The following is a 117,596-nucleotide window of genomic DNA, read 5'->3' on the forward strand; positions in this document are numbered from 1 at the left end:
CTCTTTCTATTTTCTTTTTCTTATTTTGGACATTGAGGAAATTGTAGCATCTGTTTTTCTCTGTCTCATGACTTATATTTTTGTTGGTTCTGACTGAAAATCCAAAAGAATGGTGTAGAATATAATCTATTCTGATCTAATGTTTGATGCCTGCGTCTTGTTGGGTGCTTCTGTGTTAGATATGACCTTTTATCTTATGTAGCCAGCTCCATGTTTGAGTTGGGCATTTGGCTCTTTTATCCTGCAGTTCTGCTCATTATTTATTTTCGTTTCAATGATTTCAGATTGCAAAGAAGGGTAAGACAACGAGAGCTGACATATTTTATTATCTTAATTTTGGTTATCATTTTCTGCACATATTATTGGACTTGATTTGGTTTCCTCTTATATTGCCTCTATTACCTTGGCAACTTTGGTGTAGAGGGTGTTGTTCCTGCTCTGAAGTGGAGAATAAGAGATTAGTGAAAAAGAGATTGTGGATCATGGTTGATGCTGTAAACACGAGAAAAGATGGAGGTGAATGAAGAAAGTGAATAATGCTGAATGGACCAAGGAAAGAGAGAGTGGTGATCGGTAACAGATAGAAGCAAGGTTCAAAATTTTGATACAATACATCCTGTATCGGGCGTATTGTATCATATTGGTGGCTTCATGATATGCCCTTACAGGGGTCGTATTGGGGTGTGGCCTGATTCAGGGGAGATCAGCCTTAGACCGACCCCTCTGAACCAGTTCCGAAGAAAAAGAAAGGCGGTGGAGAATGCTGAAGATCGACCCGACTAGTTGACTTGGGAATCATGGAATGTGCTTCAGATGTAGGGATGGAAATTTCTCCTGTAAAACTGGGGACCCGCCCTGCTTCGAATGGGGTGGGTTTCCCCGGACCCTAAACAAGGACGGGGCGGGGATGGGGAAAATAATTTTTCCCTGAACTGGGTATGGGGCTGGGATGGGTTTTGTATATAATTCCCCGAACCCACCCTGAACCCGAAGGTAAATTAGTAAAATATCTTTAGGTTTAATATTGATATTTAAAATATTTCAAAAATTTTCCTAAAATTTTAAAATCCTAGGATCCCATAATTTTATTTTTGAATTACTCCTTAAGTATTATAACTCAACTATAAAATATCTCCAAATTCTTATATCTTATGTATAAATTGTCTATAAAATAGATAATTTTTAATTAATTGTCTTAAAGTAAGAAAAATTTGAGGATTTCCTGTCCCTGATGGGGAATGGATGCCCCGCCCCATTTATGGGGCAAGGTATTGTGAATTCAGGGCTAGAACGAGGAGGGGTGCCCCACCCCTAACCTACTCCGTTGCCATTCTTATTCAGATGGGATGAATCTGAGATGGTGCAAATGAGAAATTATTCAGTGGGGATGTAGAATTAAATCTCGAAGTTCATTCATCTTTCTTTTAGTCCAACAATTGTAACTTGCAAAGATCTGTTGGTGAGGTCTGTAATCGCTAGTTTTTTAATTTTAATTATAGACTCCATTTCTAAATTTCTTTTACACTAGTAGTAGTACAAAATTACAAATGCATTGAAGCACAAATCAGAAAAGTATAAATCAAAATTTGCATTCATACGCACTGCAAATGAAATTGTATAACAAACAAATTAGGCCCCGAGATTATATTCTCGTATAATTATTGTACTTTGTTAAATTAGTCTGCCTATGAGCTTTGCATTGTTTTACTTGATTTTCCTTCTTGTATTATACCGGCATTTGTCTCTGCCAGAAAAGAAAATATTATATTAACGTGCGGGGATTTTCTAGCATCTTTTACCAATATAATGTTTAAAAGCTCAAACTTTTATTGGTTCTGATGAAAGATCCCAAAGAACTGTGTAAATTTTAAGTTGAATTCAATTCATTCCTGGAATCGTACATCTTTGTTCCAAAACTTTATTCTTTTCATCCAATGTTCCTGCTACTTCTTTTACTATTTTCCGCTGGAGTTAAACTTTTCATCCAATCTCTCTCTCTCTCTCATTTATGCACGACAGTTCTTTATTGGACTTAATTTCCTTGTTTATTGCCTGACCATCTGTTCAGTCGTATGTGATTCTTCTTAAATCTTAATCTTAATCCAACGGAACCCTGGATCACATCGTTCAAAGGTTTTAATGGACGTAAACACCCGTTTCTAAATTCTAATAGCGTTCTATAGTCTGGAATCTGGATGGATTTTATTTAAGAAAAATCCAACCATGTGAAAATGGAAATCCGATTTAATTTGGATGATGGAGTACAGAGATTCCAACAAACATTGTTCAATTTACATGTCCAAAACCTCATAAAAATTGGGTTAGGGGAGTCCGGCTAGATTATAGTAGAGTTCATCGCTTTTGTAGAAGGGAATGCTCTGAATCTTTACTAGAATCTGGTTCCGGACAGATTTTGGAATCATGTACAGAAACATGAACCCCTACAATCCCAAGGCTATACAGTACACCAATCTATAAAGCTAAGGTAGGCAAGGATGACCTGTCCTATGAGACCGGATCTGCTCTTCACACAGGGCGCTTCACTCGCGCATACCATGCATTGGGAACATCTTCCTTTATTATTCACAGGACATAATCCCAGTGCACGGTGGATGTGCATGTAAGGCACCCGTGTGAGGAGCAGATCCCGTTCCCTGTCTTACATCTCTATTATCAAAACCCTAAAGTTCTTTGAGCTCCTCCACGGTACTGTTGGTACATGATATATAAATATATATAAGTATAATAAATAAAAGAAAAGAAAAATCAAATTCAGAAAAGAATCCATCACATGTCAGAATCAAATCCTTGTCTAACATGGGGCTCTCAATCGTCTTGGGAGATTTCTTCAGCATAGCTCTAACTCTTTCCTTTTTCATTCTATTCAGGAGGATCACTTAAATTTCCTGGGTCTTTTCTTCTAATTTGGCAAGAGCCAGCCAGAAGAAGGCTTTGGAGTTTTGAATTCAACTGTGTGGTATCGATGTCACATTTCTTGCGAGGAAGATGAAGATGACAGAACGAAGAATTGGCATTGGAGGGCAGTAGATAATCTCCTAAACAGTAGGAAGAACTCAGAACCACGTGAATTGAAGAATGAACCAACAATTCAGAGACAGTGGTTTGATTAAGGGAAATTCAGATCTCCTACCCACACCTACCCAGGTGACACTATAGCTATACATTAGGAATATCTCTCTATGAATGGTTATGTTCTAGTGAAGAGTGGATAGGTGTGGATAAAGTTCTTATAGGCAGGAGATTCAAATCCAGTTAAGGAAACCCATCCAAGTTGTAGCGAAAACAATGCTTCACAGGACAATTGTCATTATTCATGAACTCAAACTTGGGTCATTTATTCAGAATCAGGATGAAGATTGAGTGAAATTAAGTAGAGGTCCAAGTCGTCTGATATTAAACAATCAATGGAGATGATAAGGACGTAGTGTTAAGTGAAAGGAGTAGGTTCAACTTCTCATGAAACAATTTAAAAGCAATTGGAAGCAGAAACCCTAGCATATCTCCAAAGTGACTGCTGTTTTACATCTATGGAATACAATTATTATAAGGACATGGATTACAAGTTTTACAATGGGAGGTGAGGCTTGATTAAGAGAGTTGAGATGACACGCCTTAATTGTTGAGATATTGTATCAGGTCTTGTTCACTTTTTGGTAAATTATTTATCTGGATAAATGCAATTATCTCAATAAGTTTTTTTTAAGAAATACTTTTTTAGGTAAGTGTATTTATTCATGTTCTTTTTATTTTCCAAATAAAGAAAAAAATAATCATTTTAGCCATAAAAATTTATTATTAAAATGAACATTTTTGTCCCATTCAAGTATTGGCAACTTTCCCTTTAGACGGGAAAGTTATGTATCCACGTAGGAGATATGTATCACTTACCAATGAAAACAAACTTTCTCCTCTCCCCACATTTAGTCATTGAAAATCAAAATCCCATTGACCAAGTTTTCCCCTTTCAAAATCCTAAAAAAGAAGAGAAGTAAGAATAAATATGCATGGAGAAGTATCCCGTACAGGAACAAGGAATTAATAAACCGCAATGTCCCTATAGGCCACAGATAACCTAATAATAGTCAATCGTGGTGCTTAATTTAGTAGGAGCATGTTTTACTACTAAAGCTTGAGCAACATATTCATGCTTCAGCTGAGTTTCATACTTCGAATTGATCATAATACGTACCCTTAGGGATGCTCCCTATAGGTGCTTATACACGCCTGACAGGATTCTCCACAAGCAAAAGCTCTACGGGAATCCAGTCCGCTCACGTGGATTTCACATGTCCCAGTTGCATATTTGGAATATCTTTCGTAGTTGTAAATTATTATTATTGAAAAATGTTCCCAATATATAGCGGAATGTATTTGTAAAATCTGCATGAAGAAAGCTGTGTGAGGACCAAATCTCAATTCTAGAAAAATATGTGGTATGATTCAATTAGTACAAAAAAAGTTGTTTTTCACAAAAATTTGGATCAATTTTCACTAAATCATTCTATCATGTGTTCATTTTCTTCCAAAATCGTTTTTTTCTTCAAAACCGTTGATTTTGGTCAACAAACCACTGAACTGGCCGGTTAATTATTCGAACCGTTTTCTAATTTTTTCTAATTTTTTTTGACAGAACAGGTCAACCATTCGAATCGAACGGTCGGACCATTCAAACTGATAACTGGACCCCTGACCGGTTTGATCACCGGTTCATTTTTGAAAAACCATGGTTTAATTCTTAAACGAGGGGGCGTTGATAACAGCTGAATTCTGCTTTGTCGTTTTAGTGAATACGTTTTTAGCGATGTTGTGGACCTTGTGGCTAGGGATGCGACCAAGTCAATCCTAACGGAATTTCCATTTGACTAAAACACTTGTAGGCTCAAGTTTGAATTTGAGTTCAATTCAAATTTTATTTTCTGCTTCGAGTTCAATTCAATTAAATATTTAATGAAATTGATTTTGGCTGAAATATATATATATATATATTCAAATTCACGTTCGAATAATTAATCAAGCATACTTAAAGATTCAAACCTAATTAGAATCGTACTCAAATTGAACCTAATCGAATTATAACTTAAACTATTTGATTAGAGCTCGATTAAATTGTTAAACCTTAATTATGGTCTTATTAATGACGGAAAATATGAGGTTATGGCCTTATTAATGGCGGGAAATAGGAGGCTCATCACCCTATTTGATAATGATATGGATATACACGTCTGACGTGCCACATACGAGAGGTTGCGAGAGATGTATCAAAGGTTTCTAAGAAGTAGGTGTGTTGGAGGGGTGCATGGGGAACATCGCTATCCTTTCTTACTTCTTACATTCAGAAGCCTAAGCCTCATATAGATGTTTGTAGTACGGAGTTGTACAGGATAAGGTTATCCAACCTTTAAAAGTTAAAATCCAAAATAGAAATAATATTGGTAAGAAGAGAAGGATGAACGAAGGTGTCTATTCTTTTCTGTATCCGCAGGGTAATAAGGCCATGCCTCTTGGGTTGGGCGTGGGCCCAAGCCCAACCAATTGTTATCAGTTGCGGGGGAGGATTTGAATTTTTCAACTCGCTTTATAGTGCCTTATAAGTCATAAACCACAGATCTTGAACAACCTGTCGGCAAGCGGGTCCCATATATCCATCCGTAAGACGATGGATCCTACCCCTAGTGTTTTGTTCCAGATGTGTGGTGGTGGATGCACTTGTACACAGCATGGTAAAAGCTAAATGTCTTCTTCACTACCTCTCCACTTCGAGTGACAAAACAAAACAGTAAAACTAGGGAAAATTTCCGATTATTACAGAGTATTTTATTACCAAACTTTAAAATATGACAATTGAGTGTCGGAACTCTTAAAATGTGGTGATTTAGTACTTATTGTTATCAATATGTTAAATAGCATTTGAAAAAGATATAAATGTCTTTTAAATATCATTTAATTTTTTTTATCAAGTATTCAAACCTTGATAAAAAATCAACAATCCCATATTCTTATCTCTTTTATTAAAAAAAGTTGATATAATTTCAATTTTCTTAAAAAAAAATATTTAGAACTGTTCATTTTTATCAATATTTGAATAAATAGATAATTAATAAAAAATAAATAAATAACATTCGAAAGATATTTATATCTTTTTCAAATGTAACTTAACAGCTGATTAAGTGCTAATTAACGATCGGCACTAAATTGACACATTTTAAAATTCGTACTAAATTATCGCAATTTAAAATTAAGAGACTAAAATGACCAAAGTATAAGCTAGTAATCCGGATTTTTCCCTAAAAATTATTACGGCTGGGGTGCGCAGGATAAGCCAATGAACTATGAAAGAAAGCAAATGGGCCTTGAAAAGTATTTTTGATATAGGGCTTGAGAACACATCGATGAGAATCTGCGGCCTTATCGTAAGGCTCTCTCTTCCTCTGCGTTTATCACCTTCTCTATCTCTCCCTCTCTCCCCTTCGCTCCTTTATTCCACCTTTATTATTATTATTATTATTTTTAATATTGTACATGCACATCTTCAACCCTTGAAACTGCCCTTTTGAAATTCAAACTCCAATCTCTGATATCTCACCGGAATCAAACACCCATTTGAGCCAAATTTGCTTGGATCAAAGACCCCATTTGAGAAACAAAAGAAAATGGAGAACAACAATCAGCAAGCGCAGTCCTCATCGTACCCACCTCAACCCCCATTTCACCATCTCCTACAACAACAGCAGCAGCAGCTCCAGATGTTCTGGACTTATCAACGGCAGGAGATCGAACAGGTCAACGATTTCAAGAACCACCAGCTCCCCCTGGCCCGCATCAAGAAGATCATGAAGGCCGACGAGGACGTCCGCATGATCTCTGCCGAGGCCCCCATCCTCTTCGCTAAGGCTTGTGAGCTCTTCATTCTTGAACTCACAATCCGCTCTTGGCTTCACGCCGAGGAGAACAAGCGGCGAACCCTTCAGAAGAACGATATAGCCGCGGCCATCACGCGTACCGATATTTTCGATTTCTTGGTCGATATTGTTCCCAGAGATGAGATCAAGGACGAAGCCGGGTTGGGGCTCGTCGGGGGTGCCACTAGTGGGGTCCCCTACTATTACCCTCCAATGGGTCAGGCTGCCCCGGGTGTTATGATCGGACGCCCGGCGGTGCCGGGGATCGACTACGTTCAGCCACCGTCACAGGCTTGGCAGTCGGTTTGGCAGACGGAGGATGCTTCGTACGGTAGTGCAGGTGGCAGCACACAGGCTAATTTGGATGGACAGGGGTATGTAGCTAATCCTTCTCATTCCTAGTAGGCGAGTTGCAAAAAAGTTCGGAACATGAATTGCCGTGGCTTTAGTTTTGACATTTCTGGGAAATGTGGAGATTTTAACTTTTAAGTTTTGTTGGTTTTGCCCGAAAAGCGTTGAGGTTGTATCGTTAGGCTTATTTTAGTAAATCTGATGATTGCAATGCAGTTTCCAATAGTGCTGTTGAGTTGCATTTCTTTTGTAATTGATGGTGAGTCATGATGCATGCATAGTGCTTTGTTTTTGTTTGCATTTGAGGTGCGCTACATGCATCCAACATTTGAATACATTCTGAAGACCAGCTTCTTTCTGATTATGCGTTTGTAAGAGTTTAGTTGAATCACTACCTTTAGGAGTTACAAGACTGATAACGTGATAGTGTAGCTGGAGATGCATAAATAGTGCTTTGTTTTTGTTTGCATTGGGGTGCGCTAGATGCATCTAACGTTTGAATACATTCTGAAGATCAGCTTCTTTCTGATTATGTGTTTGTTAGAGTTTAGTTGAGAATCACTACGTTTAGGAGTGGTTATTTAATCTGGTTCTATTGGGAATGGAAATTCAACGTGAGATGAGTTTTTGTATTAGGGAAGTGAGGTCTTTGGCATCCCCCATGTATATCTTGTTTATACAGATATGAAGGTCATCTAACTTGCTAGAGGACTTAATAGGGAAGATTTGTATTAAAATCATGCCCTGGCCCCTGGGAGTGTAGGCTTAAGCATTTATTGGCACGATGTTTGTTGGGGTAGCTCTCTGGTCTCATCTTACCTGTTTAATTTACATTGAATCATATCTCTTGCACGTTAATAAAATTGCGTGGTTGGGTACTGATAGAAAACTGTGATGCTAAGTCGCTGAAATGAGGTCTTAGGTACAAATCATTGGATCCCAACTTAGAGGCAAGTTGTTAGAAAATTTCCATCAAACGGTGAAGAACAAAAATCACTTGATAAGTTGACATAGAGAGGTCAGAAGTCGATGCTTTTGCTTCAAATGAAAGCTAGCCAAGGGTATGGAGCAGAAAGCTGAATGTTTTGGTGACTTTGTCACTAATTAACTATTCTGTAGATTGTATAGTCCTGAAAGAATATTGAGTTGCATCATCTCTCTTATCTGAAATTTGTTGGGGTTTGAATGACCAGTAAGTACTCTGAGCTGAGGTGGAGTATCAGGCATTGATGAAGATCTGGTAAATGTTTTGGTGACTTCGTCACTAATTAACTATTCTGTAGATTGTATAGTCCTGAAAGAATATTGAGTTGCATCATCTCTCTTATCCGAAATTTGTTGGGATTAGAATGACCAGTAAGTACTCTGAGCTGAGGTGGAGTATCAGGCATTGATGAAGATCTGGTAATATTATCAGGCATTGCATAAGCATCTGCCAATATGAAGTTGGTATTGGTGAAGCAACAGTTTACAGTAGCAAGTCAGCTACATTGAATTTAAGTCCAAATATTGTTTTACGAAAAAACTTTCTCCAGTCATGTTTAACCAGCTAAATATATTGAATGCTAGTATGAACATTGATACAGTCCAATATGCCAGATGGGGCGCATCAGGCTTTGCAACACCACAATTTTTTTTTTTTTTAGTTTTTTTTCCAAACCTATTCAGGGGGGTCAGTATGAGGACTGTCTACCCCCTGAAATAGGGAAAACCCTGAAACAGCAAGGATTTCACGTATTGGTAACCCGCTGATACATTGCGAAATTTTGATAAATCCATTATGTCTATTAGATGTATTCTCAACTAAAGCAAGGAAAAAGAGAGTCTGCCTAAATCTTTGGAGTGTTGGTATCTGATGCATGTCCAACACAGATTTTGCCCATGAGGAAAGCCTGTACAACACATCTTTTTAGTTTGCTGTCTCAGATCCTTGGACACAGTAACTGATTCAAAACTCCTTTGTCTGTATCAATGAAACGCTACTTCTAACCGATTTGCTGTGTCTAACAAGCATGTACTCATATTCATTGATGTTGAACAAGGTCACTCCAAATTTTAGAATAAGATTCTTGCATTTGGAATATTCTCTTTGCATTAAATGTATGCACCTTAGAAGTTTGGTTTGAATTTAAGGAGTATTCTCTTGGGAATCCTAGGCAGCACTTGGAATTGTTTAATCCAGTTAATAGCTTCTTATTAAGCATCTTCATAATATTGTGGAAAAGGGAGAAGGTATGCCTTTTAAATTGATAATATTTGTGAATAGAATTCCATTCATTAAAGATCAAAGGATGCTTATGTGATTCCTAAATTGTATTAAGATAGTTTCAATGCTTCAAAACATTTAAGACAGTCTTAATGGTCATATAATAGTATTTAAATCAATATAGATGGATATTTTACAAATTTCATTGATGTACTGATTACTGGGGTTAGAAGCTGTTTCAATCTCCTTATAACTTAATAGAGAAATAGCTTATTTCCACTGATGTCTATAAGAGCTTTTCCCAAACCAAATACTCACTTGTTAAGCTTAATCAGCCAAGGGATCACATTTGTAGTATTTTATTAAACTATTATGTTTTTTTTTTTTTATTCTGGAAACTTCTAGAGGAGAACTACTTTCAGTGCTCTAAGGTCTAAAGTTGGATCTGATTTGATTATTGAAGGGGCATGCCGGGCTTTGATTGGATGGCTGTTAGCTCATTTAGCTGGGTGCCCAGATCAGATAATGACGTTGATGACTCTCTTGCTGGGGAAGGGGTTGAGAGAGAACCTTGTTTTGAGGGATCCTAGCCCTGGGGACCAGCAACAGCACTACATGGCACTTTGAAATGTGGTTAGTCAGATTTTTAGCTGTGTATTTTTGGTTTCCTTCACTTTATGTGAATGGAATAGGTCTTTTATCAATGAACTCTCTTTGATTGTTGGTTAATGATTTTAAAAAAAATTGACTATAAGGCTTTTTTAAATGCAACCACACTCTTGGAAGCACCAATCAAGAATCAAATTCATTGGTAGGGATGCAACTTGGGATGGGTTGGGTGGGGTTGGGAATGTGTTAAATTTCAATAAGGCTGGACCCTAACCCAAGCCAGATGTAGTTGAAATTCTTCAAAGTGGGCAGTCTGACTTGCAGCCCTATTCATTGGTAGATGGCTGATGGCTTATTAGCTAATCTCTCAATGAGAAGCAATCTGGCTCTTGACTTTTATTGTAAATTTAATAGATGCTCTCCTTAGAGACTTTAAGAAAAGCCTTTGATCAGTATTAGAAAATCGGTTTGTATTCTTGTTCTCAGGTCTCACTGTCCACCTTTTTTTCCCCTATATATTCCTAAGTTTAAAATGGTTATGTATTTGTAGTGTCTACCGTCTGGATTCCATGTCTAATGGAAAAGAGGCATGCATAAATGTGGTTTGCATTTGTGCATATCAGGTGCTATCCAGTTTGTGGCCAAAAAGTCAAATTTGGGGAGGAGCAAAATTCTTTGATGGGGTTGCTGTAAGAAACTAAATTCCAAACAGATGGAGTGTAAAGGATTAAGACTTAAGATAAAACTGAAGTTCAGTGGTTGAAGCTATGGCAACCCTGGTCAACGAGGTAAGAAATGTAATAGGTACAATATTACTAAGTTATTCAGGCCCAGTATGGGGAATAAAATTCTTTGAGATTTTATTGTAGAAGGTGACTGCCAAGTGGTGATCTCTTGTACATCCCATCTACTTCAGGCACTTCGACTCTTGTATGCATGATTACCTTTATATACATGAAAAGAGAGGCAAAGGCATTAGCTAATAACATGAACTGCTTGTTCTAGTGGGCCCCCAAGTTGACCAATAGCCTTTCTGATTCTCTGGCTAGAGGAGTAAAAGATCTGATTTGGTTTGGAGAATGGCAGGTCCAGGAAGGAATATATAAAACAGTGGAAATAAACTTTGGGGGTCAGCCATGAGCTGTCCTTTATGCTGGTTCATTTTATTGATCAATAACTGCAGAGATATTATTAATTCAAAAGGTAAAGGTAGATACAGATAGTACAAGTTACAACACAAAGTCAATGAGAGACAAAAACTCGTCTCTCCCCTACAAAATTCCTGTCTTACAGCTGTCTCCAGAAAGGAGTTTCCCTCTCCACCCCTTGGCTAATCCATCTGCTATGGAATTAGCACAGTGCTTTACCCACTGAATCTTTCACTTCCCTGTCATTTGTTATCCATTTAAACTTCTTTTTTTAGACTGCTGTATATCCACATCCATAGATCATCACATTGTAGCCTCATCACCAGTTAAGAGTCTCCCTCTACGACTAATTCAACAATCTTGCTCTCTGTACTCCTTCCATCAAAGCCAACACTTTATGCTGGGTCTCTGCTTTAGAAGTCAGAAGAAGAGTTTTTGTCTTGAAATAGTAAATTCTTAAGTTATGTTACTGATTAAAATAAATGAATTAATGATTAAATGTGGCTTGCGTTTAGACTTTAGAGGATGATAGCATTCATACTTAACAGATATCAGCTACCACATTCTTATAGATTGTAGTTGGCAGATACACGAATGGATGTGGAAAATCTATAGCAAATGATTTTTTTAGGGAGAATGACCAATCTGCCCGGATCAGAATTTTATAGCCCCATAATATCAGCTACCACATTCTTATAGATTGTAGTTGGCAGATACACGAATGGATGTGGAAAATCTATAGCAAATGATTTTTTTAGGGAGAATGACCAATCTGCCCGGATCAGAATTTTATAGCCCCATAGTACAGGGGGAATGCACCCTTACCGTGAATTGATACCGTGAATTGATGGCATCAATTCACGGGCAGGATGTGGTTTATAGGGGGGAGAGGGCTGCTAGTGGGGGGGGGGGGGCTGGAATTCAGAATTCTGCATCGGGTGTATCCGTATTTCTCCATTTTTTTTATCGATAACTGATAAATTCATTAAAGCAAAAAGATAGATACAATAAAGTACAGAGAGATAAAATACTCTCTCCAAACGGATGGCAAATTACAACAATGCCCAAAATAAACTCTCTTCCCACCCCTTGTTTTGCAAGTGTATCCACGAAGGAATTAGCAGTCCTATTTACCCATATTAGACTTATTACCATATCCCTGGTCTCACATACACCAATAGGAGCTGAATAAAAAGCTATAACTTTACCTTATTTCTAAAAACACTTCCTATCCCAGATGGACCCGGGTTACCTTCACTACTTTCATCAAAATTCAGCATGGTGAAACCAGCAGCTGGTGGGGATATCCACCCATACAACCTTTTTTCATTAGCAAATTTCCATATCTTGTTCTCCTTTAGCAGCCAGCCTATAACAAATTTAGAATCTCCATCAACTCCTTCGCTCTTAAACAGGACTTGCTCACTTCAATTTTTTTTTTTTTTATATGTTATGGTTCTAATGCAATAAATAAAGAGAAATTATGTTTAATAATGTCACCTCAATGCATGTAGATCCAGTACTTTTCATCATTCATTTTATATAGTCCTCTTGAAGATCATCTGCATGGTATATCTAATTGTCCTGCATATATGTCATGTAGGGTGAAGAGCTTCTTCCTATGTCTATTGGAGGTCTTACTGCCTAGACTTGGACATGTCAAGTCTCTCATGTTTAATTGGTTATTATTATTGTTTTGCAAGAAATTGATGTGTAAGGACCGTAGAGTGACTTGGTGTCTACTAGTAAAGCCTAATTCTCCGTTGCAATTTAAACCATTTGAATCTTCTTACCATGACATTGACATTAGGATAAGAAAAGGAAAGTGGATTTTTTTATCCTAAAAAGTGCCTTGCTCGATTGCTTCTCTATTCAATAAAAATGAATTGTGGATCCCCTTACCCCTGGGAGAGTGGAGTTGAAATAGTGATTAGTGCATTGCTGGTCAAATAAATCAGTTGAATTGTTTTTTATTGTATCAATTACATTAGTTAATAATCGTGTAAGGATGTGTGAGAAGATGGGTTCAAAGTCAAAGTCTGAGAGTAGGCACCTTGTGGGAAGAATTTTGGAGGTTAGGTTTGTATCTATTACTCCCCTCTCAAAACCCTGGATAGCTAGGACCAATATCGAGTAGTTGCCCCATAACATATTAAATCCCTCGTTAGGTATTTTAATTTCATCATGCTGCGTAGCTGCTCTTTTTCTTATGCCTCTCTGAGGTTTATAACTTTATATGAAAACAAATGTGGATTAAGCCAATAGTTTGTGGTGTCAAATTTGTCAACATGCAGGTAGAATGCCTCTCTCATAAACATTGGCAATCAGCTGAGCAGAGCGTGGATATCATTGGTTGGATGAAGCAACATTTCTCTGATATAACCACCTCACGAGGTGTTGAGCATTTTCTAATGTGTGATCTCTGTAAGACCTTTAAAAAGATATTTAACCTATAATGTTGTGTACTCGGAAAGTTGCTTTGGTATTCATGGTGTGTTAAAGACAAATTTACATGCTTTTGACGCTCAGACAGACGTCGTCGTAGCGGTTGTTTGGCATCATTGCTGTTTCTTGGATGAACGGCGTCAGAATGGAAAAAAACGGTGTTTTAGGAAATGGGCATTTGTTTGGAACCATTTTTTCATAAAAAATGGTGTTCTAAGTCACGTTTCGGAAATCGGGAAGCTATGGCTTGGAACAATGCCAAATTTAGCATTTCCTGGAGCTGCAGCCTGTTGCTGAAAATGTTTTTTAGAGCAATGGTACCAAACAGAAAAAGTTGTTATTGCTCCAAGAAACATCTTATTTGTCAAAAATAAAGGCATCATTTTCTGAGAAAGCAGTGCTTCTAACCATGGTTTTAAAATCGGATTGGATTGGATCGGACGGTTGGACTGGAAAAATCGGGAATCAGTTAGATGACCAGTTCTGTTTTTCCAAAAATTGGATTTCCCCCCAAAACCGTTGATTTTGGTCAACGAACTGCTGAACTGGATGGTTAACCGTTTAAACGTATTTAACTGTTTTTATTACTTTTTTGATTTTTTTTTTAAATTTTTTTGTGAAAACGATCCGAGCATTCTGTTTGAATAATTGGACGACCTGATAACTAGACCCCTAACTGGTTCGATCACCGGGTTGGTTTTTAAAACCATGCTTCCAGACTATTGTCACCATTCACCACCACAACCGGAGCCAATTGAATGATAAAGATCATCTAGAGTCATATTGGATACGTAGGATGAGTGATTAACAGCTTGATTGTACTGTCTGAGGAGCAGCAATGCTTCGCTTGTCGACCTGTATTTACATCATCTATTAGGTCTGAAGATCACTAGACAATAAACTTTTACTTTAGTAATATCATTATTCATTGGGAAATGTGAATCTACTGTATATGACATGATGATCTTAGTGTGGATAAATGGCGGCAGCATGCAAAACAAGTTGAGGGGCTGGTTGGTGCATAATAAAAATATCTGAGGGTACTGAACTATATAAATTGGCCTTGTTTGTTTTCAAGAGTCAAAACCCAATACGGCCACATAACCGGTGACATATTGGGACAGTGTTGGCAACGTTTTATTGGTAGGGAGATGTAAATTTAAAGGAATGTTGATAATCGTTTGGCGTTAATAATGCACTTTTGGCCTTGAGCTTGGGTGATTGCATTACGGTACATATATAGGCTTTTATTAATTACTAGAAATTAAGTATGTGCTGTATGATTTTTTTTTTCATATTAACTATTTAAATTTTAGATATATTATAGTTGGGATAGAAATTAAAAATTAATAAAAGTAATAATATGGTTAAATATAAATATAAATATTTATATTAAATATGCACCTACAGAAATTTTAAATTACACTATCAATTATTATTATTATTATTATTATTATTATTATTATTATAATATTAGAAATGTTTTAAAATGTCTTTGACAAAACTCTATACTTTTTTATCTTTTGTGTTCTATCTTTTTTTTAAATATTTATTATTCAATTATGACATCATGACTTTCTTTGAAAAATTGGACCATTGACCTACCATTTAAATAAGAAAATAATTTTGCTTTCGGATCAATTTTAAATTATATATTTCATCTACACTATACACATAATTTTTACTTATCACACTTAATTTTTGTTTAACATAATTAATATATAATTTTTTATATATTCTTTTGATTACTTGTACTTTTTTATTATTTTTTAAATATTTTTTATTTAACTATTATATCATCGATTAATCTATTTTACCCAAACCACTAACCCATGACCCAAAAAGAAAAGTAGTTTGATTTCTAGGTTGACATTAAATTTTGTATTATGTTTCCATTATTGATAAAACCATATCTTATGTATAGTATTTATTTTTGTTCAATGTAATGAATGCATAATATTATATATATGTATCTAATATTTTATTTTTTATAAATATATAACATTATATCTTATGTATAATATTTATTTTTGTGTTTCTTTGTATTTTATATTTTTTAAAATTTTTATTATTTGACTATGACATCGTTTCATTTTTATATTGATTTTAATTTTGGCATTCCATTTTCATCATTTACAAATATACTTCTTGCATTTTATACTTATTTTTAGTCAGTATAATGAATATACAATATTAATGACATGCCCAATTCTTTTTTTTTTAATTTTATTATTTAATTATGGCATTATTTATTAACGGATTTGACCCCAAATGGTTGAACTGATTATCTACCACCGAGAGGGAAGAAAATAGTTTTGTTTTCAAATTATTTTTTAAAATATTTATTTTTATATCATTAAAATTAATATTATTGATTCAATAAGAGAATATAACTTAGATATGGGATTTAATTAGAGATAATAGGAAAATAATTTAGTTCCAAAAGGTTTTAAATTTTATATTTCATTTCCACCATTAATAAAAATATTTTTTATTTATCATCAATGTTTTCAACTTGTTGTTGACCTCGCTAATTGAACCGTTCGAACTGTCACTCGACCTTGATTCTAGGTTTTGTTCTTTTGAAACTCCCCCTTTTGTTTAAAAACTGTCTAACTTGGGCGAGTCAACCATTGATCCGTTCGACCTAGTAGCCAAGTTGCAGGTTGCGCACTTAATTATGTGCAAACTTTTGGGGTTATCTTTTTTTTTAATAACTTTTCAAGATTTATACATCTCAATCTAGAATTTTCCAAGGACAAAATTTACCCTTCTATATTTAAATTTATTGATAAAAATGAGGGCAAATAGGGTAATTGATTCTTAATATTAAATGAGTTGAAAAGATGTAGTTTAAAGATATTCAGTGTATTTGTATTAAATGAGTTAAAATAGAACTCTTTTTAACTCATTTAATATCAATAACTCTATTTATACTAATTTTTGTATCAATAAATAAATATATAGAAAATTGTTATTATTAAATAAATAAATACAAATATAGTATAATTGGTGTAATTTAAATATGTAAATACTACTTGATAGGAGTGTTGGTTAATGGGTTGAATAAATAGTAGAGATGAGGCACATGTGAATTTTAAAATAGCCCTTTTCCAAAGCTTTTAAACTGAAATGGTGCCTCTGCTTGGTGGGTTAACTTGTGTACCACTCAAACTATGAATTTATTGGTAGAGGCATGGGTGCTTATCGATCATGGAAATAAATTTGTCTACCATTCAAACTATGAATTCATGGGAATACCTCTCATGAAAAAACAAAGAAAATATTCTGCAACTATAATCTTCTGTGGGTGACATGGGAATAGCTTGTGGATAGCATATCCGACGTATGCAATTGTATAAATTTGAAACTTGAATTGAATTTTTGAAGCGCATAAATAATAATATATGTGGCTCTTGGGTTTGTAATTGTATTAACTTAATATTCAACGTGTAAATTTATTTGTAATGGTACAAATGCGTGGGAGTGCAAATGTAAAAACATATATATATATATATATATATATATATATATATATATTAATAATAATGCAAATTCTTGTTTAATTTTGTTTTAAATTTTGATTGTGCATGATTTAGATGTTCCTAGCTGAAAGGTGGCTCGCATGTTAGTGATCAGCCGGTCGATCAAACTACAAGAGAAAGGATCAGAGAACTCGGGGTGGCTAACATGGCGAGGTTGCTCCGATGCTTAAGTTAGTTCTTAGTGATGGATTGCGATCTAAAAATCATTAATCTTGAGAGTTAGAATGCACTTAATCGTGCATACCTAGGGGGCTCATGCCTTTATATAACTAAGCTATCATGAGCCTCAAGAAACCTCTTCGAGATCTTTGGATCGAGCAGTAGGAGTCTATTCCGCTTCGAAAGGTGACCAACGTGCTAGCTGATAAGGCTTATCGTGCCCGTTCGATTCGGGCGAGACAAGGATAAGGACTACAGTTGCACAATATGAACTTGGATGGTTCGGAAGTAGCTAGTGTAATCTTCGACAGATTTGGTTATTCGAGGTACCTAGACCTCGGTGCTATCCGAGGTGACTCAATTCACCGAGGTGGCTGGAGGTGCTGAATCATTGTCTAGTTGGCAGGTCACGTCCACGTGTACTCTACTTATCAGGTCGTGCCAAATTACCCCTCATCAAATTTTACTTTATTCAGTTTCATGTCTTAATTTACTTTATTTGTACTGCAATCAAATAAAATAAGCTAAAATTTAAAACAAAAATAGGTCAGAATTTACACTCGAATCATTTGCACCAAGGGGATAGAAGATACGAACTGCTGTGAGTAGAGGTGTAAATAGGGCCAGGCTAGTCCATAGGCCGAGCCATGGACTAGGCCAAGCTATGAGCAAGGTTCAAAGTATCAATATGATACGCATTTGGACTGTATAATATCGGTACTTAGAAACGGCCGAGACACATTTTTTTTTTAAGTTTTTTTTTTCAAAGTTTGGTTTTTTGGAAAGTTTATAAGATGTTTTTTATTATTAAAAAAAGTTGGGGGTCCGAAACACCTAGAAACAGGCATTTTGGACCGTATCTTTTTCAAAAGATATGATACGATACGATACGCCCACTAGAGGTAGATTTGAAAAAAAAAATTGAATAAAATAATGAAAGGTTAAATTAACAAATTAAACAAAAAATTTGAAAAACCTTACAATTTTTAAGATTGATGTATACAATTGTTTATATACAATAATAAAATGAATTAAAAAAATATCGGCCCGATTTATAACTGTAACTGTAAGGTCCGAGTTCGTAATCAGTGACGTGTCGCCCTTTGAGGTGGGATTGCCCCATTAGTTTCCTGAATTTGGATTTGCTCCGCGTCTCATATCAACCTCACACTGAATCGTATCCGTCCATCGGTAACATCTTCCCTGGGCCGTAAGGTTAGTGTGTGAGGCGCCATGTGTGAGGAGCAGATCCGCTCTCTCCGATCTTAACCTGACGTGGATCATCATTTGACGAGGGCTTATCCCATTGGCTAGAATGACGCAACACTCATCCGGAAAGACGAGTCAAAGTGAATTTCGAATTCGGGACCTCGGGTCGTATTGGGCCAGCTTCGTCCGATTAGCCAACCCTTTTCCTGTACATACATATAAATAAGCTGTCTTGTCGGCGTGGTAGTTGTTCCGATACGTACTGATACTGTTGAGAGGGAGAGAGAGAGAGAGACGCGGTTTCCTTCCGTAGCGAGAAGGAAACGAGGAGAACACACACAAAACACCCATTCCTCTTTCTCCAAATCTCGGTTCTCTATTCCGGTCTGCAGATCTCTCCTGAAACCATGGTAATCTACTAATCTAGTTTTTTTTTTTTTTTTTTTTTTTTTTCCTCTTGATACTGTACAATCATGATTGAATTTTATAGCATCTGATTCGGTATAATTTTCTTGAAGATTTTTGAGCATTTGATTGGTTGATCGATCTTTTCACTTGATTTTCTTTCTATTCGTCTTATTTCGTCTTGAAGATATGTGATCTATATTTGCTATTTTTCTTAAAATATCTTTTATTTGCTTCGTTCTCCGTCTAATCATCACTTCCCTTGAGATTAAGTTTAGATCTGAGACAAGGAGATCTGTCTTGGGCTCGAGGTTCAAAGAATCGATTCTCAGTTTGTTTGTTTTCAGAATGCAACGGATGCTGTATTAGTTCTAAAATTGCTTTGTGTAGCCGTCTGTATTCATCTCTGTTTGCCTTGCCTCTTTGTATTTGTTTGTTTGGGGGTCTCTGTTTGTCTACTAATTTGAGTGTTGATCATATGAGTTGGCTCTTTTTGGTTTTGGTTTTTGAGATCAAATCATGAAAGATTTGTGTTGTTTATAAGAATTTGTTAGCTGCAGCGCGGTATCCGGGAAAAAAAAAACAAGTATTCAGATTGTTTTCTTAGGAAAAATGTGGCCAATGAGCTTTAGATCATGGTATCATGCAACCTATGTCTTATTAGGTAGAAGGATTATCGTGGTCTTTAGATCATGGCACATTATATAAACTAATATGCCCAAAGCACGATAGAAGGATTACTGATGAAGGAAGATTTGGCCCGACCTCATAGTTATGCGATACGTGGCAAAAACAACAGTTCGACAAAAAAGCAAGCCTAAGATGTGAACACCAAGGGGACACCAGTGGACCGAACTCCCTACTGGGGGCCCCGAACTCACCCTTGGCCCAAAACCAGAGTAATCCGAACTGGCCTTCCTTCAGTTCGGGATATACCTCGCCGAACTGGCCAACCTTGTAACATTTCAGGATATACCTCGCCGAACTGGCTTGCCTTGTAACAGTTCGGGATACACATCGCCGAACTGACCTGCCCTATAGATACCTCCGAACTCAAGACTTCGCCTCGCTCGCCACTCCGCATCGCCTTCTGGGCACCAAAACCAAACAAGTCGTACCGTGCCTAACACTGAGGAAGTCTGTGCCCGAGGGCGCCGCACCTGATTGACTTGGGATCTGACGCTTGGTGGCCGCACTCTAAACGGCCACCTGCCACCGCCACTGACACCGCCATCTCTAGTTAGAGAGACGGTTAGGCAGTGACGGTTCTGTCCCAACAGAAAGGACGACGACCGAATTGACAAACGCAAGGGTAATCGTACCCGACCTGACAAGGGCCTCGGAGCGAGTGCGCGAAGTGTTTATAAGAGCCCCCTGCCCCCAACAAACGAGGTATGCAAACTTTGCGCTATCTGGTTTTATCTTGCTTTTGAAGAATCCTAACTTAAGCTTCGGGGCCGTTACACCGGGTTCCCCCCGGAGATTCCTCATCTCCCCCGTTTCAGGTTCCCTGCTATTCAGTTCAGAAGCAAGGTCGTTGATAGCTAAGACCGGCCGGATCGCGCTTCATCAATTGGCGCCGTCTGTGGGAACGCTTCAAAAAGCCTCCCTCCAAACTTCCACCCCCCTTTTCTTCAAAAAACCCAACACTCATGGCCTCCTCCAGCAACGCCGAACGTGGCACGGAGACAAACACCACCGGGGAACAACTTCAAGTCCCCGTGGTGTGCGTTGGACAGTTCACCATCCCCCTTTCGGTGGATGGGATCCCCAGCTTGAATGCGCCACAAGCAGTGGCGCCCGTAAACCTTCCTGTCACAAGCATCCCCTTTCCTCCCCCTATTGAGACAACCTTTATTGAATCGACTGCCGTCCCCCTGGCAGCCAGCCAAAACCGGTTGGACGACCTGATGCAGTGCATGCGGGCGATGCAAGCCCAAATGCAACAGTTCCAGCAGCACCAGCTTCACCAGCACCAAGTGTTGCACAACATCTCCCAGTATCACTATCAACAGCAGTTCCCCCAACTGCCACTGAACCAACCACTGCTTCCACCTCGCCACCCCGCTCCGAGGCCGGTCAAGGCCTCCCCGCAGGATGGACGGTCCCACCAAGGAAATGCTTCTCGGCCCCAGAACCCCCCTAACAGCCAGGCCTCGTCTCCAGGCCGAAGAGAGAAAAAATCATCCCCGCCTCGCAACTCGCAGGCGGGTTGGGAACCTCGCTCGCGAGATCGGCGCCTCGGCGCTCCAAGCCCGAGTTCCCGCTCACAGAAAACCGATTCGGCACCCTGGCAGAAGACTACCAGCATTCTGGGCCCATCGAGCTCAGCAACACGGAGGCCAGCAGCGCCAGTACAAGACCCACTCAATGAAGGCGCCGACGAAGTCGCCGAACTGCCACCCGTGTCTTGTCAGAGCTCGGACGAGGTAGGAGCTGCCCCGATTCTCTCGGTCCCTTCCCCCCTCGCATCAGAACTCCTGGCGGTCCCCTTACCCAGAAATTTCAAGCTCCTACCTCTGGACAAGTACGACGGGTCCTTTGACCCCAACGACCACGTTGACACTTTCCAATCCCAAATGCACCTCACCAGGGCCAGCGAATCGTGCATGTGCGTGGCCTTCACCACCACCCTCAGGGGGGTAGCCCGCACTTGGTATAGGGAACTGGCCCTCGGGTCGATAAAATGCTGGGCCCAGTTCGTGCAGGTCTTCACCGCACACTTTGTCACCAGCCAACGGTGCCCCAGAACAGAGGAAAGCATCTTCGGAGTAGTCCAAAGGGAAGGAGAATCCATCCGGGGCTACATCAAGTGATTCAATGAAGTCTGCTTGCAGATACCACGGTTGGACCCCTCGGTGCAGCTTGCGACAACCAAAAGAGGGATAACGCACAAAGAATTCAAATGGCACATGGTAGCTAACCAGCCCGCGACCGTGGCCGAATTCCTCAAGCTCGCAGACAAGTTCATGAGGACAGAGGAAGAAATCAACCAACGAACCGAAGGCGGGAACGAAAAAAGAAAGAGGGAAGGCGAGCTCCCCAGCCCAGTCGATAGGAAAAACCCGGCCCGGGAGCCGAAGCCGAACTAGTCGTTCCGAGCTCCCCTAGCAGTTCGGACAGATTACACGCCGTTAAACACAAGGCAGACCGAGATCTTAATGATGATCAAGGACGCCCCATACGTGAAGTGGCCACCTCGCCTAAAGGGAAATCTGAACGAGAGAAATAAGAATTTGTATTGTAGTTTCCATAGAGACCATGGCCATAGTATCGAGCAGTGTAATAATCTCCGGGACGAGATAGAGGGGCTCATTCGTCGCGGATACTTGAGAAACTTTGTATAGCACAACAATAATAACAATAAGGTAGGCCGGCAAGGGGAGCACGAAAAGGATGCCCCCGAGTCTAGCAGCAGATCTGTTGAACTGTTGTAGCGACAGCCTTCGGAAGAGAGGCCAGTTCGGGGAACCATCCATGTAATTGTGGGAGGTTCGGTGGTAGCAGGGTGTACCTCGGCAGCGGCCCGGACTTTAGTTCGCGAAGCGGCCCTCGAGGAACGGAACCCCCCAAAGACCGAAGAACCAATCTTCTTCACGGAGGACGACGTGCGAGGGGTCTGCTATCCTCATGATGACGCGCTTGTCATTAAGCTAAGGATCAACGGCTTCGAGTTTAGACGCGTACTCGTAAATTCGGGCAGCTCAGCGGACATCCTCTTTAAATCAGCATTTGACCAGCTACAGTTACAGAGGAGCGAGTTGAAGCCCACGAACACTCCCCTGGTGGGTTTCAGCGGAGAGGAAGTCGGGCCCCTTGGAAAAATAACAGTACCTGTGGAAGTCGGCACATGGCCTTGTGCGGTCAGACTCAACCATGATTTTCTGGTGGTCGCAACTCCCTCCCCATACAATGCCATAATAGGGCGGCCGATCACGCATATCCTACGGGCGGTGGTCTCCACCTACTATTTGGCCATGAAGTTCCCCTACAGACTTCGGTGTGGGGGTAGCGAAGGGCGACCAGCTCGAGTCCCGCAAGTGTTATGTTGCCGCCTTGAAGGGAAAAACCAAGGCGACCGACGACCTCGAACTAGAGCGGCCTACGGAGCAGGGTGAGGAATGAGCTTCGCCCACGGAGGAAACGGTCGCAATCCCGACTTCGGATACAGACCCAGCTCGCACACTTCAGATCGGAGCTTCCGTCGAGGAACCCCTACGAACTGAATTGGTGAGTTTTTTACTTCAAAATTTAGATATTTTTGCCTGGTCTACAGTTGACATGCTCGACATTAGCCCCGGCCTGATAACTCACAAACTTAGTACTGACCCTGTAGTCAGACCCGTTAGACAGAAGAAACGCAACTTAGCCCCAGAACGCTGGAGGGCGGTCGACGAGGAGGTCAAGAAGCTCCTCGCAGCAAACTTCATAAGGGAAGTCCATTACCCGAGCTGGGTGGCCAACCCGGTGCTGGTAAAAAAGGCGAACGACAAGTGGCGCATGTGCGTCGACTACATCGACCTGAACCGAGCTTGCCTGAAAGATTGCTTCCCCCTCCCCAGAATTGACTGCCTAGTGGACGCGACCTCGGGACATGAGTTGCTAAGCTTCCTGGACGCCTACTCGGGCTACAACCAAATCTGGATGGACCCATCCGATGAGGAAAAAACCAGCTTCATAACCGAGTTCGGCCTATATTGCTACAAGGTCATGCCCTTCGGATTAAAAAATGCCGGGGCTACCTTCCAAAGACTTGTAAATAGGCTGTTTCGGCCTCTGATGGGCACGAAGATAGAGTGCTATGTAGACGACATGGTCGTCAAGACAGTTTTCACAAGAATTAATACAAGGTAAAAGCCATTTTAGCGGAACGGTATTGAGGCTACATTGTCAATCGGCACGGTATTGAGGCCAACTTGGACAAGGTAAAAGCCATTTTAGATATGAGACCATCTCGGAAAGTAAAAGAAGTTCAGAGGCTAAACGGCCGCATAGCCGCTCTAAGCCGCTTCATGTCCAAATCAGCAGACCGCTGCCTACCTTTCTTCAAAGCAATCAAAGGAAAAGGGTTCGAGGGACTGCCATTTCGCGTTTGACGAGCTGAAAGGTTACCTCGCTAGTATGCCGACCTTAGCCCGGCCCGAGGAGGGCGAGGTCTTAGAACTGTACCTCTCGGCAAACGACGAGGTGGTCAGTTCGGTACTAATAAAAGAAACAGACCGGGTCCAACGACCCATCTATTATGTTAGTAAAATTTTGCAGGGAGTAGAGACAAGGTACCCGCAGATAGAAAAGCTAGCATACGCACTGGTGACAGCAGCTCGGAAACTCCGCCCATACTTCCAGGCTCACACCATCATCGTCCTGACTGACAAACCTCTGAGACAAGTTTTACTCAAACCCGAGGTTTCCGGTCGACTGACGAAATGGGCCATCGAACTCAGTGAGTACGACCTCCAGTACAAGCCAAGAACTGCTATTAAGGCCCAAGCTTTGGCGTATTTTATCGCCGAGTGCACTTTCAGCCACGAAACCTTACAGGTCAAGCCTGAGGTCCCCAGTTCGGGCGAACCCGGAGCTCCCAAGCCAATAGAGTCTGAACCGCGTGAAGTAGCAGCCAGTGTGGCATCTCTCCTGGTCAGGCGAAACGCGAACTGGGATGACGAGCCCTGGATCCTTCACGTAGATGGTTCCTCGAACCAACAAGGCAGTGGGGCTGGAATAGTCTTATGCGGCCCGGGCGGCACAAAATTAGAATACGCACTACGCTTTGAGTTCGCAGCATCCAACAACGAGGCAGAGTACGAAGCACTGATAGCTGGGCTGGACCTAGCGCGAAAGGTAAAGGCAAAGCACTTGGTCATCTGCAGCGATTCCCAGCTTGTGGTCAACCAAGTTACGGGCGAGTATGAAACACGCGAACTCTCCATGATCGCATATTTGGCGAAAGTAAAAGAGGCCCTGCTCAACTTCCAGTCACACTTCATCAGGCAAATCCCGAGGTCAGAGAACATTGAGGCCGACGCTCTGTCCCGGTTAGCCAGCACAAGTCACAACAACATGAGAACCGTGTACATAGAGGACTTACCTCGGCCTAGTATTCTCGGGGGGACAGAGGAGGTCGCTCCTGTCCTGGAAGCAGAGTCGAGCTGGATCGACCCACTCGCGAGCTTCTTGATAGACGGAACCCTCCCTGCAGAACGCAATGCGGCCAAGAGGGTGCAGCGCTAGGCAGCCAAATACGTCATAATAGACGAACGGTTATACCGACGGTCCTACATGCTCCCCTACTTGCGTTGCCTATGACCTGCTGAAGCCGAGTTCGTACTCCGCGACACTCATGAAGGCTTGTGCGGCGGACACTTGGGGGGCAGAGCACTCGCCAAAAAGCACTTCGACAAGGATACTACTGGCCAACGATGAAGGTAGAAGCTGTCGAGCTCGTCAGAAAATGCGACAAGTGTCAGAAGCACGCCAATATCCACCATCAACCTGCCTCCCATCTCAAATGCCTCGCCAGCCCGTGGCCCTTTGCACAATGGGGCATCGACCTCCTGGGGCCATTCCCACTAGCAACAGGTGGAAGAAAATTCCTAGTCGTTGCAGTAGATTACTTTACGAAGTGGATAGAAGCCGAACCTCTGGCAACTATTACGGCCCGAAACATACAAAACTTCTTTTGGAAGAACATAGTATGTCGCTTCAGGTTACCTCGGGTACTAATTTCCGACAACGGCAAGCAGTTCGAGGATATCAAGTTCCAAGAGTGGTGCCAGAACATGGGGATTCGGCAAAACTTCACATCATTCGCGCACCCGCAGGCAAATGGTCAGACGGAATTAATGAACAGAGCCATCCTGCGTGGATTGAAAGCACGTCTGGATCGAGCTAAGGGATTGTGGGCCGAAGAGCTATCAAGTGTCTTGTGGGCCCACTGAACTACAGAAAAAACCACCACGGGAGAAACCCCCTTCAACCTCACCTACGACACCGAAGCAGTGATCCCGACGGAAATCGAAGTACCAACATTGCGAGTAGAAACATACAACGATCGGACAAACGGAGATGAGTTACGTACCAACCTTGATCTATTGGACGAGGTAAGGGACCTCGCGCACATCCGGACAGCGGCATACCAGCAGCAGGTAGCTCGCTACTACAATGCCAAAGTAAAGCAACGAACCTTCCGAGTCGGCGACCTGGTCCTTCGTAAGATTATGGTGCCCGAACCCGGCGTGGGCAACCTTGGACCAAACTGGAAAGGGCCCTATAAAGTAAAGATAGCGCTCGGGGGGTCATACGAACTCGAAACCTTGGAAGGCAAACAAGTACCTCGAGCGTGGAACATCGTGAACTTAAGGCGATACTACCTATAAATCGCCAAGCGAAGTGGACGAAATCAGGTCTTATGGGCCACGATGCAGAGCCAAAAGGAACCTCGGCGTAAACAAGCAAAGAAAAGTCGGGCATATTATCAGCTCGGCAAAAAATCAGTTCGTTGGAAAAGCCTTCGTGGCAAAACAGGTCGCGGAAGTATAATAACCCGGACAAGAAAGTGGCATATTCAGTTCGACAAAGAATCAGTTCGTGGAAAAGGAACACTTGGGCAAAAAGATTATCTATTCCGTTGCAAGAAACAGGAGTACATTGGCCATTAGAAGGGACTTACAAAAAAAAAAAAAGAGAGAGAATATCTTTAAATGCTCGGAGCTACTTCTTCGCCATCAGAAGGCACTTCAACAACACCCGAAGGCCCTGCCTCTCCTTCAGAGTCCGGCTCGCCATCAACAGCATTGGCCATCTCCTGAGTTATACGCGAAGTGGATATGGCACTAACATCGAGGTCGGGGTATGTGTTCCGGATCATCCACCTGCTCAGTTTGAACCCCCTTCTGTAAGAAACCACCATCAGATCGTCAAAACGCGGAGAGGCAATGTAGTCTTCAACGGCCTTCTTCTTGGCGTCTTCAATGCCTTGGGAAAAAATCTGTGTTTTCTCCCTGATGTCCTCCTGAAGATATTCGACTTGATGTTGCAAATCCAACTTCAATTCCGCCATGTGCTTGACAACTACCCCCATGGCCTCGGCATCACGCTGAGACCTTGCCTGCCTGGCCATTGCGACGCGAGCAGCCTCTTCGGCAGCATAAGCAGCCGCCTCAGCAGCTCGGGTATTCGCCTTTGCAGCACGGAAAGCCTCTTCAGCAGCATGGGCGGTAGCCTCAGCAGCTCGCGCCTGTCGCGAGCTCCTCTCCACTTGGGCTGCTAAGGCATGAATCGAAGAATTCACCTACCAAAAGAAACAAGTGAGCAATAACAGCAAAAGCGACAGAAAATGAAAAAGGCAGACGAAATCTGACTTACCACCATAGCATGTGTTACGGCGCGGCAGGCGACCTGATTCAAAGGAAGATCGGTCCACGCCGCGATCTCCTCAGGGAAGGTAGCCTCCCTACTCTTCTGAAGAGCGTAGTTCGGCGTCAACACGCTCCTGAACTCCCCTTGTGCTCCCGAACCCGAGGGCCTAGCCCGCGTATGAGCGGACCCAGAGTGAGCAGGAGCACTTGAGTATGCAGGAGCGCCCGTATGAGTGGTCTCAGCGTAAGGCGCCCCGACAGCCTCATGCATCGGTGGAGTCACCTCGGGCTCCCTGGGCAGATCCTCCAGCGTGTGGTCTGGAACTTGAGGCTCCTCATCCAGGGGCAGCTCGGTACGAGTTCGCTTGGTGACTCGCTTCCTCCTCTTCATGCCTTGGAACAGACGCCCCCCACGAGTTCTCTCCACGTCCATCACACCTGCAGAAACGAGTTTGACATCAGAAAAATGAAGGAACAAAGCAAGCAAGAAACCGCATAACTAGAAACCTACCCGAACTCAAGCCGGTCGCAATAAGCTTGGCCTCCGTTAAGTGGTGATGACACTTTAAACCTTGTCTTGCCCATTGCCAGAGGCCCTTCACCGTCTCTTTATCGAGAGTAACACCTGAATCAGGAGCGGCCTCACCCCACTCGGTCTGAAAGGGCCATCCTTGTGCACTTCGCACATCGAAGTAATCCCGCTTCCACGCCGGGACCTTATTAGGAAGGTCGTGCAGAAGCTTAAAGCCCAGGCGAGGAGAAAGGTAATACGCCTGTCTTCCCCCAGGAAGAGAACCCGCCTGTCTCTTGAGCATCATGATGGAGGAGAATATCTCTAAGTCTAAGGGGAAATTCTGCTCGCAAAAAAGGGAAATTGTCCCCACCAGGACCGTGTTCCCAAGGAAAGCTACCCGAAGGAATAAAATATGTATACCCCCCAGGAAGATTGTAAGACATAAGTATAGATTGAAGCCCCTCAGGCGTCATGGTCGAGGGACCAAACCTGTCTAGCATCCGACCTCGGCGAGAGGTAGACGCCAAACTGCCCGAAGCGGCTCGGCCTACTGGTTCATAGTCCCCGAGCTCCACCTCAGGATCACTGAGGCAGTCGGGGGATACGGCTCGGTTTGTAGAACCTACGTCAGTCCTACTTGAAGAGTCGTCTGAGCTATCAAAGCTAGACATTGAGGAAAAGAGGTGGATTCCGGAAGGTACTCACCGGAAGAAAGCTTTGAAGGCTCCGGAGATGGGAACAAGCCAAAAAACCTTGGAGGCTATGTAACCAGCCTAGACGCGAGCTGAAAAAACTTGGACGCGAGCTGAAAAGTTGGACACGAGCTCAGTAGGCAAACCGCAGAAGTGGCAAATCGACTGGGGTCCCCCACTATTTATAGCTACAATAACCAAGAACCGACCGTGCAGATCAAAGACGATCCGACGGCCCACATTTGCGCTGATCGCACGTCCCATGAGGTCGAGATGTGATTGGCGCACGTCTTTCCGAAAAGAGCGAAACGTTAGCGCACGCCTTATTGAAATCGACGTCGCGTCGACACGTCTCCCTGACAGCCGCCCGCACACGTACAACAGTAGCACGCTTTTTTTCAAGTTTGAATGACCCGCTGTCACGTCCCAGCGGCGCGAATGTTTTGAAATTTAAAACGCACGCTGCCACAACCATCAACATTTATTAGTATGCATGTTTCCCGCCTTCTCGGAAACCGAAGAACCCTGGCAAAAGCAACTCGCGTAGTCAAGATTCGAAGGACGGGACGAATCCACCTACCACCTCGCGAAACTCCCCGCACCAGGGCAAGACCCTTGGCGCGAGGAGTGGGGGGCAATTGATGAAGGAAGATTTGGCCCGACCTCACAGTTATGCGACACGTGGCAAAAACAACAGCTTGGCAAAAAAGCAAGCCTAAGGCGTGAACACCAAGGGGACACCAACGGGCCGAACTCCCTACTGGGGGCCCGAACTCACCCTTAGCCCAAAACCAGAGTAATCCGAATTGGTCTTCCTTCAGTTCGGGATATACCTCGCCGAACTGGCCAACCTTGTAACAGTTCGGGATGTACCTCGCCAAACTGGCCTGCCTTGTAACAGTTCGCGATACACCTCGCCGAACTGACCTACCCTATAAATACCTCTGAACTCAAGACTTCGCCTCGCTCGCCACTCCGTATCGCCTTCTGGGCACCAAAACCAAACAAGTCGTACCATGCTTGACACTGAGGAAGTCCGTGCCCGAGGGCGCCGCACCTGACTGGCTTGGGATTTGACGCTTGGCGGCCGCACTCTAAACAGCCACCTGCTACCGCCACTGACACCGCCATCTCCAGTTAGAGAGACGGTTCTGTCCCAGCAGAAAGGACGACGACCGAATTGACAAACGCAAGGGTAATCGTACCCGACCTGACAAGGGCCTCGGAGCGAGTGCGCGAAGTGTTTATAAGAGCCCCCTGCCCCCAACAAACGAGGTATGCAAACTTTGCGCTATCTGGTTTTATCTTGCTTTTGAAGAATCCTAACTTAAGCTTCGGAGCCGTTACACCGGGTTTCCCCCGGAGCTTCCTCATTTGCCCCGTTTCAGGTTCCCTGCTATTCAGTTCAGAAGCAAGGTCGTTGACAGCTAAGACCGGCCGGATCGCGCTTCATCAATTACCGTTTACCATCCCACATCATGGACTTTGTCCCATTCTTCGTGGTCTTAGACATAGTGTACTATATCAACTTCTTTCTTCAATTATTGCTTTAATAAATTGCATTTTGTGTTGTTGCACAGACAACCTCAAGGCGTCTTGCGGATAGGAAGGTGGAGAGGTTTGAGAAGAACATTACTAAGAGAGGTGCAGTGCCTGAAACAACCACAAAGAAAGGAAGTAATTATCCAGTTGGGCCCATTGTTCTTGGATTCTTTGTGTTTGTTGTCATCGGATCCTGTAAGTTTTGAATATCTGAAACCACTGACTTGTGTCTTTTTTCATCTATTCAATATGTTAAAGATTGATTATTTTACGAACCAAACATGGGCAAACATTTTAAATTATAGTTATATGTTGGTAAAATAAGTAATCTTTCCTTTTAAAATATCCAAAACTAGATTTTTAGGTCTAGAAAAATATAAGAACACCAAAATAAACCAACTCAACTAAAACAACAAGCCCTTGGATTAAAGGAGTCCCTCATAAAATGTGACATGTGACTCATTGCATGAATTACTTACAATCCTTGTATTTCTGGTGTAAATTAAGAATTCCCATAATCCTATGTTTTAAAAGGACCATTCCCTACTATTAGATGGTATTGCTGGCTACAAAGCAGCTGCATAGTTACTTATTTTCATGAGAGACATGGCAGACTATTGCAATCTCCATGATTCTAGCCATTAACGTAGTCTTTAAGGCTAAGCACTATTTTTGAGTTATGACATAATTGGATGGCAACAAGGGTACTCAAAAGATGGTTTCCATGATTCTGGAGAAGTCTGATTTCTGTAAAGTTTCCATTACATGAAGATCCTAACAGGCTGTATATAAAACCCGTCCTGTCATCTTGTTACATCAAAAGCCTGGCTTTCTGTAAAGCTGTATGACTTTAGATCATTTCTTACCACTTAAACCTGATTTTTTTAGGTCATCCTCTTCTTATTTAGAGCCTTCTGCTTGCACCTGATACTCCAAATGGTGCGTATGAGGTGTTTCAACTACACAAGGTTTTTTTTTTTTTTTCTTGTTTTTTCAGGGAGATTGGTCTTAGGCCTGATTACCTCTTGGAATGGTCAAAACCCCAAAAGCCTTTCGTTGAGGTATCCTAGTCTTGCCGATATGATACGATATATGGGATGCCTCATATTGAAATTTTGAACCTTGCTCTCCACTAGTGCAGTCATTAATTAGTTATGTACATGGTTAAATCATCTTGGCTGGCTTTCCCTCATCATGTTACCTATTAAGACTATCCTCTCAAATATGAAAATATTTCCAATCTTGCCACTCAACCACATGGTTATCATTGTTTTAGCTACATTATTTTTTTAGATGTTATTGCTTGATTGCCCAACACTTTGTTTCATATAGAATTGCTCGTCTTATGACTGTCTTATAGGCTCAGTTTGGAGAGAGTACAAATATAAATATGTAGAGTGCAAATGGTTGTTTATTCCTGTAGGGAGACTTGGGATCGAATCCCAACCAGCTGTAATAAAATGGTAGTTTATTCCTGTAGCTTAAACCTCCAAAATTCAGATTTTATGCTGATAAAAAAAAAAAAAAAAAATATATATATATATATATATATATATATATATATATATATATATATATATATATATATATAGAGTGCAGAACTTTGTATTTTGTATGTATTTACACTGTACATAAGAATTTCCACCTTGCTTTAACTCTATGGGCAACAACATTTTCAATTTACAATTTTACTGATCATAAAAAACGTACTATTTAATTTGTCACTCATTACAAGTGATTGATCCATGGTAACAAAGACACTTAATTTTGGTATCTCCTGATCATCAATCTTAATTTTATACCCTTTGATTTTACTATTTCTTCTAATTAAAACCTTTTATTTCTTAAAGCCTCTATTTTTCTAATTTTGTAATTATCCCAGCTTTATTTTTATCAGTCAATACCATATCATCAGCAAACAACATATACTGTGGACGTTTCTCATCATCAGGGTGCATAAATCTAAATGGAGAACCACCAAACGCTTATTGCAACAAGGATTTGGAAATCCATATTAGTATTGCTTTTTTATCCAAAGATCTGGTGGATGTGTCCATCTTGAATTGGTTTTGTCAGGTTCTGGAAAATCTAATCTATAAATGATCACTTATTGACGGCATAACCCTCTGATTTTTCTACATATTTAACAGATTTTCAAAGTGTAGTTAATACAAACTAAAAAAATTGAAATCAAGTCCGTGTGTGTGTGTAATGGACCTGATGGTAGCAACAGGCTAAACTATCAATCTCCGAACTGGTTCACTCTTCACATTCATGGTCTAGATATAACCCAAATATGATGGCAATTCAGTATATTGTTGAAATTCTACCCTTGATTATTTCTTTCGTTTCTTTGTGAGATTATCCTGTGTGTTCATCACATAACAACTATGATAGTGTACTAATTATAGTCTTTTCACTCGTAACAGCTTTATTTCAGATAATCCGGACAGCAACAAGCGGAGGCATGGCTTGAATATATTGGTCTGCAGCGTGGGTAACAGGAAGCCATGTGATACTTACTTGGTACCTTGAATTTGCCATATTAGAATAGATGTAGAGTTTCTAACTTGCTACCTGAATATATGAGTATTTTCTTGTGGACATGGGTGATTGTAGTTGTTACTTGAATGCAATAAATAAATAAAGATATCATTTTAGTATTTGAAGTGATTCGCATTGAAGTATTTACCTTTCTAAATAATGTGTAAGATATATGCGCCTCTCCATGGAATAGTAGAATTCTTCTCGAGGACAATTTCGATTAAACATTTATTGGCGCTCTCTACATCCACGTCCACCTCCACAATAGAATTTCTCTCACCACTATAAAACATTAAAAGTTATGAAAATCAAAGCAAAAAAAGGGGGTAAATTATATATAGGTACCCTGTACTTTGGGGTAGTGATAGATACGTATCCTAATTTCAATTGCAACACTTAGTACCCTGAACTATTAAAAATAGACATTTGGATCTATCCGTAGAATTTCATCAGTTAAACATTACATACCCTTCTCTTGTATTTTTTAGATCATTTTACAAAGTAAAATCATCTTCAGAGAACGACTGTTTTGAAAATTTTGAATATATTATTTGTTGTCTATATGAGAACATAATGGGAAGACGTTACCTGAGAATGATTTCAGAAATACATAAAAAGAGTATTTTGGCGTTATATAATATCTAACTGATGGAATACTAACAGATGGACCTAAATGTCTATTTTAAGATCAGGGTATTCAAGTGTTCCAATTGTGTTCTAATTGAAAGTTCAAGGTACCTATCTGTGATTTATCGAAAAAAATCCCAATTTACTTCTCACAATGCATCCTACTCTTAACACCCGTTTTTACCTTAGCAGGCTTCGTATACATTCAAATTGAAAGGGTTTTACAGGAATGACGCCAATAAAACCATCTTGTTCTATTTTTTTAATGGATTTAATAGGGATATTGAACAAATGAACAACATAAAAGTTTATATTCCATAATACTTTGAATAATACTAATTTTCATAAACTATTTTAGTTTTTTTAAATTAGATATGGAATAGAATGTCCCTTCAAATCTGTGCATTGTGCTTGCATCCGTCTTTTCAAATTCTCATAGTAAAATAGGAGGTAAGATTTTTAGAATACAATGAAATTGAGTCTTTAGTTTTTTAGATTGGAATAAAATTAGTTTTACTTCACCGAAGAATTGGGGATATATCATATATGTGAATGTTTCAATTAAGATTGTTGGTTTTGGGTTATTTGGGATTATTGCTGATTATGACAACTTTTGGGCCCTAATATCAATAAAAAATAATACTTTTAATATAATTTTTAAAATATGTTAATTTTTTTAAAAATATATCAAATCAGGGCAAAAACACTGTTTATCTTCTTTCTCTTCCAAATCACTTTTGCCTCCGGCAACACCTTCGCCCACCTCTGGTGGATGATAGTCATTGAGATTTGTAGGGCTGGGGCAGAGGCAGAGGCATCGGTAGCGGCACTAGTGGATGGTAGTCATTGAGATTCGCAGGGCTGGGGTGGAGGTGGGCAGAGGCGGTGTTTCCAAAGGTGGGTGGCGGCGCTAGTGATGGTAGTCATTGAGATTTGCAAGACTAGTGTGGAGGTGGGTAGAGGCAGTGTTGCCGGAGGTGGATGGAGGTGGTAGCTTTGGGCAGAGGCGTTACCAGAGGTTGCCGAAGATGGCGGTGTGCGATGGCGTTGATGAATGATTTGTAGGAGGAGAAAGAAGATAAACAGTGTTTTTGCCTTATTTAATATATTTTAAAAATTATATTAAAGATATTATTTTTATTGATATCAGGGCCCAAAAGTTTCCCTTATCCGCTGTGATTCTTTTTTTTTTTTTGTCTTTTTTGATATTGCATAATACACGAGTGGGGGATTCAGGCTGGGTAACAAAAGCATTAACTTCCAAATGTGCGGGGGTTTAAAATATTGGTGTAAACATAGTAAAGCAATCTCACTTTTCAGCCACATCTTCTCTTGGGTGTGATGGTTACAGAAATTTACCAAAATTTATATCTATAATATCGATCCAGTAATTAGGTGGGTGTTTCGACCCATCTCCAAACCAATTCTTATACTCAAAATGAGTGGGAGGGTTAAATGAATTATTGGTTAATAACCTCAGTTTTGAATAAGGTTCAAAGTATTGATACGTATCAACCTGTATTAAATGATATGTATCATGTTGGTGGCTTCCTAATACGTCCCTATAGGGGTTGTATTGGGGCAGTCACCAATTTTGAAAAAAATAAATGAAACATAAAAAAAGTACCGACACATGCTGATACATCCTACCGGCATATTGGCCCGTATTGATATTTAGAACATTGGTTTAAAAAGAATACAAATGCAAATATGTAAAGTATAAAACCTTGTATTTTATATTGTTTTATATATATTTATATTATACATATTTACATTTGTATTGTTTCGAAACTGAGGCTAAATTGCCGTAATATGTGCAGACCCAAAGACCTATGGAATTGTTGCTAGGTAGAACATAGAACTAAAAGTAGCAATTCAGCAATTAAAATGAAACGTGAATAGCCGCTCCGTTAGCAGCGCCTTGTTAAATTGTGTTGCTCTACGGAGTGGGATTGGTAGTTATATGATCAAGAATTGAAAGCTGTACAATCTCCACTAATTTTTCTCTGCACATCTCTCTTCGCTTCACTAGAGGTATAAATCAGGCTATGCCGCCTGTGGTCTAGCACGATTTTGAGTCAATCCGGCTCAATGGTTCATGGGCCGTATGAGTTATTGTACAATTATATGGGCTGTGCTGGGCCGGCCCACACTGTCATGCCATGTCGCCCATGGTGTTGCTCAAACTAATGCATGCCCGACCTTTTTTTTTATCTAATTTTATTAGGACTGGTGTTGCTCAAAAATCCAGTCCAAAGGCTGCAGATTTGATCACTTCAAAATTCAAATTAATTGTGCATCCTTGTTACCTCACCTACTATTCAAAATAGCTGTTTCTCTCATTGATTTCGTATCTATACTTTCTTACTTCCTCACCATTTGTTTTTTCTTTCTGTCAATCTTATATTAGATTTAAATCACATCAATAGTCAATAGTCAATACCCTCTACTCTAATTGTTGGTCAAGTAAATTATGCGAACAGGAAGAAAACATCAACAAACCTAAAACGCTGACAAAACAAACATAGATAATTAGAGAATGTTCGTTGGGCATTTACCTCCAATGGATTCTAGTCCACTTGGCATGAGTTCTGATGGGCTCGCCAAATCGCGCCCACAGCCCAATTCACAGGAGGGATGGGCCGTGGGGCGCGCTATGCGGAGAGCCCATCCCTTCTCACTTAGCGTGGGCTGCCCAAATTTCATGGATTTAAAATGATTAAACTGGCCTCCGAGTCCAAATCCTCATAAAAATAGAATTTCTGATTATTCGATCTTGGTTCGTGAGTTTAATTGAGCTTATAATAAAATATTAAATTTTAACTTATTTTTATTTATAATTTAAATAAATATTAATTTTTTATATTAATGTATTTATAATTTTTAATATTAATTTATTTATAATCAACTCTAGTTGCGCAAAGTTTGAATGGCTTGCAAGTATCAAGCTAAATTTAGTTTCAAGCGTCAAGTTTTTGAGTCAAGTCAACTGGAATAACTGTACCCAACAACTCGACTCAGCTCAATTACAGCCCTAGGATCTCTTAAATTGGACCATCTGATGGCTTAAGTCCTAGGTTACACAAACCTTAGACTAATAATAATAATAATAATAATAATAATAATAATAATAATAATAATGCTATCTATTTGGGCTTAAATACATGGCACGTCCAATCAAAGAAAAGTTGAGTTAAAAGAAGATATGACCAATCAAAACCCTTTACTAAAATAAAAAATCATGCAAACGCCCTGAGAGTGAGAGCACAACAGTCAACAGAGAATAACATCTAATCGTAGATTGAGAATATCAATTAATGAATTTGGAATCATAAATGGCTGGAGATAAATTGATGCGCAACGGGCTGGGCAACCATCTCAGGACTGAACATGTATATGCATAAGGTGTGGGTCCACACGGACCCTATGTGCGTTTTCTTTTGTGTTAGGACTTCGGGTTTGTTTCATTTCAGAAGTGTTGGGGCCTTTCTTTTATTTTAAATTTAATATTTCACTGTGAAACTGAAACAGTTTTACGTGAAGTTGATTTCCACTTTGAGCATCTTCAAGTCCTCAACATTGTATACATAAGTATATATTGTATCAAGTACCGATTCGATACAAGCATCGATCGGTTTCAAAACAACCCGAAGCTTTATTTGAAAAGAATAATAGTAGCTTCAACCAGCAGCATCTTATTCATCGATGTCTTCCCATTGCAAAGCCAGCTGCAGAGTATCATCATCATCATCATCATCTAGCAGGATTGAAAGATGCACAGTCTTTCCTGATCTCTCCTTCTGTACCTGTCTTCACACCCACTCTTCCCAACTTTGTCATAGCTGTTTTAAAGGCTTCGTTAAAATTGTTAGGATTCGAAGCAAAATCATTGACGGTAGGCCGTGACGCAGGGTCTGTGAAGAGCACCTGATCAGAAGTGAAGAGGCCCTTTCCTGTAAGCAAATTCTGGTAATATACATTGTCGAATACTACTGGGGTTAAAGGGTCCATGTTAACAGCCACACTGGGGTCTACATTCTGAGGACAAGATAACATGAGTTCCGAAGCGTAGTTTGAGTCCATGGAAGGGTCAACTGGGGAAGATGGGGTAAAGGAGTAGAGCCTGTTTGCGAATTGTTTGCAGTGGGAGAAGCCAACCGTATGAGCACCAGAGAGCGCGATCATGTCAATCTGGCTGAGATTGTTGCTACTGAAGATGGAGTTGAGTTGGTCGAGATGGAATTTGGCTTCTGGTAGGTTTCCGGCTACTCGTGATTTCTGGGAAACAAGACCATCACGACGTCCCAGTTCTACTTGGTAACGTGGTCCTCCAGCCTGCAGATTCGTTTATTAATTTCAGGGAATAATTAGAAAGGACGACGAATGTGAGTTGTTGACTGCTATATATGCTACCAGAGAGTAGGTTGATCGAGTGAGGTAAAAACAAGGTAGCTAGTTCACAACTTCTGATTAATTAATTACCTGGAATACAACATCTCTGGTGGCAAGGGCTAGGATGTCAGCACAAGAGACTACACCTGGGCATTCCTTTTCTACTGCTTGCTTTGCCCTGACAACGGTGTCGAAGCCATCTCCTGCAAGGGACAAATTATCTTCTGCATCCTTCTCTGCATCTCCATTGGCTGAGGCGATCAACACCGAGGCATCACAACCCTGCCAATTCCCCCAATAATTAAAAATCACTCAACTGGTTGTTTCATCTATCTTTGAAGATCGATGCATGTCAAATGAAACTTTGATCTAAAACAGACCTGACCTCCTTACAACTTTCATACACAGCTTTTGCATGCCTTGCTTAATTAATTGACCCATTCATTAAGAATAAACATTAGATGGAGATCTGACGATCGACTTGTTATTGTATACTATTCCACGTTGATATTTGTGACCTATATATTCCTTTGATATTCTTTAACGAGGGGTTGGTATTGTTGGTTCTCTTTAAGTATACAAACAAAGCAGGTTGATGGCTTGACAGATATTTTCTTCTTAATTTGTTTGACTAAGAAGAGGGTGGGTAATGGGTTGGAATTTCCATTTTGACGACCCACTTTTTCTTCAAAGTAGACGCTTCCATTATTACTTCATGAATTAAATAACTATAGAAAAAAGTGGAGCAATCTGCAATCCATTGGGAAAGATCAAGCTTGGGTGTAGGGATTAACAGGAAAAAGAAATTAAGAAATTGAAGTCCCTACTCGCTCATACATTAATTTTCCCACCTCTCATCCCCATCAAATTGGTTCAGCCTACCATATACACTGTTCCTGCCCTTCTATTAGAATGTCTTTAATTCTCCACTGGGTTCTAAAAGCCAAAGCCTAAGTAATGACAGATTATTAGTTTAAAATAACTAATATTTGGTAACTAACTAGCTAACAAATCTATTTCTACGATGACCAGTAGTAATTAAAGAGCCTAAGTAATGCATGAGGAGGATAGCATATATAATCGGTTCAAATAATTGCCATTTTATCGGACAAAAAGTGAACTGAAATTCATTTGTTTCAACAAACAATTCATGCTTTTAAAACCATCAAAATAATATCAAATCACCACAATGAAAATATACAATCAGAAGCATGTTGGGTTGCTGATCAAGACACAGCAACGCTAGTTTTATACTAAAAAATTGATAATTAAGGAACCAGCTGAACCAAAAGTCAATTGAGGATGAATGGATGGAATATGGATGAATATCATATATTATGTATATGTGTACTTGTATATCCCTACCTCGACGAAGCAGTCGTGGAAGAAGAGACGGAGAGTGGCCGGAATAGTAACATTTGTCTGCTTTATTTTCGTCCTGACTGTCTCGCTAACAATATCTTCGACCTTTGGACAGGTAGAGCCATAGAAATTCTCCACTAATTGTCCTTCTCCTCTCGCCATCATCATCAACACCAACAATATCAGATATAACCATCTTCTGGTTTCCATTGCTTAAACTCTTAAACCGGCCGGCCGGTGACCTACTACCAACCTCTCCTTCAGTTTTTCTCTATATCGATCCCGTCCCAGTCCATGACTTTCTTATATATACAAGTGGGCAAAAGACTGGTTTTGAAACGGTAAACAAACAAAAAAGAATTAAATAGGGAGAAATAGCGCGTAGAGAAATGGAAATAAATTAATGATAGGAAGACGAAGATTTCTCAGTTCACGCCATTTTATTCCATCCAAATTAAAGGGTGTCTGTATATTTGGTCTAAGGTTGTAGTTCCCACTTCCCAGCAATTAAGTTATATCCTTTGTTAGTGTAATTTCCGTTGTAGGTTTGTAGCTCAGACTTAGAAGTACTCCATCGTTTGCCCACTACTACTTTTGTTGGTCCCACTATTTTTAATCAAGGAGATCATAACCCACCATCATATTTGACCAATTTCATGACATCGATCCTAATTAAGAAAGTTGGTTTATTATTCAAATAATAGGATTTGACAGGTTCTTTTTGCTTATTATTTGGTTGTGTATGAACTGGTTGACTCTTTTAAGTTTATTATTTAATTACTTGGGTTTGGTCAAGGCTTCTGGAGAATCCTTTGCTATCATCAAACAAATTGCCTTTTACTTTATTTATCATGGAGGAGAGGAGGGAGTGGAGAGTGGTTCAACAATATATATATATAATTTAAGCTTCTACTTTTCCCTTCTTCCATTCCCCTTTGGTGAGGGCGTGCAGTCAGCAATGTGTTTTCATAAAGCTGTGACCCACCAGCCTCAGCCTCAGTGGGTCCACATCCAGTTCTATTAATTAGATGATAGTTACCGAATTAAAATGCTAATGCAAAATCTTGATAGGTGAGTTTTAGATTAAAAATGATTGTCAGGAATTAATTACATTGATATTAGTTGAGTAGTCTGGCATTTTGGTGCAAGCCCAACACCTAAATACAGTCATACCGAAAGATCATGTGTAAACTGGACCAAGACTGTTTGATCCATCCGAGTCCAACCCAAAAGATTTTGTGGTTTAAAAGACTGGCTTATTGGTTAAATCGAATCTGTGTGTTTTACAATTACAAATCGTCGGGTCATGAAAGGGAAATGGGGGCAGGTTCAGTTAAGTGAAGCTTGACCTTGTAAAATTAATTAGTGATGTCTAATGGCTCAAACAATAAGTAGGGAAATAGCATGTTTTGAAAACATTAGGTTCAATGATTACATTAACATTTTTGTTAATTACTGCTAGATTTTCTTAACTAATATTATATATAAACTAATGTTAGCTAAAATATAGAATAAAGTCTACATTTGGCAGCTTTGATTTGTTTTCTTTCTTTTATATATATATGGGACTGCTTTAAGTTATCTTTTTCTCCAATAAGCATTGTGACTATTTTGTCCTTCATTTTTTTTTTAATTTTTATGAAAATACTTTTACTAAATTACTCTTATAAAAACATTGTAAAAGCACTTTTATAAAAGTATTTTTACAAAAGCATTTTTACAAAAGTATTTTTATGAAATCACTTTTATAAAAGCACATTTACTAAAGCATTTTTATAAAAGTATTTTTATGAAAGCACTTTTATGAAAGCACTTTTGTAAAAGTACTTTTATGAAAGTATTTTTGTAAAAGTATTTTTATGAAAGTACTTTTGTATAAGTACTTTTATAAAAATACTTTTGTGAAAATATTTTTACGAAAACACTTTTATAAAAACACTTTTATGAAAGCACTTTTATAAAATTCAACTAGGCATAATTTTATAAGTGGTATTTTAATATTCAACTAAAGTTAATTTTAGATGAAAAAAAATGAATAAATGCTTTTGTATAAGCACTTAAAAAAACTGAAATTTTGGACTTAAAAAATAAGCCCTAATTTTTAACATAAATACTTATTCCAAGCTTTTTTCCCAAATGTCAATAAATACTTAATAACCCAAATAAGCACTTATTTTTAAGCACTCCAAACATAGCCTGAGTTCCACATTTTTTAAACTTCTTCAACTTCGGAAATTTAAAACCAAGTTGCAATGATTGAGGTTTCTTCACTTCTTAAAAAAAAAAAAAAAAGCCTAATTTTTCTGTCATGAGTTGAGGGCTGATTGTAATTCTTCTTCTTTTTTTTTATAGGAGATTGTAATTCTTCTTTGAATGACCTGTTCATTACCCAAAAACAAATAAACTTTCAGAAGCCAAATGAAATTTATAATCCCAACTCCGGACTATTTACCAAGTCTAGCTCTTGACAGTGATATTTGTGAATGGAGAGGAAGTGATTTTCTTTCTTCCTGAATTTATGAATATTAATTTTAGTGTGTTAGAACTTGGAATATCCATTAATGGAGTTTGTTGCCACTACACCACCCCCCCCCCCATTTTTATTTATTTTATCCAACTAAAAAAATTATTAAAACAGAACTAACCAGGGTCTGTATAATGTCTTGGGTAGATGAAAATTTCAATTTTGAATTTAAAGGCTGTACCCATAAACGGGTTTGGGCCAATAATTTTCCACGAAGCTATTGGTGTCTGTTAATGAATATTTATTTGCATTAAAATAAAAAGAACAAAATAAAAGTAAGAATGACTGGTTCAATGGTGATGGAAAGAAGAAAAGTCGATGGTGTCTGTTAATGGGTTTATGTATGTTAAAGATGGATGCATAAAAGCTGTTGGAATCTATTCATTAATGGTATGGGAATCAAAAGGACTGCTCTAAGTGAGACCAAATCAGCCCCTATAAAGTCTCACAGCACATTTTCACTATGTATTAGGAATATCTCCTGATGATAATATTATAAATGATGATGTCATCATTCTGAGATGTTTTTCAATACATGCCGAGGATGTACTGTGAAATATTGTAGGAGGCAGTCTTGTGGGGGGCTGATTTGAACTCGCTAAGTGATGTGATTCCATCATAGGTGTTATATTTTCCCCACATGGGCACTGATAGTTTATAAGCAATGTTTGATGAAAAATCTAGAAAACCTAAAGATGTTGTGCTTAAGACACAAAAATGACTTTTTTTAACTATCACACACACTTTAGGAGAGGCAGCCCACCTTTAAATTTTATTAACCATATTTGAAGGGAAAAAGAGAAATAACAGACGAATGTATCAGCTCACCTTCCCCCAAAACCCATGAATATAAAGTTCCCCCTAATTCAGCACCAAGGTTTAAAGTATTAATACAATACTTCTGAAATGAAACATATCTATTTGTGTCTATGGCCATGGATATAAGATATGCACATAGGTATCCCACAAGTTATGCATATTGTGCCAATATGCCTCTATATCATGCCGAATCAATGGATATGGTTCGATACACACAAATATGGAAGCATATCAGTGCTTGGTCTTACAAAAAATGTATATTGACCACTTTTGGATTATTTTTGAACTTTAACAAAAAATGAAAACTGTAATAAATAATGTAAGATTTCAATTTAATACAAAATGAAAGTTATTAAAATAATTTATTTTATCCATATATATATTTTTTATTTTACATATTAGTTATATGCTGAAACTAAAAACATATTTATTATTTAAAAAGGTAGAGAATTATTTATACAAAAATACTAAATAAATAAATAAATTCTCCCAACAAATTAAGAAAAACTGAAAATATAATTATAGAAACTGAAATAAATAATTTAGGATTAAATTTCCCAAAAAAAAATTAATAAAACCTGAAAATTATAAAAATGATTTATTTTATCTACCTTAAATTATGTATATGTTTTATTTTACAATTATATGCTGAAAATAAAAAAAAACATATTTATTATTTGAAAATTAGAGTTATTATTTTATATAAAAATATTAAATAAATATTTTTTTTGAAAAATTTTAACAAAGATTCAAAATTATAAGTGATAATTATTGTATGATGTGTACATGCTTTAGAGTCTCAATATTGTTAATTGAAATGTTTATTTTCATATAACTTATTAAAGTGTGCATTTCTCATTTGTTTATACCTTATTCATATCAGCATTAGATTTTGTATTAGTAATGTATTTATGTGATTTTTATGCATTTCCAAGTGTATTCAAGTATTTCAATATTTTTTATCTGTATCCATACATTTCAAAAAGCATATCCATGTTCATGTCCTTATTTGAGCTATCTGATACTGATACTTCAATCATTTCTTAACCCATCTCATTACAAACTCAACAAAAAAAAGGCCAAACCTACCATCTAATTCTTGATGAAGGCAAGCCAAGATCATCTCGGATTAAGCTTTGAGTATCTATAATTTATATCTATATCTATATTATATACTTAAAGAATTTGAGGGTGTACGGTCACCCCTCAAATGCTCGTGGATTTCAAATATGTGTTATCAAGAAATTCGAAGTTCCCGGGTTTTCTTGCTTTCCACCCAGCAAAACTGAGTTATCTTCGTCAAGTTCGAAGTTCTTGGGAGCGGCAACAATTTCTCCTTCTTCTGCTACTAGGGGATGCGTGAGGTAGGGAAAGAGGTAATTGCCCTTGTGGTTATCGTCATCCTTGCTGCTTTGGTCGTGGTTTCGTTGTTTGTCGCCTACTACCTCAAGGAGTAGTCTGGCTTCCCCTTTCTTTTCTGGCAGTCTGGCATGCGGCGCCAAATTTCGCTCTCTCTCAGTCTACCCCTTTCTCTCTTTTCTTATACGTTACGGCAGATGCAGCTGTGTCTATAGTTCGCCAGTCCCTTTTTTCCCCTCTCTCAGTTTCTTTCATCTCTTTTCACCTTCCACCAACTAGCAAATAGCACTCAAGCAAGGTTCCTGGATTTTCAGCAGAAAACAACTAGAATTAAAATCAATTAAAGTCCAGGGTTTCGAGCAGCAATTGGTTAGAAATGACTAAGGTCTGTAAAGGATAATTATATTAAAAGGGAGGGCTGTCAATTAGCATGGACTTTATTGAACTTCAGTAAGCCCTGCAGTAGTCGATGATTATTGTTTAGGAAAGTAAATCAGTAGTTATTATGAAATATAAGTAATTATTTTGATTAGATATGTTTTAATTGGCCTTCTAACATGGTGTGGAAAGGTTCTTCATGTTGTCTTGATCCAATGATGCTTGGTCTCATCAAGCTTCCTCTCTTGTAATTACTTTTCTTTTGCTCTATATGTTCCTGAAATCTGCATATGACTGTCTGAAGACATGCATCATTTTGTTATTGGGATGTTTATGCACGTTTAGGTAAGGGTGTCAATGGACTCATTTTAGATCGGATTCCGTTCAGTCCAGAATCAATTTAGACGGATTGGATGGACCAACATCCGAAGTACAAATTGAAGACTCTAGGGTGAACTGAAAGCAGAGAACGTCTTATTTTCTCGTTATCTAGTTTGCCGTGCTTAGCACGGGCCTTTCTGTTAGTATATATTAAAAGCATTTGCGGGTGTACGAACAATCCCTACGTTCGACACGTATCCTTCAAAAAGCTCCTTCCCAATCCTAATCCGATTTCAGTGCTTTTATGGGCACTTCCGTAATTTCATCCGTCTTTCTCCCACCCCCAACGGTTATCTTCTCCAATGGCTCTCTGCAACTCAGGCGACATCTGTAATCTCGTCCATCTTCGTTTTAGTTCGTTCTCAAAATACTTCCAGGAAGAAGCTCATCTCTGCAACTCTCTGTTGTGATTCTCTGCTCTGTTCTCAAAAAATTCTGGTTGGTTGCTTCCTCTTTGGGTCTTGTGCCCTCCCGGCAACTTCTTTATTTTATCCTTCAATCCTGCTTCCACCTTGTCCGTCATCCTCCGACTGCATCCATCCATCCATCGTAATAAGATTCATATATAACAAATTACAGTATCCACAAAATCTGCAATAATTAATAAACTAAAAAACTACATTCAGTGGAGAAGCTGCTGCTGCTGCCGGAGCAATGAAGCTGCTAGTGCTGCCCACCACCGATGCCGGCTTGGGCACCCATCCCGTGGCCCGTGCCATAGGCACCCCAGTGCCCATCCCGGAGCCAGTGTCATGATGAGCGCCCCTGTGCCCATTGGGCCCGTGCCATAACCACCCCCACTACCCATTCCACTGGAGCCTGGGCCATAAGCACCTCCGATGCTCGATTGATTTTGTTTTTCAATTTTTATAGTTTCTATAATTTGAAAACAATTTTTTATTTTATTTATAATTTTTTATATGTTTTTGAAATTTCTTTATGTATTTTATTTTTGAAAATATTTGTTTGAATTTTTTCTGTCTAATTATATATATATATATATATATATATATATTATTTTTGTATGAAGATTAATACCTATTAATTTGTTTAACGTTAAATTAGTGACATGGCGACATGAATTTTAGACAATTTCCCTATATATAAATATATATTTATAATATATGATATATTATTTATTAATTAAAATATAATATTTTATATATATTTATAAATTTTAATATATATCTATATATATTTTTTAATATATTATAGAAATTAAAAAATAAAAAAATCGATGAACCGAATCAATAAATCGGTTAATGAACTGATTTCGGTTACCGATTTTTCAAAAACTGATAGTACCGATTCGGTCCAATAAAAAACCCCATAATTCGGTTAACCGAGCCGTGAGCTCCCCTCCATTCAACTCGATCGGTACCCCTTCCTTCTTCCCCTGCAAATCCCCCCATGCAGGCGTCCCCATTGTTTTTACAATGGCAGAAGAGGCCGAGGAGTTCAGCCTTGATTTTTCAACGAAATCCACTATTTTCTTGTCTGTCTCCACCGGCATTTCTTCCACTTCGTTAATCTCCAACCAAACTCCTTGGGAAACCTTCCGCCTCTGCTTCTCGGGTTGACTCTTATCTTCTTCGCTTCCACTCTTGTCCGAGAGCTTCTGTTGGAAGTTCGACAAAGCTGCAATGATGATGATTATAAAATTGAAGACGACAAAGAGATAAGGACGAGCCAACCAACTCTGGAACGAGGGAGCATCGAGATCGTCGTATGGAAACTGTTTTTGGCCGACGAGTACTGAAATGAATTGGCCATTGCTTCACAAATTGAAGATGGTAAAAGAGGATTTCTGGAAGTGAAACCCTAAATAACACAAAAAGAACTATAAAGAGCAAAGATCCTAACATTTGAAAACCATAAAAGAACACACTATAGAAGAACAAAGACTACAGCTAGATATGCTAGATTCTTTTTGCTTGAAATAGTTGTTCGTGCTCTATTTTGGTTGATCAATTTAATTTTAGCGTAAAAATAATGATCAAGTGATCCAAAAGTATCATAGAGTTGAACCCTGAAACCATATTAGATAAACAAGTTTTGTCATCCTGAATTGGTCAATAATTAATAACCATCTATATATGTTTTTACGTTTTTCTTTAATTGTAAAAAATTGTTTGCACATTTGACATGTTGCATGAGTTTATTATTAAGCCATCTCCAAGTTTATTGGTATTTTAAACGTTAAAGGGCTCTCTCCTGTATCCATTCTTTAACAAGTATGAATAAATTCAGTTATTTATCCCAAAAGAATGAGGTAGCACAAAATTAGTGTAAATTTATGATGTTAGATTTTTAATTGAAAATTGTATTAACTTTCTCCTTCATTTTTCGTCTCCCAATTAGTCAATAAAGAATTGTTCAAAATTGTTTCCTTGTCTTCCTCCCTTTCTGCCAGTGATCTAATAACTCAGGCTAGCTATTATAGATGTTAAGGGAACCATCATCGATACCAGCATTTGCAAGGGAGTCACCTAGTTTATTAGCTTCTCTGAACATGTGTTGAAAACTTACATCCAAACCTCTGCATATTACTCTAATTTAAGCAAACAGTAGTGGATGATCAAGAAGAGTTGCATTTTTCATTAGCCACAAAAATGACTTCTCAATGAAGCTTCATTTAATAACTTTTTCTAAGTGATTTGGCGAAAGTGAGTAGGTGTTTGGAACTAAAGCAGTTTCTTCACATTTGAAATCTGATTTTCAGAAAATGTTTAATATTTGGTTATATATATATATATATATATATATATTTTGAAAAACGTTTACTCAGACCATACCTTAAAAATCAGGAAAGTGTGATATGAGATTTTTCTACCATTGCTACCAACAGTATGCCGACATGGCATTGAAAAAATGCCTATGTGGCAGAAACAGCAATGATATCAAATAGAAAAAATATATTTTTTTTCGAAAAAAATGGCATATCAGTGTACCACAATTTTTTCAAAAAACGCCTTTCAAAAAAAGAACTGATTCCAAACACTGGCTAAATCAATCAAAACTTAAACCCTCCCAACACACACCCTTAGATTTTAGGCCATCATAATCTCACCAAGCCCTGTGCATTACACGTTTACATTCATGCACATGAGATCACACGTGTAATAGGATATTGGGCACAGAGTGAAGGCAAGTGCAGCACCAACAATAAGAGCAGATCCGAAACTCTTTTATCAGCAGCAATTAGATGCATCAGTTGTGGAACCTTAAACGTTGCTGCACACATGGCGCCCAAACAATCATACCATCTATCAGATTCATGGTGGCAATTTCACCACTAAATTTTTTGTGAAAGCTTTTACAGCTATTATCATCAATTAAACAAAATTCTGGTATAAATAATAAAAAATAGGGTAAATTATGGATAGGTATATTGTACTTCAGGGGTGGTGACGGACACTCTGAATTTTCAATTACAATACTTGAGTATTCTAAGCATTCAAAAATAGACACATATGTTCATCTCTTGGTATTCCGTCAGTTAAACAATACATAATGCCAAAAATATTTTTCTCGTGTATTTCTAAGGTCATTCTTACGTAACTGAATATCTCCCCATTACGATATTCTCACATGGATGGCAAATAACATATATAAATTTTTCGGCGATGGTATTCTCTAGTGATGATTTTATTCTATTGAATGATCTCAAAAATTTATAAGAAATGTGTTTTTGACATTATGCAATATTTAACTAACTGAATACTAACAGATTGACCCAAGTGTCTATTTTTAAGAATTTGGATGCTCAAGTATTGCAATTGAAATTTCAGAATGCGCATCTGTCACTACCCCAAATACAGGGTACCTATCTGTAATTTTATCCAAAAAAACCATGCAATACAGACACTTATACAATAAACTACATTGGCAATAAAAATCTACCACTGACAAAAGTATCTCCTGCACTTCCAAGGTGCCAACCAGCTGGTTGGTAAGGTCTCTTGGTAGCGTAGAGTTGGGGGAGGGATACCCTGTTGTGTAGCCCATGGTTTTATAAGGCAGTTGAGGTGAGGCAGCCAAATATCGCCTGACCTTGGTATCCTCAGTCTCAGCTCAAGGGGCGTAAGCCTCAGTTTTAGTGAGGTATAAGCCTTTGGGTTTACATGAGGCAGTAACTTCAAGTTAAAAAGGTTTTGGGTGGAGAAAACTTGATTTCATGATGACTAATTTTAGAAAAAATTAAAAGTGAAAACCCCAAAAAATGTGGGTTTCTATTCATCAAAACTGTTATTCCCCCTTTTTTGTTCAACCGAACTCAAGATTTCAAAAAGACTTCTTAGTTCCCACAGACCGAACTCAAGATTCAAGATCAAGAATATTGGAGGGAGAAAGACAAGTCGAATCATGCGTATAGAGTACAGGTCCTCCTCCTCCTCCTCTTTTTTCTTCTTCTTGAATCGTGCATACTGCATACTGCATATAGATCCTCCATCGCCTCCTCCTCCTTCTCCTATATGAATCCAGATTCAATATTAAAATGCATTTCAATATTTCCTAAACTGAAATGCATTCCAAAAATATATTGAATCTGGATCAATATTAATTTATTATATTGTTAATTTATTATTTACTTATTTATTAATTTGTTATTTCAATGAGCATGATAAGTGCTGTAATGATACATGTTGCATACAATGAACATGATATTGTTCTTTATTAATTTGACTACAGATTTTCTATTCTCATTTGAATGTTTACCTTTTTTTGTTGATTTATCCTTGAATTATTTTTTATACAAATTTTGGCATGTTTAACTTGATTGAACAATCGGCAATTGTTGAATCATACATTAAGTCTCAAACAATTATATAAACTTTCAATTATTTATTTTTTCATAGTTTTTAATTTGAGGCTTACGCCTCGCCTCTTTAGCACCCAACCGCCTTGACTCCGCCTTTAGGCTTTCAAAACCTTGGTGTAGCCCTTCGAAATGAAAAAAAAAATCCAAACTCCCAAAATTAGCCTCATAATGCTTTTATACATTTCTCTTTCCACCAGTTAATTGCTTCAATCGGGCCACACCACCTTTTAAATGAACCGACCCAAGATGAGAGAGAAGTGACCCTTTTGGATGTGACCGTAAGAATTCCGATAATGTCTATCTGCTCCCTATTGGGTAAGGGCCCATTTGGGAGGATGTTCGGAACGCGGTTTTTGGCATTTCAAATTGAGCCCACAGAGGATTTATTTCGAATGCCATAATCATAACGAAGCTACTCTGTATAATTTCAGATACATGGGTGTTCAACCAAAACAGCTCAACTAATGCAGGTCGCACCAAATACAAAAAACTGTCCTAAACGGGGCCTAAGTATCATTATCAACGTTGCCTTCATCTTGGGTTTGAAGTTGGTTCTCATTTAAGCAATTTTAATGAGTGGTCATGAACACGAATGATCCTGAATAGGGCTTGAATAGTTCATTTTCAGCCCATTTACACCCCAAGCCCATGAACGGATGTCAATCTCCCTCATGAGGTGCGACGTTTTGCCGATATGGTCCAGCTCCAGCATTATTGTAATTGGTTTAATCGTGACCGATGAATTGTGCCCGAATGTTATTAGCATGCTAATGTATTATTATTATGTATGGATAAGAAGAGATTCATGGCCATCATGGGTAGGGTGGGTATATTAAATATTAATCGGCCCAACAAAGAATGTTATGGTACGGACGTATGGTGCTTGGAATTTTGAAATCAAAATGTGATGTCATCATTATCGACCGTTACATCCATGATCCATCCTCTCTTCTTGTATTTAATTTAGGTGCCTGCTGGGTCCCACCCAGACATGGGACTTGTTGACTCTCTACTTCCCCAGTCTATCTACTTGACCTGCGTCCTTTATCTCCACAGTGGCACTGTGTTAAAGAAAATGGAGGTTCAAATCAAACATAGGGCAACGTGGCCTTGTTAGAGCCACAGAGATAAGTATCCTTCTCAAGTTTACAAAACGGGGATCCGAGTCCGACTTGGCCCTCTTACCGACACGAAGCATCCAGAATGGGTTGAACTTGAAAATGGGGTGTGGAGCATTTCGGCTTTTGGGGTCGTGTTGGGTTTTTGTCAAAATTTGAATGCACCTGGACCGAAGGCCCAACTCTGAATTCGTGTAAAATGCTAACGCCAATTGGAATTGCACATTTGCACCCTACCCCTAGGATCAATTCAGGCTTTGTTTGGTTCTGATATAAAAATAAGAGAACAACTGAAAATTGAAGGAAAGATTATTTAAGAAAAAACAACTTTCCAATTTCCATCAACAATTATTTAAAAAACAATGAAATTTCATTTAACATTTTTTTTTATTTCTCTCTTATTTTTCTGTCCAACCAAAGTCCAAAGACAGCTTGAAAGAATGTAGAAAGTAGAAGACTATAAGTTGAAAGGAGAAAAAAGACAAGACAAAAATAATTTTTGTTGGTAGAAAGACAGAATATAATTTCGGGTTGCACCGGCCGATATATATACTCCGATCCAAATTTAAAATTTAAAATTTAAATCGAGGCTGTAGTTCGGGTTTTGTTGCAGGGAGACGGATCCAGGCTGTGCGGTCCAAGTTCCAAATTCCAATGACGATGAGAAAGAGATGTGCTTAACTGCGACCATCTACCCTGCACCTGACCCTATTAAAAGTGCCCACCCCACGACGCAGCCTAGCAGTCAGTGAATGGGCTCAACCCTCCCCCATTAAATGCATCTTCGTTGATAAATAATGAAGCTGTTCTTGCTTTTTCTTCACCCTATCCCTCATTCCATTGCAGAAACGGGAGCTGGGTTCATTGTTAAGAAGAGGAAGAGGAAAGAGTTAAAGTGAAGAACCAAAGATGGAGATGGTGATGAGATCTGAATTTGTTCTCTTCTGTTTACTCCTTGCCCCATATCTCTTTGCCTCATCAATCTTCTCAGCTGCAGATTCAGCATCAGATGCTCTGGCACAACAGTGCGCTAATGAGCTTCTTACTAAGCTGTCTCCCTGTTTAGATTACTCCACAGGAAAGGCAGAGTTACCTACAAAAGAATGCTGCACTTCTGTTAGTAGTATGAGGGATCAACACCCAGTTTGTCTGTGTTTCCTTATTCAGCAGACCCACAATGGTCGTCCAGAAGTCAAGCAACTAGGTCTGAAGGAGGATAGGTTGCTTAAGATCTCTGGTACATGCAAGTTGACTAATGCCAGCATTAGCGAATGCCCACGTAAGTCTCTCTCCCTGTTCTCTTGTTCATTTCTTTTTTCCCTGATGATCTTGCAGTTTCTATTTTGCTGCTTGCTGCTACTGTTTGTTGAAAGTATTTACCATAGCCACAGTGAAATAACATGGATGCAGATGAAATACATGATATTACAAAGAGAGTGATTACTTTTGTAGAACACTAACAGTCCTAAGCATATCCTACCCAGGCTCCAGTAGACCCACGAAACTCATCAATCTAAATTGTTTCAATGAGTACAGTGTGTCACCGCTTTGAACAGACAAATCAAAATCCGGCAGAGAGGAAAACCCAGGCAGTTTTCTTTTGGGGGTAGTTTGTTTCTTGTTCTAACTGAAGTATAACCAGGTTTCGATTAATTTTGGGGTTCAGCCTGCAGCCTGAGTGAGATCTCTGATCAGCCTGAGTGGCCCCCGTATTTTTGTATCTGGTTTACTTGTATCATTATGTGCTTATTCAATCTTTTGTTGCGCAGGGCTTCTAAAGTTACCTCGCGATTCTCCAGACAATGCCATCTTCCTCAATTCCACTTCAAATTCTTCGTCGTCGTCTTCTACTTCCTCCTTATCAGGTCTGACTTCTGAGCTTTACTTTATCTTAGCTTTTAGTGCCTCAGCAATAAATTCGATTTAATTTACACTTTTGAATGCGCAGATACTTCCGATACGACTTCTGCAACAACCATGCCCTCGATCGGATTCATGCACGGACCCCAACTTGCAGTTCCTTCTTCTATTGCCTTGGTCATTATTGCCGTCTTCACTGGGTTGCTCCCAACAGGTTACGTTTCCTAACTGTGTCTGTGTGTAGTTCGTTCCAGGCAGGAGCTTGAGGCTGAAGGTGACTCCTGCTACATTTTCTCTTCTTGGTATTCAAAATGAAGGCAGTAGATTTAGTAAGGAATATGATAGTTAGTCGCCAAATATGCTCTCTTTCTTGTCATGTTTAATGAATTTCTATTCTCCTTTGGATTGTTAATGGAGATATCTAGCGATATGTTTGACATTTATCAGGACCCATCTATGGGCCAAGTCCATATTAATTCTCCATACCTACTTTACCAGAGAGAGAGAGAGAGAGAGAGACGGAACTACGGTATGATGGACCAAAAATAACCAGATCACATTGTATACGCATCAATTAGAGATGTTGGGACGTTCGATGGAGGGGAGGGGGTCTTTTCGAAGCTTGTCATCGGAATATTGCTATAATTGATGAATTCGTTTCATCAAATACTAAGGGGGCGTTCGATGTTTCTGTTTTCATTTGTTTTTGGAATTATCACATAAGCAAAACAATCATTCTTGAAATCCGTTTTTTGTTTTCAAATGAAAAAACAAGTTGGTTTTGAAAATAAATTTTAAGTTGATTTTGAAAGACCAGATTAAAACATATTTTTGAAAACAGATTCAATGACATGTTTTCTTTTTCTGTTAGAAAAATAAAATAAAATAAGCAAGAACATGTTTCTTTGTGCTTTTGTTTTAAGAAATAATTTATTTTCAAATAAGATGGTTTGAATTTACTTTTAGAACCGGTAACAAGAAAAACAATTTACGTCCATTGGTGAATAAGTTTGAGAAAATTGATGAATGAGTATCTTTCTCCCATTAATCAAATATACAATGGTCCTACTTATCTAAGTAAAACTTACCACTTCGAGTCTGCTACGTTCCCACATTTATACCCACCGCATGCCTCTTTGAATTGAAAAAAATAAAATCTGTTGTCCTGTGGGCTGACACGTGGGAATAAGTAGTGGATCTCCATCTCTCAGGTGGATATGTAGCTTGAGAGGAAATTTTATAAAACATAATAAAATAATTTTGCCCATTTTTATATTAATTTTTTATAAGCAAAAATATCATTTATTAGTTACCAGGAAATCTTGGAAATAAAAAAAAAACCCGAATAAGTTACAAATATACAAACTGGCCCGGTTGTAAAACGTCTCCTAAATTAATATTGTTCTTAATTCTGTTTTCAATTTGTGTGATGATCCAATTTGGATGAAACTTGAGGCTACGTTTGGTTTGATAGAAAATGAGATAAAACGAATTCCATTATTTGCTAGGTCTATCAAACTTAAAACCAAAAACGTAGCCTGATGGGTTCCAGGCTTCCAGCTTCCGAAATCCGATGCTGCAAATGCAAAATTTTAAAATTTAGTGATAGGCATGAATGCCAGCGTCACGGACTCGGTTATCACTACGCATATACTACCAGTACTCATCCACGTAGACAGAGCTTCGCGCAACAAGTAGCCCAGTGAAAGCATCGCATCCAGCTCAAACATTAACCCCTTGGTGGTGTTGGGAATATACTAGAAATAAATATCAGGACTCAGGAGGCCTTGCACCATGAAGACGAGCATGTTCTCTCGTCCTCCAGAGTTGGGACAGCAGGATAATAAACCCATAGCATGCTTATCACAATTGGATTGATAAAGCATGTAGAGGAATTATTTCGAGAACTAACTCATGACCCACTACATTTATTCTCTTCCCACACATCTTTAGTTCTACGCCCTTAAATTAAAATATGTCGGTTTCAGCATATTAGCATTAATTAGGATTTCAACCATTTTATTCAAACCAACTTTATTGCACAACAAAGGCCTACTTGAGGTTCGGTCTCCATCATTATTAAATATTAATGCCACCTACAAAGAGGAAATATCCAGTCCAGATATGCTCCTTACACCGTCTTCACACAATTTAGGAGTGCCACGTGTTTTTGATTCGTGCCTAAAGAACATATGTGAGATGGACAAATTCATCCCATTGGCACCTCAAAACCCCTAAATTCAATTTCCCCCTGTACATAATTCGTCTCTCTACCACAGCCAATACCTCCTCGTCAACTGCCTTTCTCTCTTCAGAGATGTAAAACAGGCTATATCGGCTTATGGACCGTCTCGGGCCATGCTTCCCTCCTATGAGATAACTTAGGGAATTGGTCCGACATGACCCACGGCCCAAGCCCATGCAAGCCGGTGCCGTATTATATCACAGGCCAAGCCTTGGGCTAGGTCAGGCCGTAGATCGGGTCAAAACTATTTATTTAAAAAAATTTAAAAAAAAAACATAACTTTTTAATTTTATATGAATTTCAATGTATGCAATTGCTTATAAATTAATATAATACAATTGAAAATAATTGTTTGTTTTATTAATATTTTATATACTATATATTATTATATAATTACAATACATATTATATATTATATATTATATTATATATATATATATATATATATAAATAATATATATGGGCTGAGCCACGGGTTGTGGGTGACACAGCCCGGTCAGTTGTGAAGTGTCGACCCGCAGACCTAAAGCCCTAGACCTGGCATGACCCTATTTACACTTCTACCTCTCCCTGGCGGCAATATGAGAACTAGAAAATAAAAAAACAACGCCATGGAAAATCATCGATCGAACTCACAGAAGATTGAATGAGTGAACAATCAAAGCAACAGAGGAAAATGAAAGAGTAAATTGAGAGAGAGATGAATAGGGTGTTCTCAGTGGATGATATTTCCGACCAATTTTGGCCCGCTCAGTCGATGGTGCCGCCGCCACCGCCTACTAATTCATTGATGGTGCAACAAGGGGAGCATTTTAAGATGAACCGAAGCTCCTCCAAGTGGGCTTTTCAGAGGTTTCGTCAAGAGACTTATTCAGTTGTCGCAATTTCTCCACCTTTTTTTGCTACTACGGCTTCTTAGGTTTCTCCACCTTTCTCTTCTCCCAAAACTTCAGAGAGACGAGGAGAGGAAGGCAGTCGACGGGGGATAGGAAGAGAGACGGATTATATTCGAGTGGGAAGGGAGAATACAACATAAAAGTTGAATTTGGGGGTTTTGAAGAGCCAACGGGATGAATCTGTCCGTCGCACATGTATTCTTTAGGCTCTGTTTTGAAGGAATGCAAATACAAATTTGTAAAATATAAAACTTTGTATTTTATATTTTTTTATATATTTATACTATACATATTTATATTTATACTCTTTTCAAACTGAGCCTTATGCACGAGTCAAAAAAACATGTGACACTCTTAAATTGTGTGAGAACAGTTTGAGGAGCCATGATGTGAAGAGCACATCCGGACTCGGTAATATCAAATATGGCTGCTAATGTTGAGAGCCTACAACTGCGAGGGATAGGGTGTAGGCAGAGTAGGAATACTTGTGAATGATCATGAAAAGCCTTTGATTATGATTTTTTTTATTTATTTAGAGGGATACTTGAGAATGATCATCTTAACTATCTCAGTGTCTGGATCACCTAGGACACCTCACACCGATCTCACAGCCCTATGAATAACAACACAAAATATGGAAAATGCTCTTAACATACGGCTGAGACGCATTGTAAGGTTGGTGTGGGGAGTGATTGGTGAGTAGCAAATCTGAACTCGTGTGTTAGACCCAGTTTTGAATGTAAAATCACTAAAAGTTGCCAGTTAGGTGCGTAGAATTTTGAGGCATGACGGTGTCCCTCTCTCCTTGTCATTATCAGGGATCCCAATACAGGGCGGTAATATATTGTGGGTATGGATATTCGAACAGTTTGTGTAGGAGATCGAGAGTGCTTTGCAAACTATTGGCTTTAATGTTTAAGAATGAAAAATTTTAGCAAGGAAGACTTGTATAGTTCTATTACCTTGGGCTTCAATCTTATAATGGTAGGCCTACCGCCTATGTTAATTTTATTTCAACAGAAAAAATCCCAACTATTTTTTGCCTTCTCTTCTGTTAATCTATTTTGGTTTTGCAACTTTAAGTTCCAACCGATGATGATGATGATGATTAGGATTCAGGAGGATTGAGGATGATAATGATGTGGTTTAGTTGATATAACCTTTCCAGTTTTTGATTTCTTGTATTGAATAGACAAATATACGGTATTCTCCAACCAGAGAGACTTTATTTAGGAAAACAAGTTGTATAGTTCCCTATTCAAATAGAAGTAGGAGATCAATACAAGTTGATGTAGCACAATCTGGTCACTCCTATCTGGCGCTCACGTGGCTCCTGAAAGATACCGTAGAAGAAGAAGATTGTCGGAGGGAGTTACCCAACAGAAACACTCCGATGATTAAGTTAGTACTTGGAAGGAGAAGCAATGAGGAAGATGAAGACTAAGAGTGAAGATAGTGTGCGTACTGTAAATTATTCCCCTTCCTGCCTTGATGCTAAACTCCTTATAGCAGAAATTTGTTACCTCTACCCGTCGGCTTCTGACAGGGCGGGTATAACCGCCACTGCCAACCTACCGGAGCCGTTATTGGCAGGGCTGAGGTGGCACGCGCGGGGCCGTCACCGTTGGGTACGTGTATGTCTGGTGTAGGACACCTTCTAAAGGTGGCAGGCACAACGCTGCCTGACGAGGGACATTGCTGCTATCACCAGATTTGTTTGGTACGGCGGTCGGGCAAGAGATCTTCCTGCCTTCCCTCATGCGGCTCACCAAGCTGCCACAAACTGGGGTGCTTCAGGGCAAATGGGTCCCTGCCTCGAAGCACCGAGGTGCTCCTTCCTAGGTGGGTAAAAGCTTGGCGTCCCTTATAGGAGAGCTCGGGCTCTCCGAGCTAGGCGGGGGCTGACTCATCGGGGTGTTAGCCTTCGGTGAGTTGACTGTCTTTGACTTGGCATTTCCTTCGTGCCAAGTTGGGATCGTGCTACTAGGCTGGACTGTTCGCCAAGCCAGGTCATGCGCATGTGTCCTGGGTTCATGGGGTTGAGCCAAATCGTCCCCCATCAATTGCCCCCCACTCCCCATGCTGGGGACGGGGGGCCCCAATGCGGGGAGTTCATGGTTCGCCGGGCGGATTTGGCTCGGTTGCTCGCACTGTCGTGCTAGGCAGTTCAATGGCTGGACCGGTCGGACACTTGGTTCTTCACAGGAAAAAACCCATGTCTCGTGCAACTCACATGCAGACGCCAGGCACTTTATGCTGCGTGGATGCCAAAAACGCGCTAAATTAAATTCGCGTCAGGAGCCCCGCTACCGGTTTCTTTGAGGTCTGTTGGATTGATCCAATCCTGACCGTTGGTCACCGGGCCCCGCGTCTATAAATAGCGGGGTTCTGGCATTCTTTTCACTACTAAGTAGCTTTCGCTTTGAGCTCGTGTCTGAAGTCTCTAGCTCAGGTCTTTTCAGCTCATTTTCGCCTATTTCAGGTAAGCCTCTGAGTCTTTCCTTTCCTTTTCTTTCTTATTTTCTTAGCCCGTCCTCCTTATGTCTAGCGAGAGTAGCTTCTCGGATGAGCCCGTGGTGGGCACTTTGGGTCATGGTGACCCTTTCCCAGCCAGACCTGCCCGCGAAGCACGAGCAGCTTCGGGTAAGATGGCGTCCACTTCCCATCGAGGTCAGGTGCCGGACCAATTAGGTCCCTCTTCTCTGACACCGGAGAGGCTTTGAGACCTCATCCAGCAGTTCGACATTCCTTCTGAGTACGGCTACAGCCTTCCCACCGATAATTTCCCCTGGGAGCACGGTCCGGACGAGGTCGTGATTTTCAAGGAGCAGCTCGTCGGCGGGATTCGTCTCCCTCTTCACCCGCTTATCCCCGAGGTGTTAAGGCGTTTCAATATCACGCTGGATCAGCTCCACCCCAACTCCATTTGGAATTTAGTGGGGACCATTTCCCTCTACCATGAAAAGTGGTTTTCTTTGGACGCGGACATACTCTGCTCCATACTACTGATAAAAAAGAGCGCCTCTAGCGCTCCCCCTGAGCACGAGCAGGTCTACTACTTATCTCCTCGCCCAGGCTTTAAGCTATTGCATAAGTTCCCGAGCAAGGTCCCCGCTTGGAAGCGGGACTACTTTGTGGTCTGGGCCAGCCCAAGATGGCCCTTCCTTACCAGCTGGAGGGTGGCTACCCAGTCGGCCAGCATTGCCCTCAACCAGCAGACGTGGGAGGCCTTTCACTCGTGGGCTCAGGCTGAGCTCGATCATCGGGAATACATCACCGAAGAGAAGCTCGCTCAGACCAGCTTGAGCTCGAGTAGGTCTATTTCTGTCTTTTGGTGCTTTGTTTTTATCTGCTTGTCGTTTTTGGGTTTACTGACGCCAGCTTTGTTGTAGGCCCCATGGACGAAGAAGAGAGAATCACAGCTACTTGGCTCCTTAACCAAATGAAGAGGAGGAAGAAGCGGACCACAAAGAAGGTTGCCAAAAGGGCTCGTAGGGAGTCACCAAGGGCTCCCTCCCCGAACCCGATCATTCTTGGGCTCCTGCCCCTGAGACCGGGCTCAACAGTGCCCCTCCGGTGATAGATCTGGAGGGTGACCTTCCACCCGAAAGACCTGAGGCTGTGAGGGGGTTGGAGAACGAGCCATCCAGGGTGACTGCTGAGGCCCCGAGCTCAGTTGGGGCAACCGCTGAGGCTACAGAGGGATCGACTCAGCATACCATAGACATGGCGGCGTCCAACTCGGGGACCGAAGAGGAGGAGTCCATCTTGGATCCTAAGGTCAGCCTTGACCGAAGCAAGAGGGGCGTCATCAATGCAGAAGTCATGAGGTGGGCCGAACTCTCCCCAGGTCAGCTCAGAGGTCACGTGGCAACCCACATCATGGTGGTAAGTCCGTTTTTTGTGAGCAAACACTTTATCCCACTTCTTTGTTTTCTCTCTTCTCTTTTTCCCCTTTTCTTTTTTTTTTTTGCTGACTAGTTTCCTTCTGTTAAGTGAACACTGTCGTGCACGCCTTAACTTTCCAATCTGATAAACACCTGAGGCGTGCTTTGGTTGCTGAGGAATCATCCCGTGTGGCCCATGCCGAGCTGAAGGCAACACAGGTCAAGGTCCAACAATTGGAGAGTGCTACCGCTGCCCAGAAAGGTCTGAACGACACCTTGGCATTAGAGAGGGAGGAGCTGGCTCGGGAATGAGACAGACTGAAGGCAGAGGTGAACGGGATCCGAGTTGGTCAAGAAGCCCTAAAGAGGTGGAAAGCCTCAAAATGGCCCAGAAGGCTTCGCAGCTCGAGATGCAAGCCCTCAAGGGAACCAAGGAGGCTATAGAGCGCGAGGTGGAGTCTCTCAAGGCCGATATCAAAGAGAAGATGGAAATCTTTCACGATGCTCTGGAACAAACCGAGGTTCAGTTCGTCATTGACTATGTCAAGTCTTCGAGGTTCGACAGCGTAATGTCAAAGGCCTACCACAGGGGGTTCAAGCTTGGCCGATGGTGGATAAGGCATACCTACACCGATCTGGATATAAGGGCCTTCACTTCTTTCAACATCACAGATGACATGGCACGCTAGGTCGCAGATGACCCGGACTCTGAAGATGATGGCAACAACGGGGAGGTTGACGCCACCGATCTGATTAATTCTTCTGAGGAAACCCCTGAAGAAATCCCGAGTAAGGCCGATGAGCCTCCCAAGTAGTCAGGCGCTCCTTGTATTCTGGGCCTGCGAGCTCGATTTCCCTCTCTTTTGTATTGAATGTACTTATGTAGTGTAGTGGAGCTTATATAATGAAGAACATTTTTTTGCCAAATACTTGCGCAATTTTCTTTTACTTGCCAAAGTGGTTGTCTTACTCTGAATTGTTAGGCTACTAGGCTGATTACCCGGAGTGTGGGTTCCTCAACCATCGTGGTCCCGAGCTATATTCTGACACTTAGTAGGGGTAGCCATGTGTACACCGAGGTGAGTGACATAGTAGGGTACATGCCCGACCTGTCTGCACCCGGGTTAAGTTAGCATCGGTTGTCTATTACGGGTTTAACTTGTTGCATGCTAGGGTGGGCTATCTGTCATAGGGTTCCTGGCCGAAATGCCTGTGCTTTAGGTATTGCAAGCATTTAGCCTATGCCGAAATGCCTGGAGAAGTGGCTTGTGGTCCACTCTCGGAGTCTGCCCATGCCATAGAGGCGGCTGGGTCCTGTTGTGCCGAGATCTTGCCAGCTCGGCGTTCTTTGTCCTTAGGCTCTAGGGGTGACTTATAGTCTATTTTTTAGATTTGCCCATGCCTCATAGGCGACCGGGTCTTATTGTGTCGAGGTCATGTTAGCTCGGCATTTTTGCCCTTGGGTTTCGGGAGTAGCTCGTGGCCTACTTGGTTGCTACAGATAGTATTGTCTTAAGTTGACAATATTCCATGCCCGAGGTACTTGTTTTCCTTCAAGGGTCTCAAGCTCGTACGTTCCTTCCCCGAGCACTCGCTTCACTTGGTAGGGACCATCCCAATTGGACCCGAGCTTGCCAGTGCCAGGCTCAGGTACCATAACTTTATGAAGGACCATGTCGCCAACACGGAGGTTCCACCTCTTGACCCTGGTGTGATAGTACTGAGCTACTCTCTGTTGGTAGGTTGCGGCCCTGATATACGTGAGGTCCCTTACTTTGTCGAGTAGATCGAGGTTGGTGTGTAGCTCATCTTCGTTCATTTGATCGCTATCAGCGTAGGCATTTTGATCTCTACAGGGATTACTACTTCGGTGTCATAGGTGAGATTGAAGGGTGTTTTTCCCGTAGCGGTCTTCTCCGTGGTCTAGTATGCCCATAGAACACTGGGTAGTTCTGCCCACAATCCTTTAGCTCGGTCCAACCGTGCCTTTAATCCGCGGAGGATGGTTCTGTTCGTTACTTCTGCCTGACTGTTTGCTTGGGGGTGTGCGACTAAAGTAAAGTTCTGTCGGATTCCCATGTCTTGGCACCAGTCTCGGAATTTGATGTCTTCGAACTGTTTGCCTTTGTCGGAAATCAATACCCGAGGTAATCCGAAAAGGCATACGATGTTTTTCCAAAAGAAGTTTTGGACATTTCGGGCTGTAATCGTTACGAGGGGTTCGGCTTCTACCCACTTGGTAAAATAGTCCACTGCTACCACTAAGAACTTCCTTCCACCCGTTGCTGGCGGGAATGGCCCGAGTAGATCAATGCCCCACTGTGCAAAGGGCCACGGACTGGTGAGATACTTGAGGTCGGCAGGGGGTTGGTGGTGAATATTGGCATGTCTCTGGCATTTGTCACATTTTCTAACGAGTTCAATGGCATCTGCCTTCATTGTTGGCCAATAATACCCTTGTTGAAGCGCTTTCTGGGCAAGGGCCCTGCCCCCCAAGTGCCCGCCACACAACCCCTCATGAGTGTCGCAAAGTACAAGTTCGGCTTCGGTAGGCCGCAAGCAATGCAGATAGGGGAGCGTGTAGGATCTCCTGTACAGCCGCTTGTCTATCATGACGTATTTGGCTGCCTAGCGCTGCACCCTTCTGGTTGTATTGCGATCTGCCAGGAGGGTCCCGTGTAGCAAGAAGCTCGCGAGTGGGTCAATCCAGCTCGACTCTGCTTGAACGACAGGAGCAACCTCCTCTGCCCCCTAAGAATGCTTGGCCAAGACAGGTCCTCTATGTACACGGTTCTCATAGTGATGTCGCTAGTGCTGGCTAACTTGGACAGGGCGTTAGCCTCAGCGTTCTCAGACCTAGAGATCTGTCTGATGAAGTGTGACTGGAAGTCGAGTAAGGCCTCTCTAGCTTTGGTCAAGTAGGCAATCATGGTTGGCTCGCGAGCTTCATACTCGTCGGTAACCTGGTTAACCACGAGTTGGGAGTCACTATAGATAACAATGTGCTTTGCTTTTACTTCTCTGGCTAGGGCTAGTCCAGCTATCAATGCCTCGTACTCTGCTTCATTGTTAGACGCCGTGAACTCGAAGCATAGCGCGTATTCCAGTTTCGTGCCGCTTGGGCCATGTAGAACTATTCTGGCTCCACTGCCCTGTTGGTTCGAGGATCCATCTACGTGAAGGATCCAGGGCTCCTCATCCCAGCTCGTGGTTGGCCGAGCTAGGAGAGATGCCACACTGGCTGCTACCTCACGAGGTTCGGACTTGACCGACCTGGGAGCTTCAGGCTCACCCGAGCTGGGAGCCTTGTGCTCAACCGGCATGGGGACTTCAGAGCTGAATGTGCATTCGGCTATGAAATCTGCTAAGGCTTGGGCCTTAATGGTAGTTCAAGGCTTGTACTGGAGGTCGTACTCGTTGAGCTCAACGGCCCACTTCGTCAACCGACCAGAGACCTCAGGCTTAAGCAATACTTGCCTTAGAGGTTTGTCGGTGAGGACGATAACAGTATGAGCGTGGAAGTACGGGTAGAGCTTCCGAGTTGCGATTATCAATGCATATGCTAGCTTTTCCATCTCCGGGTATCTCATTTTTGCTCCCTGCAATACTTTACTAACATAATAGATGGGTCGTTGGACCCGATCTACTTCCTTTATTAGTACCGAACTGACCACTTCATCGCTCGTCGAGAGGTATAGTTCTAAAACATCGCCCCCCTCGGGTCGGGTTAAGGTCGATACGCTAGCGAGGTATTTCTTGAGCTCGTCCAACGCGAGCTGGCAGTCTTGGGTCCATTCGAACCTTTTGCTCTTAATTGCCTTAAAGAACGGTAGACATCGGTCCTCCGATTTAGACATGAAGCGGCTCAAGGCTACTATGCGGCCATTCAACCTCTGAACCTCCTTCAGCTTCCGAGGTGGTCTCATATCTAAAATGGCCTTAATCTTATCCGGGTTGGCTTCGATGCCGCGTTGGTTAACGATGTATCCTAGGAACTTGCCCGAGGTCACACCAAACACACACTTGTTTGACTTACGCAAAATTTCAAAAACAGAATGCAAATCTTGTATTAATTCATGTGAGAATTGAGTTTTGACAACCATGTTGTCTACATAGCATTCTACTTTTCTGCCGATTAATGGCGCAAACAACTTATTTACATGCCTTTGAAAGGTTGGCCCTGTGTTTTTCAAACCCGAAGGGCATAACCTTGTAACAGTATAGGTCGAATTCCGTGATGAAGGCAGTCTTTTCTTCGTCCGCCGGGTCCATCTTGATTTGGTTATAGCCCGAATAGGCATCCAAGAAACTTAGCAACTTGTGCCCTGAGGTTACGTCCACCAAGCGGTCAATTCTAGGGAGCGGGAAACAGTCTTCTGGGCAAGCCCGGTTCAGGTCGGTGTAGTCGACGCACATGCGCTACTTGCCGTTGGCCTTCTTTACCAAGACGGGTTTGGCTACCCAGCTCGAGTAGTGAACTTCTCTTATGAAGTCAGCTGCGAGGAGCTTTTCGACCTCCTCGTCGACCGCTTTCCACCGCTCCGGGGCTAGGTTGTGTTTCTTCTGTCTAACGGGCCTAACTACAGGATCAGTATTCAGCTTGTGAGTTATGAGTTCAGGGTCTATACCGATCATTTCTACCGCGGACCATGCAAAAATATCTAAATTTCGAAGTAAGAAACTTACCAGTTCGGATCGTAGAGGTTCCTGGATGGAAGCGCCGATCTGTAGCGTCCGAGCTGGGTCTGTTGCTGAGGTCGGAATTGCGACTGTTTCTTCAGTGGACGCGGCTCATTCTTCGCCTTGCTCCATAGGCCGCTCCAGCTCAAGGTCATCGGCTACCTTGGTTTTTCCCTTCAGGGCGGCGACGTAGCACTTACAGGATTTGAGTTGGTCGCCTCGCGCTACCCCCACACCGAAGTCTATTGGAAACTTCATAGCCAAATGGTAAGTGGAGTCCACTGCTCGTAGGACATGGGTGATTGGTCAACCTACTATGGCGTTGTAGGGGCCACGTGCCGACTTCCACAGGTACTGTTATTTTCCCAAGGGGTCGGACTTCTTCTCCATTGAAGCCTACCAAAGGAGTGTTTGCGGGCTTCAGGTCGCCCCTCTACAGCTAGAGCTGGTCAAACGCAGATTTGAAGAGGATGTCGGCTGAGCTACCTGAGTCAACGAGTATGCGCCTGACCTCGAAGTAATTGATTCTTAGCTTTATTACGAGCGCGTCATCGTGGGGGTAGTAGACTCCTCGCGCATCATCTTCTGTGAAGAAAATTGACTCTTCTGTTCTCGGCCGCTTTGGGGGGTTCTGCTCCTCCCAGGTGGCCTCACGAACCAACGTCCGAGCTACCGCTGAAGTACAACCCGCAATGATCGAATCTCCTACTATCATGTGGATGGTTCCCCGAACTGGCCTCTCCTCCGGAGGCTGCCTCTGCGGTTGCTCGGTCAGCCTACCACTGGATTCGGGGGCATCCTTACCGTGCTCCCCTTGCCGACCTGTTTTATTACTATTATTATTATTCTGTACAAAGTTTCTTAGATACCCGCGACGGATGAGATCCTCTATCTCGTCGCGGAGGTTTTTACAACTCTCGGTACTATGACCATGATCTTTATGAAAACTGCAATACATATTCTTATTTCTTTCATTGGGATTCCCCCTCAAACGGGGTGGCCACTTCACGTACAGGGCGTCCTTGATCGCCATCAGGATTTCAGCCTACTTCGCGTTCAGTGGGGTGTAATCAGCTCGGTCCGCTATAGGAGGTCGAAAAAACTGACCCGGCTTTGCACCCTGAGCTGTGTCCTTTTTCTTTCGGTTGTCCCCTTGGCTGGAAAGCTCTCCTTTCCTCTTCCTTTTTTCGGGCGCACTTTTGCCCTTTTGGTCGATCTCCTCTTCGGTGGCTATGAACTTGTCCGCAAAGTTCAGGAACTCGGTTATGGTCGTTGGTTGGTTGACGATCATGTGTCACTTAAACTCTTTGTGTGTCACGCCCTTCTTAGCTGCTGCAAGGCGTACGACGGGGTCTAGGTGTGGTATCTGCATACAGCTATCGTTGAACCGTTTGATGTAACTTCAGATGGATTCTCCCTCTCTTTGCACTATGTTGAGGAGACTTTCTTCAGTTCGCGGACATCGCTTGCTAGTAACGAAGTGGGATGCGAAGGCTTGCGCGAACTGCGCCCAACTTCTTATCGATCCAGGTGCCAAGTTCCAGTACCATGTACGGGCTGCTCCTTTAAAAGTGGTGGAGAAGGCCACGCACATGCACGACTCACTAGCTCTCGCCAGGTGCATCTATGTTGAAAAGCGTCCACATGATCGTTTGGGTCGAACGACCCGTCGTACTTGTCAAGAGGGGGGAGCTTAAAGTCTTTAGGCATTGGGACTATTAGGAGCTCAGGAGATAGGGGAGACTTGACTGAAAGGAGGGGTGCCTTGGCTTCGCCCGAGCTTACCTCTTCTTTGCCCCCGAGCTCGGGCAGGTTGTGGGTGGCAGATCGGCGAGCTCGGTGGTGGCATCTCTGCTTCTTGGCGAGCTCGGTGTTGGTGCTGCTCACCTCCGTGTTGTCAGGAATGGTGTGTGCCAGAAGTAGCTCAGGTCGTTGGTGCTGGTTGTGGATAGAGGGATCCTACTTGGAGCCTGCAGCCAGGATCTCGAACCGGTTCTCTAGGAACGGGGTATCGGGCTTCGAGGGCTGAGGAGACGTGGACCTGGCAAGCTGGGGTCCTCTCGACCTAACTGCCCGCGGTGAGACCGGAGTGGCTGTTCTTCCGCGTTTGCTGCGGGAGGAGGCCTGGCTCCTAGGAGGGTTCTAGGGGGCCTCTCCTTGGTGAGAAAGGTGCTCCTGGCGGTGGGAGCTGCGACTGCTAATGCTGAGGTTGGGGCAGCTGAGGGAATTGCTACTGATACTGGTACTGGGAGACCTGGTGTAGCACGTGCTGTTGATAGATCTAAAACTGTTGAAACTGCTGCATTTGAGCCTGCATGGTTCGCATGCACTGCATCAAATCTTCTAGCTGGTTCGGGCTGGCCGCTGGGGGCACAGTCGAGGGTTCAGCGAAAGTTGTTCTGACTGTGGTAGGGAGTGGAGCAACGACGGGTGCCCCTGCAAGAGCCACGTTCAAACTAGGGATCCCGTCCGCTGAGAGGGGGACAGTGAACTGTCCGATGCAGACAGTAGGAAGCTAGGGTTGTTCCCTAGAGTTATTCATCTCCGTGCTTCGTCCGATATTGCTTGAGGATGCCATGAGTGTTGAGTTTTTTGAGAGTAAGAGGATGTGAAGGTTTAGAGAAAGGCTTTCCGAAGCGTTTCCCACAGACGACGCCAAATGATGTAGCATGATCCGGTCACTCCTAGTTGGTGCTCACGTGGTTCTTGGAAGATACCGCAGAAGAAGAAGATTCCCGGAGGGAGTTACCCGGCGGGAACACTCTGATGATTAAGTTAGTACTTGGTAGGAGAAGCAATGAGGAAGATGAAGACTAAGAGTGAAGATAGCATGCGTACCGTAGATTATTCCCCCTCCTGCCTTGATACTAAACTCCTTATAGCATAAATTTGTTACCTCTACCCATCAGCTTCTGACAGGGTGGGTATAACCGCCACTGCCAACCTGCCGCAGCCATTATTGGCAAGGCTGAGGTGGCACGCGCGGGGCCATCACCGCTAGGTACATGTTTGTCTGGTGTAGGACACCTTCTAAAGGCGGCAAGCACAACGCTGCCTGACGAGGGACACGGCTGCTGTCACCAGATTTGTCTGGTACGGCGGTCGGGCAGGAGATCTTCCTACCTTCCCTCATGCGGCTCGCCAAGCTGCCACAAACTGGGGTGCTTCAAGGCTGATGGGTCCCTACCTCAAAGCACCGAGGTGCTCCTTCCCAGGTGGGTAAAAGCTTGGCCTCCCTTAGAGGAGAGCCTGGGCTCTCCGAGCTAGGCGGGGGACTAACTCATCGGAGTGTTAGTTCGGTGAGTGGATCATCTGTTCTCCTACCTGCTCTCACCAAGAAGCGACGACCATGGTTTCTGCCATCATGAAGAGATGATGATAGTGATGGTGATGTAATCCTTATTGCTAGATCTCTAATCACATCATGCATCTTGACATTCAATTGATGCTCTCTCTCAATCCTTTCTAACAAAGAAGCATTTACCAAGCGATTTACTATCGCATGCCCTTTGTCTTGTGCCTCTTCCATGTTTTTAACACCTTCAGTTATAAATCCTTCCCATAACCAGTGTTCTATTAGTTCGGCTACTGGAATTTCAAAGTCTTCTAGCTACAATGCAGCATATAAGAAGCAATCCTCACATTTTCACTGCTTAATTGGTCATAACTGAACTGCAATTTATTGAACGCTGAGTTTTCTATATCATAAATAATCTCATATTTAGCTGAACTCAACTCTTTCAGGGCATTCCTCCATACACGAACATCATTCTCATTCCTCAAGGAACCTCCAATGACAAGAATTGCAAGTGGCAAACCACGGCACTCATCAACCACACATCGAGCTATTTGCGTAATACCAGGAAAATCCACTACAACTTTTTCATGAAATAACTTCCATGCCTCTTCATTGGATAAGATTTCAACCTTGATTTCCTTATTAGTCTCCATCTTATTACAAACATCTAGGGAACGAGATGTCAATACTATCTTGCACCCATTTTCCTTACTTGGATTTGAGACTCCTACAGCTTCCAAATCTACTCTCTGCCAAAAGTCATCCAACAATAACAAGTACTTCTTGGTTTCTAAATGCTTCCATAATTTCCTTGCAACTCTTTTATCAGACTCACTGGCCAAATTCTGTGACAAATTGACAATCGCTGTGCAATCTCATTTTGGACCATTCTTAGACTGCAATTGCTGGAAACAGTGACCCAAATGACAATTTGAAACATCTGACATATTTCAGGTAGGTTGTTCACAATCTTCAATACCCTTGTCTTGCCAACCCCACCCATTCTCCAGACCTCAATTTTTTGAACTCTGTCATCTTTTATGCAGTCTAATATCTTTCTGACAGTGCGATCAGTGGATGTGTTTCCCTCTGCCATTGAAGAAGGTAACTTCTAAACTGCCTTTAGAGGTGCATCAACCACCACTCCACCCCGGAACTTGGATTCCTCCTTCAGCTTTGCAACATCATCTAGAACTTGAACTATACATCTGTCTACCTTCTTGCGCCAACAAATGTTGAGCCATGGGCACCACCCACTGAGACGTTTCTTGTTTTCTTTCAGCTCTGCTTCAATCACATCCGTTTTAACTTCGACCCCCCTTACTTTTTCAAGCCAAGCTTTACACTCATCTGTCACCATTTTTTAAACCATGTCTCTGTTCAAGTTCTAGCATGATTCAATCTGGTAAACCTCTTGAGGGTCCAAAAACATACAGCTCTGGGTTTTTCATCACGACATTATGGAGGCTAAAGCCTTAGATCTAGAGTGAAAATCAATCAGATGGATTTTAATGTCAGCTAATTCAGATGGTGGAAAATGTTGCTAGCAGAAGGACAAGAAATATGAAACCAGACACAAAATATGTTTGGAGCCTTAATGCGTCAATATGTAAAACCAAATTATTTTTCGTTTCTAGGCAATCTGCGAATGTTTAAAGTTATAGGCGCTTACTCACAATTGGTTCAAGCATTGGTTTAAGACTTCCTGTAGGTAGAATACCTACCTCTTCAGTAATGAAAGTGAAAATTTCAGCAAAATGAACCAAAGATTTCAAAACAACATTTTAGCACTGGCTTTACTCTTTATAGGTTTCTCAACCTTCCAAATAAGTGAATAACAGTCATCAACATTCAGCAATATAACACTGACTTATACCACAACAACTACCAAAGGAAAAACGCAATAGAATTAGTTGGAGATTTAAGCTTCCCTGCATCCGGCTGCACAAATTAGTTGGAGATTTAAGTCTTGCCAACCATGACTAAGGCACGACATGGTCATTGAAGAATGAAGATAGTAGTCTTAACCTTCAAGTTGGTGCACTGACATTGGAATGGTTTGTACCATCTGACTTAAGGGATCTAACCAGAATAGGGAGGAGGGGTAGCAGTAAGACAAAATGATCCAGTATCAGACATATCATAATGAAAAATGTTTGACAGTTTGACAGGAAGCAAATTAGGAATGCAGAATCCATATCCTTGAGGAACAAGATCATGAAAACGAGTCTGGACCACCATCTCAGCACTTCAGCAGCTTTATTTCTAGCCACAGTAGCTAAATGGACACAAATGTCAAAGAAAATATGAGGCAATTTAACCAATGGTACAACTGATTTCTTTTATACTTATTGATTAATTAAAAGTTACCAATAAAAATAATTAAAAGTAAAGGGAAAAAAAAAAGATAAAGTACTCCCAAGCCCAATTAGTTAGTTTTTTGAGTCTTAGCTTAGCAAAACGAGCAAGAAGACCAACTCCCGAAGTTTCTGCTCCAGTTCAGGCTGATAATTGTGGTTTGACTTTCCTACCAGCTGAACACCTGAGAAATGGTTTTATAATTAGGAATGCATGCTCGTTTGATGATTGTCACATTCACCATCCAAGTCAATTTTTTATACAAGTTTCCTCCATAACTAGCTTTGATCCAAATGCATGTGCTTTTTCTTCATTGCAACAATGCAATGAAGAAAACAAGTCAAGGTCAATGTACTGGGACTCATGGTCCCATCTTATTTCTCTCTCATTGGCCAACATAAAATGCATGTGCTTTTTCTTCATTGCAACAATGCAATGAAGAAAACAAGTCAAGGTCAATGTACTGGGACTCATGGTCCCATCTTATTTCTCTCTCATTGGCCAACATTCAATATTATCACTACAAACAGCACCACCAGAGGTAATCAACTAAAGTAAGAAATTACATGGGAGCAACAATGAACAACCTATACGGCTATATTCCCTTCTGTAAACTACCTTAACCACAGTAATGATGTTTGCAAAGAATAACTGATTCAAGAAGACCAATTAACCGATTCAAGATCCACAACATCCTAAGCCAAGATTCTGATTGTTCAGAGAGTTGCATGCCCATCATAGATAGACCATGTTAACTCCTTGTAAACTTCACCATCTCCACCTCGCACATCCTAGGACCAGCTTCAATCATCCACCACACATCTGTTAAATTAAGATTAGGGAGGTATCTGTTAAATTTTTATCTATAAACTTCTCTTTTGTATATCGGAACTTTAATATATCTGCCCATAAGGTATCCCAATTAGCAAAAACTCACTCTTTATCCTCTTTTACTTATACTTCTTATCCAATTGGGATACCAAGAGTAGAGGACTATGTAAATATTGTTTCTCCTTAATATATCTTTTGCACCTTTCAAAAAAAAAGAATCATCCACCACACATCAAAAGTTAAAGCCTACATATATAAACCATTTGAATACATATTGGACCATGGTACCAAGCAACTAGGTGTTGACAAAGCCAGATCCCTTTGTTGAGTGGGAAATATGAGATCCTCGTGTATTTTTTTCCCTTTTGTATTTTCTATTAGATTAACGCATGGATCAAACTGGTTGAGCTGGACCATGCTGAAAAAATTCAACCCAGTCATACCTACCAGACCAGGCCAACCCAATTACTAAGGTGCTGTGACTCAAGGACACTACTTGTGCAACATTTGGCAGACCTCACATATGAATTCATTTGATTGCCTCAAATTGAACTCAAGACCTGCTTTACTGGGAATAAGTGCAACACTTGGTGGGTTGAACACTTGTTCTAACCTTAATTATAGATGATAAAAATCACAACCATGTTGCGTGAAACTTGGTGAAACATGTCCTAGAAATGATGGATTATGCATGAGCAAGGTGATAGCTCTAGACCTAAAAGCATGAAGAACATGGAAGGAATAAAATAATGAGGTACAGGTAAAACAGGAAATGTAAAGGATATACCATGTTTTATGCGCCCACTTTGATTAGCATATTTTCTTGTAAGAATTTGAAAAAGTTGCAGACTAAAGGCAGGATATACCATGTTTTATGCGCCCACTTCTATACAATGTTCCATGCACCCACTTTGGTTAACATATTCACTTGTAAGAAATTGAACAAGAAATTTGCAGATTAAAAACATAGATCATGTAAAGTCCTTTCACATTGTGCTTTACTCCTTAACCCCCAAAGAATAGAACATCAGGAACAGACTATCACTTTCCAAGTCATACTCACATGGACAACTAACTCATCAGCAGCTTGGACTGCCTTCAGGAATTTCGTCCACAGAAGCCAAAACCAGTTGGGGTGGGGGAACAAGGCCCTCCTTTCTTGCTTTTCGGCGTTCACGTTGCATTCTGAAGTACTCTCTTTTCCTTGCTTTGTAACTGTTCGGATTTTCAGGCTGTTCCACACGTGGATAAACACTCACCTGCAGTGATACATTAAAAACAAATTTTGTATTTTGTCAGCCTAGAAAACTTAAGTTATCATAAAACAAATATGCTGCAAGTTCTCTGGACTTGTATCATCACCTTTTTCCTGTCTGGTCCAAACTTCTCAAATTTGACTAATCCATCAATCAGGGAGTAGATGGTGTGGTCTTTGCCCAACCCAACATTCTTCCCCGGATGAAACTGAAAATTTACAAGACAAAATTCAAAAGGAAATTACAAGGATGTTATAGCACATGCATAACAGTTCAATATACTGAAGTGAAATTTTTGTTTTGGTAATGGGAAAAATTGCTACTTAAATTTGTGGAGCCAACAATACAAACAATATCAAATGCAGATTCTATCTTGCAAAATCCATCAGATAAGGCATCATTGATGCTGTTATGCAGGGCATGTGGAAGGAAAGAAACAACAGAATATTTGAAGGTATTTGATTTACCACATTAAGCAGGAATCTACCAGCGGTCTCATTGATGCTGAAGCTACAATGCAATTAGATTGAGCAACATTGTGGAAAGCGGTTCATGGTGGCAATCCATTGCCTAAATGAAATCAGATAATTCACGATTGAGGGTTCAAGAAACAAGTTCTGTGGCACATGCATATGAGCACATAAAGAAATAGTGGATTTCCCCAGTTGGGCCAGTTCAACAATTACGTACATTATTTGATTCACTTGGGTTCTGAACCCGAGACCCCAGTGATTTTTTAACATGCCGGTGTTTGTCGATAAAGACAAAATATCACATCAAACTGATGATTGATTAAAACACTGGCGTGTTCAAAAATCAATGGGTTCTCCGGTTTGTCTTGCAATGGTGGTCGCAGTGGTAATGGAATTCTAATTGTGATATTTATAAAACCTGATGGCATTCAAGCGTTCAAGGATCGGAACAAATATTCAATGAACCAGTACGCATTACAACTTAAATCAAATCTCTAAGTGGTAATCAAAACGTTCCAACTTCCAAATATTCGAGCGTTCCAACTTCAGCCTAGTCCAAATTCCAAAGCTTCCGACTAAAGTTAGGGCTATTACCTTAGTGCCACGCTGCCGAATAATAATGGCGCCGGGTTTGGCGACCTGGTCACCGTATATCTTGACGCCGAGCCTCTGACCCCTGGAATCTCGACCGTTCTTGGTACTTCCAGCACCTTTCTTATGTGCGCACTCGATAGTCAGTGGAGATTTGAGAGGGAAGGAAACGGAGACCTTGTTGCCTACACAAATGGATCCAAAATCTCCTTTGAGGAAAGATGAGCCCGAACTTAGTGAAAGCCCTCTGAAAGCTCCAACCAGGTTGAAGCTCATCGTTGTAGCCGACATTCTCCTTTAGCCTCTATCTCTCTGAAAGTCGGATAAATTAAATAAAATGAAAGAAAAAAGGATCCTTTGCTTATTTAAGTAGATTTCGTGAATGAAAGCGAAAATATGTATCAGTGGTTACGGTGAGAGCAAACCTTCTCCTTCGAGGTCAGCTACTGACCCTCCAACGAAAATGAGACGACAGAGGTGAAATGAAACCTTATCTCTATTTTGTGCCTCTGCCTTGTGTGCGTCGTTCGGCACGTGGCTATAGCAGCACCCATATGCACAGCGGCCCATATGCACATCTTAGCGTGAATTGAGAGCATCTACCGTATTGTAGATGTTCCCCATGCACGATTGGGATATGAGAGTGGCGCCGGTGGGGCACGCTCTATGGGGCGCACCGGCGCAGATGTAAATTGTTTGAAAACTAAACTTCATTTGTATGACACGTTAGCATGAATGTAAGGGGTAAAAGAGTAATCAGAATCAATATTTTTCAATTTAAAAGACAATTAGCGGGGACCCGTGTGATGTACGGAAAATCTGAAAGATTTAATAATTTTATTTACTATTAATTAATATTAAATTAATAATTAAAATATTTTGTTAATTAACTAAAAGTATTGAACGTTATTGTTAATATCTAAAATTTTAATAATTGTATTTTTATTTAATGTTGATTTACAAAAAATAATTATTATTAATTTAATATGAATAAATATTTTTAATAAATTTAGTTTTACTAATAATTTGTAGTAATTTTAATAATTGTTCCTATTTATCAATACTAATTTTAATAATTGTTATTATTTTTATTATTTTTAAATAAAATTTTGATTAACTTTAAATAAATAAAAATAATCATAAAAACTAACACTTAATTTCACTGATAATTAACAATTATATAGGAACAACAACGGGTTGGGGGTGAGGCATCCATTCCTATCCCTACCTCGTAGTTAGGGCTGTTCATAAGAATACCCAACCCGATCAAACCGATCAACCCGGACCGACCCAACCTGAGCCGGTCGGGTTTTCTTCAGCACCGGTTGGTTTTGGGTTGTCAAAAATCATAAACCGACTTAGTAGTTAGTTCTTAGTTAGTAGTTACAACCTACTTAGTTCCTACTTAACTAAGTTGTCTCTATCCTAGTCTTCTAGTTAGGAATGACATTAATGGCAAGTATTGTAAGACAATTAGACAATGAATTTTTTTGGAAAAGTTTAAAGAAAAGAATCAAATGATCCTAGTTTCTATGGTACACCAAATAGGCAACCAATTACAATTAGAATTAGGTGTCATTTTTTACTTAGATTAGAAGGTTTCTTAAAATATACAAATTCCAGTCTTATTTCTCTAATACAGTTTGACTTTCTATTTTCTTGATAACTTCTATTCTAACTTGGTCTGCCCCCCTTAGCCCCTCAACTCAAGCACAATCTCTAATACAATTTGACACTTAAGAATCAAAATTTTGAAATTTCAATTTATTACCATGGTTGAACTTAGAGCGGAAGCCGACCCAAACCGACCCAACCCGATTCAAACCGACCAAGTCGGTTTTGCTTAACACAGGATCAGTTTCAAATTCAATTTTAGGTAACCCGACCAAGTCAGGTCGGTTGGAAAAATATAAGTAAACCGACCCAACCCGACCTGTGAATAGCCCTACCCATAGTCAAGACACTCTACCCCATCCCCACCCCGTCCCCAATGTTAGGCAAGTTCAAGGCAAGACAACCACTCCTCAATGTCGAGCAAGTTTAGGGGCAAGGCACCCCACTCCTCATCAAGGATGAAAAATCATTGAATTTCCTTGCCTCATCCCCATTATTGGGTGAGTTCAAGTAGATGTGTAAATCGGGTCATGCTAGCCCAAGGGGCATCTTGGGCCGTGCCTCCCTCCCTTAGGATAATTTCGTTGGCTCAAGCCTGCATGGCCCCATGTTGTGTCATGGACCGGGTTGGTCCATGGACTAAACCTTAGGCTTATGGGCTAGGCTAGGCCGCGGACCAGGCCAAACTATGAGATGTCCATTTTTTTTTTTAATTTGAAAAAGATGTTTACATTTTTATTTCATATCATTTTTTTATGTATACAATTGTTTATATATACGATTAGACCTATTCATGGGTCAGAAGCACAAACAGGTCAGTCCGTCTTAACTCGTTATTTTTCAGGCTTGACAAAATTTTAGGCCATGGGCTCGAGCTCAGGCTTTCTCAAATAAGCTCAACCCAGGCTCAAGCCCGACCCGATACTATTACATATATAAAAAATTGCTTATGTTATATAAGTAATATATATATATATATATATATATATATATATATATATATATATATATATATATATATATATATATGCTTCTTAAATTATTAATAAATATTAATTTACTATTTATGAAATATAAACTACTTTATTAATTTATTACTAAATTAATATAATATTAGTTTATAAAAGTATACTAAAAATAGTACATTTTGTGTACGGACCGGGCTTTGGGCTTTATGTAAGGGTTAAGCTTGAGCTCAAGATCTAGGCTCAATGGTCGGGCCGAGCTCAGGCTCGGGTTTGCACATTTTCTATTGATAAAGATGCTTGTGTTAATTATAAAACTAAGATTTTTTATAAATTAAAATTTTTATTTAATTCTATTTTAGTATAAAAAATATATAACTTCCAAGTTGAGTTTATTAGGGTTTGTTTAGCTTGGGCCCTATCCGCTAAAGGCATCATTGGATTCCAAAAGTTTGATACCCAATTAGACTTCGAATATGATCATCCATGATAATGTGTGCGCATGGTGCATATCTCAAATAGACCTAACTCAAAAGAAAATAGTTGCTTGAGCCTACAAATTTATAGATCTAATCCGGTTAGGTTAAGTTATAAATGACTGGTTACTTTTTATTATTAATTATTAAAATATTGTAATTATTAAATTACTATATTTATTTAAAATATAGTAATTTATGGAAATTATAATATTTTCATAAATATTGCTAATTTCTTGGCTAAAACTAATTAAATGTAATTTTATAATAATTAAATATAACTTTTTGGTAATTAAATGTAATTTTCCACTATTTATAGCTTAAATTATGATTATTGTTAATTGCAATTTAAAAATAACTATTCTTAATTGTATTACTATTAATAATTAAAATACATTTTTTTCATTATTATTCATTATTTTTTCAATAAAATACAATTAATTTAATTTTTTAATTCTTTGTAGTATTTTAATTAAGCTTTAGGTTTTTCAGAATTTTTGGATTTTTTTAATTTAGGTTTTCCAGAATTTTCAATAACTTTTAGTATTTTTAGAATTTAATTTTGCATATTAGTCACTACAAAATTAATTTGCATTTTCTTTCAATAAAAATAAATTAAATAACTAAATAAATATCATAGTTAATAAAAATATAACTAATTTTCAATATTTTTCAATAATTTTTGGCTTATGTATTTTTTAATAATTTTTGGTAATTTTTAATAATAAAAGACTATTTAATTATTTTTAGTAAATGCCCTTATTAATATAAAATACTGTTTCAATATTTTTTAATTATTTTATTATTGTTAAGAAAAGAAGTTATGAATTTTAAATTTCCATTAATTTTTATCATTTTTAATAAGTTCATTATGCACAATAAAGGTTTCAACTCATAAAAATTATTAATTAATTAATTAAAGTGCATTAATCTAATAATACTATTAAAACTATCAACTACATTTTTATATTTAAATTTCTTATTTTTAATTAATTTTCGGTATTTTTTCATTATTATTCAGTAATTTTTGCAATAAAAGATTATTAATAAAATGGGTTCTGCATTTCAAAATTTCATTAATTTTTGTCATTTTTATTGAGTTCATTATGCACAATAAAGGTCTCAACTCATAAGTTATCTAATAATATTATTAAAACTATCAATTAATATTTTTATATTTAAATTTCTTATTTTTATTAGCGTTTATTAAGTTAGATTTTAAAGTGGAATTGAAACACATTTTTAATATTTACTAAGTTTTGTTAGTACTTATTTTTAGTGAAAGTTTAGTGGATTTTTAAATTAATAATTTTTTGATTGTTTAACCTCAACCTATTTATATTATTTGACTTATATGATTAATATTCTCTCTCTCTCTCTCAAATTTATTTTTTAAATGTAATAATAGCATGCATTAAAATAAGAGGTCTTAAAAAACCCGAAGGTCTTTCTCTAATAGTATGCATCTTTATTAATCTAATCAACATAAGTAATGATTACTATTTTATATTTTTAAAACAACAGAAAATAAGAAAAAATACAAAAAAAATAGAGAAAATAGATAAATAGTTTCATAATAGATATATATGTACGTATATATAAATATGTTTTAGATGTGTAATATGTATTATTTTATATTTAATTTAGTTTTTAATTTATATTTATAAAATTTTTAAAAATTACAATCTGAGGCCGAAAAATGTTTTTTTTTTTTTTTGCGGAAATAAAAGGGCAAGACACCTAGGGCCCCTTGGGATGCATAGATCTTGAAAAGTTACAAAAAAAAAATCACCCCAATCAAACATCAAAGTGTAAAGTTATGGCCTCTGAAAGTTTGCATGTATTGAGTATGCAACTTGCGACCAGTTCAATGGTCGAACGGTTCTTGACCATCTAGCGGGTCTTGACTAAACTATACCCGGAATCCTAGTCAAGTGATGATTCAAACAATTCAAATGACTAGGTCAACGATGGATTGAAAACATTGGTCTATTCACCACACTAATCTGGAGCAAGTATCACCTAAACGCGATAGCTATTAAGCGGGCTGTGGAATCAATTCATATGATCTACACCTTTTTTCATGAATTTATTATTGGTGTGGGAACAATCATTGCCTTTTGCTAATCCCAATTCCCTAATCCACTCGACTAAACTAATCAAGTAATATAATCCAATTTTTGATTGGATTAAATGAATGCTTTAACTATTCACTAAGCTGTGGAATCAATGATAATGTTCTACATGAATGATAAAATACATGGCCTCACATTGAGAGATTAAATGATTGTAGGCCCCATGTATTTTATTAGGGGTGTTCAACCAAACCATGGGGTAATTTTTGGAACCGAATTGGTATTATCGGTTTATGGAGAACCAGAAACTGGAACTGAACCGAAACCAATCGGTTAATCGGTTGACTGGTTTTGGCTTGTTTTTAAATTTTAATAATATATATTATACAAATATATAATAAAATATTATATTTGAAATAATAAATAATATATTATACATATATTTATATATAATGTATATTTATTAATTTATAATATATAAAAAATATAATATATAATATACATAAATATATATAAAAATATAGAAATATATGTATACCAGGCGGTTTGATTAATAGCCAGTTTTATATATTGGCTAACTGAAACCAAACCGACCGATTTGGTTAACCAATTTTTCAGTTTTTTTGTTCACCCCTACATTTTATTACTGGTGTGGAGTGTGATTATTTGAAGTCCGGATCTCCTACCTACACAATCTCTGCCCATGTCTACCCACATAATATCGCAGCCACACATGGAGAATATCTCATCCTCCTATATAATATTATGGAGGGGGAGATGTTCCCAATTCATAGGGGGTAATGTGTTGTGGATAGACGTGAACAAAGTTCTCATAAACAAGAGATCCTAAGTCGATTATTTAATCCACAACCTGTTCAACAGAAAGCATTCAGCTAATCCTATCTCATCCAATTATAAACTATAGAAATTGCAATTTACACTCCTAAATTAATTATATTGATTTTTGTTTTCATAGAATTAGTCCTTGCAACATTTGTAGCCGTGCATTGGATATATCTTGATCTTTGTATTTTATATTTGTGAAGACCGGTGAGGGACTAAATCCCAATTCTTATTAATCAGTTCCATCGAATAGCCCACATCCAAAACTGATCATTAATCAGAATAATTGGATCTGACCCAATTGTATTTGACATGATGACATCCATAATCACATATCACAATCACAACTTAACCCTTTTTCTTTTTGATAATGTAACCTTAATAAAATATATGTTTATAAAACAAGTGTTTAAAACTAAATTCGCATGTGTCCCACAAAATACACTAAAGGTGTAAATCAGGCTATATTGAGCCGGTACAACATGACTCGCATATAGCTTGTGTATGGGCTGTGTCGTGTCAGTTTGTGAGGCAAGTTGAATCGTGTTTCCCTTTTTTGGGATATTTCGGGCCTGGCATGGCCCACGGTCCGAGCCCATGCAGGCCTGTGTCGTGGGCCTGGGGATGGGCGGGCTGTAGGTCATGCCATGGGCCTGGTCAGTGTTGAGTTGAGCTACGGGCCGGGCCTTGGGCCTGGGCCAAACAGGCCAAACTTTTTTTTTTTTGATATTTTGATTTTTTTGTTAAGTAAATGCTAAAACTAAAATACTTTATTTTCCTTTAAGCATTGGGAACAAATTGGAAAAATAAAAAATCTAACAAAGAAATGAAAAATACTTAAATACTTAATAAAATACAAAATGAACAATAAATTGAAAATAAAATAGGAGTTTTATTTCTTGAATTTGAACAATACAAGGGTCAATGGGTGGATGAAATATAGAAAATGGAATAAAATATAAAAAATACAATACAATTATAAATTGAAAAATAAAAAATTATATTGTTGAAAAACAACAATTAATTTAAATAAAATTGAAAAAAATTACAATAATTGAAATATTGAGTATACAAAAAAAATAAAAATGTTGACTTCATCATTTTTCAAGTTCCACCTCCACTTACATCTTCATCTAATCATATCTTTGATTGCCATCATTTGCCTCATGTGAAACATCAGGTGTAATGTCATGCCCTCCTTTGTCTTGTAATCTATCTTCAGCACCCAACTAATATTTAATGCAAATGCACATCTCCAGATTTTCATCATTCATGCAGCTTATCTTGTCATCCACCACCTTAATACCTGCACTAAAACATGACTCCGATGGAATTGTAGACACCAAAGGGGTTAGTAGATCACTTGTCATGGCAGCAAGGACTGGATAGTATTTTTTCATGTCATCTCCATCCAAACTAAAATATCAAAATTATTTTATTCCTCTGAGTCGTAGGTTATTTATAGGAATTAAAAATATCACTTGGGAGGGGTATTTTGGTAATTATAAAGTCATTTATCACTTCACCTAAATACCCCTTAAACTAGCCCCCAATGCCAAAATACATAAATACCCCAATAATTTTTTTTTTGTTGTAAAAAGCCCCCCAAAAAGTTGAAACTAGCTCTTGGGGGATCCCCAACGACTAGTTCTTTGGGTGAGTTGGGTTGTGCCAGACCATGTGCTAAACTACAGGCTATGGGCGACACGACCCACACTATTGTGTTGTGCCAGGCTACGGGCGATATGACCCAATTTACACCTCAAGAATACACTCCACCATACATCCCAAACCTTGTATTGGGAACATCTCCAAATGACAAGTGTGCTCTATGGGGCTCCAATGAGAACTCGTTTAAACTGAAATTGTCTTATATATATATATATATTATCCCTCAACATCCCAAACTATATAAGGGGCATTTATGTATTTTGGTTTGGGGGGGGGAGAAAGAATGACACAAATGCCCCCAACAACTAGTTAGGAGGGCATTTTGGGTAAAGTGATAAATAACTTTACAATGACCAGAATACCCCTCCTAACAACTAAAAACGACTAGTTTTTAGGGTATTTTGGGCAATTGAATTATTTTCAATTCCTATAAATAGCCCTATCCTCCACCATTCTCATCACACCAATTAAAAAATTCCTATAAATAGCGCTACCCTCAACCATTTTCAATTCCTACAATGATCAAAGTCATGGACAATAGGAGAAAATGATGAAGTCAATATTTTTTGCATACTCAATAGTTGTATAGCAATTTTTTTAATTATTGTAAAATTTGTTTTATTTTTATTAAATTTATTTGGTAATTTTTAATAACGCATTTTTTATTTTCAAATTGTAACTATATTGTATTTTTTATATTTTATTAATTTATTCCATTTTCCAATTTTCATATTTCATTCATCCAACCATTATATGCTTTGTATTATTCAAATTTAAATGAAATAAAATTCCTATTTTTCTTCCAATTTATTATTCACTTTGAGTATTTGTCTCTTTGGCTTCTTATTTGGTTAAGTTTTTTTTTTTTAATTTCTTATTTTTTCAAATAGTTTTCAAAAGAAAGTTAAATATTTTAATTTTACTTAACAAAAAAAACCAGTCTGACCCATTTCGGCTCACGCCCAAGGCCCGACCTGTGACTCAGCTCGACATGGCCTACAGCCTGCCCGATCTAGGCCTGCGGCATGGCATGGGCCCACATATATATAAAAAACAGGCCATACTGAACCGACGTAATCGGTGCCCAATCAATTGACATCCCTATGTTCCTTTGCAATTCAAGTTTGAACATAAAAATTCTGCACTCAATATAATTCAATTATGCATTTATTTGTAAGAGATTGACTATAATGATCATAAAAATAAAGCCTTTCCGGGGGTTATGTTTTACATTCTTATTTGGTATAAATTTTGTATCTTTCTTGAGCCAAAGTAGATCGGATTTCCTATTTTCAGCTTATTTGCACCACCTTGCACACCAAATTTGTATTGCATACAAACTGAGCCTAGCGGTGCAACTTGAGTGGATTCTGCTAGGTTGAGACTTGAGAGTTAACCCAATTCCAATTTTAAGACTTACACCTAGGATTCAAGCCTGGCCCAATCTGAGCTCCAACCCTAATTTACCAATTTAACTCCAACCTTAACGTAACCCAACACATTTCAGGTTGAGCTCAGGTTTGGTTGGGGCCGTAGGGCCTATAATTCAGGCAGTTATTTGGGTTTGAAAAGCCTTTTTAAATGTCTTGCTTATTCGTATTTTTTTTTTGAATTCTAAGGCCTAATTTACACGTGGGATGAATTAAAAATATACATGAATGTATCATGTATGGGCGTGAATTCAGGTTAATTATGTACATATTATAATTATAAACAACAAAATAATACTTTAGTACGTATTGTAATTGTATAAATAGTGATTCTATATCATATATTCCCTCTACCATCGCCGGACATCCGACCATCTCTTGATTTTTATATAAAAAATCTAGATTTTAAATCCTAAATCTCAAACATGTAAACCTTAACCCTGAATCTTCAAACCCTAACCTTCAACCCTAAATTTTAACTGAAAAATACATTTGATTGGATACAATTCCTCCAATAAGGTACAGCCAATAATTCTTTTACATTTATTTACGTGTATAATTGAGTGAGTTCAGGTTGAGTCAGTTTAGGCTTGAGCGAGACCGGATTCAATCTTCACAAAACCGTTTTTATATTGTGTTTACAGCGTTTTGTAGCCATCATCCAGAACATCTCGGTATTTATAAATTTTATTTATAGAAAGATATTTTTAATGTACAGCTGCAAATGATTATAAAACGATTTTGTGAGGAATGAATCTGATTTTGGCTTGAACTACCTAAGGCCCCGACTTAATCGCAGCCTTTACATCAATAAAGTCCAAGTTTTTGGGATCTGAGATCTTCCGACCTAAGCCCAATTCATGCAAAAGGCTTGGGATAGGTCGGATTAATCCAACCCTAGCTTGGTTCATTCCTAATCCCAAAGCCAACCCGTAGCTCTTAATATTTGGGAAACCATTCCATTGTTTGGTTGAATCAATCAAACAAGATAACTATTGCATTAAACCATGACGTATTCTCAAAAGAAAAAAAAGAAAAAAACCCACCATGGCATATGAAACTCCATATTACAAATTGTTTCATTAATTTCATATATTTTTTGGGCAATTCTTGCATAGTCGCAAGTCGGACAGCCATCATGAACGCATCCAAGTGGGTTCTAAGGAAATTCCAGTGTATATAGCCCACAGTTAGTATTCATCATGGGCCAGCCTGGCCGAACATGGGCCTACGAGCTACTCGTTGGGCTAAATTACAAAGCAAGTAATCGACACACAATTTGAAAATGACTCAGATAAGAGGGGGGAAGAAAGAAGTATGAATTTTGCTTTCATCACCATCACATCATGATGGCCATCAATTATCGCCGACATCATCATAATCTAAGTAGACTGATCATCAATGCTTCTCAAAGGCCAACCCACCCATCTTGTCCATGACTCGATTCGACGATTCCCTTTTCCCTATCCGAAAAATCATTACCCACCGCGTCCCCCCCGGCCCTGGGTTTCCAGGAACCTAATCATTAATACCTCTCCTCTCCTCAACTCAATCTTCTCCTCTCTTTATCACCGTAACTTTCACAGTACGAAAATGTCCTCCCTTTTCACCGTTTATATCCACCCCTGCCACTCCTTACCTTAACTGGAGGTGTTTAATTTTGGTTGGTTGTTACGTTATCTGCTCCATCTATTCCCTTCCCTGAGCTTCAAGCAATTCTGCTGTTCTAGGATTTTAATTCCTTTGTTTGTATGGATCATCATTTGACAAATCCACACAACATGATGGGCTTTGGGCCGCCAATCGGAGTTGAGTTTTTTGCTTTTTCGTAAAAATCGGGGTTGAGTTGATGGGTTTTGTAAGTTAGAACTCATTGAAGACACAACTCTATGCTATGGTGACCACGCTTTCGACTTTTACTCACCAAACTTTAGATTTCGTATGTTAAATAATAATCGATGAACATGGATGTACGCCATCTGCCTTCGCCCACCACGCTTTTTCTATTTCTTCTTCTCTCTGGGACTTGTTTGGCCTCTTCACTAATCGATATGACCTTCCTTTGAATCAATGGGCAAACATAGAAATAGAAATGATTAAAGAGTGCATTAGTAGACTAGACCAAACTAGTGGATATATTCTTTCAATCCAAGTTGTCTTTTCACTCGTATCGTTGTCATTGCAGCTTGAAATGTTAATACAATTTTGTGTGTTTTTTTTTATGGTTTTGAAAATCAGACCAGACCGGACAGTCAGTCCGTTTGACCCGGGATCTAGTCATATCTCTTGGTATGGTTTTGAACCCCAAAACTCATTTTATTTTTATTTGAATTTTGAACCATCGGTCCAGAATTGTACACGTCAGCATTTTATTGTAAAGCCTGCAGGTATTGTGTTTATTATGTTTACTGTTAAAGGAATTATAAAAGGAAGCCAGCAAAAGTGTAGAAGGACAAAGTCGAGCCGGAGGAGTATGTTACTCTGGTGGTCAATGATCCAGAGAATCCGATTGCTCTGGTCTCTTTGAAATTTAAATAGTCTTAACAATTAAAATGGCTTAATTGAATTACTTATTACTATTTTGTTTTTATTGAAAGGCAAACAATAAGTCATTCGATTAAGCCACTTCGTCCGTTGGTTGCCAAACGGTCTCTTACGGATGCCAAACGCGTTGGAGTTTGGAATTTGGGCCGATGGTGAGGGTAGGTCCGTAGGTCCCTCGTTACTCTCGATTTCGTGATTCGTGAATGGGGGTAATAAGGGTATTTAAGTCATTACATTAAAAAAATAGTAATTATAAACATCATCGCCAAGCGAGGGGCTTAAGTGAAAGCAAAACTGTGAGGATTGAATCGTCGTCATTAATGGGACGAAAGAAAGGTCTCAAAAAAAAGGCAATTGGGTGTTACTTGACTTACTTGCCGCGTTATCGTTCATAACACGTGCAGGACGATAATAGAACAAAATCCCTCTATTTATTTTATTTTATAATTTAATTAAAAAACAAGGAATCTCGATCAAATACGTAAACATGCTGATGCTGTTTGAATTGGGGGTATTTTTGATCTCATCGTACTTAAATGCCCTTCCTTGGACTTTGAATATCATGATTACCATTCATTCGGCTTTTTATTAATCACCGTACGAGAAGAATCATGTGTGTGAGTCCTACCTCGGTCTGTTCCGTTCATTGACCAGAGGCTGGGAGCTTTGAAAAGCAAACCATTTCTTGGATATACTATTCTATTCTGGCCTTCTAGGATGCGGTGTAGACGTGGACGTAGTAACCAACGTATGCCTAACAGCTAACTTAAAGAGAATTTATTCTTTTTTATTTATTTTAAGTAGGTAGGTGGCGTAATTAAGAGACATTACGCAGATAATCTTGTGTAGACTACGTAGCATAGGGAAATTTCTCCGGACACGTGGCTGCATCAGGAAGGAACAGGAAGAGGGCCGTAGTATAGTGCCAAAGTGACTATGGGAATTGGGTCTTATCCCTTCAAGGAATCAGGCAGTCCGGCTTCCGGCATGGCATTTACGTAAATATAATTGTTGAGAAGGATTAATTTAGGAAGTGGTGAATATGACAATTATGACAAAGGGCCTTCTGATGACGTGGGAAAAGATGAGTGGGCAAAGGAAGAGAAAAAAAGAGTGACGAGGGAGGAGGGGAGGGAGTACTGGAGTCTGGAGGGACGAAACACAAAAAAAGCAAAGAGAAAGAAAAGAGAGGGGGAAGAGGCGAGAGTCTGGCGGGCGCAGAGCATGGAATGGAGGGGCTGGCCATGCTGAGGCAGCTAATCGGACAAGTTCAGGAGCTCTGGGAACTCTACGGCTCTCCTCCTCATTATCTCCACTACCATCACCACCACAACCAAACTCAACAACATCAAAGGTCTTCCTCTCTCTCTCTCTCTCTCTCTCTCTCTTTCTGCATCTTCAAATTTCTCTCTTTTTTCTCTTTCTATACGCTCTCTGATTTCTGTGCTCTCGTATGTCTTAGGAAATTCATAGTTCGCTGTAAATTATTGATTCAGATGACTACGAATTTACCCATTTTAGTCGCATTCTGTATAAAACATTTTTTTCTTCATTTATTATATTTTCCTTTTGTTTTTCTTTCTTCGGTAATTAAATGGTTCGGGTTGTTTTTTTTTCCCTTTCGCACTCTTGCCTTCACTGTTTCTGTTTGCCACTTTCTTTCCTTCTGACTTTCGAGTGTTCAGGGCTAGCGTGATAACCAAATAAACCACCCAGACAACGTTCAATTGTATCCTCATTCCTCAAAGAAATAGTTTTCATTGTTTTTCCCTCTTTTCTTTTCTCAACCATAACCATAATCCAAATACTGTCACTTGTGGAAATCGTAACAGCGTTTCAGTGGAGAGGGAAGGAATGACCTCTAACTTTCTTCACCAACTCAGAGCCTGTGCCAAATCGAAAAACCATTTTATGGGAAAGAAGCTTCATGCCCAGATCATCAAAGCTGGCCTTGACCAATGGGGAATCCTTCCCAACAACCTCATCGACATGTACGGCAAATGTGGACTCCTCCAAGAGGCGCTTCACTTGTTTGAGGAATTGCCTCAAAGAGACCCCGTCTCATGGGCCTCAATCCTCACTGCATACAACCAAGCCAATCTCCCTCACCAAGCCCTGTCAATCTTCCCAAATATGTTTGCTATCGATGGGTTACAGTCTGATAATTTCATTTTTGCCACTCTTGTTAAGGCCTGCTCTAGCTTAGCTGCTGTTAATCTTGGTAAACAAATCCATGCCCAGTTTATATTGTCCTCGTTTCCTGATGATGATGTCGTTAAATCTTCTCTTGTTGATTTTTATGCGAAATGTAGATTACTGGGTGATGCTCGTCAGGTTTTTGACTCAATTTTTTGGAAAAATTCTGTTTGTTGGACTGCTATGACTTATGGGTATGCTCGGAATGGTAGGAATTTGGAGGCTATTGAACTTTTACGTATGATGCCAGTGAAAGATTTGTTTTCTTGGACAGCTTTGATTTCTGGGCTTGTACAGAGTGGAGATGATATCCATGCATTAAGGCTTTTCATTGAGATGAGAAAAGAAGGTATTGAAATTAGAGACCCTTTTGTTCTTTCAAGTATTGTTGGGGCTTCGGCTAATTTAGCGGCATTGGACTTGGGAAAACAAATTCATTGTCTCATTGTAGCTTTTGGTTATGAATCTAGTGTATTTGTTAGTAATGCACTTGTTGATATGTATGCCAAATGTAGTGATATTTTGGCAGCACGAGATGTCTTCAATAAGATCGATAAACGAGATGTAGTTTCATGGACTTCAATTATAGTTGGGGCAGCTCAGCATGGACAGGCTGAAGAGGCACTGAGTCTATTTGATGAGATGGTTTTGACAGGACTAAAACCAAATGAGGTCACCTTTGTTGGATTGATATATGCTTGCAGCCATGTTGGCTTAATTGACAAAGGTCGTTATCTTTTTGATTCCATGATTAAGGATTATGGTATCAAGCCTTCTCTGCAACATTATACATGCTTGTTGGATCTTCTTAGTCGTTCCGGACATCTAGATGAGGCTGAGAATCTGATTAAAACAATGCAGTTTGAACCTGATGAACCTACTTGGGCTGCTTTATTAAGTGCTTGTAAGCAGCATGGAAATTCTCAAATGGGAGTCAGGATTGCTAATAATCTACTAAGCTTAAAACCACAAGATCCTTCCATCTACATACTTCTATCTAATACTTATGCTGGTGCTGGTATGTGGCATATGGTGTCCAAAGTGAGGAAGCAGATGGCGGTTATGGATTTTAAAAAAGAACCTGGTTACAGTTGGGTTGAATTGGGTAAGGAGGGCCAGGTATTCTATGCGGGGGAGGCATCAAACAAGAACAGGGACGAGATTCTTGGGTTGCTAAAGCATTTGGATATGGAGATGAGGAAGAGAGGTTACATTCCAGATACTAGCCTTGTTCTACAGGACTTGGAACACCTAGAGAAGTAACAACAGCTGTTTTGGCATAGTGAGAGGCTGGCAGTAGCATATGGGTTGCTTAAGGCAGTCCCAGGAACAGTGATAAGAGTTGTCAAGAACCTACGTGTTTGTGGGGATTGCCATACAGTTCTTAAATTAATCTCTAGTATAACAGAGAGAGAGATTGTTGTTCGGGATGCTAATCGGTTTCACCATTTCAAAGAGGGAAATTGCTCATGCAGTGATTTCTGGTGATGGGGGTTGATGACTCAGTTCCAACTTCCAACTTCCAACTTAAATGACAATATGATATATTAAATAGGATTTTACACACCAGAGGGGTTAAAATAATTATAAGGTCGCTTGACACCCTAGTTGTGACACTATTTCTGTTTAGATATATGTCTGGTTCTAGATGTTGTCAGCACAGTTGCTGTTTTTCTTGTTTTCTATTACATATCTTTCTAGATAATAGGGAGCGTTTTCTCATGATTTTTCCTCTACTCTTACATATAAAAAAAAAACAGTTTCCTTCTTTGTGAAATAGATTCTTTTTTTTTTTTGTTCTTTTTCTCATGACATAACGACAAAACAGGATTCATATAACTGACAACATATAGTTGGGACAAGGCTTAGTTGAGTTGAGATTTTCTTTTATTTCTTAACACATTTTATTCTTTGAATTTGTAGTTGGATATTCTTATTCACTTTTATGAGGGTGGGCCTTGGCACAACAATTGGGTTGCTCCATTGTGATCTGGGTGACCAGGGTTCCAGTCTTGGAAACAGTCTCTCTGTATGATGGGGCAGGGCTGTGTACATCTGTCCCAACCTAGACACCGCATTGGCAGGAGCCTTGTGCACTGCACTGCCCTATTATTATTCACTTTTATCCTCGAAACCTCATCTCCTTCCCTCTTCTATCCAATTCTCTTTGCTCCTTACATCAAACATCATCAGGAGATTCAGGACCAATGTCTAGCCACTAATGTTGCAATAAAAAACTATTTATTAAAGAGTGTAAAGTTGGTTTTAGGCATCTTTGTTAACAATAGATCATAAAAAGATTGATCAAATTAACGTTTTTTTTTTTTTGCTAATTAAAATCAAGGAACTTTATTACAGTGTACTCTAGCTTAAAAGGCAAGGGGGGAGGTGCTTGGGCAAGCCCATACCCAAGAAATGCTTGGCATGCTCTGTAACTAATTCATTCATAGTATGGTCTTCATATTACCTATAAAAATTAGTTTAAGAGAAATCTTATTAGAGCTTCTAGAATTTTGAAATGTTGGAGATGTAATCATATAACTTTTCCTTCAACCTACTTTCTAGGTTAAAAATTTGTCAATTTTGCATGATTCTGTGTTGTCTTGTTAGATAGGTAAATAAGTTGTCTATTTAACAAGACCAAGACCTTGTAAATCTAATATACTTTGAATGAGCTATGGTCATCTTATAATAGGGTGTTGCAGTCAATCATGAATTTTGGTCTTTTTTCTTCTTCTGGTCTCTTTTAGAATTGTTTTTAATTTGTTTGGTTTTAATAGGATTACAAATTATTCTTTATAGTTGTTTTAAAAGTTGGTCCTTATTTGTGTGTCCCTGTTGGTTTGCCTCAATTATTTAAATAGTAAGACAGTGATTGAGGCTATGATGAACCCTGTCATAAGTTAGGCACTAAAGAGGGAGAAAATGGAATTTATAAACTTCTAAAGATAAGAGAAAGGAAAAACAGAGATTTAGATCATGTTAGGTATATCAAAGAGGATAATAACAATGAGAAGTAGATGAATGGGAAACTAGAATGATAAGATCAAATGAAAACATATTTTTAGTAACCTAGGACTAGTCCCAATAGGTGATAAAAGGAGGAAAAGTAGACTAAGATGGTTGGGCCATGTGCAAAGAAAAAGTGATTCATTACAACTTAACGAGTCTAAGAGAGCTAGGGCAGGGCAAAAAGGACATGGGGGCTGGATGGAGAAGGTGCGAGTGGATGTCAGGAAGGTGGGGAAGATGGAGAGAATGAGTGTCCTAGACGCCAGCCTAGTCGGGAGATTTGTAGGAAGGGATCAGATGGGTACTGGAAAAGTGGAAGCTTGGGCGGTTTTGGAATAGGAACGGGAGAGAGTAATGGGAGTGAGAAAACTTGGTGGGGTCTGATGTTGTTCATGTTTCACAGCAGGAAAGCTGCAGATTGGGTGTTGGAAGTTGAACGTTCGAAGACTAGGGTGGTCGAACTTCGACTAGGAAGATGGTACCCGACAGCAGGGGAGATTGGTAATGGAAACACCAGAACCACCTGCTGGATTGTGGTGGCTGGGATTCCTCTGCATGTGTGGTGTGCGCTGACGTTTCAAGAGATTGGAGAGAGGTGCGGAAGGTCCCTCACTTATGACCCAAAAAATCGAACCTAGGATAAAATGGATTTGGCGAGGAACCTAGTGGAAATGGAAGATGTGTCCTGTATCCCAAACTTGATGAGGCTTAAATTTGCTGGGAATGCTAGAAGATTCAAATTGCATTCCTTTGAATTTTGGTGAGAAGATAAGACATGTTTCTGTTTTCTTTTTTGTAATTACAGCTGAACAGCTTCCGAGGAGCGGAACTTGTTCATCCTTTCCACCCAAATATTTATATTTAAGTGGATATTTATCACTATTTTTCCCATTGAAAGCTTCTTTGTGTATGTCCCATTTGAGTAGATTATCCTTGCTTTAGCATGGTCAGTAGCACAGCAAATATTTCCTTATCTATGTAGTTAAATTTCTTTTCTGTTAATAATAGTGGTGCTTGATGAGTGGGTGGATTGCCATATCTGCTCAACAGCATTGGTTACAAACATCCCTTGTAGGCATTTTTTTTGGTAGTATGTGGTATTTGGTCTCATGGTATGTGGATGATTGAGGTAGGAGGTTGGTGGGCCGAGGAACTGACTATATATTCTGCCATTTGTCCCTATTGTTTCGTCTTCTTCATGACTGTATAGTGAATTTTAGCAAAGATGGTTCCATGATTTAGATATTTACCATTGAGATATAAGTTTGAGAATGATATAAATGAAGATACATCATCATCTGCCTTTCAGGGGCCTAGTGACTAGGTCTTGCCTCGAGTGATCATCAAATCTATTAAGTTTGAGATGGAGTTATAATATAGCTCAGCAATTTCCTCATGTGTGTGTGTTGTACATATTGGCATGTTTTTACATTGTGGAATATTTATACATCTTGGCTACACTCCCTTTGGAAAATTTTCATGTTTGCATGTGTATTTCGTGGTCTTTTTAGGTGTTTCTCGAAGGTGTCTCAGACATGGAAGAGATGAACAAATGAAATGATACATATTTTACGGACTCCAAGGGTACCGGAACTAGCACAATAGACCTTTTAAGATTGTTAGTATAGGAGTGAAAAAGTACACCTTCAAGAGCACAAATGAACTAGGTGTTTGCACTAAGACATGGATCAATTGCATAAAAAATATACAATAGACTCCTCCCCTCCGGGTATGTGTACACATGCAGAAAGTAAAAAAAGAAAAGAAGAAGAATCATAGTTAACCAATTAAACCACCATGGCCCAGCCCCTAGACTTGATACAAGAGAATAAGGTTTCCATTTTGTTAGAGGACCAAGGTCCTTTATTGCAGTCCCATCTACCTTGTCTAGTATTTCTAGCATTTCTTTCTCCTGTCTTACTACCTCACTCTAATTGTTTCTGCACCCATAGCAACTTTTCTCTGCCCTTTTCTGTCACTAGATTCCTCTTGCTCACCCCACTTCAAATATTCCAAGCCCTTCTGGTCAATTCCAAGTCTCTGATTTGTTTCTTTTCTTCCATGTTACAAGGATATGTTGGTATGAGTGTTGGAATTGAAACAAGTACTAGGTGTCGGGTTTGGTAAACTAAGAAAAAGGTTTCCAGGACTTGGTAGGCATATATTTTTATGAAACTTATAGCCAGCAGTATTTTCTCGTTCCAGTTCTACCTTCTCTGAGAAGTACAATATGGTGGCTGCAGTTTAGTTTCGAAGAGTTTCACCTTAACAGATTGATTAAGAATATATTTTATTTATTTACTTTTCTGTTCTCTCATCTTTATATACGATATTGATGATATATTGATATTACTTGCCTTGGCTTCATGTCAAGATGAGCACTCCAAAACTAGTCCATTCTTGCGCATTTCCCTTGTACGTGCAAATGCACATATCACCAAACTAGTGTCTGACATTACTTATTTTGTACATTTTTCTGGGTTCCAATTTGCGCATATCCATTGATGATCCATAGAGCAAAGCATTGTGAAAGGGAATATAAATAAATGTGATACTTTCTTTTGCCAGATGGTGCTTCTTCCATCCTGATAATAGCTCTGTGGATGATGGTTACCACAATCTTATGATGGGGGGAGGAAAGTCCAGTGAATTCAAAATGGTAGAAAACTACAAGCCGCCACCCACCAAGAAACCTCGAAGAGAACGTAATCGAGGAAAGTTGCCTGAAACTGCTGGTTCAACCGAGGTAATGGAACAGCATATCTGGAAAGAATTTCCCGAGGACCTGTTTGAAGCTGTTATAGCAAGACTCCCCATAGCTACATTTTTCCGGTTCCGTTCAGTCTGTAGGAAATGGAATTCTTTGCTGACTTCTCATAGTTTCTCTCAACATTGTGCCGAGGTTCCACAAGGCCACCCGTGGTTCTATACCATTACTCATGAAAATGTCAATAGTGGAGCCATGTACGATCCTTGTACAAATAAATGGCACCATCCTTCCATACCATCTTTGCCCACGAAGGTAATCATACTCCCAGTGGCTTCAGCAGGTGGTCTCGTATGTTTCCTAGATATTGGTCATAGGAACTTCTATGTATGCAACCCTTTGACTCAGTCGTTCAAGGAGCTGCCAGCAAGATCTGTCCGTGTCTGGTCTCGTGTGGCAGTTGGGATGACTCTGAATGGGAATTCCACAAGCGAGGGCTACAAAATCCTCTGGGTCGGATGTGATGGAGAGTATGAGGTCTATGATTCGGTGGGGAACACTTGGACTCGCCCAGGAAGCATGCCATCAAACATCAAACTACCACTGGCCCTGAACTTCCGGTCACAGGCTGTATCCATTGATGGCACACTATACTTCATGCGTGCTGACCCAGAAGGGATTGTATCTTATGATATGATTAATGGGGTTTGGAAGCAGTTTTCAATTCCGGCACCACTGCATCTGACGGACCATACCCTCGCAGAATGCAGGGGTCGGATCTTGCTTGTTGGATTGCTGACAAAAAATGCAGCTACATGTGTTTGCATATGGGAGCTGCAGAAGATGACGCTCTTATGGAAGGAGGTTGACAGAATGCCAAATATCTGGTGCTTGGAATTTTATGGAAAGCACGTTAGGATGAATTGCTTGGGTAACAAGGGATTGCTCATGCTGTCTTTGAGATCGAGGCAAATGAACCGTTTGGTTACCTACGATGTTGCAAGCAGGGAATGGCGGAAAGTTCCAGGCTGTGTGCTCCCACGCGGGAGGAAGCGACAGTGGATTGCATGTGGAACTGCGTTCCACCCATCCCCGACTGCTTTGGCTTGATCCTTTCCTTTTTCTTCTTCGTCTTCCCGTTGCTCGCAGACTCGCAGTCGCAGGTGGCAGCATCATTTTGCAACTGATGAAGTTTCATGTCCGCCGCTATGGACACTTTTCCTAGTTATATTGGCCTAGGCTCTTGGCCTTGTTTTAAGTTTTTTTCGGCTTTTCACTGTAATCGATGATCTTGTGGCGACAAGGACTATTCTTATGCTGCTGCTGAGCGATGCTAATGCTAATGGTGTGCTCCAACTTCCAAATGATGATGATGGTGATCAGGGATTCAGGAAGATTGAGGACGATAATGATGTGGTTTAGTTGATTTTCCCGTTGTTGCCTTGTATAGAATAGACAAATATACGGTATTCTCCAACCTGAGATGATGATCTTTCCCGTTATTCCTTTCACATCAACGACGTTGCAGAACGAGTAATCTGAAATAGAATTGACATTCAGATTTGGCGTTTTATGATACCTGGAGATCGAAAATATATACCAATGTTGCTCATGGCACCTGCGCAGCCATTTTTTGCTCAAGATTTCTCAACCGTCTTGAGATCATGCTTTGGTGTTTGGTCAGTTCGAATACCGGCCTACCAGGGTGCTTTTATAGGTTTCAAACTAGCAACTTTTACAGTATAAATCATGGACACTTACATGATAAAATGTAGTTACTTCCAATCGCTGCAGTATGAAATCAATACAGCTTTCAGAAAAATGAGATCTTTCCGTGAAATTGAGTTGAGCAGTATATGGTTATAAACACCCATTTTCATCAAGTTTTCCTAACCCCGGCCAACTCGATTCTGGACTCTGAAGTCTGGAAAAACTTGACATCAAGTTTTCAAATACTTCACCCTCATTTGGCCATTGCCCAAAATCTACATCACATAACCAGATCCCCTTGAGTTAATTTTAACTTTTATTGAAGGGTTCACTTTCCCAAGCTATGTTTTCTAAGCATCATTGGCATCCTAATCGACCAATTCCAAAGATCAGGTCCAAAGACTCATAACTGACCACCTGTTCCACATTTACAATATTCGAACCAACTATCCTTGCTAGACGATCAGATGAGTTTCAACAAGGTGAGCCTGAGCTTGTACATTTGGTGTTAGCCCTCTCTTATTTCTGCATTTATATTTGTCTACACTAGTATGCAACCTAGGGTTGTGCCAGAGACGTTGCCAGTCTGAGGTAATTTCGAACCGTGGAAGAGAGATCAGTGGATGACAGTTTAGAGGTACTTCTAAAACAACACTGAAAAACAATGCTATTGGTTGAAAGATAACCAAAATATTCAAAGGGAGAAATCAATGCCTAATTCATTAGTACAGGAGTACAATGTAAACTGATTTTGGAGATATCAACTCTTCAAAAAGGAAAAAGATAGACTATTGTAAGATGCGCTGTTACACTCTATATATCCTGAAAAAAATACCACGCAAATGCTAATTTTTCTTCCTATTTTTTAACACATTCCTCACATGTAACAGTGCAACCCTGGATCTCTCTATCACCTGCAGTTTTGAAACAAAAATTTATATGGTCAATTAAGCTCTGGCCCAAAGATAAACAAATTTCAAAAACTAAAAGTCCCAAAAACTAATTTATGGTCAAAAGACTAACAAATGTAAAGACATGATACCAGCAAAACTTACAACCAATCAACAGGCATCATAAAAGTAGTAACCAATCAGGTGGATTTTCATCAAATTCACTGGGGGTTGTGATTGGTCAATGCTTTTCCAGTATCATGTCTTTTCAGCATCATATATTTTCCAGAATCTTGATTTTAGCATGTTTCAGTCCAAAGACATGTAAGCCCAATTTACAATCAAGATGTAACCAATCATTTACACTGAACTCCAACTGTATGGGTTTGGCTACATCAATCTATCCTATTCTGGAGCTTTTACCATTATGCACTAGAATGGCAGACATTGCATAATTTGTATGTTGCACTTTTATTGATGTTTACAATACCTTTCTTCTTCTTTCCTTTTTATTGTCAGAGTAACACATCTTGGTTCTGTAACTGCTGCTGCCACACTTAAAGCCAAGCCATATTCAATAACATTCATATTCTATTGGCTTATAGCTGCTAATAGTGTAAAATGTATTGAGGTACAGCAACTAGCTAGAAGGTTGGGGATATCTTTCCACTGGGTTCAACAATCAGCAAATAGGCTAGTTGATGACTAGTTTAGCAAGAAGCATAAAGGGACGAGCTATGTTTGAGAAATATTACATGGGGTCAGGAACATAAGGCGGGGAAATATGTAAAAAGGCACAAGGCTTTGGGGTAGGCAGCAGGAGCTTGCCTAGCCTTTAATGGGGTGCAAGGCACATAGTCTTTCGTATATAATTTTTTCTCTCACAATTAATGAAACATTTTCACAGTTACCAATCAAATAAAAATGTTTTGACTAATATTTTCACATTTTAACTGCAAAGAAGTTACTTTTCTCAACCATAAGAAATAAGGTTATACCTCTCCATAGTGCTGCAATAACTAAAACCTCAGCTACTGCAGGTTCATAATGGAAAAATAGATAAAAGTGCTTATGAGCAGATCACATCTATCACCATGTCCGGCTGTTTGTTTTGAACTTTGGACAATTAATGATACCATTCACGGATAAGACTGAACATCAAGGAAACCTTCTATGAAGATAGAACAATTTTCTAATATGTAACCACAACTCTGAACTCCCAAGGATACTTGGAGATGTATATACTATCCTCAATATAAATGTGCTCTTTTGCCAAGGATAAAAACTATAAAAGTTTTCAATACAACACCAGCAATCTACTGTACAATAAAATATAAAGAGTATAATTTAAGTACATTAGACTCTGGATACATTTTCTTGAATTCCAATCTTGACAAAGTTGCATGCTTTTATCGATAAAGAGAGTTATACAAGTAGAATTCTGAATACTTTCTTCGGTAATAATTTTAATACAAACAGAAGAAAGAAAAAAAGGAAGTTACAGTTGTTCCAGGTTTCCATTTTTTTTTTCTCTTCTATTCGTAAGCAATATAATGACACTTTAATTACCATAGATAGGATTTTTTGCAACTGCCAATTGATTAAATTTTTATAAGAAAATAAAATGTATGAAGCCTTCTGCTGATAAAAAAATATATATGTATGCAGCCTTCTAGCAGCTTCTTAATGCCCCTTTCAGAACCAGTGTTGCATAGATTTTCCAAAATGGATGAAATGCCTGTATCAGATGTACACCAGTTTCTAATACTCCCTGATTATTGCAAACACCTCTACATAACATTCCATTTTATCCTTTCTTATTTTACATAATCAACAGTTGATGAGGATGATCATGATGAATGCCCTTTTTTTGCCTATAAAACATTGCCTAAGTAATAAAGATTAATTTAGATATTAGGATTAAAATGGAAAAGCATATGCTATTAAAATATAGACTATTTTAGTACCATACACTTTTCCATAAGTATGCTATCGAGTCAAAGTTAGATTCAAAGATATGTGTCAATTCTGATTCTTGTTTCTGTGTCCATGTAACACTGCTCATAACTACTACTTCCAGAATTCAATTCCTGCTTCAATCATACAACTGAAAACCAACCAAGGCAAGATACCCTGCTAAGAATGATAATTCGTTCCTTTACTTTTCAAAGTTTTCAAGTAGGTTTCCTCAAAGAAACTCGAACTAAGAACCTAGAATAGTATTTCTTAATTCTTATCCAACTTAATATGTCCCTTATCATTTTTCTTACTCCAATAGCCACAAATCCTGATTAGCGAAATTCCATATTTGTCAACATGCATGAATTTCAACTGCCTTCTTTAAGGGTCACTATTACCTTCCGCATGGCTAACGGCGGCTCCAGGGATTTCCTTATCATCACAAAAACCTTCTATTTCTTTGGACAACATTTTTTTTTAATAAGTATTTTATTTGGACAACATTAAATCTATAATGACATATCAATTCTAATTTCTCCAAGCCTCAGAATCTGGGGCAAACTTTACTACGGGAAATGACAATATAGTTCTTGCAGTAACGCAGATTAATAGGGGAATTCACACATGCGAACATTTTTCTTTTCCTTTTTTCATTTGAGTCGCAAGCATCAGATGTTTTATATAAAGAAAGCTAAGAAATGGATAAAACCAAGTTTCGATATTTACCTAACCGGACCCAACGATGATGTTGTTGATAGGGATGAAGATCAGCTTCACGAAGAAGCCTACGAAACCCATCACAACGAACCCAATGGCAGTACGGAATGCGACCTTCGCGAATTCTAATCAAATAGAACCGATTCCGAAAAAGAAATCAGCTAAAAAAACATCAAATTACGAAGATCTGATGGAAAACCAGATAGCAGAAAATGAACATCCCCAAAAAAAAAAAAAAACCGAAAACTAAACAGAGAGAGATTGAAGATCAATTTACCCTTGCGATCGGGTTTGTGGCACCTCTTGACGAGGCGAACACTGTCATTTGCGAAGTCTCTCAAGGGATCAACAACCGAATCCAAGGCATCCATTTCGTTTGGTGAAGAAAGAGAGAGATTAATATGAATAGAGAAAACCTAGATCTGAAAATTCAGAGAACAAAAACAACAGCCGCGAAGATAAAGAAGGGAGACGCGGAGGAAGTCAGCGACTTGTATAAATATACAACTCAAAGAGGTCGAGAAAAAGGAAAGAGTCGGAGAGAAAGAGAGAGAGAGAGAGAGAGGATTTAGCTGGGGTGAGCAAGAAACCGAAAAACCGAACATCTGAATCGAACCGGTACCACCGGTTCGGTTTGAAAAGATCGAACCGTGAGCACCCATAAATTTAGCGAAACCAAATTATGCCACATACACGGACGTGCTGTCCGTGCATCAGCCATTAGTATAATTGTACAAGGCTATAAGACCATAGATCGTAAGTCAGGCCGGGTTGAGGGCAACCCTAACTTTGGGCTAGACTAGAATTGGGTTGAATTGAGCTCGGACTGGGTTGAAAATGATCCAAATTTTCATTTATTTTCGTCAAATGTTCAATTGCGATGTTTTAGGAGTGCCATATATCATTTATCTCAAAGGGAAAAAAAACTTGTTTTAACATGAAGGCCTCTTTTGTGGGTAAATGCACTTATTCAAGTAAGTGTTTATTAGAAAATACTTAGATAAGAATAATTATTAGTGTTATTTTATTCTTAGATAAATGCGTATAATGACCGGTTTATCCAAAAAATGGCATTATTGAAGGAACAACATTGTTCCATCATGATTAACAATTTTTGGGATGTATGAATAAGTAATTTACCTAAATCTGTGGAGAGTATTATTTCCATAGATAAATGAGCTGCTCGAAAATTGTTCTTTTCGCAAAACCCACTAATACCAAAAAATGAACATGAATTTATTTCTTGTCCGTAAGACCTACCAATTTACACGCTCCTACTTCCCAAAAAAATGAACAAGGTTAAAATATTGTCTTTAAATTTAAAATTATTAATAAATATACATAAATAGATACATTCATTCATTAATTCATACATTATATATATATATATATATATATATATATATATATACACACATTTGAAGATATATCGGATATGCATGAGGGTGAAATCAGATTGCCCGAATCCTTAACACTAACTCAATATGAAGTTGATATAAACCCAGACTAACTTTTTTCAAGCTGGGTTGAGCTTAACTGGATTCAAATTGCATCCCTACTTTGGGTTGGGTTCCTCTATATTTTTTGTCCTCCCTATTAAACCTGATGTTATATTCTATGGGGCAATGCCTATCCAGCTCTCCCATCACATGTCTGCAAGTGGAAAAGGAAAATATGATATATTCTACTTCTACCATATGAAAACTTTGATATGTCACTTATTTATGGGTGCCATATTGACAAACCTAATCTTTGGTTTAATTTGGTAATCACTTGAATGGATGGAATTAATTCATTGCTCTGAAGGGGACAGGATCTAATAGGTACAACATAATTAAGCATATTAAATGAGCACTTGATAAATATTTTGATAAATATTAAAAATAGGTTTTAATCTTTTTTTAAAGATGTCAAGAATGGGGTGAAGTATTTTAAGGAACAAGTGTTAAAAAAAATTTAATTGCTTATTGAATGTGCTTATAACGTTGTGCATGTCAGATCCGAACTGCTCTCGAAGACCACTTGATGGCCTTAATTTTTGCAGCATAGGGTAATTTGCTTACAGCATTGGAGTTTGGGGATGAAAGTTTCTTCATGCAGAATGGGCTACCAAAATGCCCCAATTTTAAATGTGTACTGTTGCTTAAGGAAGCTCAGTATTACTTCTGCCAGATGTAGAGATCAGGGATGCAACTTGTGATAATCTAAAATCCAACTGGAAAAAAGTTGCTTGAGGCTTTGGGAAACCTGGCCCGTTTAGATCTTCTACCCGCACCGACCTAGAAGCCACTGCAGCATAATTGGGAATATCAAGATCTGGACAGACCTGATCCAATTTAAACACGATAATTTATATTTACAATACATAATTTTGCATATATATATATATATGCATTTTGTATCACTAATTTTATCTTTAAAGGCTTAGATTTTAGTCTGTTCCTCACACCAACCTACCAGAATACATCCCAGCCATGCATTGTAAATGATAATATACAGTACAGAAGATGTTCCTATTCACGGCTGCAATGTATGCCAGGTTGGTGAGGTATGTTTTGTGACGAGTAAATCTGGACTTTTTAGATTTTTCATTATGGTATAAGAATAACACTCCTAAAACCAGTGTTTCAACCTGTTATTGACCTAGTCAGTTGAACCATTTGAATCGTCACTCGGCCTTGATTTTAGGTCTGGTTTTGTTGAAATTTGTTATTTGATAAAAATGTTGACTTGGTAAAAAACTGTTTGACTCAGATGGTTCAACTATTATCCCATCTGACCCAATCACTTAGTTGTGGGTCGCACACCCATTGTATGTATAAACTTCCGAAGGCCATAACTTTGCACTCTGATGCCCAATTTGGGTGATCATTTTTTTGGTAACTTTTCAAGATCTTTGTCCCAAGGCGCCAACCCTGCTATTTTCACCAAAACCCTTTTTTGGGCCTCAAATTGCAAATTTTAACATTATTTTATAAATAAAAAAATAAAAACTGAATTAAAAAATATAAAATGATATTTATATATACATATATTACATCTAAAAAATAATTATACATTTTTTAAGGATAAAATATATATTTATACCTCTCTCTCTCTCACATAGGGATGCAAATGGATTGGATCCGATCTGATATATATGCTATATATTTATTTATATAAATATATATAATAGATATATATGTTATTTATTTATTTATAATATATTTTTATAAATTTGTTATATCATTTATTTTTTTTATAAAAAAACATCTATATATATGATGAAAATAATAAAAAAAACTTATATTTTTATTTTTCTTTATTTAAATTGGTATATTTTATTTTTCTTTTAATAATTTATTATTTTTTAAAGAAAACAAATCAGATCCGAATATCTAACTTCCTGATCAAATTCCAATTTAGATCCATGTCTATCAGATCCAATTGGATCTTTGGATCAGATCAAATCAGTAATTAACAGTGTCAGATCAGATTCGGATATACTCTTATTCGAATCGATCCAATCCATTTGATGGCGTGACATGATCTACCCCATTGGACCCAAATAGTCAAACCAATGAACCCACGACCCAGAGGCAAAAGAAGTGAAGAAATTAAGCCAACTAAACCCAATTCAACACAATGTTAACAGGTTGGGTTAGACTCTTAGGGCAGATTGGGGGTTCAACTAGCAATGGCATTAATTCCTTTATGTTGTTCATCAATTGCTTCCCAATATAGCACTGCTGTTATTTCTCATCTTAGTAAGGTCAGTAGATATTTTTACCTTGAGTTTGGGGCTTGACCCCGCCCCCCTACTTATAACACCCCCCCAACCCAGGTGAGAGCGGAATTTGGACCCAAAGTCTCCAATAGAATCAGCCAGAGACCTTATCAATCAACTGAACCAGTTTGTCACCGTTAGTTAGGTGACAAAGTTATTGTAATAACAATCTCCCGCCTCTTGGGTGATCTAAATGGAAATATTTCTTCATCATTCAGTTTGTAGTCATTGAAGCTTGTCAAACTGCTCCATGATTGCATGATTTGCATCAACATGCAAGAACACCAAGTTCCTCTGAGATTTTGACATTAGTTGGAGATTTTGTGGAAAAAAAAAAAAGACTAAAGCCATCTCAAATTTTTTTCTTATACCCCTCCCAAGTATGAAAGTAGATCTCTGTAACTAGGTTGTCATCGGTCATCCTCAACAACAGGTACATCATGGTAGTAATTTTGTTGAAACTATATGCTGACTATCCGTTCATCCTTTCTGGAGAGACCGAGGACTGAACTTGAGGCCATGGCTGCGGCGATGTCCAAAACTAATAGACGAAGGAGAAGGGTCCATGCTTAATTTTGAGACTGCCGAAACCAGTCCAGTAATCATCCCTTCCTCTTCCATTGCCTCCTCCCTCTTATGGTCAGCTTGTTTACGCTGATACTTCTGCCTCTGTTTCTTTGATGGGTGTGCCTTCTTAAAGAACTCAAATGAAGTGGGGAATTTATGCTTGTCTACAAGGTGCTGTTGCCGGCTTTTATAGCTCTTTAGTTTCATCCCACAACCCTCAACCAGGCACTCATACTGTTTCATACATGCATAGAAATGTTAGTAATGAAATATGATGATTACGGTGCTATATAAAAAGAGAAGCGTTGTTCTCAGTTATAATCTTGTAACCGGGATCCAAGAAACGACAGGGAGACGTAGTAACAAGACATTCAATACTATTTATTGTAAGCAAAAAAGAGTGCTATTTAGTATGTTGTAATGTTCTGGTCTTATAGAAATATAGTTTCCACCATCCTGGTTTTAGTCCTCTCCCCTTGGGATCAAGCTATACTTCCAGTTGGGTGAACCAATAATTTAGTTGACTTTTTGTTGAGAATTTTTTAACCCTACGAGTTCAATCCCAGCTTAACAGCTGAAAAAAAAGAGTTCCTTCGGAAAATACTTGGTCTCCTCATTTTCCGAATTGCATTTCACAACATGCATTTTGATATTTTTAAGTGTACATAACATCATAGACTTCATAGTCACATGTGCAAGCTGCTTCACAAAACATATGCGCATTAAATAACAAGTAGCAGCCATTGTTCCTAAATGAGAGGAGAATTGAATTGGAAAAAAAAGGTTAAATAAATATACAAGGATGGAATGCAATGAAAAGCAGAAACCTGACCAAAGGCATAATATTGCAAAAAAACAAAGCTGTCAATGGAAAAGAAGAAATACCATGGGAAAGCCACGTGCAACTTTTGCCTGAAAGAAGGAATCATGGGCTTCTGAAACATGTATACTGAGTAACCGTGATGTTGGGTAAACCCTTGAACAAACTGAACAAGATGCAGTGTGTCGGGCATGGTAGTGATCTTCAAAGTCCTCCAAAGAACTCAACTGTGCACCACAACCAACAATTGGGCAAAATACAACCCTGCTAGAAGACCAAATTGTTGAACACAGAACATATAAAATACAGTAGTACGGAAATATTTTTATCAGAAAGGAAATAATGGCATTTACTGTCTGAAGACAGAGCACTTAAATGGTGGCCCTAAACCATGCAAAGTGCAAACCCCTAATTAATGGTCAAAAGGTACTTGTTTTCATAAACAAAATTGTCCCTTTTTTGTCATTATATAAATTCAAGTATTTTTTGTCTTTTCACTTGGAATGAGACCAGAGTTCCTATGAAGACTTCTACCCACTCTTTTCAGATCTGAGGGCTTTCCTTTGGACTTCCAAATAAGGTAAAATTGGTCCATCCAAGCACATGCTATTGCATCATTGCCTATAGGTGGTTAATACTGAAGGGTGTTCTGAACTTCCATGCTCCAGATCAAACCTAGGATGTCACAATTTCAAAAAAATGCCCGAAGAAAAATGTAGCAATCATTTAGTTCATAGAATTCTTTGCTTAACTGCATTTCAAAATATTCTTAACCAATGGAAAGTAAACACGGCGATTAAATTGATATAATCATGTTGATTATCTACAGACCATATCTCCCAAATGGACACAAAGCAATTGGTTGATATCCCTTGAATACACTAATACAATCTAGCAAAGCCACCCTAGTTTATAATTTAAAAGCAATGAGGCAACTGAAAAGGAAGGTGGCTGAATACAAAAAGGATTCAAGAGGAGAAAACTTGACACCACTGTTGCTCCCAACAATTCCTTTTCCCAAATTTTTATGATGGACAGAATTACTGCATAGAAGAGGAGAAAACTTGACACATTCTGCCAATAAAATTTTCTATTGAAAATTCAATTTATTATCTGACTTGTCACCACTGTTGCTCAGCCTATGCAAGCAGATTTAAGCCATGCTTTACCCATCTTAACTTAGGCTATGGAACCAACAGTTTGTCCCTGGATCAGGTTAGCACTGCTTGTTTGGCTCACATTTTTCATATCAGGTCTCATTCAATCCAAAAAATAGAACCAATAAAATGAGGACCTAAGTGCATATAACTAAAAGAAAGAAAAAAATAATAAACTATAAGAGATTTCTAGGCAATATATTAATCCTATAAGAGATTTGGCCCTTAAGGTTTGTATAGGTAAATGAGCTTAGGTTGACACCTGCACTTGGTTTGCACACCTGAGAATTGAACTGAGGTCAGCTCATGAGCCTAGCTCAAGAATGAGCTAAGCTAGCTTGGCTCATTTAGAGCACTGATTGTTCTGTTAATGCTCCAGGTAATTTATTTTGCAAGCCTTTCTTTGGGAAGCATAAATTGATTACACGTATCCATGCAATTAGTGAATATGAAACATATCTAAGTATCTTTCCATGCTTATACAGCCCCATCTTCATTGCTAACCTAACAGGGACAAAAATGTTATGAACGGTTCTTGGGGCCATAGTCACCAGTTTCTCCAGAACAGCTGACAAATGGTGAATTGATTCACCTTGAGTTGATTCTTGATTTACTACAAATATAGAACGTATCTGATTACTATTTTTGTAAGGTTTGTAAGGTATGAAATAATCCCTGTGTCCTGTATAGTTTTGAATCCTCTCATTTAATATGTAATGAGTTTTGAATAATTGACAGGAACTAAAATATCCTGAATGGTTCTTAGTACTATGCTCCAGAACTACCAGCAAATAATTAATTGGTTTGCCTTGAACTGGTTCTTGATTCACTACAAGTCAATTTACAAATCACAGAAAGTCAAGCGAATCACATAAATAATCTTTTTCTTATGGTTGAAAACACATTATTTGGCTTGGCCATGAATTTAGAGAAACAAACTAATCAGAGTTGCATATTATTATAAATTAAGAAAATTGATATTCTGAACATGGTGAATTGAATTTTGATGTCACTAACTGAACAAATTAATGGCAATTAATGGCGTATTGAATTTCGGTGAGTGGGAAAACTAGAAAGAATGGGATCAGAAATAAGCATATTGGAACCTAGGAGTAGTTCCAATAGGTGAAGAAGTAACTTGTTGCAAGTTGACAGGTCTAGAAGAGCAAGGGACAGTCCAAAAAAGACATGGGTTGAAGTAGTGACTAATGAGAAATGAGTTGAAGCTCAATAATTAGGCCCAATAATTTAACAATGGATATGGCACTGAACAGAGTGGAATGGTGGGACAGGATCATGTAGCCATCACCGTATAGTTGGGACAAGGCTTAGTTCAGTTGAACTTTGGTACTTGGATTCACTAACCAACTTTTAAATCATGAATTGTGAATTGAACATGCAGTGAGTTGCTTGCAGAGGGTCTCTCTGCTGCAACCATGAGGTTTCAGGTCTGATAGTTCACTCCTAGTTACATAAAATAGGAAGATAAAAAAAAGTTGCTCAGGAGACATGGAAAACGAACTAAAAAGTTCATCCAGTAAAATTTTCTTCACAACTCCAGAAAAGAAATATCAATGGAAGGGAGAGGGCAAGTAGAATATACAAAAAACAATTTAGTATATCTAAAACAACTTATAGTTACCATTTGTGTACTCAAACATGAAGCCTTAGGGTTTTGATGCACTACGTTAACATATAAAATTGACCTTGACAAGTCAATTCCCCTTCCTTTATTTCAACCTGAGTTAAACTGAGAGAGAGAGAGAGAGAGAGAGAGAGAGAAAGAGAAAGATCTTCTGAGCATAAACTTTGAAAATGGAATCTAACTATTATCACTGAGATGGGGTGGGGGCAGAAGCAGATGAGTACAATCAGCAAATCTTAGTTCCTTAACCAACGCTTTTGGAGATTATTCCAGAAACCCATTTAAATTACATATGAAACAATATCTCAGCATGAGTATCTGTATCGTGGGAGTATAACATAAAAACATATTTTAAGGCTAGTTTAGAAGACAGGAGGTAGAAACCCATCCTGAGAGTACTGACTCACTGTGACAGTGCTCAGACACAAGCAAAACATGTTACCACAATAACCTTAACCTTTCTATGTAAACTCTTTATTTTCTGTTTCTTTATTAAGTCCTAACAGCTCAATATATGACAACATTTTATTTTGGTCTAGCTCTTCAATAAGAGAGGAAAAAGGAAGAATAAATTTTTGCATTCTATCCTAACTAGAGGATAATTTATTAGAAAGCCAAGAAGGAATTACATACCATCCTCCCTCATACTCCATGTCTAGAATCTGATTCTTTTCATCTTCAGTTAAATCTAATGCAACCTGGATATAAATTGGCCAAAAACAAAGAAGAAAATATATATATCAGTAGTATATAATGAAAAAATGCAGGAAAAGAATGCTTCCGACAATGAATGAACCAAAAGAATTATAAAATAGAAAAATTTTAAAGAGTCTATATTCAATAAAGGGGGTCTTGCATGAAAGGGCACTTCTAATCATAAGATTGATGTCATGTAAAAATCATAGTTGTCAAGGCTAGGCGCTCTTTGAGGGTCACCTTGCTCAAACAGCTACATATTTATATGCAAGACACCATATGACATTTTTATATTTTATTTTATGTTATTAATAGTAGTACAATAGATATTATTAGACTAAATTATTCATATTGCGGGTTTATAGTAAAATAATATTATTATTTTTATGCTGCTGATAAAAAAATATTATTTTTTATACTAGTTTCTTTTTATTATTTTCTTATTTGCATGGATTCAATTGACACACAAGTCAGTGACATAGACTTGAACCCTTTCAGACTTTAAAACCTAAATTAACAAGTAAGAAATAATTTGAAGATTTTATCCTATTAACACACACAAGAACAATCAATAGGACTTTTTCTTCATCATCATCTTCTTTTCTCATAAGCATGTTGATTTTCTATCTTTCCACATGGGGTTTACACTTATTTCATGAGGATTATGGTAATTATTAGTTAAAGATTACTGCTTATTACAATGATACCTAAGGAACTACTCTAGGATTTATATTTTTTTATTCTCAAAAACTAATTGCCTAGGCAGGCGCCCAGGCATCGCCCAGATGACTAAGCAATAAGGTGCTCCCTTGTCACCTAGCTTCGCCTTGGTACCTTGAAAACTATGGTAAAAATGAAGATCAATTGTTTACCCAAAAATGGAAGAGGGTTTTTTCCACCATTTACTATTTGAAGGACCATATTCAGTGGTTGCCACTCATAGAGTCCATACCAATACATCAGAGTAAACATGATGTGGAGGATGAAACAATCCATGTTTCTGATAAAGAGGTTTTTCCATCAACTATCCATCAGATGGTTTGCATACAGCACATCAGTGCACCATGTGGAAGGGAATTGTCCATCCAAAGAGGTATATTTTTCAGGATTATTTTACTATAAATCATCGATATTGACTTTACTATTTTACATCATATGAATACACATTATGATATTTTGATGTTTTAACTAAAGAAGGAATTTCACCTCTTCATGTAATCTGTATTTCTCGAAAACATATTCTTGTGCATTAATGAGGTTAAACTCACAAGCTCAAGTACATATCTACTGAGTATGATATGAAGTGCTAAAATTTAAGAATTAAAATGCCACAAACATGTCCTAGAAAAATCAATGTGTCCTTTTGTAAATATACCCTTAAATCAATGTATTAAGGTGATATCCTTGTATGGTAACCCTAATACACAGGGAAAACATGGATATCTTAGGATTATCACTACTGAGCAATATGGGTTATTTTACAGGTATTGCTTAAATGTTGAAAATAGATTAATGCCGATGCTGCTTTTTAAACCAGATTGAATGAAATGTCATGTATATAGCTTAAAAGTAGACACGATAGCCAATATTTTATACCAAATATTTCCATTTTGGAAAATAGAGCCATGAAATATACTTGTAACGTTTCCCAAAGACCGTGTAATGTTTCATACGTTCCATGCCATTTCAAACGAAGTTCTTCTTAGTTGTATAAGTATGATGTTTTAGTCTATGCATATGGGGATTGAAACCAAACAATAAACTCTTTATTCTTTAAGATTTATACGTGCAAAGGTAAAAGTTAATCACTTTTTTTTTCTTTCTTTGAGTTTCTCAAGTTTAGTGGTACTTCCTTATGACTATCTTTTTCTATACCGAGAATTTTCCCAAACAAAGCAAACCCTGTTCAAAATTGAAGGCTAAAAATACAAGTAATTACTTCTTCTGAAAATCGGGAACTAATAGCATGAATTGCTCGTTAATTACTCGAAGTAATTCTTTCTCTTCTTTGCAGAAGTTAAAACCTCGCACAGACGATTGCAAAACCCAAACGAAGAAAGTAAATAATTAACTTAGGAGAATGGAAAAAAAATAAAATAAACAGAACGAACCTGTTTGGCGAGAAGCTCTCGTTCTATGTTGCCGGAAGCAAAGAATGGAGCATCAGGACTAAAGCTTCGACAAACTGGTATCCAATACGGAAACCCTAATTTATCTTCATTTGCAGTGATCGCCATTATTTTCTTCGCCTTAGTAGATTGATGTCTTTTGAAATCAATTGGCTTTGAGAATGAATGTGCCAACAACTTCTCCTTTTCGACTTGGAGACTGAAGAAAGAAAATGAAAAAGAAAAAACAAAACAAAAACAAAACTTTCTTAAAAAGAAAAAGAAAAATTACAGATCAACACTATGTATTTTGGAGTACTAACACTTCCCCCCCGAACTTTCATTTGTAACAAAGCCTACCCTAAACTTAATGTTCAAGTAATTAGCACCTGCCTTGTCAACGAGCTTGATAGTAAAATTAAACTTACTAAAATGTCCATTGAAAGCTTGCTAAGTTGATTAAAAAAATATCAAAACAAAGTTAATAGGCATATAAGAGCATGGTATCTCTTGTTATACTGTTAGTGTTTTTTGTATTTTCTTTTTCTTTTTTTATGCCCGAATTTGTACGTGTAAATAAGTATTAAATATATATGATATATGATATTTGGATTTTATTTGTATAAAATCTAAAGTTAAATAATTGCTTTATATAGTTCAATATATCTTTTTTATATTTTTTGAAAAATTTGTTATAATTTTTTATTTTTATTCTTTTTTTATATTGTTTGTATTTTTTACATTTTTTTATTTTTGTTCCATTTTATTTATTTTTTGCCAAATCGTCTCATAAAATGATATAAGGGTAACTTGTATATTTTGAAATGTTTAAATACCCACACATGGCAATTACATAAAATGAAAATCTTTTCTGAGGAAAGTTAATTGACCATTTAACAAAATGCTAAAAGTGGTAGCAAAGTGCTAGAATGTAAAGTTTAATTAGGTCTTTGTTACAAATGAGATTTTAAGGGACTAAATTTAGTGTCACTACCCCCAAAGTACCATTCAAGATGTAAGCCTCGAAAAAGGGTAAATTACAGGTAGTTTCAGGTTAGTCTCACTTTAGTATTGAATTTCAAAACATGTCACTACATTACTTGAATTTTCAAAAATACTTAAATATACCTTTACATCAAAGGACTTAAACAATGTTTTGGAATCACCGTTGATTCGGACAGTCGGACCGTTCGGCTCGGGAACCATCCAAGCAACTAGTTCTATTTTACCCAAAACCCAAAATTTGTTGAAAAAGTCAATAAATTGTTGACCCAGGCAGTCGAATCGTCGACCCATTCAATGGTTTTGACCATTTTTTATTTTTTAATTATTTATTATTATTATTATTTTAATTTTGCTATCAAAATGGGCCATTTGTTCGAACCAGACGATCAGACCATTGACCCGGAAACTGGTGCCTAGGACGGTTCTGTTTACGGGTTGTTTTTTAAAATGTTGGACTTAAATATACTTCCCTTTTGTCAAATTCCATTGACATCACATTTAAATATTTCTAAAAATCCAATTTTGTTATTCCAAAGTTCCAAGTGCTGAGAGCTCTACAATTAAGTGGATTCATTAGTTCACCGATTGTTCAAGAACAACTCAATAACCTAAATAAGAAATCGCATATTGGAAGGAAATTTGTCAAGAATTCAAACTCAAAATAACTAGAGACCGAATCAAATTAAGAAAAGATTAAAGCAAAAGAAGACGAAATAGGAATAGAGCATGGTTTTGAAAACTAGACTAGACCGGTTGACCTGGGAACTAGGGTTGTTCATAACAAGACCTAAACCGACCAAACCGACCAACCCGGTCCGATCCAACCCGAGTTGGCCGGTTTTTCTTCAGCATCGATCAGTTTCAGGTTACAAAAAAACATAAACCGATGGTTCGGTTAACCCAAACCGACTTAGATATATATTATATATATAATATATTTCAGATATTATATATATATATATATATATATATATATATATATCAGCTTTATTTCAGAAATATACATATTAAATATAAAATTTTTGATATATAAAATATCGGTTTTAATCCATCAAATCATTTTTAATTTTCAGGCATCCAGCCTTTGCTTTCTTAGACTTGAATCATTTACCATTGGCGTTCACACCGAGAGAATCATTCACAAAACCGACCCAACCCGATTCAAACCGACCAAGTCGGTTTTACTTACTACTGAGTCGGTTTCGGTTTCATTTCTAGGTAAACCGACCAGGTCGGGTCGGTTGGAAAAACGCCATTAAACCGACCCAACCCGACCCGTGAACAGCCCTACTGGGAACCGTCCAAGTAACTGGTATTCTCTCTACTAATCTCAATTACGTCTTCATAGCCTCCACCTTTGCTCTCTTCATCACCTTGTTCCACCTCCACACTTGCCTTCAAAAAGTATGATGACAGGTTTTTATTCAAAAACTATGTCAGCACCATTTAATGGAATTGTTGAACCAAAAACAACACATCATCACGAGATATCATCAAATATATCCAAGAGTACTGAGAATAATCATCTACAAATAAAAGAAAATACCGATAGCCACCCATAGAGGAAACATGGTATGGCTCCTACACATTAGTATGAACAACATAAAAAATAGAAGAACACCTTTTATTACTTGCTTTAAAGGAATGCCTACAATGCTTTCCAAGTTGACAATCTTCACACTCCAAACTAGACAAACTAACTGACTTAAACAATTTGGGAAATAAATAACGCAAAGAAGCAAAAGACAAATGTCGTAACCGATTATGCCAAAGCATAACCTGATCCACTGACTCCGACTCAATACTCCTATTTGCATGATGACTCTAATGACTGGAAAGTGCGTCAAGAAGATAGATTCCATTCACCTCACGACCACTCCCAATCGTCTTTTTTTATTCAAGATCCTACAAAACACAATGACAGAGAAAAAATCATAGAACAATTAAAATTCTTTGTCAGGCTACTAACAAATAAAAGGTTAGTGCTCAGTCTAGGAACATGAAAGACAGAAGGTAGGGTAATGATATCAATTATCTTGACAGACCCTTTCCCAGCAATGGAAACATGTGATCCATCAATTGTGGAAACTCTATCTCTGCCAAAGCAGAGCTGGTATGAGGTGAAAATGGTGGTTATATGTTCTGAGGCTCTTGAGTCTATAATCCAGGGAGGTACCCCCTTACCTGTAGTGGATACATAATTTGTAGTGGCATGTGAACTACCTATGTGTGCAAACGAGGTAGAATGACTACCTCCTGATCCACCTGCACCTTGTTGTCCACCTGATACTAAGTTGGAACTGGATATATCCTTCTGATTCAGGAATTGTCCATACCTCTCCAATTCGGCCCTCACTGCAACTATTGCAATATATTTTAGAGAGGCTATAGTAGGTGGCCCTAATAAATCACCAACCACTGTCATATTCACATTTTCCTTTTTATTTCTAAGTTGACTTGGTACAAGGTGTGGGTAAAGCTTCTAGCATGTATCTCTGGTATGTTTAAGTTTCTTTAGTAGTCATAGATCAGATCCTTTTAGTCCTCATTCTTCAGTTCATTTCCACCCTTATCTCCATTCGGCTTAGGCTTCATTGTGCTAACCATAGCTGATTGCTCAAGGCCTAGATTCCTCATCATCACATTTTTCCTACTCTCTTCTCCAGACACAAAGGCATATGCCTGAGAGAGAGTTATACTGTCTCGAGAAAGAATATGTTGTCGTGCAATATCATACTCAGGGTTAAGTCCAACTAAAAGCTCAAAAACCCTATTCTTTTCTATCAACTTCTGATAAGTTGTTGCATCTTTGCTACTTTCCCAAACCACATTATCCAAATGGTCTATCTCCTACCATAAGGTTTTTAGGGTTGAAAAATAAATAGCAACAAACTTATCTCCTTGCCTAGTACAATCACTTGGTTTCTTAACCGATAGGCTCTAGCAACATTTTCATTATGTGAATAGGTTTCTGCTACTCCATCCCAAATCTCCTTAGCTGTGTTAATCCATAAAAAGTTCTTACTTATATGGGGCAACATAGAATTACATAGCCAAGCCATCACCATGTAGTTCTCCTGTCCCCGTCGAGAATGGTTAGTTTTAAGTTTCTTTTCCTTATCGGTGACATACCCCAATTTCCCACGAGCACCAATGGTAGTCTTTGCAGATCGTGACCATTCTAAGTAGTTTATACCATCCAACTTGACTGTGGTGATGGTTCCGACCCCGAAGAGGTCTCCAACACCTCCTCCACCGAATCTTATTTCTCTTGAAAATTTGTTTTCAACTACAAAACCCTCCATAACTCTCAGAATATGTTAGGAAATCTATTTGAGATGAAAAAGAAGGTTTTTATCTCCTTTAGAAACCTTAAACACCCTCCTAGAACCCTAGAAGCCCCTCCCTACAAAGTTTTTTTTTTCCCTGTGGGAGCAGAAGAAGAGGCTATCGCTCCCTCCAAAAACCTCCAAAAAGGCTGGGACTTGAATGACCCCCTTTAGAAAACCTCAAGGAACCTTAAAAAACTAGAGCACCACTTCCTAGGTCAAAATTGAAGAATCCTACTAAAACAAGACTCTCCCCCTTTCTCCAGTTCTTCCTATTTTCAGTGTAAAACCCTAGACCAGCTACAAGGGATTGCAATTCCACCCAAAGGAAAAATCCAAAAACTTGGCTTACCTGAAGTCTTCGATCAATCGTTTACCTTATCATGTAGTTAGCTAATTTAGGGCTATATGATGGAGCAGCAAAAGAAATGTTTAAACTTACTTTGATACCAAGTAGAAAGGTTTGGACAACCTATTTTGATATAAAAACCGTAAAAAATAAAAATAAAAAATAAAGAAGAAGAAGAAGAAGAAGAAGAAAAGAAAGAGATAGATGAGAGATAGAAGAGAACAGGAGAAGCTCAGAATTAGGTTTGGCCGCCCCTTTCATTAGATTATATACTCATAAATAAAAGAGAGTATAAAGACAAGTATGCCCTTAGTAAGTCAGCTACTTGTGAGAACTTAAAAGCACTCTTAACTTAAAATATAAACTAATGGGCCTAAGGCCCAATAACTCCCTAACCATGCTATGTAAATAAAAAACATGTCATATCAACCCAAAACTCAACACTAATTAATGTGATTCTTTTGTTTTTTCAAGAACACTTTTAAAGCTTAAAACTATACTAAATGGAATAACAAATGGATAATTGAAAAAACTTCTACCATGGTTTTGAAAACCAAACCGGACAATCAGACCAGTTGATTCAGGAACTAGTCAAGCAACCGATTCCCTTTCACCATACAACTACTTTTAGGCCAAAAACCGTTGATTTGGTCAGTAACCCATTGACGAGTGGTTGAACCATCGATCCATTGACCCAGACAACAGTTTTTGGGCATTTTTTTATTTAAATTATTTTTAATTTTTTTTAATCCATCCGTTCAAACCGGATGATGAGACTGTTCAACCCGAGAACCGGTCCCCAAAATGTTTTTAAAACCTTGACTTTTGGCTTGTTATTTTTAAGAACAATGTTAAAGCGTAAAACTATACTGCATGGAATAACAAACAAATGGATAATTGATGAAACTCCAAATCCAATGGATTAGTCCCAAAAGGGAAGAAAGCCTGCAACGCCCACCACTACAATAGAACACTGTCACCATTATCCTTCCCTTATCCAGCATGTTAATAGCATTTAGAGTTGCTACAACTATGTCCTTTGGAGTTCGGAGAGAGCATTCTTATTCTTGCTTAAGATTCTCAGAACCTAGCAAAATTAAAAGTTATTATTAATACAACAGAAAAATAGGGCTCAAAAAGTCAATACATTATTCCAGCTGTCATCTACTTAGGCCAAGGATAACTGTTTGTTGAAAGTTAAAACCATTATTTCATTGAAAGTTAAAACCATTCTTATTCTTAAATTCTTAATGATTTTTTGACAACCTCTGAATGGGTCAAAGTTGTGAAATCCAAATGATGAAATTCTAAAAAAGCTTCTGATTTAAGAGAGGAATAAACATATACAAATTTTAGTGCAGACAATACAAACTTAGATCAAGTCTGAGTTGTCCAATCGAGGCCCAATCCAAACTAAAATTTGATGCATTTGAGTTGGGTTCGGACTTGGGTTGCTCAATTAGCCTACATTAAAATTTAGGAAAAATTTATGATGGAGAAAAGATATGGTATAGAAAGAGTTTTGACCAATCAAAACCCACCTATGGATCTTGATAAATAACACCATATTCCCCACCACGTTTATAATTCTGGTTTATTGGTCAGTTGTTTTTCGTCATAGATGTTGAATATATGCATTATATATATAAAGAGCATATATGCATGATTTATTAAAAATATTTACATAGGTGGGTTAGGCTTGGGTTAGGAATTAAGATAAGGTAGGGTCGGGCTCATGCCAGGTTTGAATCTTTGTATTTGATGAACCTTCTTTTACCCCTCATCAAATGGGTCCACTGTTCATTAAGGCCAAAGAAGTTAAAGTTGAACCTCTATTTGATGAGAGGTAACAAAAACAGTGGACCCAAATGAAGAGGAAGACCTATTGTGGAAGAACCAAAGGTTGAACTCGAACAATGCATATCCATTCATCATTCAATCATCTAATGGATTCCATAGGCTCTGGTTACTAGTGAAGTAAGTAGAGTTAATTTCCTTTCATAAATAAAAAACTACATAGAAAGTCTGTTGCTTTTGAAATTAAGTTGCTTCGAGCATACCAGGTGGGTCTCTTTCCCTTAGCCTGTGTTTGGTTGGAGTACGAATACAAATTTGTAGAGTGCAAAACAAAACTGTTTGGTTCATGTGAGTGCAAAGTGGTTCAAGATTTATACACCCATTTTGCACTCACATCATTTGTTTTGAAAGATACAAATAAGAATACAATTTTTGTGGATGTTTGGCATTTTCATCAATGCAAACACAATTGTTTCTTACTACCAAATGGTGTTTCAGCTACTCCCGCCATTAAACAAATATAAAATATAACAGACCATTAAATAAATATAAAAAATAATAGATTAATGTTGTAGCTGAAATTTCAGATGGAAGTTGACCTCTCAAGAGCAACTCTCCTCTTGGCAAGCATGAGAGTCAAGAAAAGAGGAACTAGAGCAATGAAATGCCAGCTTCCTCCTTACCAGTGACAGAGACTAGACGACAAAAATAAAAAAGAATTTAAAAAAACATAGGGGAAAAGAATCTAAGAGTTTCAACTTCACTTGTCTCTTCAAAGAATGTCTATAGATTTTTAGAAAGCAGCATAAAATTATGTCTTTCTAGCAACAACTTCACTTGTCTCTTCAAAGAATGCAGCTTTCAAGCTCCATCGCAACAGAAACATCCTGAAACCATGAGAATAACCATGAATAATCACTGCTGATTATTCTCATGCTGACTATTGATTCCTGAGCCACCAAACTCTTCATAAAAATTCTCAACTATTGATTATTCTCATTGTTGATTAGTGACCCATCACTCTCGAAAAAAAAAACATCATCTGTTGATTATTCTCTTTGCTGATTTGATACTGCAGCGTTACAAAAAAGATAAAGCCCAAAACCTCATAAAGCCACCTGTTCATGATATTCAATGTTTCCTGTGGTTGTTATAACAACATCTTTTTGTTCCCTGACAACATTGAACATGAAAACAAGACGATCCTTCTACCAACATAACCCATTGGTAGTACTTTGTGCACAAGACCCCAGGGTACCCTTGGCTACCATGTCTCAGTTATTCATAGATTCAATCACCTATCAGGTATAACCCAATTTGAATTTTTTCCAACCTTCCAACACTCCTTTCACATGCTCCTTCTGCACTAAACCTGAACATTGTCAGAATTGCTCTATACTTGCCTCCATAGTAACCGTTGTAGCTGGCACAGTGTGACAAGCAACAGCAACAAAACTTGTCATCCACACAAGATGTGTCTTTTTCAGAAGCATCCATGTCTCTAAAATTCACAAAGTAACATTGAGAGCATCCACTCAAACTGTTTGCTTTCCATGTGCATGTACAAAAATCCTTTTGTCAATGACTTCTTTTTGAAGTTATAGAATCTAGCAAATCTCTTGCTGAGTCCATTTATGAAGATCCCAACAAAGAGCTCTTGGACAACTCAGCAATTGCAGTTCAAACCAAGCATTATAATCAAGGCCTGAGTGGAAGTAATCTTAACTCTTCCTCATAAGAGGAAATGAACTTTTCACCAAATTTCTTTCATGAATCATCCTTCTAGATGACTTCTAAATGAAGGTAGAGGTTGTTGGTACAGGCAGCTCTTCTCATGCAATTGACAATGAATTTGTTGATCTACCAGCATAAATTTGCTACTTCCCCCTCCATTTGAGAGTTCCTTTAGCATTTGAATGCCTACAGAGCATCAATTTTATAACTCAATTGACAAAATACAGTAAAATTTTCCATCCAGTAACAAGTCTTCCACATATTTATACAAATTAATGTAAAAGCTCTTTAACAAAATAAAGTTTTTCTGTACCAACTAATGATGAAAGGCATTTCTTTGTATAATTCCAAAATACTATAAAAGGACTTTTTTCTTTGTATTGCTCCACCTGGAAAGGCTCCAAAGAACCCCAGGTTCTTCCAACCTTCAGTTTAACCTGCAAAGGAATTGACACAAGGAAAAAGATACTAGTGAATATATTTCCAAAGAATTAAAAGCCATAATTTAACAATGGGTTGAAAGGGCCAGAAGAACTAGGGGCAGACCAGAAAGGACATGGATTGAAGTGGTAAGAAATAATTTAAGCGCTCACAATTTAACAATGGATATGGCACTATAAAGAATGGAATGGAGAAACAGGATTCATGTATCTGATCCAATATTGTTGGGGTAAGTCCTAGATGATTATGATGGTGACAAATTACAAAGCCAGTTTATGCTATGTTGAGTTCATGCATACCTAGAAGCGATTCAGAATTTTCCATGCTTCACTGTAGCAATAATCCAACCTTCCCTATTACAAAAGGATCAACTTCCAACACTAACTCATCCTGTACCTGTAAGCATATTACAAAACCATAAACACTTGCAGACATTTTGTTTCACAACCCCAAAACGAAACAAAATGTTCAATCTCACAGTGAGAATATATTGCATATTATGATATTTTTGTGCAACCTCAGTGTATATGCAGGGTTAAGGCTGCATACGTCCGTTCTCCCCAGACCCCA

The 117,596-nt window shown here is 38.8% G+C and overlaps 10 protein-coding genes and 1 pseudogene across 19 annotated transcripts in view; 6 read left to right on the forward strand and 5 right to left on the reverse strand.

Moving 5' to 3' along the window:
* The window catches only part of LOC148862466 (uncharacterized), a 4,463-nt gene extending 4,323 nt beyond the window's left edge, over positions 1 to 140 (forward strand). The window contains exon 2 of the mRNA XM_088980058.1: positions 1 to 140. This exon is cut by the window's left edge and continues 3,052 nt beyond it. The gene's annotated coding sequence lies outside the window, so the exon portion shown is untranslated.
* A 6,136-nt stretch (positions 141 to 6,276) lies between these two features.
* On the forward strand, positions 6,277 to 13,707 carry LOC148862467 (nuclear transcription factor Y subunit C-1-like). 4 transcript variants are annotated; one of them, XM_088975220.1, is made up of 3 exons: positions 6,277 to 7,294; positions 9,941 to 10,110; positions 13,529 to 13,707. In XM_088975220.1, the coding sequence occupies exons 1-2, from the start codon at positions 6,672 to 6,674 to the stop codon at positions 10,065 to 10,067; spliced, it is 750 nt and encodes a 249-aa protein (XP_088831346.1). In that variant the 5' UTR covers positions 6,277 to 6,671; the 3' UTR covers positions 10,068 to 10,110; positions 13,529 to 13,707. The 4 variants fall into 4 exon arrangements, with proteins under 4 accessions (XP_088831346.1, XP_088831347.1, XP_088831348.1 ...); XM_088975221.1 differs by lacking the exon at positions 13,529 to 13,707 and adding an exon at positions 12,838 to 13,029; XM_088975222.1 differs by lacking the exon at positions 13,529 to 13,707 and adding an exon at positions 10,710 to 10,874.
* Positions 13,708 to 18,841: 5,134 nt separating this feature from the next.
* LOC148862468 (uncharacterized) lies at positions 18,842 to 32,765 on the forward strand. The gene is made up of 3 exons (XM_088975224.1): positions 18,842 to 19,002; positions 30,141 to 30,297; positions 32,532 to 32,765. Exons 1-3 carry the CDS (start codon positions 19,000 to 19,002, stop codon positions 32,576 to 32,578), a joined length of 207 nt encoding a protein of 68 aa, XP_088831350.1. The 5' UTR covers positions 18,842 to 18,999; the 3' UTR covers positions 32,579 to 32,765.
* A 4,039-nt stretch (positions 32,766 to 36,804) lies between these two features.
* Positions 36,805 to 39,565, reverse strand: LOC148862469 (peroxidase 51-like). Its single transcript, XM_088979689.1, has 3 exons — positions 39,031 to 39,565; positions 37,756 to 37,947; positions 36,805 to 37,608 (listed from the first exon to the last, which is right to left on the reverse strand). Exons 1-3 carry the CDS (start codon positions 39,235 to 39,237, stop codon positions 37,027 to 37,029), a joined length of 981 nt encoding a protein of 326 aa, XP_088835815.1. The 5' UTR covers positions 39,238 to 39,565; the 3' UTR covers positions 36,805 to 37,026.
* Positions 39,566 to 51,250: 11,685 nt separating this feature from the next.
* LOC148862470 (non-specific lipid transfer protein GPI-anchored 1-like) lies at positions 51,251 to 52,727 on the forward strand. The gene is made up of 3 exons (XM_088975225.1): positions 51,251 to 51,707; positions 52,198 to 52,293; positions 52,377 to 52,727. The coding sequence occupies exons 1-3, from the start codon at positions 51,338 to 51,340 to the stop codon at positions 52,514 to 52,516; spliced, it is 606 nt and encodes a 201-aa protein (XP_088831351.1). The 5' UTR covers positions 51,251 to 51,337; the 3' UTR covers positions 52,517 to 52,727.
* Positions 52,728 to 67,276: 14,549 nt separating this feature from the next.
* LOC148862471 (putative disease resistance protein At1g15890) lies at positions 67,277 to 68,772 on the reverse strand (annotated as a pseudogene).
* Positions 68,773 to 69,063: 291 nt separating this feature from the next.
* On the reverse strand, positions 69,064 to 73,360 carry RPL27 (ribosomal protein large subunit 27). Of its 5 annotated transcripts, XR_016109251.1 has the most exons (6): positions 73,229 to 73,360; positions 72,807 to 73,115; positions 71,846 to 71,947; positions 71,547 to 71,742; positions 70,271 to 70,474; positions 69,064 to 69,836 (listed from the first exon to the last, which is right to left on the reverse strand). XR_016109251.1 is itself a non-coding variant. In XM_088975305.1 (5 exons), exons 2-4 carry the CDS (start codon positions 73,092 to 73,094, stop codon positions 71,563 to 71,565), a joined length of 570 nt encoding a protein of 189 aa, XP_088831431.1. In that variant the 5' UTR covers positions 73,095 to 73,115; positions 73,229 to 73,360; the 3' UTR covers positions 69,064 to 69,572; positions 71,547 to 71,562. The 5 variants fall into 5 exon arrangements, 4 of the variants coding, with proteins under 4 accessions (XP_088831431.1, XP_088831432.1, XP_088831430.1 ...); XM_088975305.1 differs by lacking the exon at positions 70,271 to 70,474 and having other exon boundaries at positions 69,064 to 69,572; XM_088975306.1 differs by lacking the exon at positions 70,271 to 70,474.
* Positions 73,361 to 85,550: 12,190 nt separating this feature from the next.
* LOC148862473 (F-box only protein 6-like) lies at positions 85,551 to 93,895 on the forward strand. Of its 2 annotated transcripts, XM_088975227.1 has the most exons (3): positions 85,554 to 85,775; positions 86,830 to 86,966; positions 92,198 to 93,895. In XM_088975227.1, the coding sequence occupies exon 3, from the start codon at positions 92,253 to 92,255 to the stop codon at positions 93,444 to 93,446; it is 1,194 nt and encodes a 397-aa protein (XP_088831353.1). In that variant the 5' UTR covers positions 85,554 to 85,775; positions 86,830 to 86,966; positions 92,198 to 92,252; the 3' UTR covers positions 93,447 to 93,895. The 2 variants fall into 2 exon arrangements, with proteins under 2 accessions (XP_088831352.1, XP_088831353.1); XM_088975226.1 differs by lacking the exon at positions 86,830 to 86,966 and having other exon boundaries at positions 85,551 to 85,775.
* LOC148862474 (Pentatricopeptide repeat (PPR) superfamily protein) lies at positions 86,333 to 88,013 on the forward strand. Its single transcript, XM_088980720.1, has one exon. It carries the CDS (start codon positions 86,333 to 86,335, stop codon positions 87,878 to 87,880), a length of 1,548 nt encoding a protein of 515 aa, XP_088836846.1. The 3' UTR covers positions 87,881 to 88,013.
* Positions 93,896 to 94,716: 821 nt separating the features above from the next.
* LOC148862475 (protein transport protein Sec61 subunit gamma-like) lies at positions 94,717 to 98,153 on the reverse strand. The gene is made up of 3 exons (XM_088975229.1): positions 97,890 to 98,153; positions 97,622 to 97,737; positions 94,717 to 94,960 (listed from the first exon to the last, which is right to left on the reverse strand). The coding sequence occupies exons 1-2, from the start codon at positions 97,981 to 97,983 to the stop codon at positions 97,622 to 97,624; spliced, it is 210 nt and encodes a 69-aa protein (XP_088831355.1). The 5' UTR covers positions 97,984 to 98,153; the 3' UTR covers positions 94,717 to 94,960.
* Positions 98,154 to 101,563: 3,410 nt separating this feature from the next.
* LOC148862476 (nucleic acid binding / zinc ion binding protein) lies at positions 101,564 to 108,762 on the reverse strand. 2 transcript variants are annotated; one of them, XM_088975231.1, is made up of 4 exons: positions 108,375 to 108,762; positions 106,201 to 106,265; positions 102,831 to 103,029; positions 101,564 to 102,179 (listed from the first exon to the last, which is right to left on the reverse strand). In XM_088975231.1, exons 1-4 carry the CDS (start codon positions 108,498 to 108,500, stop codon positions 101,859 to 101,861), a joined length of 711 nt encoding a protein of 236 aa, XP_088831357.1. In that variant the 5' UTR covers positions 108,501 to 108,762; the 3' UTR covers positions 101,564 to 101,858. The 2 variants fall into 2 exon arrangements, with proteins under 2 accessions (XP_088831357.1, XP_088831356.1); XM_088975230.1 differs by having other exon boundaries at positions 102,831 to 103,032; positions 108,375 to 108,619.
* Positions 108,763 to 117,596: the final 8,834 nt, after the last annotated feature.

Source organism: Nelumbo lutea, chromosome 3 (genome assembly GCF_056320005.1).
Source record: "Nelumbo lutea isolate HS-2025 chromosome 3, American lotus-T2T, whole genome shotgun sequence".
NCBI classification, from domain to species: Eukaryota; Viridiplantae; Streptophyta; class Magnoliopsida; order Proteales; family Nelumbonaceae; genus Nelumbo; species Nelumbo lutea.

Excerpts from the sequence above, each read along its gene's own strand:
- LOC148862467 (XM_088975220.1), top strand. The coding sequence starts at position 6,672 with ATGGAGAACAACAATCAGCAAGCGCAGTCCTCATCGTACCCACCTCAA. Across the intron at positions 7,295-9,940 it reads GCTAATTTGGATGGACAGGG|GGGCATGCCGGGCTTTGATT; the intron begins GTATGTAGCTAA and ends TGATTATTGAAG.
- LOC148862468 (XM_088975224.1), top strand. Across the intron at positions 30,298-32,531 it reads GTTTGTTGTCATCGGATCCT|CTTTATTTCAGATAATCCGG; the intron begins GTAAGTTTTGAA and ends CACTCGTAACAG.
- LOC148862469 (XM_088979689.1), bottom strand. The coding sequence starts at position 39,237 with ATGGAAACCAGAAGATGGTTATATCTGATATTGTTGGTGTTGATGATG. Across the intron at positions 37,948-39,030 it reads TCCACGACTGCTTCGTCGAG|GGTTGTGATGCCTCGGTGTT; the intron begins GTAGGGATATAC and ends GGGAATTGGCAG. Across the intron at positions 37,609-37,755 it reads CCAGAGATGTTGTATTCCAG|GCTGGAGGACCACGTTACCA; the intron begins GTAATTAATTAA and ends ACGAATCTGCAG.
- LOC148862470 (XM_088975225.1), top strand. The coding sequence starts at position 51,338 with ATGGAGATGGTGATGAGATCTGAATTTGTTCTCTTCTGTTTACTCCTT. Across the intron at positions 51,708-52,197 it reads CAGCATTAGCGAATGCCCAC|GGCTTCTAAAGTTACCTCGC; the intron begins GTAAGTCTCTCT and ends TTTGTTGCGCAG. Across the intron at positions 52,294-52,376 it reads TTCTACTTCCTCCTTATCAG|ATACTTCCGATACGACTTCT; the intron begins GTCTGACTTCTG and ends TTGAATGCGCAG.
- RPL27 (XM_088975305.1), bottom strand. The coding sequence starts at position 73,094 with ATGTCGGCTACAACGATGAGCTTCAACCTGGTTGGAGCTTTCAGAGGG. Across the intron at positions 71,948-72,806 it reads TTCGGCAGCGTGGCACTAAG|TTTCATCCGGGGAAGAATGT; the intron begins GTAATAGCCCTA and ends GTAAATTTTCAG. Across the intron at positions 71,743-71,845 it reads TTGGACCAGACAGGAAAAAG|GTGAGTGTTTATCCACGTGT; the intron begins GTGATGATACAA and ends GTATCACTGCAG.
- LOC148862473 (XM_088975226.1), top strand. The coding sequence starts at position 85,651 with ATGGAGGGGCTGGCCATGCTGAGGCAGCTAATCGGACAAGTTCAGGAG. Across the intron at positions 85,776-92,197 it reads CAAACTCAACAACATCAAAG|ATGGTGCTTCTTCCATCCTG; the intron begins GTCTTCCTCTCT and ends TTCTTTTGCCAG.
- LOC148862474 (XM_088980720.1), top strand. The coding sequence starts at position 86,333 with ATGGGAAAGAAGCTTCATGCCCAGATCATCAAAGCTGGCCTTGACCAA.
- LOC148862475 (XM_088975229.1), bottom strand. The coding sequence starts at position 97,983 with ATGGATGCCTTGGATTCGGTTGTTGATCCCTTGAGAGACTTCGCAAAT. Across the intron at positions 97,738-97,889 it reads CCACAAACCCGATCGCAAGG|AATTCGCGAAGGTCGCATTC; the intron begins GTAAATTGATCT and ends CTATTTGATTAG.
- LOC148862476 (XM_088975230.1), bottom strand. The coding sequence starts at position 108,500 with ATGGCGATCACTGCAAATGAAGATAAATTAGGGTTTCCGTATTGGATA. Across the intron at positions 106,266-108,374 it reads GAGAGCTTCTCGCCAAACAG|GTTGCATTAGATTTAACTGA; the intron begins GTTCGTTCTGTT and ends ATTTATATCCAG. Across the intron at positions 103,033-106,200 it reads ATGGAGTATGAGGGAGGATG|CAGGGTTGTATTTTGCCCAA; the intron begins GTATGTAATTCC and ends TTGGTCTTCTAG.